Source organism: Balaenoptera acutorostrata, chromosome 10, assembly GCF_949987535.1.
Source record: "Balaenoptera acutorostrata chromosome 10, mBalAcu1.1, whole genome shotgun sequence".
Classification (NCBI taxonomy): domain Eukaryota; kingdom Metazoa; phylum Chordata; class Mammalia; order Artiodactyla; family Balaenopteridae; genus Balaenoptera; species Balaenoptera acutorostrata.
In genome coordinates, this window is record NC_080073.1 from 61,953,897 (window position 1) to 62,098,075 (window position 144,179).

Consider the following 144,179-nt stretch of genomic DNA (forward strand, 5'->3'; position numbering starts at 1 on the left):
TCTCCCATCGTTTATTTGCTATGTCATTGCTACCTGCATCTGGCCACGAGAACTGAAATACACAGCAGATTAGCACAATGAACAATACACATGCATTCGGTCTCATTTTTTTCCCCCACAAGAGAATCTGGCTCCACGTTCTCCGCAAGACTTTGTATCTTACCAGCCTTTGTGTTTGTACCGGTTTGTTTGTCTTTGTGAAGCAGAGAAATGCGGGCATCTCCGTAGATGAAAATAACTGTAAAAACCCTGATTCGAAAGGGTCTCTGGGCCTGCTGCCTGGCCAGTCCAGGCAGCGAAAGATTTGAATTTTATTGACTCACAATCCAGTGGGTCGGAGGCATGGCGGCGAGGGAGGGGGCTCCAGGCTGCCCCCGTCTCCAGGGCGATGGCACAGCGGCAACCTCAACTGGTCCCCAGGGAGACCCCACCCCTAGAGCCACCCCTCGCCCCCACCTCACGTGAAAATGCTTCCCCTCTTTAACATTTATTGAATTTTTTTCTGATAAATTTCCATCTTGGGCACAAAGTAATTACCTGTAGAATAGGCAGGAAGCTTCAGGGTGGAAAGTGGCATGTGACTTCAGCCAATGTTAACCACAGGCAAGTGTGTAGTGATTTGCCTTTTTCTGTGATGCTATCAATTGCATAAAAAGAAAAGAAACTTTCCCATAACAATATATATTTTTAAGGACATATTTGGATTTTGGAGGTAAGTTAAACTATTATGTGTATATAAAGCCAGCTTATGAAGTGTATTATTATAAAGCTTAGAGAACATCCAATTTACATCTCTGTCAAATGTTGAGAAAAGTGCTTTTTACTTTTTATAATTGATTCTTTCAAGATAAGTGGATGTAAATATATATGCATTTTGGATAATACAAATATTTTCCAATTAGCTGAGAGTTTGAAATGCAACAAAAAATTTACATGGTTTTCTTTTCAGATTTTCTTTTAATTTTAATTCATTAGGCAGAGTAGCAGGGTAGCAAATATTTAACTCACAAAATAAATTCAGATGTGCAGAGAAAATGTAATTTCTCTATTTGTCTATAATTAATCAGCTTTCCTCTCAAGCTGCTTAGCAAGAAAAAAATAACCTACATGTCCAATCTGTTGATTTGTGGTCTGATCCTATAGTTTAAATAGTACCTTTAAGTATTACTCAATTTCCCTTGGACAAAAGTGCTTCTCAGAGGCTTTCTCTCCTGCTTGCCTCTTTGAGTTTGCCTCTAAGTGTTTGGGGGTGAAGGGAAACTTGAGACCTCTTAGCTTTAGGGCTAGTTATGGTCCTTGGATCCACATGGAGTCTTTGCATCACATCTTACTGTGGTCCCTCTGGTGTCAAGGACCATATCCCTTGTCTGACTGGAGATGGTTGGCCCTTTTGTCATTGAAAGCTGACTCTATGGCAGATATAAGTTGTAGTTTATTTTCTCCAGGTCAGAGCCTAGTAGTGTTCCTGAGTCATTCAGCCTCACCTCAGTTGGCACTGGTTGGGGAGACTCCTTTGAGCTCTAAACTGGACTTCCCAGGCATTATGCTAAGAGAAATAAGCCAGTCACAGAAAGACAAATACTTCATGATTCCACTTATATGAGGTATCTAAAATAGTCAAACTCTGAGAAGCAGAGAATACCAGAGTGGTTGTCAGGGGTGGGGGAAAGGGGAGTTGTTATCCAATAGATATAATGTTTCAGTTCTGCAAGATGTGTAAATTCCAGAGATGGGCTGTACAACAGGGTGCCTATAATACACAGTACTGTATTGTGCACTTAGAATTTGTTAAGAGGGTAGATCTTGTGTAAAGTGTTCTTACCACAAAAAAAAAAAAAAAGAAAAGAAAAGAAAAAAAAAAAGAGACACATGGAAACTTTTGGAGGTGATGCTTATATTTGTTACCTTGATTGTGGTGATGGTGTATGCATATGTCCAAACCCATCAAATCGTATACATTAAATGCATACAGGTTTTGCATATCAATTATACCTCAATAGAGGTTTATTTTTTATTAAAATAAATAAATAACCTGGACCTCCCATTTGGCCTCAACGCAGCTGGTCCACTCTACAGCTCTCCTTGCCTAGGCACGTTTCTCAGCTAGACTGTCAGCTACTTCCAGCAGCAAATTGGGAAACTGAAACAAGAAACTGAAATCTCCAGAGTCCAGACAGAAAAACCCAGAGGGGTGAAATTGGGGCACATACCTGACCAACTCCTGTATTCCTCTTACTCTTCTCTTCCACAAATCCTCTTAAGTTTTTCTTTGAAAAAAGTTCCCCAAGCTTTACCCTCCTACAATCAAGTAACAAGACTTGTGTTTTTACTATGATTGATGAAAATGTTAAACTCTGACAGAATTCTATGCACAGGGAGCTTTCATATTTGGTTATTAGATATTTTTTTAATGTGATAAATGAATTTTTAAAAATAATTTCTCCCTGGATCTCAAGACTTACTTGACTCCTGTTTTGCATGTTAAAAGTTGACCATCACCTTATTCTTTCTCTCTGCATTCTCTCTGTAACAAATACTACACTTGCCATTTAAGCAACATGGCCTTGGGGGAAGGTCTAGTACTCAGAAAAGCAAAATAAAAAAGGATATTAATAAAATGTAAAACAAAATATCCAGTTAATGGCACAAGACAAACTTAGATTGCATTTGAAAATCATTGGGCTATACTCTATATATCTACTGTGTTATGTGATTATTATTAGCTTAATAAATTTAAAACACACTTATTACCAGCCACTTGGTGGAGAATGATGTGGCTAAAAGAAAGATTGAAAGAAAGGAATGTTCTTTTCAGAGAAATAAAATGTGCTCTTTGTCTTTTGGGACTTACCTATTATATGGAATGAAAATAATATAAACAGAGTAGCATTGACCTTTATACACTACCAAATGTAAAATAGATAGCTAGTGGGAAGCAGCTGCATAGTGCAGCAAGATCAGCTCGGTGCTTTGTGACCACCTAGTGGGGTGGGATAGGGAGGGTGGGAGGGAGACACAAGAGGGAGGGGATATGGGGATATGTGTATACATATAGTTGATTCACTTTGTTATGCACCAGAAACTAACACAACATTGTAAAGCAGTTATACTCCAATAAAAATGTTAAAAAGAAAAAAAGATGCAAACAATACAGATAAACAGTGGTCCTCCCTGAAAATACCCCTCCAAAGGTGACAATTATTATCAGTGTTATAGGAATAATTTAAATTATTTTCTTTGCATTTATATCATAATGTGCATATGGAAATTTGGGCTTTTTAAAAAGTATAAGTGATGTTTCGTGCTAATTGTTCTGAAATTTGCTTTAATTTTAAACTGTCAGTGTCAGAAAATTCTAAGCAGGTATATATGTATATACATAGATCTAACATATTCGTTTGACTGCTGCCATACTCAGGTGTTTCATTGTTCATTTAACCCCTTCCTAATAACATTTTGATTGTTTCCAATTTGTCACTCTACATACGATGCAATAATAAACAACCTTGCCCATCACGCAAAGGTATTTTCAAGTATACAAAGTAAAAAATTAGAATGGATATAGGTCATAAGAGATGTACTTAAAAATTTTTATGATCCTGTCATATTACTGTCCAAAAAGACTTTACCACTTTAAATCCATGTTCCAGCATCCATGCCAAAACTTGTTATTTTGAATCTTTTAAAGTATTGGAAACCAAGTGGGTGAAAACTGATATGAGTTTTCTTAGGAATGCAAGGAAAATCTAATATTAAAAAAATCTATTGATAAAATTACCTATAGTAACAGAAGAGAAAATCATACACTACAAGTGCATTTGATAAAAAAAAAAAAAAAACAGGGTTCTTCCAGTGTTATCCAAAAAGCCACAAGACAGAGGGATGCTGAGAACTAACTTCCTTCCATAGACCTCTGATATAGACTGAATGCTTGTGTCCCCCCCATCCATATGTTGAAATCCTAACCCCCAATATGATGGTATTAGGAAGTAATGCCTTTGGGACGTGATTAGGTCATGAGGGTGAAGCCCTCATGAATGAGATTAGTGCTCTTATTTCCTTTTTAATTGAAATATAGTTGATTTACAATATTATATTAATTTCAGGTGTGCAACATAGTGATTCAATATTTTTATAGATTATACTCCCTTTAAAGTTATTACAAAATAATGCTACATTTCCCTATGCTGTACAATATATCCTTATTGCTTATTTATTTTATACATAGAAGTTTGTATCTCTTAATCCCATACCCCTATCTCACCTCCCCGCTACCCTCTCCCCACTGGTAACCATTAGTTTGTTCTCTATATCTGTGGGTCTGTTTCTGTATTGTTATATACATTTGTTTGTTTATTTTTTAGATTCCACATATAAGTGATAATATACAGTATTTACCTTTCTCTGTCTGACTTATTTCACTAAGCATAATACTCTCTAGGTCCATCCACATTGTTGCAAATGGTAGAATTTCATTCTTTTTATGGCTAATACATATATATATACACATATATATACATATACATGTATATATATGTGTATATATATGGCTAATACATATAAACATATATATACATGGCTAATACATATATATATACATATATATGCCACATCTTCTTTATTCATCTGTTGATGGATACTTAGGTTGCTTCCATATCTTGGCAATTGTAAATAATGCTGCTGTGAACATGGGGGTGCATATATCTTTTTGAATTAGTGTTTTTTCTTTCGTTATATACCCAGGAGTGGAATTACTGGATCATATGGTAGCTCTATTTTTAATTTTTTTGACAAAACTCTATACTATCTTCCACAGTAGCTGCACCAATTTACATTCCCACCAACAGTGTACTAGGGTTCCCTTTTCTCCATGTTCTTGTCAACATTTGTTATTTGTAGACTTTTTGATGATAGCCATTTTGACAAGTGTGAGGTGACACCTCATTGTGATTTTGATTTTCATTTCTCTGGGTTGATTAGTAATGTTGAGCATATTTTCATGTGCTTGTTGGCCTTCTTTGGAAAAATGTCTACTCAGGTGTTCTGCCCATTTTTTATTTGGGTTGTTTGGGTTTTTTTGATATTGAGTTATATTAGCTGTTTATATATTTTGGGTACAGATAAACCCCTTATCAGTCATATAATTTGCAAATATTTTCTCCCATTCAGTAAGTTGTCTTTACACTTTGTCAGTGGTTTCCTTTGCTGTGCAAAAGCTTTTAAGTTTAATTATGTTCTATTTATTTATTTTATGCTTTTGTTTCTTTTGCCTTAGGAAACAGATCCAAAACATATTGCTACGATTTATGTCAAAGAATGTTCTGCCTATGTTCTCTTCTAAGACTTTTTGGTTTCTGGTCTTACATTTAGGTCTTTAATACATTTTTAGTTTATTTTTGTATAAGGTGTGAGAAAATGTTCTAATTTTATTATTTTACATGTAGCTGTCCAGTTTTCCCAGCATCTCTTGTTGAAAAGACTGTCTTTTCTCCATTGTATATTCTTGCCTCCTTTGTCATAGATTAGGGTTATAAGTATGTAGGTTTACTTCTGGGCTTTTTATTCTGTTCCAATGATCTATGTGTATGTTTTTGTGCCAATATCATGCTGTTTTGATTACTATAGCTTTGTAGTATAGTCTGAAATCAGGGTGCATGATTCTTCTTCCCAAGATTGCTTTGGCAATTTGGGGTCTTTTGTGGTTCCATATAAATTTTAAGATTATTTATTCTAGTTCTGTGAAAAATGTCATGGGTATTTTGATAGGGATTGCATTAAATCTGTAGATTGCTTTGGGTAGTATGGACATTTTAACAACACTGATTCTCCCAATCCATGAACATAGTATATCTTTCCATTTTTTTCTGTCTTCTTCAATTTCCTTCATCAGTGTTTTATAGTTTACAGAGTATAGGTCTTTCACCTTGTTGGTTAAGTTTATTCCTAGATATTTTGATCTTTTTGTTGAGATTTTAAATGGGGTTGTTTTCTTGCTTTATCTTTCTGATAGTTCATTATTAGTGTATAGAAAAGCAACAGACTTCTTTTCTTGTATATTAATCTTGTATCCTGCAATGTTACTGAATACATTTATTAGTCCTAATAGTTTTTTGGTGGAGACTTTAGGGTTTTCTATACATAGTATCATGTCATTTGCAAACAGTGACAGTTTTACTTCTTCCTTTCCAATTTGGATGGCTTTTGTTTCTTTTTCTTGACTGATTGCTCTAATAAAAGAGACTCTGGAGAGCTCACTCCCTACTTCTGCCCTATGATGACACAGTGAAAAGACAGTCATCTATGAACCAGGAAGTGGGGTCTCACCAGACACTAAATCTGCCAGTGTCTTAATCTTGCACTTCCCAGCCTCCAACACTGAAAAATAAATTTTTGTTGTTTATAAGCCAGCCATTCAATGGCACTGTGTTATAGCAGCTCCAAAGGACTAGGCAGCCTCCTCAGGTTGAGTCTCTGGTCAAAGCTGTGACTTTGGAAGCTCCTCTGCTCCACAGCCCAACCAGAGTGGATTGAGTCAGCACTCATCTGCATTCTTTCATTTACAGGCAACTTTCCTCCAATTCTGTGAAATATCAGGACCAAGATCATGAAAGCAATGAAATTCTCAATGTACATTGTAGAATAACTCTTTTCTGGAGCTTTGTCATTGTAGTGGTTTTTCAAACAATAACCACAGTAAAAAAGATATATAACTTTAAATAATCTAACATCCTAGCCAAAAAGTGAATCATTAGAAGCTTCTGGTTTGCCTGGAAGAATTAGCTCACATTAAGCTATTGAAGAGTGTAGCAGTGTAACCCTGGTGGTCCAGTGGTTAAGACTCCGCATTCCCAATGCAGGGGGCTCAGGTTCGATCCCTGGTCAGGGAACTAGATCTCGCATGCTACAACTAAAAAAGATCCTATGTGCCACAACTAAGACCTGGCACAGCCAAATAAATAAATAAATAAATATTAAAAAACAAAAAAAAGTAAGCAGATTGTGTCCAAAAAAAAAAAAAAAAAAGAGTGTAGCAGAGGCTGCTGGGCCCCATAATATCCTTTTCTCCTCTTCTGGGCACCCAGGTAAACTACATTTCAGTTCTCTTGCAGTTAGGCTAAGACAATGTGGCTCATTTCTGGCCAACAAAATGAGTGGGAGAAACATACTAATCCTATTCCTGAATCATAAATATATCCCTCAAGACCAGTCCAGCAGTTAGCAAACTACAACCTGGTGGCTAAACCCAGCCCATCATATGTTTTCATAAATAAACTTTTATTGAGACAAAGCTACAGTTAAAGCTGCTTTTCTGTTACAATGCCAGATTTGAGTAATTGCAGCAAAACCATATGGATCACAAAACCAAAAATATTAACTATGTAACCCTTTAGAAAAAGTTTGCCAACGCTGCTCTGGTCCCTCTCTCTTCCCATTATTCTATAACCTTAGAGGCTATATTTGTACATGTTGGCCCAAAACATGAAGGAAGTCTGATTTATTGTATTACAGCCCGTAACAAAGTTCTTTCTACCCCACTGGACTTCATGTGATTGAAAAATGAGTTTTAACTGTGCAATGTCACAGAGATTTTAGGATTGTCTGTTACAACAGCTAGCATGACAACAGCTAGTTGTCTGTTACAACTTTCCTCGGAAGACTCAACAGCCATCATGAAAAGACTCTGTGCTTTTGGTTAATCATTCTGACTCTTAATTGTTCTGCAAACTGGAAATATGTCACTTTATAACGGAATCACTCTGACAATATCTTCCTCATCAGTGCCCGTGATAGTATACAAAATCTCATAACCTTTAAACTGCACAGGATCCAAATTAGCAGGCGACTCTAGAAAAGATACAGTAATCTCTGTGTTCACTGTCCCTGCAAAAGTCAAAAATGCTGCTGGTTTAGAACAGGACAAAGAGGGCAGATGACTCTCAAACAAGAATGTGGACATGCACAGCTCCCAACAGGACCACTTTCCAGCACATTTACCAGAAGAGCTGTTGCCCTGGAAGGCCACGTGGGAAAGATGCTGATGGCTGCTACCTACCACCTTCCACACGAGACTCAGCTGTGAAAGATGAGAACAGGGCCTTTGCAGCTGTTGCATATGGAGTTTCCTCATCAGAACAACACCTGTTCTCCTCTAACAAGGCAGGAATTTCCAAGATTTTTAGTCGTATCATCTGATGTGCACTTTAAAACTGCAATTTGGATCCTAAGAGTAGAGGAGAGAACATCTTAATCAAGACCCAGAGATTTCTTGACTCAGAAAACATGGAAAAGTAACCATAAAATGACTCTAAGACCTTCATTGCCTCATTTCTGTGCAGCAGCTGTAGCCAGTAAAAGCACAAGATCACTTTCAGTGGAGCTAAGTGACTCTTCTGACAACAGGGAACCAATAAGAGGTTAGCCTTGAGAATGAGTTCTCAGTAAGACCAGTGTGTCTTGATGATGAGAATAAACTTCCTTCTATCATCTGGTGCCAGGGAAATCAGAAGAGGGAAACAAAGCATTCAGGAGGATAAGCACATTTCAGATTTTCAGTTTTCCATATTGGGTGGTTTTGGAGGAGAAAAAAACCCAGGAAAGATGGCAAAACAAATCTGAAATTGTGCGATCCTAAAAGAAGAAAGAGAGTCCAGATGCTCCAAAGCCTATACTAATGAAGATTATTAAGTTATTTACAAACTCTCTCAGGCCTGATTTTCCGTAAGCCTGGTATATGTTAGGTACACATCATTATCTTCAAATTGCACTATAAATGCTAATCTAAGCATAATGATTTTTAACCAGAATTGTACTTGTAAAAGGTCTTACGAATATTTATTCTGTGCACAAATACCCTTATAGGAAATCTCCTTAAAATGTATTTCTTTGTACAAAACATATATAGAAAAAAACAATATTTGACCCAGACAAGATTTTGTGGTGGTGATTATCAGAAGAAACCATTTATTATCTTTTAATCTTTTAAAAAATGTATTGAGGTATAATTGACATATAGCATTATATTAGTTTCAGATGTACAATATAACGATTCGATACCATACATATATAGTGAAATGATTACCACAATAAATCTAGCTAACCATTACCTTTTAATCTTACTAGGAGACTTGTCATAAAATTATGATAATGCAAAAAACAGACAAATAAACAAGCACTTTATATCAAAGTTTACTCCCATTGTCACCCTCACCCCTTGCAGACATTACCTCACCAGACATAGGTGGGTTTTCTGTAAGCCCTTCCTGTCCTGCCTGCTCCCCAGCCTCTGTCACCATCAGGGGCTGCCCCTGACACTTAGAGCAGCAGAGTGGACCTTCCTGATGTCCCCAGGCCCCTGAGGTTGAGGTTGTTCCCTTGTTATAACTCTGAGAGCTGATGCAAGTCACATGTCCCTTTACCCTCACTTCACTCTGAACAACTACCACACACAACTGTTCAGGAGTATTCGATTTTACTTAAGGGCTGGAGAAATTAAAGAGGATTATGCCTAGGAGAAAACCGAAACTGTCTAGTAAACATGGGTTTTCTGAGAATTCAAAGGAAAAACATCCAGAGAAATGAACCTTCCCAGGACTCCTTGCTCAGACACATCCCACTCATAACTGTTCCCTCCTGTCCTGAGGTCAGCACTTTCCTACCTCCTTCTTTCCCTGACACTCCCAACCCCGCACATGGCTGGGGACCCACCTCGAGGCAAAGTCCACTGTATGTCCACAGGCACTGTTTTCAAACCAGATTTACTTCTTTCTCCCAAGCAGTGCATTTCCCCAAATCAGGTTAGTTTGGCCTAGAATAAAGTCTTGGGAGCCTCAACCATGTAATCAGTGGCGGTATTTGGCATTCTGCCTCTGAAGAGCAGGCTTGAAGAATGAGTCATAACCCTGACACTCCAAAGTCCTCTAGGACAGAGAGGACACTTCAAGGCTGGTGCCCTTCAAAATTTCTCCACCAGATGACTTTCTTAACCATTGAAACTCTTGCTCTCCTACACACACAAATACATATACAATCACGAACATACAGAGACCTCTTCACAAGACAAGCATTAATTCTCTGAGAAAGTACATGCTAAACAACATTGAGCCATTTTTTTCTTTCTTTTGTAAAAATTTTTAATTGAAGTGTAGTTGATTTACAATGTGTTAGTTTCAGGTGCACAGCAAAGTGATTCAGATATATATATATATATATATATATATATATATATATATATATATATATATATATATATATAAATTCAGATTCTTTTCCCTTAGACGTTATTACAAAATATTGAGTATAGTTCCCTGTGCTATACAGTAGGTCCTTGTTGATTATTTTATATATAGTAGTGTATATATGTTAATCCCAAACTCCTAATTTATCCCTCCCCCCCTTCCCCTTTGGTAACCATAAGTTTGTTTTCTATGTCTGTGAGTCTATTTCTGTTTTGTAAATAAGTTCATTTGTATCACTTTTTTTAGATTCCACATATAAGCAATATCATATGATATTACTTTTTTTCCCCTGGATGTCAAATTGTATCTACTCAGACCTGCTGAGAATATGAAGTATTCGTGGCTCAGCTGTGCTTCATTTAACAGCTGCTCCTTCAATAGCACAATGACTGGTCCTGATTTAATTTCCAAGTTTGGAGGCAGCAAGCTAGCTGGGCCTCATTCACCTTCCAATTAAAAGACCCATGAAGATAGAAAAAGACTAAAATTTGTAACAGAATTTAAATAAATAATATCAAAGAATTTCCCAGTTTGGAAAACAATTTATCTCTAAATACAAAGCAAATGAACGGATTTAAGAAATGATTAGCACCTGGGTCATGTCTAAAGCACTTCCATTTGTAGAGATAAGAGATGATGAAAGGCTTCTAACCACCCCTGATTTAAACATTTGAAACTGCAATTATATCCCAGACAATTGAGAGTCACTCCCCACCACCCCCGTTCTACAGATAGGCTCTTTACACAAAGGAGTTTGCATATCAGTGTCTCTTTTTATCCGTTCAGGAGACCACAGCCCCCAGGTATATAATACAGGGCAGTGGTGCAGCACATCCTCAGCTGTGACACCAAGAGTACAGCTCCGGTGGTCATGAACCATGACTCGCTGCATTAGTTGACAATTGTAATGCAACCAGTACATTTTGGTGGTGAAGATTATAAACACTAGAGTCAGATAGATGTGAGTTCTAGTCCTGACCCTTCAACTTACTTGCTGCGTGACCTTGGGGAAATTATTTAAACTTCTTGAGTCTATCTTTTTTTATTTGCAAAATGAGAATAATACCTCATATGATTGTTCTGAAGATGAAGTAAGTTAATTTAAGAACTTATCACAGTGTCTGGCACATGGTAAACATTTAATAAATAGTATTCAAGAGCAGATGGAATAATGAAATAGTTTAGGACACAGGGCTGGGAGCCTGAGCTTCCGTTCCAGCAGGTGTGATTAGGTTCAGCTAGGTCTAAGTTCTGGCCAGTAGGACATAAGCAGAAATAATGTGAGCAGCATTTGATCATGTACTTAAGGGGAAGTCCTCCTCTTTCCCTTTTCCTTTCTGTTGGATGAGATATAGACATGGCAGTGAGCCATTTTGGGCCCTACAGATTAGGGCAACACACTAGAGATAGTGACCCAACAAGACCTTTATCCTCCTGCTCCAACTTCGATTGATTACCCCCTAAGCCTGACCCACAGTTGTCATGCTTATATCATACAAAACTCTGTAGAGGTTATATGTATTACTAACAGTAGACATCAAAAATGAAAAATAATGTGAAAAAGAAATTCATATTTATTTACAGGTGTAACAATTCATGCATTGATAACAAAGAAGTAGCAATATGATTGCTTTATGGACACCTAGTGTAATTGATATGATTGCTTCACAGCAGCCTAGCCTATACACTACTGAATGAATGGTTATAAAATTTTTATAGCATACAGTATTATAGTCATATTCATAATACAGTATTAGAAACCTTGTTACTTTTTTAAACCACTTACCTGTGATGATAGGCTGAAACGAAGCTTCTCCAATTCAAGAGAGAAAGAGGCATACGGTACTGTAATTCTTTGAAAGCAAAGTTATAAGAGTAAGAAAACTAACACATTATTAATTTTATATTACATATCATTCACCTTATGCCTATGTAATGATAGGCTATCCACTTCGTCTTGCACATGATGTTCTACACAATAAATACTTAGATGATGATAATGATGATGACACAAAAACATCTCATACAGTTTTTGCCATACAGTTATTAGATTTTCACACAAAGACACTCATACACTTAAATAACAGATAAGTTTATTAACTATGCTGCATGATGATTATTTACTGTAGTTAACTGGAATTAGGTCATCATAAAAGTCTTCATCCTCATTGTCTTAAAGTTGAGTAGGCTGAGGAGGAAGAGGAAGAGCAGGGGTTGGTCTTGCTGTCTTGGGATGGCAAAGATGGAAGAGGTGGAGGAGGCAGAAGGGGAAGCAGGAGAGGCAGGCACGCTTGGTGTAACTTTACAGAGATACATTGTAATGTCTGGTTTTTTCCCTTTTTCTTTTCTCTAAAAATGTTTCTATATAGTACCAATCCTTCCTCCACTGTTTGCTTTAGTCTCAGTGCCCATATCGTAGAAGGGTCCATGTCATAAAAGAAGTCAAAAGCAGTCTTGAATAATCAGAACCCTTCTGTCAGATTGTCTGGTGTAAATTTGTTTTCTGGCACTGCTTCTTCCACCTCTTCTTCCTCATCGTCTGGCACTGGTTTGGAAGCACTCAACTCCATCGCGTTGTCTTCTGTTAATTCCTCTGGTGTGGTGTCTATCAGCTCTTGAATTTCTCCAACTATCTTGACACCTTCTACCTTTTTTGCCGTATCTACAAGCTCTTTTATGATGTCCTTGATTGGCTCCGTTTGTAAATCCTGTGAAGTCATGCACAACCTTGTGGGCACAGTTTTCTCCAGCAGGAATTTATTGGGGCAGGGAAGTGGTGATGGCTTTCACAGCTTTTTATATAACAATGATGGCATTTTTTAATTTTATTTATTTATTTATTTATTTATTTATTTATTTATTTATTTATTTTTGGCTGCATTGTGTCTTCATTGCTGCGCAGGGGCTTCCTCTAGTTGCGGTGAGCAGGGGCGACTCTTCGTTGCAGTGTGCGGGCTTCTCATTGCGGTGGCTTCTCTTGTTGTGGAGCACGGGCTCTAGGCACGTGGGCTTCAGTAGTTGTGGCACGTGGGCTCAGTAGTTGTGGCTCGCAGGCTCTAGAGGTCAGGTTCAGTATTTGTGGTGCCTGGGCTTAGTTGCTCCACGGCACATGGGATCTTCCTGGACTAGGGCTAGAACCCGTATCCCCTGCATTGGCAGGCGGATTCTTAACCACTGCTCCACCAGGGAAGTCCCGAAGAGAGTAGATTCTAAGTGATCTCATCACAGGGAAAAAAATCATTTCTTTTGTATCTATATGAGATGTGGGTGTTAACTAAACTCATTGTGGTAATCATTCCATGATGTATGTAGGTCAAATCATTAAGCTGTATACCTTAAACTTATACAGTGCTGTATGTAAATTATATCTCAATAAAACTGGGGGCAGGGGAGACAACCAAATATGTCAATGAAGGAGAATAGAAACTCCAGAAATAGACCCACACATATATGGTCAATTGATTTTTGGAAAAGGTGCAAAGGCAATGCAGAATGGAGAGTCTTTTCAACAAATGATGTTGGAATAACTGGATATCCAAATGCCAAAAAGAAAAAAATAGAATAGGAATTGCTCCATGGGGGAGGAGATTTACTGGGAAGGGGCAGGAGGGGACGTTCTGGGGGTGATGTATATTTTGATAAGTGTATGGGCTACTTGAGTATATTCATCATTTATCAGGATGCTGTGAATTTTGATTTGTGAATTTTACTGTATGTGAATTTTTTCTTTTTTTTTGCAATTGACAAGGAAATTTAGTTATTTCTGAGATATACATTTTAAAGTAATAACTAGAATTATGACTTATAACATTATACCAGAACATATAAGATTTTTAGAAATCTCACGTAATGTCTGAAACATTTATATTAACATATTTCCATACAAATAACCCAATAAAAGTTTAGTATTAGTTGTTTTGTTTGTTTGTTTGTTTATACTGAAGGTTCTTATTAGTCATCAATTTTATACACATCAGTGTATACATGTCAATCCCAATCGCCCAATTCAGCACACCACCATCCCCACCCCACCGTGGTTTTCCCCCCTTGGTGTCCATACGTTTGTTCTCTACATCTGTGTCTCAACTTCTGCCGTGCAAACAAGTTCATCTGTACCATTTTTCTAGGTTCCACATACATGCGTTAATATACGATATTTGTTTTTCTCTTTCTGACATACTTCACTCTATATGACAGTCTCTAGATCCATCCACGTCTCAACAAATGACTCAATTTCGTTCCTTTTTATGGCTGAGTAATATTCCATTGTATATATGTACCACTTCTTCTTTATCCATTCGTCTGTCGATGGGCATTTAGGTTGCTTCCATGACCTGGCTATCATAAATAGTGCTGCAATGAACATTGGGGTGCATGTGTCTTTTTGAATTATGGTTTTCTCTGCGTATATGCCCAGTAGTGGGATTGCTGGATCATATGGTAATTCTATTTTTAGTTTTTTAAGGAACTTCCATGTTGTTCTCCATAGTGGCTGTATCAATTTACATTCCCACCAACAGTGCAAGAGGGTTCCCTTTTCTCCACACCCTCTCCCAGCATTTGTTGTTTGTAGATTTTCTGATGATGCCCATTCTAACTGGTGTGAGGTGATACCTCAGTGTAGTTTTCATTTGCATTTCTCTAATGATTAGTGATGTTGAGCATTTTTGCATGTTCTTGTTGGCCATCTGTATGTATTCTTTGGAGAAATGTCTATTTAGGTCTTCTGCCCATTTTTGGATTGGATTGTTTGTTTCTTTCATATTGAGCTGCATGAACTGATTATATATTTTGGAGATTAATCCTTTGTCCGTTGATTCATTTGCAAATATTTTCTCCCATTCTGAGGGTTGTCTTTTCATCTTGTTTATGGTTTCCTTTGCTGTGCCAAAGCGTTGAAGTTTCATTAGGTCCCATTTGTTTATTTTTGTTTTTATTTCCATTACTCTAGGAGGTGGATCAAAAAAGATCTTGCTGTGATTTATGTCAAAGAGTGTTCTTCCTATGTTTTCCTCTAAGAGTTTTATAGTGTCCGGTCTTACATTTAGGTCTCGAATCCATTTTGAGTTTATTTTTGTGTATGGTGTTAGCAATTATTCTAATTTCATTCTTTTACATGTAGCTGTCCAGTTTTCCCAGCACCACTTATTGAAGAGACTGTCTTTTCTCCATTGTATATCTTTGCCTCCTTTGTCATAGATTAGTTGACCACAGGTGCGTGGGTTTATCTCTGGGCTTTCTATCTTGTTCCATTGATCTCTGTTCCTATTTTTTGTGTCAGTACCATGGTGTCTTGATTACTGTAGCTTTGTACTATAGTCTGAAGTCAGGGAGTCTGATTCCTCCAGCTCCGTTTTTTTCCCTCAAGACTGCTTTGGCTATTCGGGGTCTTTTGTGTCTCCATACAGATTTTAAGATGATTTGTTCTAGTTCTGTAAAAAATACCATTGGTAATTTGATAGGGATAGCATTGAATCTGTAGATTGCTTTGGGTAGTATAGTCATTTTCACAATATTGATTCTTCCAATCCAAGAACATGGTATATCTCTCCATCTGTTTGTGTCATCTTTAATTTCTTTCATCAGTGTCTTATAGTTTTCTGCATACAGATCTTTTGTCTCTAGGTAGGTTTATTCCTAGGTATTTTATTCTTTTTGTTGCAATGGTAAATGGGAGTGTTTCCATAATTTCTCTTTCAGATTTTTCATCATTAGTGTATAGGAATGCAACAGATTTCTGTGCATTAATTTTGTATCCTGAAACTTTACCAAATTCATTTATTAGCTCTAGTAGTTTTCTGGTGGCATCTTTAGGATTCTCTATGTATAGTATCATGTCATCTGCAAACAGTGACAGTTCTACTTCTTCTTTTCCAATTTGTATTCCTTTTATTTCTTTTTCTTCTCTGATTGCCGTGGTTAGGACTTCCAAAACTACGTTGAATAATAGTGGTGAGTGGGGAAATCCTTGTCTCTTTCCTGATCTTAGAGGAAATACTTTCAGTTTTTCACTGTTGAGAATGATGTTTGCTGTGGGTTTGTCATATATGGCCTTTATTATGTTGAGGTAGGTTCCCTCTATGCCCACTTTCTGGAGTGTTTTTAACATAAATTGGTGTTGAATTTTGTCAAAAGCTTTTTCTGCATCTATTGAGATGATCATATGCTTTTTATTCCTTAATTTGTTAATGTGGTGTATCACATTGATTGATTTGCACATATTGAAGAATCCTTGCATCCCTGGGATAAATCCCATTTGATCATGGTATATGATCCTTTTAATGTGTTGTTGGATTCTGTTTCCTAGTATTTTGTTGAGGATTTTTGCATCTACCTCCATCAGTGATTTTGGTCTATAATTTTCTTTTTTTGTGACATCTATGTCTGGTTTTGTTATCAGGGTGATGGTGACTTCGTAGAATGAATTTGGTAGTGTTCTTCCCTCTGCAAATTTTGGAAGAGTTTGAGAAGGATGGGTGTTAGCTATTCTCTAATTGTTTGATAGAATTCTAGTGTGAAGCCATCTGGTCCTGGACTTTTGTTTGTTGGAAGAGTTTAAATTATGGTTTTAATTTCGTTACTTGTGATAGGTCTCTTTATATTTTCTAATTCTTCCTGGTTCTGTCTTGGAAAATTGTACCTTTCCAAGAATTTGTCCATTTCTTCATGGTTGTCCATTTTATTGGCATATAGTTGTTTGTAGTATTCTCTTATAATCCTTTGTATTTCTGCAGTGTCAGTTGTGATTTCTCCTTTTTCATTTCTAATTTTATTGATTTGTGTCCTCTCCCTTTTTTTCTTGATGATCTGGTTAAGGTTTATCAATTTTGTTTATCTTCTCAAAGAACCAGCTTTAGTTTTACTGATCTTTGCTATTGTTTTCTTCGTTTCTATTTCATTTATTTCTGCACTGATCTTTATGAATCTTTCCTTCTACTGACTTTGGGTTTTCTTTGTTCTTTTTTCTCTAGTTGTTTTAAGTGTAAGGTTAGATTGTTTATTTGACATTTTTCTTGTTTCTTGAGGTGAGATTGAATTGCTATAAACTTCCCTCTTAGAAGTGCTTTTGCTGCGTCCCATAGGTTTTGGGTCATTGTGTTTTTGTTGTCATGTGTTTCTAAGTATTTTTCTTTTTAACATCTTTATTGGAGTATAATTGCTTTACAATGGTGTGTTAGTTTCTGCTTTATAACAAAGTGAATCAGCTATACATATACATATATCCCCATATCTCCTCCCTTTTGTGTCTCCCTCCCACACTCCCTATCCCATCCCTCTAGTTGGACACAAAGCACCGAGCTGATCTCCCTGTGCTATGTGGCTGCTTCCCACTAGCTATCTATTTTACATTTGGTAGTGTATATATGTCCATGCCACTCTCTCACTTAGTCCCAGCTTACCCTTCTCCCTCACTGTGTCCTCAAGTCCATTCTCTACGTCTGTGCCTTTATTCCTGTCCTGCCCCTAGGTTCTTCAGAACCTTTTTTTTTTTTCTTTTAGATTCCATATATATGTGTTAGCATACAATATTTGTTTTTCTCTTTCTGACTTACTTCACTCTGTATGACAGACTCTAGGTCCATCCACCTCACTACAAATAACTCAATTTCATTTCTTTTTATGGCTGAGTAATATTCCATTGTATATATGTGCCACATCTTCTTTATCCATTGATCTGTTGATGGACACTTCGGTTGCTTCCATGTCCTGGCTATTATAAATAGAGCTGCAATGAACATTGTGGTACATGACTCTTTTTCAATTATTGTTTTCTCAGGGTATATGCCCAGTGGTGGGATTGCTGGGTCATATGGTAGTTCTATTTTTAGTTTTTAAAGGAACTTCCATATTGTTCTCCATAGTGGCTGTATCAATTTACATTCCCACCAACAGTGCAAGAGGGTTCCCTTTTCTCCACACCCTCTGCAGCATTTATTATTTGTAGAATTTTTGATGATGGCCCTCTGACTGGTGTGATTGATACCTAATTGTAGTTTTGATTTGCATTCCTCTAATGATTAGTGATGTTGAGCATCCTTTCATGTGTTTGTTAGCAATCTGTATATCTTCTTTGGGGAAATGTCTATTTAGGTCTTCTGCCTATTTTTGCATTGGGTTGTTTGTTTTTTTTGATATTGAGCTGCGTGAGCCACTTGTAAATTTCTTTTTATTTCTTCTTTGATTTCTTCAGTGATCTCTTGGTTATTTACTAGTGCACTGTTTAGCCTCCATGTGTTTGTGTTTTTTACGGTTTTTTTCCTGTAACTGATTTCCAATCTCATAGCGTTGTGGTCAGAAAATATGCTTGATTTCAATTTTCTTAAATTTTCCGAGGCTTGATTTGTAACCCAAGATATGATTTATCCCAGAAAATGTTCTGTGTGTACTTGAGAAGAAAGTTTATTTTGCCACTTTTGGGTGGAATGTTGTATAAATATCAATTAGATCTATCTGGACTATTGTGTCATTTAAAGCTTGTGTTTCCTTATTTATTTTCTGTTTGGATGATCTGTCTATTAGTGTAAGTGGGGTGTTAAACTTCCCTACTATTATTGTGTTACTTTCGATTTCTCCTTTCATGGTTGTTAGCGTTTGCCTCATGTATTGAGGTGCTCTTATGTTGGGTGCATAAACATTTGTAATTGTTATATCTTCTTCTTGGATTGATTCTTTGATCATTATGTAGTGTTCCTCCTTATCTCTTGTTACAGTCTTTATTTTAAAGTCTATTTTATCTAATATGAGTAGTGCTACTCCAGCTTTCTTTTAATTTCCATTTTCATGGAATATCTTTTTCCATCCCTTCACTTTCAGTCTGTGTGTGTTCCTAGGTCTGAAGTGGGTCTCTTATAGACAGGATATATATGGGTCTTGTTTTTGTATCTATTCAGCCAGTCTGTGTCTTTTGGTTGGGGCATTTAATCCATTTACATTCAAGGTTATTATTGAGATGTATGTTCCTATTACAATTTTCTTAATTGTTTTTGGTTTGTTTTTGTGGGTCTTTTTCTTCTCTTGTGTTTCCTGCTTAGTGAAGTTTCTTTAGCATTTGTTGTAAAGCTGGTTTGGTGGTGCTGAATTCTCTTAGCTTTTGCTTGTCTGAAAAGCTTTTGACTTCTCCATCAAATCTGAATGAGATCCTTACTGGGTAGAGTAATCTTGGTTGCAGGTTTTTGTCTTTCATCACTTTAAGTATATCCTGCCATTCCCTTCTGGCCGCAGAGTTTCTGCTGAAAAATCAGCTGATAACCTTATGGGGATTCCTTTGTATGTTATTTTTTGTTTCTCCCTTGCTGCTTTTTATATTTTTTCTTTGAATTAAATTTTTGTTAGTTTGATTAATATGTGTCTTGGTGTGTTTTTCCTAGGGTTTATCCTGTATGGGATTCTGCATGCTTCCTGGACTTGGGTGACTATTTCCTTTCCCATGTTAGGGAAGTTTTTGACTATAATCTCTTCAAATATTTTCTCAGACCCTTTCCTTTTCTCTTCTTCTTCTGGGAATCTTATAATTTGAATGTTGGTTCATTTAGTGTTTTCCCAGAGGTCTCTGAGATTGTCTTCAATTCTTTTCATTCTTTTTTCTTTATTCTGCTCCTCGGCAGTTATTTCCACCATTTTGTCTTCCAGCTCACTTATTCATTCCTCTGCCTCAATTATTCTGTTATTGATTCCTTCTAGTGTATTTTTCATTTCAGTTATTGTGTTGTTCATCTCTGTTTGTTTGTTCTTTAGTTCTTCTAGATCTTTGTTAAACATTTCTTGTATTTTCTCAGTCTGTGCCTCCATTCTATTTCCGAGATTCTGGATCATCTTTACTATCATTACTCTGAATTCTTTTTCAGGTAGATTGCCTATTTCCTCTTCATTTATTTGGTCTTGTAGGTTTTTACCTTGCTCCTTCATATGCAACATATTTTTTTGGTGTCTCATTTTTTCACTGTCTCATTTTTTCTTCCTTTTTTTTTTTCTTTAATGAGGGGGATGTGTTCCTGTCTTACTGGTTGTTTGCCCTGAGGCTTCCAAAACTGGGGTTTGTAGGCTATTCAGTAGAGTTGGGTCTTGGTGCTGAGATGAGGAACTCTGTGAAACCTCATTCTTATGAATATTCCCTGGGGTCTCAGGTTCTCTGTTAGTCCAGTGGTTCGGACTCGGAGCTTCCTCCACAGGAGCTTTGGCCTGACCTCGGGCTCATGAACCAAGATCCCACAAGCTGCCTGGGGAGGCAAAAAAACAAGAAACAAAAAACAAAAAACAATAACAAAGTAAAAAATAAAATTAGACTAGGAAACTAACAGATATTTTGGGAAGAATATAAAAATAAAAATATAGATGAATCAACAACTAGAAGCTACATCAGTACCACAATAGTAAAAAAGAGGAGGAGGGAAAAGAAAAAAAAGAGGGGGGGAAGGCCTTGGCTGTGGAGTGTGGGGCCTAAGCAAGGACAAGGTTTGGTGGGTGGGCGGGGCCAATGCTCAGGACCCACAGGGCTGGAAAAGGCTTTGAGGGCTGTGGGGGCTGGGGCTTAAGCTCAAGGAACAGAAGGGGCCCCGGTGTGCCCCCCACACCTGGTCTCAGAGGACAGGGGACCTCATCTGGGAGCCCAGCAGGCTTTTTGGGCTCTAGTGGGTGGGGCAAATGCCGTCTTCTCCTCTCCTGCTTCTCCGGTCTGTGAGGGCCCCTCCTGCCTGCCTCTCCTGATCTCCCCTGCCTCCCTCCTATGCCCCCATGACCCATGCAGCTTGGATGGGGCTTTGAAACGGGGGTACCGGCCTGGGAGCTCAGCAGTCTCCCCAGCCTGAGTGGGCCAGGCGATCACCCTCTGCTTCTCTCCCACTCTTCCTGAAGAGTCCCTCCAGTCGGCCTCTCTTGATCTCCCTGGCTTCAAAGGCACTGATCCTCTCTGGCCTCCAGTTCTCCTCCCCTCTCAGTCCCCCTATGTCCTACTGGTTCACTTTGGGGTTCCTCCTGTCTCCTTGTGCATCAGAGTCCCCCACCAGCAGCTGGCAGGCGCCCTAGTTTTGGGGAGACGCTAACTCCGTGTCTTCCCACACCACCATCTTGACTCCACTTCCTCCTAATGTGCTTTTTAAGATAAGGAAAGCACTGTCGATTAAACATTTCTTCACAGAAGTATCATAAATATATTAGGTGTCAGCAAGTGTGGTTCCCAAATTGGTCAAAGTGCATTATTCACAAAAACAAGGCAGATGTTAATATGGTGTATCACATTGATTGATTTGTGTATATTGAAGAATCCTTGCATTCCTGGGATAAATCCCACTTGATCATGGTGTATGATCCTTTCAATGTGTTGTTGGATTCTGTTTGTTAGTATTTTGTTGAGGATATTTGCATCTATATTCATCAGTGATATTGGTGTCTAATTTTCTTTTTTTGTAGTATCTTTGTCTGCTTTTGATATCAGGGTGATGGTGGCCTCATAGAATGAGTTTGGGAGTGTTCCTTCCTCTGCAATTTTTTTGGAAGAGTTTCAGAAGAGTGGTTGTTAGCTCTTCTCTAAATGTTTGATAGAATTCACCTGTGAAGCCATCTGGTCCTGGACTTTTGTTTGTTGGAAGATTTTTAATCACAGTTTCAATTTCATTACTTGTGATTGGTCTGTTCATATTTTCTGTTTCTTCCTGGTTCAGTCTTGGAAGGTTATACCTTTCTAAGAATTTGTCCATTTCTTCCAGGTTGCCAATTTTATTGGCATAGAGCTGCTTGTAGTAGTCTCTTAGGATGCTGTGTATTTCTGTGGTGTCTGTTGTAACTTCTCCTTTTTCATTTCTAATTTTATTGATTTGAGTCCTCTCCCTCTTTTTCTTGATGAGTCTGGATAATGGCTTATCAATTTTTTTTATCTTCTCAAAAAAACAGCTTTTAGTTTTATTGATCTTTTCTATTGTTTTCTTTGTTTCTATTTCATTTATTTCTGCTCTGATCTTTATGATTTCTTTCCTTCTGCTAACTTTGGGTTTTGTTTGTTCTTCTTTCTCTAGTTCCTTTAAGTGTAAGGTTAGATTGTTTATTTGAGATTTTTCTTGTTTCTTTAAGTAGGCTTGTATAGCTATAAACTTCCCTCTTAGAACTGCTTTTGCTGCATCCCATAGGTTTTGGATCGCAGTGTTTTCATTGTCATTTGTCTCTAGGTATTTTTTGATTTCCTCTTTGATTGCTTCAGTGATCTCTTGGTTATTTAGTAATGTATTGTTTAGCCTCCATGTGTTTGTCTTTTTTACGTTTTTTAACCTGCAATTCATTTCTAATCTCATAGTGTTGTGGTCAGAAAAGATTCTTGATATGATTTCAACTTTCTTAAATTTACTGAGGCTTGATTTGTGACCCAAGATGTGATCTATCCTGGAGAATGTTCCGTGCACACTTGAGAAGAAAGTGTAATCTGCTGTTTTTGAATGGAATGTCCTATAAATATCAATTAAATCTATCTGGTCTATTGTGTCATTTAAAGCTTCTGTTTCCTTATTTATTTTCATTTTGGATGATCTGTCCATTGGTGTGAGTGAGGTGTTAAAGTCCCCCACTATTATTGTGTTACTGTCGATTTCTTCTTTTATAGCTGTTAGCAGTTGCCTTATGTATTCAGGTGCTCCTATGTTGGGTGCATATATATTTATAATTGTTATATCTTCTTCTTGGATTGATCCCTTGATCATTATGTAATGTCCTTCCTTGTCTCTTGTAACATTCTTTATTTTAAAGTCTATTTTATCTGATATGAGTATTGCTACTCCAGCTTTCTTTTGATTTCCATTTGCATGGAATATCTTTTTCCATCCCCTCACTTTCAGTCTGTATGTGTCCCTAGGTCTGAAGTGGGTCTCTTGTAGACTGCATATATATGAGTCTTGTTTTTGTATCCATTCAGCAAACCTGTGTCTTTTGGTTGGAGCATTTAATCCATTCACGTTTAAGGTAATTATCAATATGTATATTCCTATGACCATTTTCTTAATTGTTTTGGTTTGTTTTTGTAGGTCCTTTTCTTCTCTTTTGTTTCCCACTTAGAGAAGTTCCTTTAGCATTTGTTGTAGAGCTGGTTTGGTGGTGCTGAATTCTCTTAGCTTTTGCTTGTCTGTAAAGCTTTTGATTTCTCCATCAAATCTAAATGAGATCCTTGTGGAATAGAGTAATCTTAGTTGTAGGTTCTTCCCTTTCATCACTTTAAATGTATCATGCCACTCCCTTCTGGCTTGTAGAGTTTCTGCTGAGAAATCAGCTGTTAACCTTATGGGAGTTCCCTTGTATGTTATTTGTCATTTTTCCCTTGCTGCTTTCAATAATTTTTCTTTGTCTTTAATTTTTGCCAATTTGATTACTATGTGTCTCAGCATGTTTCTCCTTCGGTTTATCCTGTATGGGACTCTCTGCACTTCCTGGACTTGGGTGGCTATTTCCTTTCCCATGTTAGGGAAGTTTTGGACTATAATCTCTTGAAATATTTTCTCTGGTCCTTTCTCTCTCTCTTCTCCTTCTGCGACCCCTATAATGTGAATGTTGTTGCATTTAATGTTGTCCCAGAGGTCTCTTAGGCTGTCTTCATTTCTTTTCATTCTTTTTTCTTTAGTCTGTTCTGCAGCAGTGAATTCCACCATTCTGTCTTCCAGGTCACTTATCCGTTCTTCTGCCTCAGTTATTCTGCTATTGATTCCTTCTAGTGTAGTTTTCATTTCAGTTATTGTTTTGTTCATCTCTGTTTGTTTGTTCTTTAATTCTTCTAGGTCTTTGTTAAACATTTCTTGCATCTTCTCGATCTTTGCCTCCATTCTTATTCAGAGGTCCTGGATCATCTTCACTATCACTATTCTGAATTCTTTTTCTGGAAGGTTGCCTATATCCACTTCATTTAGTTGTTTTCCTGGGGTTTTATCTTGTTCCTTCGTCTGGTAGATAGCCCTCTGCCTTTTCATCTTGGCTATCTTTCTGTGAATGTGGTTTTTGTTCCACAGGCTGCAGGATTGTAGATTTTCTTGCTTCTGTGTCTGCCCTCTGGTGTTTGAGGCTATCTAAGAGGCTCAATGGGAGGCTCTGTTGATTGGTAGAGCTGACTGTTGCTGTGGTGGTCAGAGGTCAGTAAAACTTTAATCCACTTGACTGTTGATGGGTGGGGCTGGGTTGCCTCCCTGTTGATTGTTTTGCCTGAGGCAACCCAACACTGGAGCCTACCTGGGCTCTTTGGTGGGGCTAATGACAGACTCTGGGAGGGCTCATACCAAGGAGTACTTCCCAGAACTTCTGCTGCTAGTGTCCTTGTCCCCACGGTGAAACAGAGCCATCCCCTGCCTCTGCAGTTGAATTTCCAACACTAGCAGGTAGGTCTGGCTCAGTCTCCCCCGTGGTCACTGCTCCTTCCCCTGGGTCCCGATGCACACACTATTTTGTGTGCGCCCTCCAAGAGTGGGGTCTCTGTTTCCCCCAGTCCTGTTGAAGTCCTGCAATCAATTCCCACTAGGCTTCAAAGTCTGATTCTCTATGAATTCCTCCTCCCGTTGCCGGACCCCCAGTTTGGGAAACCTGACATGGGGCTCAGAACCTTCACTCCAGTGGGTAGATTTCTGTGGTATAAGTGTTCGCCAGTCTGTGAGTCACCCCACATCACACGCATTTTAAGTGGATGATTGTGACGAGCTCAGTGCCCTAGCAACAGGGGTGGCTAGAAAGTTACTATAGTAGGATAGTGTGTGCTACATGAATTTATCCAGGTGTGATTTAATATCGCATCTTTACATGTGTTTACATTTCTCTCAACTGCAAATGGTGTCTTGTACATTCTGTGTTTTGTGTGTGTAAGTTTTGATAAATTTTAACTTTCCAATGGATTTGTGTATATTTATGGTAGATAAAATACACTATAATCTACATATATTTTATGCATTCACAATGTACCTAACTTTTTCTTAATTTTTTCAATATTTCTATGCTACATTGCTCATCTGTGAATTTTTTCAAATTACGCAGATCTCATAAAAAAATTCCAGTATATTTATTGAAAAGAATTCCTGTATAAGTGGACCTGTGCAGTTCAAACCCATGTTGTTCAATATAAATGAACAACATTTATATTGTTGTAATGTAAATGAACTGTTTTCTTACTTTTAGTAGGAATTGCTCTTAAATTCTTCTGGGCCAGGTAATTTTTATATGGATAAATTCCTAACTTCCTTATCAATATCTCTATCAAGAACTATTTCTAATAAGAATTATCAGCTCTTCTTCAGTTGGTTAGCATATTTTCTTAGAAAATATTCCATTTCATATAGATTTTCATATTCCTTGGCAAAGCATTGTACATAATGGTGTTTGACTATCTCCAAGAAAAAATCAGCATTTTGTCTATTTAATATGATTGAATATTTATCAGTTTAACTAACCATAAAATAGTCTCTTGGTGTTGTGGTCACCAAAAACAGAACAATTAGCATTTTGATCACATCATGTTACTATACTAAAATTACTATAACCAGTCTACAATAAATATATTGAGAGTAGGAATTTAATAATTGAAAATAAACAAAAGTAATATATTTAAAATAATACTTTTTCAGAATTACTTTTTTAATAATACAAACAAGAATATCTTTAAATATTTTGAAGAAGGATAAGCACACTGGTTTGTATTTTTAAATGAAAGGTATATATTTTCCAACCAGTATTTTCATATTTAAACACAAGTAATACAAGTTCCACATTGTATTACATTCTACATGTCTCTATGTAGCATCTTTTTTTTTGAGGTCATGCTTTGTAAACTATAAGCATTTTTCTGTCAAGAAATATGTCTTAATGCCTAGAAAGGTGTCTAGAGCATAAGCACACAGGATCAGAGTTAAATGAATGATTCAAAAAATGGAGATCACAGGGGCAAGTAGCATTCATTCATTATTTCACTGTGCCTTACTACATGCAAAAATCTTTGATTAAATAATCCCTTCTGTCAAGTATTTTAAGAGATTAAATTTAAGTCTCTAAATTTCTAGCATTATTTCCAATACAAAAATATACGTTCAAAGAAAACTTTTAACTTAAATAAATTTTGCAATTTTGAAATTTATTTATAATTGTGAGAATTAATTGTCTTTATGTGAGAAGTACTAAGCAAAGAATGTGATTTTTGCCAATTTAAATGAGGCACAATTTCACATATTCTTATATCCAATATCTTTTTTTGCAATTGCATATAATAACTATTTTAGTGTTAAAAATTAATGTACTTCACATAACTACAAAGAAATCACAAGTATGAATAAACTGCATATACATGTATGTCAGTGCATTTTCCTTGAACTCCTCAAAAACAAAAATCATCCTTTACTCATCATTTTTACTCCCAGCTCTAGTAGCCTGCCTGGCAAAATGAAAAAGAGATTAGAAGAGAGGAAGATGCAGGAAGAGGATGCTATTAGCAGAAGAGCAGGGAGATAACACCGAGCACTGTCTTGGTCCATAGTAAATGCTCCACAAATGAATGAAACAGGAAAAAATGGTGCCTGGGTGAGAATTTTATTAACGAATAAAATGCATGACTTTTTATAATATTGCCAGAAAAATGCTAAACTATTTTGTCTTTCATGCTTTGCTTTTACACAGCCCTATGAGAGAAAACACTTGGCAAGGAATTAAATGCTATTCTAGAAGGGAGTCTGAGCCTTAAAATGCTAGCAAAATAAAACTTTATGTGGTTTTAATTAAGACTGAGGGGGAAAATGTCATAAAGCTTTTACTTTTGTGTCTCAAAGAGAATCTGCAGGCTCAGAAATTCATGAAAACCTCAGAAACTCATGAGTAATGGGTTCTCAGAATTAAAAGAAAGATGTTTTGTTTCATTTTGTTTTGTTTGTTTTGTTTTAATTGGAACTTGGAAAGCATGTTCATTCCCAAGATTCCTTGGGAAGTATTTCTTTCTTTTAAAAATGTGAAGGTCGAATTACAATTGTGATAGGAAAGAAATGGAGAGGGAACTCTCTAAAGTATGGTCTTTGTTTACTACTTATTGAAAGGATACCTTTGGTTAATTCAAAGTATATTTAAATGAGCAATTCCATTAAAAAGCCAAGGTTAAATGAGATTTAACTTTGGAATTCACTTGCTTCATGAGTTTCAGTATGACACCAGTTACTCCACCATATAGTTCTTGGAGGTAGGGTAAACTGACTAAAAATATTTAGATATAGAAGGAAATTAGGCATCCGTCTCCACCAATGCACTAAGAACTTAGCATTTACATGATATAAATCTAAGTGTTTTCACTCATATCAGAGTCTGTTCTCACCATACCCCACTGAAGACATGGATTTCCTAATTTTTTTTAACCAGTTCCAAAATCACCAGTTCTACAATTTTACAGGTAGGCAAGCTCAACCAACTGTCCTTCCTTTTCAGATCCACCAAGCCCTGTCAATCCTCTCTGGCTCCTTCTTTCATTCCCATTGCCTTAATCGTGGCATCCCCCTCTCTCCAAACATTACCGCAGGCTCCAGTCTGATCTCCATAAGCCCTGTCACTCCACCAAACTCTCATAATACTTTCCTGCTTAAAACTCTTGGTGGTTCCCCTTTGGCAAGATTGGGGTAGGAGAACCCCATAGCCCTGTCTTACAAGGCCTTTTTCGATCTAGATACAACCCAACTTTCCAAGGTCATCTCCTGCTCCCTCCTGCCATAAATCCACTTAGCTGACCTTGTAGCCAGATTCTCAGCTGTCTGAATACTGCAAGTCTCTTCACACCTACCTGCCTTGGAAGGCTCTTATTACCCAATCCCATTTGTCAGATTTTTATCATTCAAGCTCCAAGTTTAACTCTTACTTTTTCTGTGAAACCCTATTCAATCCACCCTCTGACCCTGCCTGAATGAAGCTCTCCTTCCACAACTGGAAAACATAACGCATTATTATTATTGTTTCTTTACTTATTGCCTTACTTCACCCGCTCCCCTCTATTACACTGAAATGGAAGCATTTCAAGTTCAGAGACCAGGTCTTACTTGTCTTTGTACTTGGAGACCGAACACAATGCCTAATATGTGGAGGTGATTCAATAAACATCTGCTGTTGAATACTGTTAACTCGTCTTTATGTGTAACAGGGGTGGGGAAAAGAGAAATAACTCAAAGTTACCACTAAAACAAAACAGCCGTCTCCTCTGAAATATCTGGAGGTAGAGTACCTCTGGTTTCATTAGGTACTCTCTTCCCCAGTGGGGCTCAACATTGAAACAATGGCTCACAAGGAGGCAGAGGGGAAGCATGAGTCTTGGAACCAGGCAAACCCAGAGGATCTGGAGACAAGTCATGCCTGGGGGGCACCTGGGTCCCCCACACTCAGCAACGTCAGCTCCTGGGACCAATTTACTCTTCTCCTCCCAACTCCCACCCTCTCCAACAGTAATCAGCTGCTGTCTAATTTCTGAACTTCCCAGGGGAGGTAAAACTTTCCTTCATTCCTACTGAACTTGACTTCAGTTAATCCAAAACTTTGTCAGAGTTGCCCATATGTGAAAATGGTGAGTTGTTCTCCATCTTCTGAACCCCCACTGTTTTGAAAACAAAAATTAAAAGCCAGTCGCAATAACAAGAAGGCAATCCAAGATAAGATAAATAATAGGCACTGATGAAGGGGAGAGCAGAATTCACAATTCACAAATCCTTTGCGAGTTGTAACTTATCCTGTGGTGGGAGATCAAGGTAGGTCCACCTCAACCTGCAACGAGCTGTGACCTGAGAGGGATTGCAACTGTCTTAACGTAAAAACTACTACACTTGGGTCGCCCCTCGCCATGCCAAACTGAGACACACACACACACACACACACACACACAACACACACACACGTTCTCTCATAGCCTCTCTCTTCGGGCTGACATACAAAATGCCATAGCCTGGGTGGCTTAAACAACAGAAATTTATTTCTGACAGTTCTGGAGACTGGAAGTCCAAGATTAGGGTGTTGGCAGGGTAGGTGTCATCCTGAGGCCTCTTTGAAGTTAGCTCATAAGTGGCTGCCATCTCACTATGTGCTCACATGACTTCTTTGTGTGCTGGGGGGAGGGGGAGGGAGAGAGAGAGTGAGCTCTGGTGTCTCCTGTTACCAGGGCACCAATACCACCATGAAGGCTCCATCCTATTGACATCTTCTAACCCCCTTAATTACTTCCCAAAGGCACCCTCTCCAACTACCATCACACTGAGGGCCAGGGCTTTCACATATGAATTTTGAACATGAACATTCAGCCCATCACAGCCCCAGACCCACAAGATAAATAGCATCCAATGCCTTGCATGACTTGAGCTCTGTGAATCATGTCTTCGCTGGAAAGTACTGCCACTAGTGGGATTACATCCTCAGTTTGTGGTTATATAATAAAAGATGACACATTATCCGTAGTTCTTTTTATACCACATATTGTCTCCCTTCCATTTACTACTGCTTGTTAGACTTGTCACACTGACACACACAGATGTTTCCTTCAAATCAAACAATACCACTTCTGGTGTCTAGTCACCATGCTGTCCATTTATTGCCATTGTTCACAATTACCAGTGCATTGGTTCCAATGATGCCTCAGTGGCCATTTCCACCCTGAAAAAGAGAAACCAAATATTTGTAAAAACTCTTCATGTAGATGTAAAGAAAGCTCACCTGAGGTAGGATGCATCCTCTTCCTGGGTATGATACAAATGCACAGTAGTCTAAGCCGATAAAACACAAGATGTCAAAACATTTTTACATGAAACAAAATTTATTGTTACAGAAATTCTAAAGGGAACATATTTTTATGGAAGTTTTAAATTCCCTGAAGCAGATAGGTAATTTCTTTTTGGTTTATTTTCAGAAAGGGAGAAAAAAAATTCTTAACTCCTGTAACCAGCTTAGAAGAGACAAGATGGAAGGAAAATTGGTGAAAACAGGGATGAACAGAAGTGCAGCCCTTTGAACTAGGCAGAGAAACAAATCCTATAATACTGTGACATGAAAAGAAAAATCCATCATTGACAAAAGAGACTGTCTGAGGACACTGGTCTCCTTTGAAAGTCTGCAGAAGCAGCTCAGAATAACAATGATGACCATTGCGACAACTACAATTTGTGCATTATAAATGGTATGTTTTTAGTAAGTTCTTACACTGATATATCTCTTTGTTAGAAAGAGCCTGTTTCTCCCCAGGTCATTTTTCATGTTCTTCTCCCTGAATAGAGCCTCCTTTTTCTAACAAAACAGCAATGTCCATATTAATGGTATAAAATGGATCCAAATAAAAAACAAATTGTATAATGTAGCTGTAATAGCTCTGTCCCTGTCAACTGAACTGCTCTTGACCTTGGAGGGAAGGTTAGGTGTTACATTCCTGAGGACACTCATTTGAGCTGATAAAAGCTGACTGTGGAAGTGACAACACACAGAGGGAGACAGAAAGAATGACAGCTGTTTGTGTCACCAGCCCAGATGCTGGGTAATTCAGGTTCAGACAGTACTGCCTGCCTCCCAAGACGGTCATGAGCCATGGAACGGCTTCCCTTTGACAGCAAACCATTCCTACAGGGCAAGGAAAGTAACAACCTTTATTTCCAGAAGCTTTGTAACTTGAAGTCACTGTGGCTGGCTCTTTAACTAATCTGTGATGGGTACATCCAAATGTGGGTCATCTTTCAGGGGATCCCACTAGGGGCTTTACACGTTTGATCTGTTAGAGACATTATTCAAACCACTGTAGGGTAAAACGGGGCAAGTCATTCCAAGCGCAGGGGAGAGCAAGTGGGACACGTGTCTGAATACCAAGGCCAATGTGGGCAGTGAGGCAGGGACAGGGCAGGAGAGGCAGGCAGTGGGGGTGGCAGCAGGATGTGCTATGGGGCCTGATAGACATGAAGTAGAGTTTGGAACTTATTTTCAGTTTGATGGAAAGACATTAAAATTTTTTAACCAGGGAAGTGATGGATTTGTGATCTGTCTGTGGCTGGGAAGAGAAGGAGCAGTAAGTAGATATGAAAAAAGCAAAGTGTGTAAAACAGTATATGAGATTAGGAGACTCTGACTCCTGCATTTCTCCACAAATAATTGCCTCTACTTAAAGAAATATTAAGAAAAATTTAAATGAAGAAATACAGTGCTGATTTAAGTTTAAAGTTAGTATCCTCTAGCTCCAGTTCTTCTGAAATTCAGAGTATCCATTTGTTCATTTATTCCACAATTATTTACTGATATGTACTGCATGTATAGTGCCAGGCTAAGTAACAGAAACTCAAAGATGGATAAGTAACAGTACAGTTCAGCAGTGTCAAAACACAAAATTGTTATCCAGGTCACAAGTATAAATACCACCTCACAGAGGTATCTACAACCTCCAAATACCCCAAACATGTATTTTTTCCATGTAATATGTCCATGGACATTGTAGTAGGGTAACAATCATGCAAACTATTGGTTTAAGTTCAGTCTCATAGTTGTATGAAAAAAAGGACAATTAGGGGACTTGGGGTACAATCCAATTTCAAAAAAACAAAATATTTTAATAGACAATTCACCCAAGAAGATGTATGGATTGCAAATAAGTACATGCAAAGATGCTCCATGCCATTAGTCATAGGGAAATGCAAATTAAAACTGCAATTGGATGGCACCACCCACCTATTAGAACATCTAAAATTAAAGACTGACCATAACAAGTGTTGGCATGTGGAGGAGCTGGAACTCACTATTACCACACTACTAGGGGTAACGTACAATGGGACAGCCACTTGAGAAAGAGTTTGGCACTTTATTAGAAAGTTAAATATACACACATCATAGAGCTCAGCCATTTTACTCCCAGCTATTTCCCCAAGAGAAAAGAAAGCATATGTGCACACAAAGACTTGTACACAAATGTTCATAACAGCTTTATTTGTAATTGCCAAAAACTGGAAACAACCCAAATTTTCATCAACAGGTGAATGGGTAAACAAACTACAGTACATCCATGCTATGGAACACTACTCAGCAATAAAAAAGAAATGAAACGTTCATAAATGCAATGACATGGATAATTTCCAAAATAATTGTTCTGAGTGAAAAAAGACAAAAAGATCCCATACTATGTAATTTCACTTATATAAACTTTAGAAAATGCCAACTTATCTCTATAGTGACAGAAAGAATGGTGGCTGTCTGGGGACTGGTACTGGGTGGGAGGGGAGGGGGGATTTCCAGGGGAGTAAGGAGACCTTTGTGGGTCATAGATATGCTCACTATGCAGATTGTGTTGATGCTTCCACTGGTGCAAAAGTTATGCTAAGACGTACCAAAATATATACTACAAATACATGCTGTTTATCATATGTCCATCATACCTCCAAAAAGCTGTTAATTTTTAAATATAAAAACAAAAATAAATAAAAGAAAATGAGGTTTTAAAAATAGATTGCTTTTTTAGAGCAGTTCTAGGGTCACAGCAATATTGAGCAGAGGTGCATGTACCCCCTGCCCCACGCATGCACAGCCTCCCTCATTACCTTCATCCCCCACCAGATGGTACATTTGTTACAATCAATGAACCCTCATTGACACGTCATAATCAACCAGACTCCAGAGTTGACATTACAGTTCACTCTTGGTGGTGTACATTCTATGGATTTGGACAAATGTGTAATGACAGGTATCCATCATTATAGTATCAAACAGAATAATTTTGCTACCCTAAAAATCTTCTGTTCTCCATCTAGAAAATGAATATTTTATTTAACTTCTTTTAATTCTTTAATTTTATGTGTATCTTATGTGGTAATGATTGTAAAATAATATTTTTATATTTTTGGCTAACTGCCTTTTTAGAAAATGAGTTAATGGTCAAAGAATATATATCTTGGTATGCTTGTAAAAGTCATCTTTAAGTGATATATGTTTGAGTACATTATATGTAAAAGTTTATACACAAGAGTTCAGGAGTTCATGTTTCTTTTAAGAATCTTGTCGTTGCTTGCTCAACCTCCTGTATGCTTTAGGCTTTTTGACTCAGTGTTGAAATGATTCTTGATGTGAAAAGATTTCATATTGAGACTCCCTGGTGAACACAATAATGATGGTTGTCTAGTTGATATGTTTGGTTTTTCTCAAGCTTTACCAGCACACTGACCCCCAAGTATTAAATCTCAGCATGAAGATGTTTCTAAGTTACATTTATATACTGTAGTTACCCATAACATTTCAGGGATGTTATCTTGTAGTGCCAAGGTTATCGTCTCGTAGCCACTGGAGATTTTCAAAATCATCAGGCCCTAAAATTATGGCTGCTTCTTGTAAGGACAGTGTTTTTAAAGATTTTACTTATCAAGGTTATGTCCCACACGAATATTAGTACAAAATTTTCCTGTGCCATTATAGCATAAAAATCCTTCATCACCTTATTTTTTCCTGACTATTTGGTTGTATACACATGACGTGTTTTATAGTTCATTGAATTCTTCAAATAGAGCATTTACTGATTTGAGAATTTCAGAAAAAAATTTAGAAAAAATGTTCCTCTGATTTTTCTATTGTATTTCAATCAGTATATAACCAAACTGTTTTAAATATTTGCTTTTATCATGCCTTTGATAGGTGTTAAACAATGATTCCTCATAACCCACCACCCAAAGAAAAAGAAAGGAATGAGGGGCTTATCTAACAAATATCATACAACAAATTTATAAGAACAAACCACATTAATATTCAGACAATCCTAGGCTAACACTCAAAAACAGAAAAATCACATTTATAAGGTATTTGATTTCTTGTTAGAAACAAGACAACACAAATTTTCAGGAGACCTAAAAATTATTTTTATGTCTTTGTCTCAGTGTTCTTGGAATGGCACAATTTTTCAACGTTTTGGTATAGGTCACAACAGGTAAATAATCCATGCCTTTTATTATTTTTTAGGGAAGTTGGGGGAGGTTGGTGGGGTGGGAGGGAGAGGCTATACAAATGTTGGTTTAGAGTTATAGTAGCAAGAGGATCCAAGGTTGAAGATCGTCTTAGTGACATTATTTTATTTTTGCTATGAGGATCCTATAATTTATACACTGAGATTTCATCTAATAAGCCAAAGAATGAGTTTCAACAGGAAACTCCTATTTCACCCTCCAGTAAAATCATGATGGTCCAAATACATGGGTCAAGCATATGTAAACACTTTTAAAGGGAAAGTTTAAAGAATTCCTGGGCTACGATTAACTAAGAAACAGCACAATGGAATGATACCACTCTTTTATTCAAGCCCAATTGTACATCAAATTCTTGGTATTCTCAACTGTTATGGCAAAATGTCTTTCCTGACATTGGTATTCCTGGTGGTATAAACGGAGGCCACAAATATGGCCTGAAAGTAGGAGAACATTAAATGGCACAAGGTCAAAGGGAAATTAGATACATTTTACTGCATAAGAAATCTAGAAGTCAAAAGTAACTACCAAAATTTACTTATGAACGTGGTTATTAGGCTGGTGTGTGGGCCGCTTTGTAGGACAAGGATACTCAGGATGGTCAGGAGACAATAGCCTTTCTCTGGACGCTGGAAACTTCTCTGCTCCCTAGCAGTTAAAGGCTGGAGCAGGAAACATTTGGGAAATGGACATCTTCATGAGAAGAAGAAAACTTGGGAACTGCAATTAAGGAAGTAAATTTAATCTCTGATCTTATCAACCAGTGTTCAATACACATAAGTTATGGATTTCAGAATGAGTGAGTGAAGACAAAACCGAGGCAGCCAGGAACCACCACATACCCCTAGAGTCCAGGAGGCAGATAACAAGCAATGTCTGGTCTGAGAGCATGAGTGTCCGGAAGACCTTTGGGTCTTCAAGATAGCGCAGGTGAAATCACTTCATACGTGTTCAGTCATCATAACAGTTAAAGACTTTGGGCAGCATTACTCATCATAAACACAAATTATAACTAAAATGAGATACTATAGGTTATATCAACTTGTAAACAAATTTTTTCCCACTGGTGAAAGCAAAATAAAATTTATTTTATTTTGTTATTGAAGTATAGTTGATTTACAATGTTGTGTTCATTTCTGCTGTACAGCAAAGTGATTCAGTTATCCATATATATATATATATATATATATATATATATATATATATACATTCTTTTCTTAACATTCTTTTCCATTATGGTTTATCATAGGATATTGAATATAGTTCCCTGTGTTATACAGTAGGACCTTGTTGTTTATCCATTCTATATATAATAGTTTGCATCTACTAACCCCAAGCTCCCAGTCCATCCCTCCCCCAACCCACTCCCCCTTGGCAACCACCAGTCTGTTCTCTATGTCCATGAGTCTGTTTCATAGATAGGTTCATTTGTGTCATACTTTAGATTCCACGTATAAGTGATCTCATATGGTATTTGTCTTTCTCTTTCTGGCTTACTTTACTCAGTACGATAATCTCGGAAAAAAAGTTTTTAAGTTTGCTGTTGTTAGAACATTGCTGATGGAAGGATACATTTCTACAATTTCTAAGGGAAAGCAAGTTTGCAAAATCACCAGTGCCCACACCCTTTAACACAGCAATTCCACTTCCAGTAATTTTTCCTACAAAAGTACTCACACATGTGAAAAATTACCTATTCATTTCATAAGTATACTTAGTGAGCACCAACTGCATACCAGCTACCATTCTAGGCACTGAGGAAGGAACAGCAAACAGTGGAGTCTCATGAGGCTTATATTGGTTGGGAGATAGACCGTCAATAAATCAATGCATAATGTCAAGTGGTGGCATGAAGAAAATTCAAGTAGGGTAAGAGGGGTAGGAAGTAATGAGGGAAGAAGGCTGTCTCCAGAAGGCAGGTAAGAAGGCGACATTTAAACAGAGCTCTGAGTGAGATGAGGAAGGAGCCATGCAGGTACCTACAGGAAGTGTGTTCTAAATACACATCCTCACAGCGTTGTCCATAAAAAATTAAAAGCAACCTAGATATCATCAATAGGGGCCTGATTAAATAAATTATAGATATGTAGATGGATAGACAGCTAGCTATAGTATATAATATAATGTGTGTATGATTCAATATGTGTAAAAACACAAAGAAGAAAATGATGGGGTGGCTTTGGGGGAATACTGGGCGGCTGGGGGTACTGACTTATTTTTCCCTGACTCTCTCTTTGTACTTTTCAGGTTTTGTACCACATGCATGCACTCTCATATACAAAACACCATAGGACATGGTTTATGTTAAATAAATGTCTCCATTTGACCATAAAAATGTCTATCCTGCTTAAAATATTTCTGGGAGCTCTCAAAATCCCAAATGATAATAGTCTGCAACCTAAAATACCTGGAGAAATTTACATACAAATACATATCATGTGTGTTACACTAAGAATGTTTCTGGACTTTCTGATAAAGACAGGCCCACAGCAAGAAAAAAAATGAACTTTTGGAAACAGCAATTCACACAACACATCATTATCTATGTCACTAAACGGGATGGAATCTCACAGATCCAGTCTCTTGTCAAGTTTTTAAGAAATCATATTATGACTCTCTCACATGAAAAAAAAATGTCATATTTTCCACTTCCATGTTTTAATGAAAAATGGTCGTAAAGCCAAGGCCTATACCTGAAAACAAATTCCACCCAAAAAACTAGCACAACAAATCAGAAGAAACACACAAACACTGAACTCAGGGCCCTCCTGAAAACCAACATTGAATAAACTCAATATATTCGATTTCCTTGTCTTTTTCTTGATTTCTTGGAGCAATACGAATGTGTGGAGGAGTCATAGATTTGCTGCAGACAGATAAGTCACAGGACAGAAGGCAGCTCTAGTTATAGGACAAGTTTCCACTATGTAACTGGTGAAGCTGGCCCGTGCTGACTCACCCATTGACGCGGCCCGCACATCCCCAGAGCAGAATTTTGTCCCCCTCTGGTACCATCAGCGCTCAGGAGAGGGAGCGACACACCCCCAGCACCCCCACTGCCAATAGCTCCACCTTAAAAAGACTTCACTGAACAGTCACGGTAAACAGAATTCCTGGGATTCTATTCATTTTTACTGACTTATTTTCAAGTCTGGGTAAAAAAAAATTGTAACTTGTACAGACAAGGTTGTGGTGGTAGGGGGCAGATCGGATCCCTTCCCCAAAGTGCATCACCGCAGTTGGGATAACACCATTCCCTGAGCAGTTCCTTGGTTGTGCTCAAGGGTACTTTTAAGTTTGGACTCGGGAAGCAAGTGTTTGCAGGCAAACTCAGAATTTTCCTACTCTACTTTTATGTTCTTGTTATGTGTATGTTCATCTTTCCTGGTGTTTCAGAAACAAAGCATCCCCACTGCATCATCAAATAAAGACAGTGAGACCTACACCACAGCCCCTCCCACGTGGCAATTCCTGCTCATCTTCTTAGAACATTCTCGCCTTCTTCCAGTTACCTCCAGCCCCACCAAGATCAGTCTGAGATGTGTTAAAGTAGCATCCTTTCCATCCATTTTTCAGAGCTCAAAGTATAGTTACATGATGCTATTTTCCATGGCCTGATACCATAGAGCAGGGCCACGAGAGTGGTGTGTTCACAGATTTAATCCCAAATCCTTTCAGAGGCCAGAGAAATCAATGAATCCTGAATGGCATGTCTGGCTCTCAGCCAGGACCTATGATAAACATTAATTCTTAATAGCTTTAGGTGAATGTGCTGTAATGGTTTTATTTGATTATATTTCTATGTAAATATATAGCAATACAGAATTTCTATGTGAAGAGAGGAGAGGGAAGGAAACAGAAAATTGACAGTAACAAGGGAGGAGGTTGCCTAGAAGCAAACAGCTAAAGATTAAATAGGCTCTTCTAAAAACATTCCTCTGCGATTCTGTTTCAATGATGAAATCAACATCCTATTGAACATTTTCACCCTCACGTTCTCTCCCTGGGCTATACTGCACAGCCAGCCGCTCTGAACACCAGGGACCAAAGACGGGAGACCCAGGTCTTGCACATCCCTCCCGGAAACAACAGCATGAAGAAGAGGTCTAGTTGGATCGCAAAAGCAGCACTGCTTCCAAGGACTCCCACAAACAGTTCCAGGATTTGGAAGTTGGGCTGTACCTGGACTTTTAGTTTCCTGCACGGATGTAGGTACACGTGGTGAATCACAATAATCCCCAAGCTGTAAAACTGAAGTTGTAGCTTTTTTGAGACTGCACTCTGCACAAATTTGTTTCCAAGGCAATTGGAATTGTATACCTTATTTAAAAAAAAAAAAAAAAAAGGAACATTGTAGTAGAATCTTATTGATGGAGATTTCATCTTGGGTACAAACTTTGAGATCCTCAAAAGTGATGTGGGATACTTACCAATAAGAGATCAGAATAAGCCTGTTGGATAAAATTAGAATATCATTGTAAGATCTGAGTATGCTCTCTGTCTATATCAAAGAATATATAGTGGCAATAAAGCAAAGGATGAGAGAAAAAGATGTGAGACTCTTAATGACAAAGAACTGTGGCTACTGGTGAGATAGTTGGCCGGGTTACAGAAGGCTCTGCCATGAAGTGGCTTCTGTGAATTAAAAACAGACACAGTTGCTTTCACCAACACTTAAGTGTTTGCAAAGAATGCAATGAAAACTAATTGTGCCGGGTCCAAACATAGCCCCATAAATTCTGACCATGTACCCAACGGCCTGAATTCAGCAAGCAAAGATAACATAAGACCATGCACAGAGAATACAGGGCCCATGTCAGAACCCAGCTGCACAAGCCCATCATCAATTCAAAATCAACTTGTTTTTCTGTGATTAAAAATTCTTCAGAAATCTTCAACACTCTGGATTTAACTTAAACCGTGGTCTCTGGGGGATGCAGGTTAATAAAACTGGGTTTTCTTACCTTATAAGTATATCATTATAGGAAATGTGGCATCTGCTTTTCTGGGTTATGAAACCCGGTTTGTGCCAGATTTGACACCAAAATATTCTAAGAGTAATCAAAACAGTAAATGTCAATTACTTTACCTTTCACCTTTCCAAAGGACGAGTTTGACTTTCCAAATGAGATTTACCTGCTCTTACTATTTCACAAAAGGCCATTTCCATTCAGAGATTTTTCTGAACAGAGGAGCAAAAGAGAAGCATCTGTAGAGCAAGATGAGCCTTACTGTCCCCCAAACACACTCACCAGGCTTCTCACTTTCCAATCCCTGAGAAATTTTCATTGATCTGTCATTGAGTGCTCCCTGTGGTCCCATGAAAGCACAGAAAATGTGACCATGCGTTCCAGCCATGCCCTTGGTCAGGGAGCTGTTGACACTTTCACTGTCCAGCCCTCAAGATTCTTTAGTACATTTTATGTCTTAGAGACATAAGTTATTTTAGAGTGATTGACTGAAGCGGGGCTTCTGGAATTAGAACAGGTGTGATTTGCCTACACATCTGTCTGGTCATAAAATATTGGCAAGTAAGTGGGATCTCCAGGTTCACAGCTGCTTTCCTAAAGCTCCACGCAGCAGTTAATCCCCTTCTAAGACAACAAGAGTGGGGAATGAAATATTCTCTCATCGGAGACAACAAAAATTAAATTATCCATGTTGTGCTTCCCATTTATCCTATATTTCTGACTTTTTAATAAAATTAAGTCATCTAAATTCATTGATTCGGAGTTATTCCTTTCTTTTAAAAGGCCCATTTTGTTTTCTTATGGAACCATAGGCAGAGATGCAAATATCTAACAAAATAATTTCAACCACACATAACTATTCCCGTTTGCTTTCATCATGCCCTTAGAATAAACCTCTGAGGAATAAGTACAATATTTCTTCCTAAGAGGAAAGAGTACCCCAAGAGAACACACATGCACACACTTGCACCAGTTAGGCCACTCCATGGATATTTGTTTCTCTTCTTCTTTTATAAAGATATATTAATAAGTATTGACCGATTTTGAGATGAAGGTTTTTAGGACTACTTTACTAATGTTTTCAGACAGCCAGGCCTTTGCATTTTCGTAACATTATATTAACACATGTTCAGAGAAAATAAATTTTAGCTTCTGTAATTCCCCTTATACACAAATATTTTCTCAGGTCAGGAAACAAACTACCAGAGGAAAAATCATCCTGATTTTCACAACATGATATGAGTTCTCCTTAGTTTCTCTCTCCACAAGGCCGGTATTTCCATTGAGATAGGTTGCTTATGGCAAGACTTCATATTCATTAGAAAATTGTGTCTTGGAGGTTATTTTCATCTGTTTGGCACCTGCAAGGGAACCCGATACAAAAGCCACTGGATTTTAAGTAGCTTAAGGCCAAGAGAAATACGTAGCCATCACCAGATTCATCAGGTTATTCTTTCCCTAGACCCGCTGTAAATGTGCATTCCCCAACTGTCAGCCAACTCCCTAGTGGCCATCAAGACCCTAATTGGAATTACCAGATGTTTCACATAGTAATTCCCTCACAGTTTTGAAAAGTATATAAAGTACTGAGCACAATGCCACATGTAAGGGAAGCCTAGCAGATGGTGTGGGCCAACACCCGGGCAGAATTTGTGGAAGAAAGGCCCTCCCAGGCCTCTCCCAAGAGCAGCCTGACTCTGCTGCCCAAGAGAAGCAGAGGAGGCCACCAAAGGTTCGCAGGTAAGAAGGCACAAATATGAAAGCTGGTAGAAGCTGATCTGCTCAAATGCCCAGCTCTGGCCTCAGAGAGTATAAGAACCAAGAACCAGATCAGTTATTAAGAATCTCTCCTTGAGCAATTCCCAGATGTCCTATCAGAATTCTGCCAGAACTGCATTAAATTCACTGTCTGTGCTGTCACAATCCCTGCCCATCTTTTAATAAACAACTCATTCATCATAGGAATAGGAGTCTTTCTGCCTATTCCTGGCTTTGTTAACCTTCGCTTACCTACACCACTCATTTTAGCCATTTATACATTATTGTCCATTCTAAGATACATGCTTAAGTGTATGAGTTCTATTTCTAATTATATTGGCTCTTTCTAGACAACAGGGCCTCCTCTTTACATTTTCCCCTGAGCACCAAGCAAAGCAGGTACGTGACAAATACTTACAGAAGGATGAACAAACACACCAATGTGCAGTGTGATTTTACAAGGAGTAAAGGGCTGGGAAGTGGTCAGGACAGGAGCCCAAGCTGAGCAGGTCCATGTGCTTCCTGTTGAATCTAGGGTTCCTGTTGAACCCTAGATTGCTAAATGCTTGTGTGAACTCCAAATTCTTAAATACATTATAAAAGCCAGTCAAATGTAAAATTACTTCTCAGAAAAAAAAAATGTGAGGATAAAAGTGTCATTGAGGCACCAGTTTCAATGTAACATGTTTGGAAAAAACTAACTTTGGCTTATTAATATATATGGGTGATACTTCCTGATATTATATATAGGAGGGAAATATATATTAAAATTGCATGTGACCAAAATAAAAATCCTGGAAGGACAGCAGATACAGAGATCTTTTTGTTAAATTCCTTTTCATGTCAAAAATTGTCTAGTGTTTATGGGCAACAATTTCTAGTCAAGTCATCATGATATGCAAATATGAAAATAGAAAATCCAATGATATCTGTAAAATATAAACTATTTTAAACTCTGCAGTCATTTGAGAATTATCTAGTTGACAAGCTAGAGCTTAATAAAAAATAACTATATGTTTACTATGTACAAGGCCCTGTGCCATGAGCATTCTCATTTAGTCTTCTCAATAAATCTGTGAATTAGATACCATTATTATTCCCATGTTACACCTGAGGAAACTGAAGCCAGAGGCTAAGAAACTTGCTCACAGTCGCCCAGCCAGTAGGGGGCAGAGCACGATCCGGACCTAGCAGCACAGCACACTTCAGGAACAAGCCCTGTGTCAATTTCCTTGTCCAGGCAGGTGGGACTAATAATGACCCATGATGGTCCAGGGTTGGAAGATGAATCCTGGCTTAACTCAAAGGAACAGAAAAGATTCTGTACATTTCAAAATATTAAATCTTGGCTAGAATCCGTTTTAACACTCTTGCTTTATTGTTAATTTCAACATCATTATCACCTTATTCAATAGATCTAATGGACTTCCAACCACCTCACCAGTTTATGAAGAATTGGTTTAAGAAGTAGAAAGCATCCCTACTGATATTTTCATTCCTGCTGAAATGTGAGAGGAAAATAGCAGATATAAAAAGAAGAAAAAGAAAATCCTTGAAAGCTCTGTTCTCTCTGATAAAGGGTAATACAATGAGCTTCCTCAAACCAACAGCCTGGAAAGAAAATTTCAAGGATTCAAAGGACCATATTTGATTTTCAGTTGCCGTATAAAGTTCACAGAAGTGGAATCTTATACACATTAGTGTGTGACCTTAGGGGAGTTAATTTATTTGTGGATCTATGTCTTCATCTGTCAAGTAAAGAGACAGATATTTTCTACTAATGTCATTTATTCCTTAATGTACTTAGATACTTATTCCTTACATTTGCCTTAATTTATAAAGATTTGAAATAATTGCATGATCTATAAATATTCCTGTATATCTAAATGATGATTTAATGGCCTAATGGGGAACTTTTGTTGTATTTTATTCCTCTACTTTTTATTTTGAAAAATTGCAAAGCTATGAGAAACTGAAAGAATAGCTCAGTGAACACCATATATCCTCCGTCTAGACCCACCAGTTGTTACCACCTTCCCATGTGTGCTCTATCCAGCTGCCTCCTCATCTCTCTCACACTCTTATAGACACCTCACATCTCATGACAGCTCACCACTAATTATGTTCCAAACATCTCTCCAGAACCAGAACATTCTCTTACATAAACACACCATTATCATACCCTAGACATTTAACATTGGTACAGTATTGTTTAATATATAGTTCATATTCAAATTTCTCTGATTGTCTATAAAGATGCCCTTTCTAGCTGTGTTTTTTTAAATCCAAGACCCAATCAAGGATTATACATTTCATTTAGCAGTCATGTCTCTTTAGTCCCCTTTAACTTAGACACTGTCCTGCTTTTTCGTTTGTTTTTCATGACTGAAAATTTTTGAAAAGTCCACGTCAATATTAAAACCGAGCAGGACCCTGAGGGACCTCCCCTGGGACAGACCACCTCGCCTCTTTTTTGTTAAAAAAAAAAGCTTTAGCCCCCTAGGCCTTCCCTGAGTTCCAAAGAACAGATTTAATCAGAGAAGTGAAAAAAGGCAGAAACAAAGAAAAACAGTCAAACAGGACAAAATAATAACAGTTTAGCCATAAAACAAAGTCAAGGAACTTTAGTTCCTCCTCAAGGACTATAGATAATATTGTAAGCCATATCCTTGAGTTGTTTTACAGATATTAAAACCCCCACTGGGTTGAGGAAGTTAACTGCTGACCACAAGCATGTAGACCACAGACTGGTTGGAACCAGAAGGTTGATGATTGAGACTCCTGAAACATCACCTGTTACCTCACTATCAACCAATCAGAGAATAGGGTTTTGTTTGTTTGTTTTCTTTTAATTTTATTGAAGTATAGTTGATTTATAAGACTGTATTAGTTTCAGGTGTATAGCACAGTGATTCAATGATACATATATATAAATATATATATATTCTTTTTTTAATTCACTTCCATTATGGGTTATTACAAAATATTGACTATAGTTCCCTGTGCTATACAGTAGGTCTTTGTTGTTTATCTGTTTTATAGGTAGTAGTGTATACATGTTAATCTCCACCTACTAATTTATCCCTCCCCTGTCTTTCCCCCTTGGCAGCCACAAGTCTGTTCTCTATGTCCGTGATTCTGTTTCTGTTTCATAGATAGGTTCATTTGTGTCATATTTTAGATTCCACATATAAGTGATATAATATGGTATTTTTCTTCCTCTTTCTGACTTACTTCACTTAGTATGGTAATCTCCAGGTCCATCTATTATGCCGCAAATGTCATTATTTCATTGTTTTATGGCTGAGTAATATTCCATTGTATAAATATACCACATCTTCTTTATCTACTCATCTGTCGATGGACATTTAGGTTGCTTCCCTGTCTTGGCTATTGTAAGTAGTGCTGCTATGAACACTGGGGTTTTTGAATTATAGTTTTCTCTAGATATATGCCCAGGAGTGGAATTGCAGAGAATTATACATGAGCTGATCACACTCTATGACCCTTTCATTCACACTGTCTTTAAAAACCCTTCCCTGAAAGCCATCAGAGAATGTGGGATTTTGGGGCATAAGCTGCCCATTCCCCTTACTTGGTCCTGCAATGAATGCCACACTTTTCTTCACCACAACCCTGTTTCTACAGGTTGAATTTATTGTGCGTGGGGGAAGCGGGCCCAAGTCTGGGTCAGTGACAATAGTCTTAGGAAATGTCCCCGGAAGCTGAATTTGTCTGATTGTTTCCCTGACTTTATTTTTTGATATTCAATATGATATAATCTATTACTATCCCTTTTTTTGTTTTTCAATGTTTGTATTATCTCAAATTCAGCCCGTTAAACAGTTGTTCTGTGTTCTTCTGACATGTCCCCATCACTCTTTCAGTTCTTCCTTGCTTTCTGGCACAAGATGTTCCAGACGTATCTCATGCTGTCTCAGTGCAAATCTGGAATCACCCAGTACTCCAAAGAGACCTGGTTCTGTTTAGTGGGAGTGATACTGAGAAACTAACCTCTCAGTGCCTTCCACTTGCCACTGCATCTTGACCCTTTCTTAGAGCTAGGAAAGAGGACCTATTAAAATCATAAGTTCACTAAAACAGATGACACATTTGGAGTTTATTATCAAGCATGGTTTGAATATGGACTCTATGTTCTCCTTTTCAAAGATTATGCAATCGTTCTGACACCATTTATTTAAAAGTCAATCTTTTCCACAATAATTTAATATGCTTTATTATATACCTACTTTCTACGGTTACTTGCGTCCAATTTCTGTACGTACTTGGGTCTGTTTCCGAACTTTCTATTATTTTCCAATGGTCTAGCTATTCATGTGGCAGTATAATATTCTTTCTTAAAATGTTATTTTATCATGATAAAAACACTTAACATGAGATCTACCCTCTTAACAATTTTTTAAGTGTACAGTACAGTATTGTTGACTATAGGTACAATGTTGTCAAGCAGATCTCCAGGATTTATCTTGCTTAACTAGAACTTTATGCCTGTTGATTAGTAACTCCAGTTTGCCCTCCCCCAGCCCCTGGGAACCACCATGCCACTCTTTGATTCTATGAATTTGCCTATTTTGGATACCTCATATATGTAGAATCATGCAGTATTTGTCCTTCTGTGACTGCTTATTTCACTTAGCATAATGGCCTCAAGGTTCATCCATATTGTTGCATCCTGCAAAATTTCCTTCTTTTTTAAGGCTGAATAGTATTCCATTTTATGTATATACTACATTTTCTTTATCCATTCATCTATCTAGGACATGTAGTATGTTTACACATCTCAGATATTATGAATAGTGCTACAATGAATATGAGTACAATACCTTTTCAAGAACTTGATTTCAATTCTTTTAGATAAACACCCAAAAGTAGAATTGCTGGATCATATGATAGTACTATTTTTAATTTTTTGAGGAACCTCCATACTGTTTTCCATACTGGCTGCATAATTTTGTATTCCCACCAACAATATGCAAGAGTTCCAATTTCCCCACATCCTTGCCAACACTTGTTGTCTTTTGGTTTTTTAATAATAACCATCTGTGGATATTTCTTACCTTCTTGCAAGTTAAACAATGCCTTCAAAAGGATGTTTGTCATATTTTACCCTGCAAATGGTTTTTCATGATATATATTTTCATTTTGCTGGATGTTCAAACCCTGCCTTGTATACATTACCCCATACTGTGAATGTACCATAATATGGTTAACCATTTCCCTGCTGAAGCACATTTAGATTGTTTTAAATGTTTCAGTATTAACAGAAAAGTCTCAGTGAACATTCCTGTGAACGTATTATTGTGCCTACATGAAAATATTTCTATTGCATAAATTTCTAGAAGTACACTTGCCATTTCCAAGGGCATGTGATTTTTAGTTTGCTCACCAAAAAAATTGCATAAACTTACATTTCCACAAACATTAAGTGGCAGTAACCAGATTTCCATAGCCTTAACAATACTAAATCTTATCAGTCTTTGTCAGGCATTTATATTTCTTCTTTCTCTTCTGAATTGGCTATTGCCTGCTTTTCTATTGCATTATATGTGTTTTGTTTTCTTATTACTTTGAAAAGATGGTTTTATCGTCCAGATATTAATTCTTTTCTATATGATTCCAATATTTTTTCCAGGCTATTTGTCCTTCAACTGTATTCATATAAACACTTTTCTCAAATAGAAGTTTTAAATTTATGTCAATTCAAATGTGACATTTTTTCCTTTATTTCTTCTTATTCCTCACAATTATAGAAACATCACACTGTATCACACATATTAAAAGAAATTTCAATGGTTTTAGAAACCCATCCAGGAATTATTCTTGTGTGATAAGAAGCAAATATTGGGACTTCCCTGGTGGTCCAGTAGTTAAGACTCCACAATTCCATTGCAGGGGGCACAGGTTCAATCCCTGGTCAGGGGATTAAGATCCCACCTGCTGTGCAGCACAGCCAAAGAAATAAAAATAAAAATAGAAGTAAATATTAAAGTTTTTTAAAATCAATGTTAATTTCTCCAACATTATTAATTGTTCATGCTTCCATCATTGACTTGAAATCATATATATATATATAACATATGAGTGTGAGTGTCTGTGTGTGATATAAAATTTTTTACTCTATTCCTCTAACCTATTTGCCTTTTCTTAAGCCAATACCATGCTGTTTTGATTAGCATGACTTTATAATATGTTTTGATATCTGGTGGGGTAAAACAACAATCAAAAGAGGAGCCTCCTTTCAAAACTCTCTGGCTATTATTGTACACATCCAGATGAATTTTGAATTCATTATTTTGTCAAGGTGCTCCCAAAAGGGATTTTATTTTCTTATTTTCCAAACACACAAACACTTTCCTTAACCAAATTGGGTGCTTAAAGGATCCTTTATGATTCAATTAGAAGTCCTGAAAATTGAGTTCTAGGGAAGAAATAAAACGTAATAACAATAAAACACCTATCACAATCACTTTTCTTTCAAATGCTTAATAAACATGATCTCATTTCTTCCTTTTAACAACCCTGCTAGGGATGTTTTGTTAAACTCATTTTAACAGTGAAGAAACTGAAGTTTAAGAAGCTTCATCAGCCGAGAGTCTACCTAGCTGGAAAGGAGGTAAAGCAGGGATTATAACTGACTCTCACACTAGATCACTTAACCCCTTTAGTTTTGCTTATTTCTAGAGCAATGCTTCCCAAGGTTCTGGACCAGCAGCAACAGGATCACCTGGAAATGTATTGGAAATGCAAATTCCCTGGCCCCACCCCAGGTCACCAAATTGGAAACTTTGGGGATGGAAGTCCAGCAATCTGAGTTATTAAAGCCATCCAGGTGTTCTGATGCAGGTAAAGTTTGAGAACCACTGGTCTGGAATCTAAAGTCTGAGGAGTCATCAAGAGGGTACAAGAAATATTTTGTGGGAGGGAGAAAACAGAAAGAACAGCGTTCATGGAAATGATCAGGAATACTACAGACATTCCAGTTACTTATTCAATAACTATTGTGTTGGTGACAACAATCACTACATGGCTCAGAGTATAAAAAGTTTAAAAAAGTGCTTAGTAAAGGGGTCCCTTATGCTTTTCAGGTCAGCAAAACTGAGAAACCATTGAACTGGAGCATATAAACATCTAAGACACATCATCCCAGTTCTCTGAGATCCATAATCAAGAAGTGCATTAGTCTCCCTTGGCTGAGACACAAATGCCTGTCCATGTGAATTTTATCCCCTCCAGAAACCAGATCATAAACAGGTGTGAAACCTGAATGAGGAAGGAGTTTGGGAGAACATGGAGAGATAACAGAAAATAAGGGGAGTCTGTCGAGAAAGGCCAGCGTAAGGCAGCGGGTAAGGCAGCGGTGCAGCCAGAAGGCCAGGAGGATTTGGGGGTCGGGGGTAGGGTGAAGGCCGCCCAGATGCACAAGGGGAGGACCAGCCGCAGCACCATCTGGGTGGCGAGCGGAGCCATATGTCCTGCGCATTCGGGGCCTTCTGTAGCCGCCTCTGTGATTTAAAAGGAAACAACAAATAACTTTTTAATTATTATTTTTGCATTGGATCCATTTGCTATTATTTGCAACAATATAGTTTGGCCAAAGTCTCATTTAGTGAAATGAGCGTATGGAACCAGCTAGATTTGCCCACGCAAAGAGGACTCGGTGGGTTCAGGTGTTCAGCCTCTCTGTAAGAATTACCTATTAATTAATTAAGTGAGTAAAGATAATCAGCCTTTCGGTTGGGTATCCTGACAGGATGAGGGATCAGTTCTTGGGGACGACTGACTGTAAAAGGCACACCCTTGGATCGAATACGTTTGAAATATTCCCCAGGTCTTTTATTCAGTCGTGAGGTGCCTGCTTGGCTTAGAAAAATTCAGCACACAAGATTTTCAAAATTACCCTGCGAACCAGAAGACTGTCACTGTAGCATATCTTCACCACCCTCCTGGAATTTAAAGCAGCATTTTCAAGGTTTATTATTTGTATTGGTTTTAATAGGATTCTTTTATGAACCAGTTTAATGAGGAGTATTCAATTATTGCTTCCTGAAGCCACTGCTGTAATATCAGACTCCATGCTGTGCGGCCTCTTTCAGTAAAAGTGTGCATGATCTGAATGGAAAATAAAAGAACTATTAAATAGCCATTCCTTTACTGTATCAAACTTTCTGCCTGCCAATTTCAGTGAATGGTGGATATCTGCAAACATTCCATGCTTCTAGCTTGGTAAAGCTGATGTGTTTAAAAAGAAAATGTATTTAAATCTTAAAACCTGTATGATGTGACACATCAGATAAGGATTTTTTCAGACTGAGACCTTCTCTATTTCCTTTGACAAATCAAAAAGGACTGGGTGGAAGATTTCTAAACCCATGGGATGATTAATTAGAGAAGATGCCCCAGGCAAACCTCAAGAATCCAAAACCAAACATGCACACTTAATATATAAACTTCAATCTGGAGTTTTAAATTGGACCTAGCACCTTGGAGCATGTGCCCCAAGGCAAGGCTCAGAGACCACTAAAGAAATGTGACTGATACCCCAAAAGGAAGAAATCCAAATTGTTAATCCACTTTTAATCACCGATCAAAAGAACCTTTGCAAATGCTTGATAAAACAAACCAGCACGCGGCTTGAGCTGAAAGTGTTACTTGCCTTTTATGTATATTTAATTACAGCTATGAAAGCTCTCAAGAGCTCATGTACACAGTAGATAATATTTCATTTTTGGGAATGATGACTGGGAATGTTCAAGACCAGTTTAGGAGGCTCTAGAATCAGTCCGTCACTGACATAATGGTTATAATGACCAGGGCAGGGAGAACACATTTATCCTCCCTGATTACCAACGTGTAATACTCAAACTTTGAGCGTGTGTGTAGATGAAGGAGTATTAACCCTTTGTCACTCAAACATTTGATACTTGATACTAGACAACATCATGTATGATGTGAAGGGCACCTCACAAGAGAGCTTTATTAACTGCCATGGAGACCTGCCTTTAGCATCTCGGTCTCACACAGATTAGCATCATCCTGTGAGACAATGATGTGGAACAGAAGTTATAGGAACAATAACACTTCCTTTTGACGAAGACTGCACAGGAATCATGTCTGCACTAGATGTACTTATGTGAATAAATTATTTTGAGTTCTGAAAAGGTAAAGCAGTATGTATCTGCCAGCATCAAGAAGTAGCTTGTCTCAGGGAACTGTATTCAATACCCTGAGATAAACCATAATGGAAAAGAATATTTTTTAAAATGTATATATATGTATTACTGAATCACTTTGCTGTACAGCAGAAATTAACACAACATCGTAAATCAACTATACTTCAATCAAAAAAAGAAGCAGCTTGTGGTGAGTGAAGAGAGGGAGTGAGGCAACTTGACACCCCCCCCTCCCCCTTCAGGATCCCCCCCCCCACATGCCCCACCCATTCTGTGATTTTAACAGCTGCTGTTTTCCCAACCTTAGACAAAGCCCTTTGCAGATGTAACCTCAAGACAAGTCTCCCAGCTTCCTCACCTCCTTCCAACTAGACCACCACCCTCCTCGTACAAAGAACTTCTGGCTCTGGTATCATATAAATGGTAAATACTATTGGGGTTTTTGCTATTATTATTGTCATTATGATCATTATTGTAATTGTTCCCAGGTGAGTTGAGGAATCTCAGAACTTCCTGTGGCAATTTTCTCCCTCCTACTGAGCTGGAGATTATGCCATGTTTTTATTCATCACCAAAGGGATACACTGGTGTGAGGATATTTTATTAAAATATTTTTCATAACAGCCTGACGATTTGGTTAATATGATTATTCTACTTAATTGAAGTGGGGGGAAAACAGAGGTAAAATATGCAATGTACGTCCCTAAAGTTAACATCGTTAGAATTTACATGCACTGACTTTCTCACTAGTAGTCAAGACAGTTATAAACTAAAAAACACTGCCATCCAAGGAAGTGTTTGTCCTGGGGTAAGGCAAATTAATATAGATAAATTTACCTTATTAGTTCACAGAACACTGCACCTTAGCACTCATTCATCAACTGTTAGACTGTCCTATTGCTGCTGAAAATCAAAACAGGAAGAGAAGTGTCCCATCATCAAGAATGTGGACCAATTTACCCAGTCTTTATTGAGTACATACCAGTAAAAAGGTACCATGCCCAGAGCCTTACAAGATTTTCAGAGGTAAACAAATCTTGTCCCTAACCTTAAAGACCCTGCTAATTGCTCACAGAACCTGTTGACACCTGGTACAAACACCACTTCCGGTACCAGGTTATGGGATCATTATAATCCACTCCTCAGCCTCCGGGACACTGATCTTTGTCAAATTTTAATCCTTGAGCTCAGCTTTTTCTTTCCTCACTTTGTCCAGCAACAACAGGAGCACCCAGCCAATCTCACTCTACTCATTAGTTTGCCAAAAACTTTGAAAAGTGTCATATACACAGTTACCTAGAGCCTTGCTTCTTAGAAGCAGTTGTTGGTTAGGAGGATCTAATGATGATAGTTTTCATATCTCTACTGCTAGATCAAGGCACGGATCATCAGTGATCTCTTTACTACCAGAAAGGCATTAGCGTCTTTAAAACTAATCAGAGCAGAGAGCCAATTTTCAGAACCAATTCAGAAAATTCATCCTTAAAATCCTGTTTCTCTAGAAGCACTCTGAGTACCAAAATTTGTATTAGTCAAGATTCTCCAGAGAAACAGAAACAATAGGAGATAATACATGGTTGGATGGATAGATAGATAGATAGATAGATAGATAGATAGATAGACAGACACAGATATATAGATAGGCAGATAGATAATAAGGAATTGGATCATGTGATTATGGAAACTGACAAGTCCCAAGAACTGCAGTCAGGGAGCTGGAGCCCTGGGAGAGACAATGGTTTAATTCCAGTCCAAGTCCAAAGCCCTCAGATCCAGGGAACACAATGGTTCCAGTCCAAGTCTGAGTCTGAAGGCAGGAGAGGACCAGTGTCTCAGCTCCAAGACAGTCAGCCATGGTGAACAAATTCTCTCTTACTCCACCTTTGTTCTATTTAGGCCTTCAAGGGGTTGGATGAGGCTCACCCACATTGGGGAAAGTCATCTATTACATTACTAAGTCTACCAACACAAATGTTAATCTTATCCAGAAACACTCTTACAAACACACTCAAGATAATGTTTAACCAGGTATCTGGGTACCGGGCCTTGTTGACACATAAAATTAACTATCACAAAACTTTTAGATTAATCCAAGTTAGCTTAGAGTTTACCAATTCTGTCATCTCTGTGTTTTATTCTCTGAAGATGAGCATAGCAGAAAGTCCCTAAATGTTAATATTACAAAAAAAAGTTTTAGGTTGAATTAAAATCAGGTCAAGCAATAATTCTAAATGCCAAATATGCAATATGCAGTGTCAGAAGCCAACACTGCCTCTGGGCTGATAAAATTATATAACAGTAATAAATACAGTGGCATTTTCCCTTTAACCTGAAGTTTTATACCATCTCTGTTCAACTAAATATCTAGTCAAATAACACTCTGAAGTAGCATCAGGATGCGCCTCTCCCAGGGAGATTGTGCCGTCCAGTTTTACTGCAAACAGGTCTTTTCTTTACTTTGCCTTCTCTGGCAGCTGATTCTCTTCTTCACCGTTCTAGAGGCTCCTTGAATACCTTACTCAATTTTAATCACCTTTAAATTTCCAGTATCCTAAACAGAGATTGGCATACACTAAATGGAAAATTAAATAGTTTCACAACTCTTATGTATATAAAGTATGTATGTGTATAAATATACACACATATATACATATATATAATTAAAATAGTTTTTACCTGTGACATGTAACATTTGTCTTAGGCTTTACAAACATGCCTTATATGTAGTTTTAGATTATACACTGCCTTGTAATTGACTTCCCAATCATTTTTAAGGATTTTGTGTCTCTCGCACAAGTTAGTAAGTTCTTCAAATGTCAAGGATCTTCTCTTCTTTTGAATCATGTTTATGAGATAAAACTGTAACTGCTCAAGAAAAGCTGATGAGTCATACACCTTTGTATTCTTGCTTGAATAAATGAAAGAAAAAATGACTGCCAAGCCCTCTGACGTACCTATTGCACCTGGTCTTCTAAAAGGAAGTGGGGAGGGCATCTCATGACTAGCAATAAAGAAGTTGCTCCACATTAAAAAGCTGAAAAATTCATCTGTTCTTTTCCTAATTTTATATTTTAGAACAATGTAAATAAGTGTTCTTGGAAATGGTATTCTTAAAAATACTGCATCACTCAAATCAACTCTCAGTTATTCAGAAACTCATTAGTCAAGGGTTTTAACCCAAGAATTCAATGTTTATCCAAGTGGTCTTTCACTGAAGGTGATCAAATACAAGGTCCCCAGGAAGATGCCACCCTTCTATCCTTCTTGAAAAAAATTATTTGAAGACAAACAGAGAGAAGAAGTATAATTAACAGCTCAAGAAGAGGAAAGCCAGCATAAAAGAATAGGCAGTGAACATGGAGACTAATTAAAATATGGTATCTAAATAATTGTAGATCTCGTTATAAAACTAGAGGCAAATGTCAAAACGAGAAGGTTTCTTAGTGAAAGAAGTCTTAATAATAATATAGACCTAAACTCCAATATTTTATTAACAAAAGCTGAGAGGTAATGAGGGAAAAATGGAAATCCTCTTAAAAGTTTTTACCATTAACTCATTTTGACAATTATAGAACATGTTATGATACTTTAGAAAAAACTTAAAATAATCACATATAAGATGAAAAGCAAGATATATAACTTCCAAAACATTGAAAAAGATTAAAGTAAAGAAATAGTTTATTTATTCACTTATCAGATATCTTTTGAGCATCCACTCTTTGCTGGCACTGCTCTGGTTTGTGGGTTTACAGTAGGACTTTGCAATCAAGAGAACAAGGAGTAGGTAATGTCTCTCAAATTGGGTCTAAAAATGATTTAGAAAAAATATGCTATTTTTAAGAAGTAGTCATAAAACAAAAGACTTAAAAAGCTACAGGTTAAAAAGTTAATGAAAAGACCTACCAGATCCTGAGGGAGGAAGCTTCAGCCCTTCATCCCACTGGGTGGTGGGCTCCCTGGACACCCCAGACCTGGCATCTCCCTGGGCATCTCCCTCAGTCACAATGATCTACTCAGCACCTCTCAGGGGTGGGGCACCTTCCCTTGGAAGTGGACCTTTGTTTGTCACAGTGATGGGGGGCTACCCTTGACATCCGGTGAGTGGAGCTAACACAGTAAACAAACTTCCTGCATTCCACACGACTTTAGAATATTCCACCAGGCATCATGTAAGTAAATCCATCTTTTTCAAATTTATTATTATCCAAGCCTAATTATATTTTATCTACGAAAACAAATTATTTTTGAAGGATTTTCATATAAACAACCTCTGTCAATCGAAGGAAGTCGTATTTTGTTTTGTTCAGAATTTTACCAAAAGTTGTTTACCGTGTGGGAGTATCATGCTGTCAGTGGCAGCTCAGCTACCAGAATGTGAGTTACCATCCAACACTCCTGAATCAGTCTGCATGTGTAACTGGCACATTCATGGAGGTTGGATGTTTGGGTACAAACATCTGACCACTTTATTTTACCTTCTAGGATACTTATAAGTTCACACCTTAAAATTCTTATTAACTTACAATATATATGTATTTCCTTTTGTTTCTCTTTTGTATCCCAGTTAGAAACATTATATTTTTTTATTATATACATAAGTAAATTATATACATATAAGTAATGTGGTTATTAGAAGGAATGTTGGGAAAAGTGGTCTTCAGCTGGCTGACCTTGGTGGGGAGGCTGCACAGTGATGCCCCAGCGGCAGGCTCGGCCTCAACTTACAAACCAGGTAACATGATGCCAGATAACCCATGATGCTTTTGCTGTGATTAGGGATTTTCTTTTCAAATTTGGTTAATCTAGAATTGATGTTAATATCTCCTTCCCATTTTGCATATACAGGAATTGACTCTTAGAAATATTAAGTAAATTACCACTCAGCACACAGCCAGTAAGTAGGAACATTTGAATTTTCATCTTCCCGACCCCTGTGGAGATGATGGGAGAAGACGTGGCAGAGGAGCCCTGGTACCCTGCCAGGCATCAACAGTGACTGATGGTGTAGTCTTGAGAAGGTCAGTTCTCCTACAATTATAATAAGTGAATGTTCTCTACAAGGGTTTCAAGACAAAGTTACAGACAACAATGGAAATTTGGAGAGTGTAAGTAGCATGTCCTTTGAGATTATCAAGTTGGCCACAGAAGCAAATTTCTAAGTGATGGGCCGCTGGCAATGGAAGCCAAAGAATTTGTTGAACCACCGAAATTTTTTTTGTAATTGGATGAATATCTCAGTAAATTTTATTTTTTGGTTGCCAATAATAGAAACCCACTTAATCCAGTGAACAAAAAGGGCAAAGTGTTATGAGGACCTTGAGGAGTGTCATGGATCAAAGGTCTGCTGTTGGCCTCACAAAGGACTGAGACCAGGAGGAGGAAACCATCAGAGACCAAGACAAGTGCTCTCCTGGCCTCACTTTCACACTCCCCATCCGTGTGGTCTCAGCTCTTTACCTCTCAGCTTGTTGGCTTAACTTTTCTCTTTCTCTGAAAATCAGTATGACTCAGAATGGCCACCTCACAATGGAAGCTTCTGTTAAGGAATCCGTGTCACCTCAAGCAAGACAATTGAAGAATTGTCTTCAATTTTGGAGCCTCATTTCTGGAACCTGATTCCAAATTCCCAAAGAAAGACAAAACTGACCCGGCTCAGTTGGAGGTTTACCCCTAGTCCAGTCTGCTGTGGCCAAAGGGGAAGAGTTGTGTGCAAACACTGTAGGGGGGCGGCCACAGTGAAGCTCTCGGGGGAGAAGGCAGTGAACTGGGCAGATGCCCTAAAATGCCTCTCTGAGGGTGGAGTTTGTATTTAAAGACTATAAGGTCAGAGAATAAGTCAAGCTTATGTTCATTTTAATGAAGAAATTAATGAAACAGAATTTTTTTCAAAACTCAGGAATTATAACTTGCCCTCAGTTCCCTTTTCTTTAAAAAAAAAAAGGCCACATTACGCAGTGGTTAAGAATCTGCCTACCAGTGCAGGGGACACAAGTTCGAGCCCTGGTGCAGGAAGATCCCACATGCTGCAGAGCAACTAAGCCCGTGCACCACAACTACTGAGCCTGCGCTCTAGAGCCCGCGAGCCACAACTGCTGAAGCCCACGTGCCTAGAGCCCGTGCTCCATAACAAAGAGAAGGCACTGTAATGAGAAGCCCGTGCACAACAACGAAGGGTAGCCCCCGCTCGTCGCAACTAGAGAAAGCCTGCGCCCAGCAATGAAGGCCCATCGCAGTCATAAATAAATAAATAAATAAATAAATAAATACACTTATTAAAAAAAAAAAAAAGCCACATTATAATCTGCAACCCCAGAGCTAAGAAGGCTATAGAGGAAAGTGTGGGGTCCATATTGATTTTTTTTTCCACAAGTGAAAAAAATCTTATTTATTTATTTATTTAAAATTTTTTAAAGTGTAGGGTCCATATTGATTTTTAACATCCGCACAATTTCTCCTTCATTTAAGGAAAGCTGGCATGTAATTAAAGGAAAATCCCCAAGACCATTTCCAGAAAGCTCAGGATAAATCAAAAAAGGAAAAATAATTCTGCATCTCTTTTTCTACTCTTTGACTTCTTTTTTTAACTAGTAATCAGCTGAGTTCAGCTAACAAATATTTTGCAGTATTGTGTCTAGAAATAACAATAGAGAGGAGCTTTCCAAAACAAGAGATGTCTCAGGCTCTGAAAGGTATTTCCTACAGAATTTATCAGTGTCTGATTAGTATGTTAGACTGTTACCTTGACACTGACTCTGGGATGTTGTGCCAAATGGGAAGACCATCGGGTCCCCTGTCCACAGGTGTTAGCTGAGGATAATCAGATGATGGCTGGGAATTGAAATGTGGTCCATAGCATGGGGGAAGACTCCGCCCTCAGTATCCACAGGTGATTTCACTCCCTCAAAGGGTCGGTAGGGTTTCTGAAATGAGATACAACTACCAACTTTTGCCTACATTTGTGAAAGCTGGGGAAACACTTTAGTAGCTAAACCGATATGTCCTCTGTGGAGGTGGGACCAGAAAATTGTGTGGAATAACATGGCACTTTACGTTAGCCTCAGTCCTCTGCACAATCGTTGTATTAAACAAGTAAGATGCCTCAGGTGCAACAGAAAGCAACTTTATTCTTTTCCCCCACTGCCATTTAAGCCTGCTCTCAGGGGCTGATTATTTTCTTTTCCTGCCCCTATAAGCACATAAACACTTGAGAAATTCCAAGGACTTTTCTCTTTACTAGTTTATAAATTCATATATATGAATAATATAATATAATGTGATAGAATATAATACAGTATAATATAATATGTATGTATATACCCTAATAAGAATAAACTTACAACTTCATTTAGAGTTAAAGTTTTTCTCCTCCTCTGCCTCCGACGCTTGTTGGCAGTTTGTCCTGCTTCGGGCTGGCAGCTGTGGTGGGAAGTTGTGTCACCATCTTCTCTTGCTCCACCTGTCACTTCTCCTCCCAGCCACCCCCTCCACCTCCTCCAGTTCGTGGTACTGTAAGTTTGGTGCTGTCTGGGCTGGGCATATGTTGAGGGCCGGGCTTTTCTCTCATAGCACACTTTGTAGATTCTCTGAAGCCCTTTGCACCCCACCATCCCTGGAGCTCTCTCTTGAAATTCCCTCGGCACAGTTGAAGCTGACCACTCCTCACTTTCCCCTCAGCCTCTATGTAACCAAGGGGACACTTCAGCGTTCTGCACTCGTGACTATCTTGGGTAATATCCAAGACACCCCTCTTACGTCTCCTCCATGCTGACTGCATCCAGCCCACAGGAATCACTCCTGCATCCTTAGCCAGATGGACTCTGGAAGAGCGAGTGCAGTGGGCTGGTCAGTTACACTCCCAATTTCTGAGAAGTGTCCTGCCACTTCATTCCCCCTCTCCTCTCCACAGTCACAGCCAGATGGCCCAGAAGACACTTGTCAGGACCAAGCAGACATCAGCTGTAAGGGAAGCATGCCCAGCCCTCCTCGGGTCCCACTGAACAGAGATCATCCTCGATGACTGCCTCCTGTCCCACTTCGCCAGGGAAAGGGAGACCGAACACACGAGAGTCCTCCCCAAAAAATCATCCTCAAGACTCCAGCTCAACCTTTCCACACCCTGGGTGAGGGAGAGGAGCCAACAGCTGCCTGACGGGATTTTGAAGACCTCCTCAGAAGTCTGTCACAGTGGTTGAATATCTCACTCTCAGAAGGGGGAATGCTTGAGGCTGCAGCTGAAAGTGAAATTGAGATGATTTCATTTCAAACTGTATTGCCTGCAGGAACACAGACAACATGTATCATCTCTCTTCCATGGGAAATGGGCCTTTGAAAGGACCCTCAAGGCTCTTTTGAGTTTTCAGGTACTTTGCATCCCTTATGATATTTTAAATTCCTCTAGGAAGGATGGGTACTAGTTGAGGCTCCCAAAGAAGTAACTTGTTCAAAGTTCTAGAAAGTTCTTCTGACACAAATCCAGCGCCCAACCATCAGCTGAGAAAATTCTGAAGCAGAATTGCCTGGTCAAATGGAATTCAAAGCCCAGTTATTGAAGAAGACACTGCCACCCTACCTACCAAACTATGGAGGGTTGCTGAGAAAACAACCACCTCCCTGATCTACTGAGTCCTATTGGGATATTTAGGTATGTGTATTTTGGAAAAAGCTTTCCGGGTGATACTGTTTCTGATGTATACCCCTTCTCCTACTTCCCTCTAACTTCTATTCTCTCTTCCTTCCCTTCCCCACAGCCTTCCCAAGAAACACCACCCTAGTAAGTCTGAGAAAAATGGTGCCAGTGAATTAAGACAGTTAACAAAACACTCGTTGAGATAAAACAGTGTTTGCAACTCAGAAACAACTACTTCTTTGGACACAGCCCACAGTCACCTGCTAATCTCTCAGCCTTGCCCATTGATTAGGGTGGAAGATGTCTAGAGAATGGAGAACAAAAAAAAAGGTCAGAGTCCATGCTATGGCTATTTATCACGATATACTTAACTACTAAGCATTTTTTTGAACCTTTTTTTTTTTTAATAAATTTATTTATTTTTGGCTGCATTGGTTCTTTTTTTTCTTTTTTTTTTTTTATTTATTTATTTTTGTCTGCGTTGGGTCTTCGCTTCCGTGCGAGGGCTCTCTCCAGTCGCGGCGAGCTGGGACCACTCTTCATCGCGGTGCGCGGGCCTCTCACTACCGCAGCCTCTCTTGCTGCGGAGCACAGGCTCCAGACGCGCAGGCTCAGTAACTGCGGCTCACGGGCCCAGCCGCTCCGCGGCATGTGGGATCCTCCCAGACCAGGGCTCGAACCCGTGTCCCCCGCATTAGCAGGCAGACTCTCAACCACTGCGCCACCAGGGAAGCCCACTGCATTGGTTCTTCGTTGCTGCGCCTGTGCTTTCTATAGTTGCAGCGAGCAGGGGCTACTCTTCATTGTGGTGTGTGGGCTTCTCACTGCGGTGGCTTCTCTTGTTGCGGAGCACGGGCTCTAGGCAAGCAGGCTTCAGTAGTTGTGGCACACGGGCTCCATAGCTGTGGCTCATGGGCTCTAGAGTGCAGGTTCAGTAGTTGTGGCACATGGGCTTAGTTAGTCCACAACATGTGGGATCTTCCCAGACCAGGGCTTGAACCCATGTCACCTGCATTGGCAGGAGGATTCTTAACCACTGCGCCACCAGGGAAGTCCCTGAACTTTCTTATTGAAATATAGTTGATTTACAATGCTATATTAGTTTCAAGTGTACAACATAATGATTCAATATTTTTATAGATTATACTCCATTCAAAGTTATTACAAAATGTTGGCTATATTCCTTGTGCTCTACATTACAGTCTTCCGTCATATTTATTTTATACTTAGTAGCTTGTACCTCTTAATCCCCTGTCCCTATCCTGCACCTCCACCCATCCCTCTCCCCAGTGGTACCACTAGTTTCTTCTCTGTATCTGTGAATCTGTTTCTATTGTCTTATATTCATTCATTTGTTGTATTTTGTAGATATTATATACAAGTGAAAACATACAGTATCAGTATTTGTCTTTCTCTGTCTGACTCATTTCACTAAGCATGATATTCTTCACGTCCATACATGATTTTGCAAATGGCAAAATTTCATTTTGGGGGGGCTAATCTTCTATATATATATACATATATATATATATATATATATATATATATATATATATATATATATCTTCTTTATCCATTTATCTGTTGATAGACACTTAGGTTGCTTCCATATCTTGGCTACTGTGAATAACGCTGCAATGAACACTGAGGTACACATATTTTTTGGAATCAGTGTTTTCATTTTCTTTGGATAGATACCCAGGAGTAGTATTGCTGGATCATATAGTAGTCCTATTTTTCACTTTTTTTGGAAACCTCCATGCTGTTTTCCATAGTAGCTGAGCCAGTTTACATTCCCATCAACAGTGTAGGAAGGTTCGATTTTCTCCACATCCTCCCAATATTTGGATTTGCATTTCCCTGATGATTAGTGATGTTGAGCATCTTTTCATGTGTCTGTTGTTCATTTGTATGTCTCATTTAGAAAAATGTCTATTCAGGTCTTCTGCCCATTTTTTAATTGGGTTGTTTCATTTTTTTGATATAGAGTTGTATGAGTTGTTATACGTTTTAGATATTAACCCCTTATCACACGTATCATTTGCAAATATTTTTCTCCCATTCATTAGGTTGTGTTTTTGTTTTGTTTTGTTTTGTCGATGGTTTCCTTCACTGTGCAAAAGCTTTTAAGTTTAATTAGGTCCTATTTGTTTATTGTTGCTTTTATTTCTCTTGCTTGAGGAGACAGATCCAAAAAATATTGCTAAGACTTATGTCAAAGAGTGTACTGCTTATGTTTTTTTCTAGGAGTTTTATGGTTTCCAGTCTTTAGTCCATTTTTAGTTTATTTTTGTATATGATATGAGAAAATGTTCTAATTTCATTCTTTTACATGCAGCTGTCCAGTTTTCCCAGCACCACTTATTGAAGAGACTATTTTTCCCCCACTGTATATTCCTTTGTCATAGATTAATTGACCATATGTGCATGGGTTTATTTCTGCACTCTCTACCCTGTTATAAAGAGGTAGCCACCTGTGACCTTTCTCATCTTTATATTTAATTTCCTTTTTTTTTTTCTTTCAATTTTTCCTGTCAAGTTGCAGCATTAAAAAAGATTGAAGAAAGCAATTCTAGGAAATAATTTCAGTGTAAACAATTTTATTTGACTTAAGAATTATTTAACATAAATCTTAACTCAGTCAGAATATTCAGAAAATGTGGTCATTTAAAGCAGAAGACCCAGAGAAAGAATAAGAAAGGGTAATTTTTAAATTTTGTGTTTGTGCAGGAGAGAGTATATCAAGTTGTGGAAGGAGAAAGGTAAAAAGGAATCATGTCTGTGATTATGCATTAAATATAGAAGATATGTGAGAATTTAGTACCTGGAAATGGGATGCTGCCCTAACAAAAATGTAAAATATATGCATTAGCTTTGGGACTGGACAACAGGCAGAAGCTCAAAGGGCCTGGGGAGACACTTGGTGGGGATTTGAAGGAGGTGAGGAAGGTACTATTATGTAGTGGTGGAAAGTCTGGCAAGGCTGACCCCTGTGGTTATATGGAAAATAGAAAGGACACCTAAAGAAATCAGAGATCTGCTGGGAAGATTGCTAGGCAGAATGTGGAAGCTGCCAACTTGCTTCCAGATTCCTTTGTCAACATACTAGAGAAGATAGATGAACTTTTAAAAGAATTATTAAGTTTTCAAGCAAAATTTAGAGAAAATATGAGGAATCCAGGACTTGCTTGGTTTGAAAATAAAAATTGTTTCATATCCACAGTCTCTCCCAGCAAAATATTCTCAAGAAAATAGATTCAAGGCAAAGATCAAACCCAGGGTGTCATCAGTAAAGCATGACTTCAGGGTAAAGATTTCAAGGTATGGCTGCGTGACCTCTTGTTAAGACCTCATATATATTTAAGAGTGTACCTAGGAGAACTTCTAAGAATCTTAAGGGTTTGCTACATAGACCTTCTCAGTCTAAAAAGCAACAAGGCTTTTTAGAATCTTATGGGCCTATCCCCTAGTGGCCTCACAGGAAGCCAGAGATAGAGAAGGGCCCAAGAAAGGAAATATTGGTGTGACTTCTGTCTAAAGAAGTTTATTATAAATTGATACCTAAGAAAACCAAAAACTTTATAAAAGAATTTTACCAGCTTGGACTAAAAAGGACAGAGACAGTTCAAAATGAAAAGATATCTTACGATCCCAACCTACTATGGACAAGAAGTAGTTTGAGAAAACCACTCAGCTTCCAACATGGGTTATATAGAAAAGGAAGGATAATGTTGGCAGAACCAAAAGCCCAGAGAGTAAAGCCAAGAGCCATGGAAAAGACTTCCCAGGGAGCAGGCCTGTGCCGTAATCAAACTGGCAACATGTGGTTGCCCAATTTTAGAATTGCAATGGACTAATGACAGCTACGTGCCTCCTGTTCCTTTTTGAATGGGAGTGTCTATTGAGGTGACCCTGGCTCTGAGCCACCATTGTGTACTGGGTATTCACGGGTCTTCAGATAGAAAATAACTACACTTAAGGAGCCTCCTCTGTACCTGCTCTGATTTAGAAGATGAGCTCTTAGATTTTGAGCTGATAGCACCGGTTGGCCAGATGGTCAATATTCCAGGCTTGCAGGCCTTGAGGGCTCAGTCACAACTGCTCATCTCTACTGTGGTAGCCTGAAAGCTGCCATAGACCAGACAATATACAAATTAACAGACATAGCTATGTTCCAATAAAACCTTATTTATGAAAATAGCAGAGAGCCAAAATTTGCCAACCTCTGATGTCATGGGATGAGACTTTGTGATCTTAGACGGGAGTATTTTGCATATGAGAGGATCATAAATAATTTGTGACCCAAGGGTGGGCTAGAGCAAATTAAAGATAGCCACAAGTTCTTTGCCACGCCCCCCTGAGAATCTGGGCAGACTCTGCTTTAACAGCAGAAGTGACATTGTGCATTTCCTCACCCCCTACACTGGCAGTTTCCACTCATGCCTCCGGGAATTTCCTCTTGGAGCCCTGAGCCACCATGTAAGGATGGCATACACATACACATACACACACACACCAGTATTAGAAACAGTTTAGGGATTATGGGACATTTAAGTTTGTAGTTTGCTCTTGTTTTATGTTTCATGATTTATTACATTTTTAAAGTTTTTAAAAATATGCCTGTAGTTTTTTTCCTTGACAGAAAGAAAAAAGCAATTGAGAGGCAAATCTGGATTCAAATAAAGAGGAATGACATGGTCAAAATGACCCTTAGGAGAGAACAGCTATTTCTGCTGCTCCAAGAGAAAGGACGTGTAGGAAAGCTGACCAGGAGCTCTCTCAGGGCCCAGAGGGAAAGTGAGTAGGATCCGGTTGTGAAAATGGAGGGAAAGAGGCAGGTATTTTTTAATGTTACCTAAGAATAGAAGCTTGCTCTTCTCACCTTCTGCATTTACATTCATAGAGATGGGAAAAGGTCACAAGAATTGTACCCAACAGCAGCAAGACTGTGTCTCCATTTTTCTGCTTCTATTCTCAGTTTAAGGAAAGGGATCAGTGAATATAAGAACAGGAACATTTCTGCACTCCATCAGACTCATGGGGACAATATTTGTGTTTTGGGTTTTTTCCGACTGGGTTCCTTTAACTGTCTTTAAACGCTGGAGTGCCCGAAAAGGTAGGCGCTCTTGATTCACTACAGCCCCCACGGCCACCCCCACTTAGCCTTTGCTTTCAAACACAGATGCCAAACTGGAATGTTTTTTACAGACATTAATTAATTCTGCCACATATCAAAGGTCACAGGTTGCCTTGTAATAGACCTTTTAGGGACATATTAATTGCCTCCAAGGTGATTTATTTTGGCAAGGGAGGCAAACCATTTTCTTTAGCAAAATGTCCGGGCAATCTGTACTATATTCTAATAAGCCATCTAGGACACTTGTCAAATAAGCCATTTACATTCTGAGACATAACTTTTAAAGGCAAATATTTGACCTAATTTACAGCACCCCAATTTCTAAAATATTGTATCTCTTTTTCTTTCCCAATTTGCCCTCACACCCAATAAATGAATAATCTTACAACAGGTGGCTTATTGATGTGCCCCAGAAGTCTAAATTCCTGCTTTGATTCTCCAGAAAGAGAGAGATGAGCTAGCTTAATGAAAGGCAATGGAACATATAAGAGAAACTAATGAGAAGAACACAATGATGCCCCCAAGGTGCCTAATACATTGTGAATTCCATTATAAATAAAATCTAATTATTTTTAGTTTCTTCTCAGATGCATCTTCTAAGCTTGTCTTTCATTCTTGCTGCAGGAAATTCTTTACTGACACTGAATTGGAGAAATGATGATTTTCCCCAAATGATGGCTTTGTGTTTCTGGAAAGATGACTTTCAACATGCAAATTGGATGCATCAGAAATCATTCTGATGCAAGACCAGAGCTTCACTACTCTTTACTGTTTCAAAATGAGTCTGCTGCCCAAAGGAAAACATAAAACTCAACAAAGCTGGAGAAAGAGAGTAACCTCTCTAAACAGCTTAGAAATTCCTCTCTGCCTGATGAATTGCTTTTATTAAAGATGGGTTTTTTTTTCCAGTTTTGAATAGATGTTTCAGAAAACAGATGAAAGGTGAGCAGGCAAAAGGAAAGAAGTCGATCAACTTGTAACCACAGTGGTATCCAGACTCAAACAACAAAGTGGAAACAATAAACCAGGAAAGATGCTATTGACATAATAATGGTAGCAAGTAATTACATAGTGCTTACTGGTACCAGGAACTACTGTAAACCCTTTATGTATAGCAACTCATTTAATTTTCACAAGAGTAATTCTAATTTCCATCTTATTGATGAAGAAATTGAGCCACAAAAAGGTTAAGTAAGCTGTCTGAGTGGGAGTGAAACAGAAAGGAAGGGGGCAGGGCACAACCTTTAAAAGAATGGCATAGCTATAGGACAGGACAAAAACTGGTAGAACCAACTAGGTACAAGATGGCAGAAGATTTGAATTCCGGTGGACCTTGAGCCTCCTTATGTGCTCATTGTAATATATTAGCATCTAAGTGACACACCCATCACTGCCAGGACAGTTCTGAGGCCAACCATAAAAAGTCAAAAAGTGGGCAGGGACTTCCCTGGTGGTGCAGTGGTTAAGAATCCGCCTGCCAATGCAGGGGACATGGGTTCGATCTCTGGTCCAGGAAGATCCCTCATGCTGTGGAGCAACTAAGCCCCTGAACCACAGCTACTGAGCCTGCACTCTAGAGCCTGTGAGCCACACCTACTGAGCCTGTGTGCCACAACTACTGAAGCCCACACACCTAGAGCCCATGCTCTGCAACAAGAGAAGCCACTGCAATGAGAAGCATGTGCACCGCAATGAAGAGTAGCCCCTGTTGGCCGCAACTACAGAAAAGCTGCATGCAGCAACAAAGATGAAACACAGCCAAAAATTAAATAAATAAAATAAATTTATTTTAAAAAGTGGGTGGTAGCCCAATTCCTGGAAATCTCTGCCCCTTCCCCAAAATAGTTGGAATAATCCTCCCACTTATTGCCTATGAAATTACCCAGCCTATAAAAACTAACAACCCCATATTTTGGGGCCTCTCGCCTTCTGAGATGGCCTGAACTCTGTCTATGGAGTGTGTTTCTCTCTAAGTAAATGCACTTCTTACCTTTCAATTTGTCTCTCACTGAATTGTTTTTGTGATGAGACATAAAGAACCTGAGCTTCATTAAGTCCGGAGAACAGGTGTGTGATTGCAATTAAAAGTCAGTGTGTTTCTTCTATATACTAACAATGAAAGATCAGAAAGAGAAATTAAGGAAACAATCCCATTCACCATTGCAACAAAAAGAATAAAATACCTAGGAATAAACCTACCTAAGGAGGTAAAAGACGTGTACTCAGAAAACTGTGACACTGATGAAAGAAGTCAAAGATGACACAAACAGATGGAGAGATATACCATGTTCTTGGATTGGAAGAATCAATATTGTGAAAATGACTATACTACTCAAAGCAATCTACAGATTCAATGCAATCCCTATCAAATTACCAATGGCATTTTTTACAGAACTGGGACAAAAAATCTTAAAATTTGTATGGAGACGCAAAAGACCCCGAATAGCCAAAGCAGTCTTGAGGGAAAAAACGGAGCTGGAGGAATCAGACGCACTGACTTCAGACTATAATACAAAGCTACAGTCATCAAGACAATATGGTACTGGCACAAAAACAGAAATATAGATCAATGGAACAGGATAGAAAGCCCAGAGATAAACCCACGCACCTATAGTCAACTAATCTATGACAAAGGAGGCAAGGAAATACAATGGAGAAAAGACCATCTCTTCAATAAGTGGTGTTGGGGAAACTGGACAGCCACAAGTAAAAGAATGAAATTAGAACACTCCCTAACACCATACACAAAAATAAACTCAAAATGGATTAAAGACCTAAATGTAAGACCAGACAATATAAAACTCTTAGAGGAAAACACAGGAAGAACACTCTTTGACATAAATCACAGCAAGATCTTTTTTGACCCACCTTCTAGAGTAATGGAATAAAAACAAAAATAAACAAATGGGACCTAATGAAACTTCAAAGCTTTTGCACAGCAAAGGAAACCATAAACAAGATGAAAAGACAACCCTCAGAATGGGAGAAAATATTTGCAAACGAATCAACAAAGGATTAACCTGCAAAATACACAAACAGCTCATACAGCTCAATATCAAAAAAACAAACAACCCAATCAAAAAATGGACAGAAGACCTAAATAGACATTTCTCCAAAGAAGACATACAGATGGCCAAGAAGCACATGAAAAGATGCTCAACATCACTAGTTATTAGAGAAATGCAAATAAAAACTACAATGAAGTATAACCTCACACCAGTCAGAATGCTCATCATCAAAAGATCTACAAACAATAAATGCTGGAGAGGGTGTGGAGAAAAGGGAACCCTTTTGCACTGTTGGTGGGAACGTAGACTGATACAGCCACTATGGAGAACAGTATGGAGGTTCCTTAAAAAACTAAAATTAGAATTACCATATGACTCAGCAATCCCACTACTGGGCATATACCCAGAGAAAACCATAACTCAAAAAGACACATGCACGCCAGTGTTCATTGCAACACTATTTACAGTAGCCAGGTCATGGAAGCAACCTAAATGCCCATCGACAGATGAATGGATAAAGAAGTTGTGGTACATATATACAATGGAATATTACTCAGCCATAGAAAGGAACAAAATGGGGTCATTTATAGAGACATGGCTGGACCTAGAGACTGTCATACAGAGTGAAGTAAGGCAGAAAGAGGAAAATAAATATCATATATTAACGCACATATGTGGAATCTAGAAAAATGGTACAGATGAACCTATTTGCAAGGCAGAAATAGAGACACAGATGTAGAGAACATATGGACACCAAGGGGGAAAAGGAGGGGTGGGATGAATTGGAAGATTAGGATTGATGTATATACACTAATATGTGTAAAATAGATAACTAATGAGAACCTGCTGTATAGCACAGGGAACTCCACATCACTGTACAGTAGAAACTAACACAACATTGTAAAACAACTATACCCCAATTTTAAAAAAATAGGACAGTGCGTTTAGGCTGGATTCGAGTCCCAGCCCATGGGTTCAAGTCCCAATATGGGTTTAGACTGTGCTCGAGTCCCATGTGAGCTGCACTGTTTCAGCAGAGTCAGGATTTAAATACAGACCCCTCTGATTCCAGGTCCAGTTTTAGACAACTGGAGAAGTCCTATGGGTCTAAAAGAAATTGCTGAACTGTTTTCTCTAGACAGCAAGGCTAGAGGGAGAGACAGTAGAGACTGCATCCTTCCTCATCTCTTCAAAACTCTTCATGGTTTCTTATAGGAGTGAAAAAAATGTTTCCCAGCATAAACTGGTGCCAGGAATGATAAAAACAGTGACACTGACTAAAGCTCCATAAATCATCCTCCAGGAATTCCATAAGAAAGCACGACAATGGTCTGGTTTCAACCATCCCTTCTACCACTTTAATAGATGCTTCAGTGGGTATATTCAAGTTTTTACTGCAAAATTAGGTTTACAGACAATTTGGGAGTGGGGGGGGGGAACCAACAAAGAATATTCCTGTGTTTCAGTGGTAAATATGTTTTTGGTTGATGCAGAAATTTTCATTGTTGAAAGTCAATGGGGAACCCATGATAGTTATTCAATATCCAACAGGTCTGCTGTGTTATCATATAAAAGCTGTAGGTCATCAGACAAACTAAATGTACCAAGTTGCATAGTATAACTGGAGGATTTGTCAACATCATGAATTTAGAAAGATGTTTGCCAGAATAGATTTTTTTTTCATGGCTAAATAGAAATCACAACTGACTTCGAGAGGAATCTTTTCACATGGCAAATAGGATTTCATTTGTTTCAAATTACTATTTTCTGGGAAGGAGGGCTATGAAATCTGATGATGTATTGTTGGAAATAATGTTTAATTCATTTTATTTTTAAAAATTCAACCACTTATTTCTCTGCCTTAAGCCAACTTTATTATAGAATTTTAGAACTTCTTGGAGTGAATAGGGATTATTCATTCACCCAAGGCATTTTCATTGAACCTCTACTATGGTTCAGGCATAGTTCTAGGGGCTGGAGTCCCATCTCCATTTTAGAGATGAGGAAAAGACAGCCAGAGAAAGGAAGTGCCAGCTCAAGGTGGCAAGGCCAGGACTGACATAGAGATCTCATTTCTCCTGTCCCGACTCTTCCTCACAAGGGTGACGCTGCTAGTACTGTGTGAGACCCGGAGCCTTCGATAAGACCCTTTCCTCCAAAAATTGTTTAATGTAATTGCAGAGACAAAGGCACATTAAAAGTAAAGCAATAAGGGCTTCTCTCCCATAGAGCTGTGGGAGGTCCCTTTTCTCCTCAGCCAGGACTAGAGGCCAAGATCACCCCTTGAGGATCGTTGTCAGGGTTGCCACGAGCTGGGCAGCCTTGTTTTCCTACCTCAGACATTTGTATTTGCTGGGAGCCCCAACTTGGTCTGTACCAAGCGTACTGACCCCACAGCCAGACTAGGGCCTTAAGTGGCAGCAGTGGGCACAGGGCCTCTGGCTTTCCTTGGATAGGCTCTTGTGAGCCGATCCTGGCCTGGGTCGCCCCAAAAGTAGCTTGGCCCCTGCTTGCCCCACAGATGTCACCAGGAAGGGGGTGTCCAGAATGGGGACTTCTGTTGTGGAAGGGGCATCTGAGGCCACCTGACTCGGGGGAAGCTCACCACTTTTCCCTGCCCAGATTAACCTGGGTGCCAGCCAGGCCACTCGGTCCACCTGCTCACAGCTGTGTCGCCTGCACAGGGTCCCATACAGGATGGCGAGGCGGGGGTGGTGAGGAAGAGCCGAGAGTCGGTGCTGGAGAAGAAGGAGCGCTGCTGGCGGCAGGGCAAGGAGGTCCAACCTGACACTCAGTACACCGGCCGCAAGTGCAAGCCCCACTTCTGAGCAGGCAGCCGCATCCAGTAAGACAGCTCGGGGACCACACAGTTGTGAGCTGTGCCATCCAGCCCAGGCACTTGCTTCTGGAGAGTTTTCTATATTGAAGTGCCTACTTTATCAGCTGATAAAAATAGTGTTTTAGAAAAGGTCTAAACAGCTTTGAAGTTCTAAACGTATTTTCTTCACTAAAAAAATTCTGAGAGCATCTTATTTTGTTCTAAAAGCAATAAACCACTTTCTGTGGGGGAAAAAAAAGTAAAGCAATAGTACCAGAGTTAAGCACCAGGCAAGGTAATAATATTGAGATGAATGATTGTCTCATCAGAAGTTGACATCACTTATTCTACCCAGCCCTGCTGAAGCCTCCTCCCTCAACAGGGAGGAGAACTCAGGTCCATTGAGCACCTACTCTGGGCCTGGCACCATGCCAGACACATCACTTATATGGTAGTTTTGTTCTCACAAGGATATTACTCTCAGCTTGCATTTAGAAAAGAGACTACAAGAAATCATCTTTTCCACAATCATCGTGGTGGTAAGTACCAAACTGAGGTTCAGACTGTGGCTCTCTGATATCCTGGCCCAAACCCTTCCACCACAGGACGCTGCCTCCCTTTACACTGCACAGGACCCAGCTCGCTGTTCCCTTCCCCAGTCAGAGCAGACAGGTGAGACAGAGGCTACACAGAGGCTGGGAAGTGGCAGCTGCTCTGTGTTGCATCATTGGCTTCCCCAGGAACCCAGGCCGTGTGGGGAGCAATGTCAGGTCTGGGTGTTCCTAGGGCAGCACTGTCCATCTCCAGGCCATTTATGCCCAAGGCAAAAGTGAGATTTTGTATTTGCCGTAATTTGGACTATTGTTCAGAAATATTTAGTCTCTTCCCCTACTTCCAGGGAGGTGTAGGGGGATGTCCAGTTTAATTAATGTTCAGCTTGGCCATGTGACTCACCTTGGTCAATTTTCATTGTTAGCAGAGTTGATGTTAGCACATTTAACACAATTAGAGATCTCAAGGGTGCTCACCTGTTTGGGCTTGCTCTTTCTGGCTTCCATCATCACCCTGAAAAGAATATAGTGCAGTTAGGAGATGAGAGACACATGGACCTCCTAATGTGTAGCCAAGATCAAGATTAAACCATGTTATTTTGAGCTACTGAGATCTGGGGTAGTTATTATGCAGCCAAAGCTGAATTGACTCACTATTCTAGGCCAAAAATCTCACTGAGATTTACCCCAGAAAACTTCCCTTTAATTCCAAGCCATTTTGTGAAACGAGATTTTCCACTGTAGGTTGATAGTCTAAGGCTCTGGGCCACTATTCTCAGATACTAACCTTGCCACAGAGGTTATTTAAAATAAACATTAGATAGATAGATAGATAGATGATAGATAGATAGATAGATAGATAGATAGATAGACAGACACAATAATAAAGTTAGAGGTGAAGTGGTAGTGGATTTTGTGTATATGTATGTGTGTGTAATTTTAACAAAAACTACAGCATCTATACAAATAACATCTGCCTTGTTTTTGTGAATAATGCACTTTGACCAATTTGGGAACCACACTTGCTGACACCTAATATATTTATGATACTTCTGTGAAGAAATGTTTAATCGACAGTGCTTTCCTTATCTTAAAAAGCACATTAGGAGGAAGTGGAGTCAAGATGGTGGTGTGGGAAGACACGGAGTTAGCGTCTCCCCAAAACTAGGGCGCCTGCCAGCTGCTGGTGGGGGACTCTGATGCACAAGGAGACAGGAGGAACCCCAAAGTGAACCAGTAGGACATAGGGGGACTGAGAGGGGAGGAGAACTGGAGGCCAGAGAGGATCAGTGCCTTTGAAGCCAGGGAGATCAAGAGAGGCAGACTGGAGGGACTCTTCAGGAAGAGTGGGAGAGAAGCAGAGGGTGATCGCCTGGCCCACTCAGGCTGGGGAGACTGCTGAGCCCCCAGGCCGGTACCCCCGTTTCAAAGCCCCATCCAAGCTGCATGGGTCATGGGGGCATAGGAGGGAGGCAGGGGAGATCAGGAGAGGCAGGCAGGAGGGGCCCTCACAGACCGGAGAAGCAGGAGAGGAGAAGACGGCATTTGCCCCACCCACTAGAGCCCAAAAAGCCTGCTGGGCTCCCAGATGAGGTCCCCTGTCCTCTGAGACCAGGTGTGGGGGGCACACCGGGGCCCCTTCTGTTCCTTGAGCTTAAGCCCCAGCCCCCACAGCCCTCAAAGCCTTTTCCAGCCCTGTGGGTCCTGAGCATTGGCCCCGCCCACCCCCCAAACCTTGTCCTTGCTTAGGCCCCACACTCCACAGCCAAGGCCTTCCCCCCCCTCTTTTTTTTCTTTTCCCTCCTCCTCTTTTTTACTATTGTGGTACTGATGTAGCTTCTAGTTGTTGATTCATCTATATTTTTATTTTTATATTCTTCCCAAAATATCTGTTAGTTTCCTAGTCTAATTTTATTTTTTACTTTGTTATTGTTTTTTGTTTTTTGTTTCTTGTTTTTTTGCCTCCCCAGGCAGCTTGTGGGATCTTGGTTCATGAGCCCGAGGTCAGGCCAAAGCTCCTGTGGAGGAAGCTCCGAGTCTGAACCACTGGACTAACAGAGAACCTGAGACCCCAGGGAATATTCATAAGAGTGAGGTTTCACAGAGTTCCTCATCTCAGCACCAAGACCCAACTCTACTGAATAGCCTACAAACCCCAGTTTTGGAAGCCTCAGGGCAAACAACCAGTAAGACAGGAACACATCCCCCTCATTAAAGAAAAAAAAAAAGGAAGAAAAAATGAGACAGTGAAAAAATGAGACACCAAAAAAATATGTTGCATATGAAGGAGCAAGGTAAAAACCTACAAGACCAAATAAATGAAGAGGAAATAGGCAATCTACCTGAAAAAGAATTCAGAGTAATGATAGTAAAGATGATCCAGAATCTCGGAAATAGAATGGAGGCACAGACTGAGAAAATACAAGAAATGTTTAACAAAGATCTAGAAGAACTAAAGAACAAACAAACAGAGATGAACAACACAATAACTGAAATGAAAAATACACTAGAAGGAATCAATAACAGAATAATTGAGGCAGAGGAATGAATAAGTGAGCTGGAAGACAAAATGGTGGAAATAACTGCCGAGGAGCAGAATAAAGAAAAAAGAATGAAAAGAATTGAAGACAATCTCAGAGACCTCTGGGAAAACACTAAATGAACCAACATTCAAATTATAAGGTTCCCAGAAGAAGAAGAGAAAAGGAAAGGGTCTGAGAAAATATTTGAAGAGATTATAGTCAAAAACTTCCCTAACATGGGAAAGGAAATAGTCACCCAAGTCCAGGAAGCATGCAGAATCCCATACAGGATAAACCCTAGGAAAAACACACCAAGACACATATTAATCAAACTAACAAAAATTGAATTCAAAGAAAAAATATAAAAAGCAGCAAGGGAGAAACAAAAAATAACATACAAAGGAATCCCCATAAGGTTATCAGCTGATTTTTCAGCAGAAACTCTGCGGCCAGAAGGGAATGGCAGGATATACTTAAAGTGATGAAAGACAAAAACCTGCAACCAAGATTACTCTACCCAGTAAGGATCTCATTCAGATTTGATGGAGAAGTCAAAAGCTTTTCAGACAAGCAAAAGCTAAGAGAATTCAGCACCACCAAACCAGCTTTACAACAAATGCTAAAGAAACTTCACTAAGCAGGAAACACAAGAGAAGAAAAAGACCCACAAAAACAAACCAAAAACAATTAAGAAAATTGTAATAGGAACATACATCTCAATAATAACCTTGAATGTAAATGGATTAAATGCCCCAACCAAAAGACACAGACTGGCTGAATAGATACAAAAACAAGACCCATATATATCCTGTCTATAAGAGACCCACTTCAGACCTAGGAACACATACAGACTGAAAGTGAAGGGATGGAAAAAGATATTCCATGAAAATGGAAATTAAAAGAAAGCTGGAGTAGCACTACTCATATTAGATAAAATAGACTTTAAAATAAAGACTGTAACAAGAGATAAGGAGGAACACTACATAATGATCAAAGAATCAATCCAAGAAGAAGATATAACAATTACAAATGTTTATGCACCCAACATAAGAGCACCTCAATACATGAGGCAAACGCTAACAACCATGAAAGGAGAAATCGAAAGTAACACAATAATAGTAGGGGAGTTTAACACCCCACTTACACTAATAGACAGATCATCCAAACAGAAAATAAATAAGGAAACACAAGCTTTAAATGACACAATAGTCCAGATAGATCTAATTGATATTTATACAACATTCCACCCAAAAGTGGCAAAATAAACTTTCTTCTCAAGTACACACAGAACATTTTCTGGGATAAATCATATCTTGGGTTACAAATCAAGCCTCGGAAAATTTAAGAAAATTGAAATCAAGCATATTTTCTGACCACAACGCTATGAGATTGGAAATCAGTTACAGGAAAAAAACCGTAAAAAACACAAACACATGGAGGCTAAACAGTGCACTAGTAAATAACCAAGAGATCACTGAAGAAATCAAAGAAGAAATAAAAAGAAATTTACAAGTGGCTCACGCAGCTCAATATCAAAAAAAACAAACAACCCAATGCAAAAATAGGCAGAAGACCTAAATAGACATTTCCCCAAAGAAGATATACAGATTGCTAACAAACACATGAAAGGATGCTCAACATCACTAATCATTAGAGGAATGCAAATCAAAACTACAATTAGGTATCAATCACACCAGTCAGAGGGCCATCATCAAAAATTCTACAAATAATAAATGCTGCAGAGGGTGTGGAGAAAAGGGAACCCTCTTGCACTGTTGGTGGGAATGTAAATTGATACAGCCACTATGGAGAACAATATGGAAGTTCCTTTAAAAACTAAAAATAGAACTACCATATGACCCAGCAATCCCACCACTGGGCATATACCCTGAGAAAACAATAATTGAAAAAGAGTCATGTACCACAATGTTCATTGCAGCTCTATTTATAATAGCCAGGACATGGAAGCAACCGAAGTGTCCATCAACAGATCAATGGATAAAGAAGATGTGGCACATATATACAATGGAATATTACTCAGCCATAAAAAGAAATGAAATTGAGTTATTTGTAGTGAGGTGGATGGACCTAGAGTCTGTCATACAGAGTGAAGTAAGTCAGAAAGAGAAAAACAAATATTGTATGCTAACACATATATATGGAATCTAAAAGAAAAAAAAAAAAAAGGTTCTGAAGAACCTAGGGGCAGGACAGGAATAAAGGCACAGACGTAGAGAATGGACTTGAGGACACAGTGAGGGAGAAGGGTAAGCTGGGACTAAGTGAGAGAGTGGCATGGACATATATACACTACCAAATGTAAAATAGATAGCTAGTGGGAAGCAGCCACATAGCACAGGGAGATCAGCTCGGTGCTTTGTGTCCAACTAGAGGGATGGGATAGGGAGTGTGGGAGGGAGACACAAAAGGGAGGAGATATGGGGATATATGTATATGTATAGCTGATTCACTTTGTTATAAAGCAGAAACTAACACACCATTGTAAAGCAATTATACTCCAATAAAGATGTTAAAAAGAAAAATACTTAGAAACACATGACAACAAAAACACAATGACCCAAAACCTATGGGACGCAGCAAAAGCACTTCTAAGAGGGAAGTTTATAGCAATTCAATCTCACCTCAAGAAACAAGAAAAATGTCAAATAAACAATCTAACCTTACACTTAAAACAACTAGAGAAAAAAGAACAAAGAAAATCCAAAGTCAGTAGAAGGAAAGATTCATAAAGATCAGTGCAGAAATAAATGAAATAGAAACGAAGAAAACAATAGCAAAGATCAGTAAAACTAAAGCTGGTTCTTTGAGAAGATAAACAAAATTGATAAACCTTAACCAGATCATCAAGAAAAAAAGGGAGAGGACACAAATCAATAAAATTAGAAATGAAAAAGGAGAAATCACAACTGACACTGCAGAAATACAAAGGATTATAAGAGAATACTACAAACAACTATATGCCAATAAAATGGACAACCATGAAGAAATGGACAAATTCTTGGAAAGGTACAATTTTCCAAGACAGAACCAGGAAGAATTAGAAAATATAAAGAGACCTATCACAAGTAACGAAATTAAAACCATAATTTAAACTCTTCCAACAAACAAAAGTCCAGGACCAGATGGCTTCACACTAGAATTCTATCAAACAATTAGAGAATAGCTAACACCCATCCTTCTCAAACTCTTCCAAAATTTGCAGAGGGAAGAACACTACCAAATTCATTCTACGAAGTCACCATCACCCTGATAACAAAACTAGACATAGATGTCACAAAAAAAGAAAATTATAGACCAAAATCACTGATGGAGGTAGATGCAAAAATCCTCAACAAAATACTAGGAAACAGAATCCAACAACACATTAAAAGGATCATATACCATGATCAAATGGGATTTATCCCAGGGATGCAAGGATTCTTCAATATGTGCAAATCAATCAATGTGATACACCACATTAACAAATTAAGGAATAAAAAGCATATGATCATCTCAATAGATGCAGAAAAAGCTTTTGACAAAATTCAACACCAATTTATGTTAAAAACACTCCAGAAAGTGGGCATAGAGGGAACCTACCTCAACATAATAAAGGCCATATATGACAAACCCACAGCAAGCATCATACTCAATGGTGAAAAACTGAAAGCATTTCCACTAAGCTCAGGAACAAGACAAGGATGTCCATTCTCACCACTCTTATTCAACATAGTTCTGGAAGTCCTAGCCATGGCAATCAGAGAAGAAAAAGAAATAAAAGGAATACAAATTGGAAAAGAAGAAGTAAAACTGTCACTGTTTGCAGATGACATGATACTATACATAGAAAATCCTAAAGATGCCAGCAGAAAACTACTAGAACTAATTAATTAATTTGGTAAGGTTGCAGGATACAATATTAATGCACAGAAATCTCTGGCATTCCTATACACCAACAATGAAAAATCAGAAAAAGAAATTAAGGAAACACTCCCATTTACCACTGCAACAAAAAGAATAAAATACCTAGGAAGGTGAAAGACTTGTACTCAAAACTATAAAACACTGATGAAAGAAATCAAAGATGACATAAACAGATGGAGAAATATACCATGTTCTTGGATTGGAAGAATCAATATTGTGAAAATGACTATACTACCCAAAGCAATCTATAGATTCAATGCAATCCCTATCAAACTACCAATGGCATTCTTCACAGAATTAGAACAAATAATTTTACAGTTTGTATGGAAACACAAAAGACCCCAAATAGCCAAAGTAATCTTGAGAAAGAAAAAAGGAGTTGGAGGAATCAGGCTCCCTGACTTCAAACTATACCACAAAGCTACAGTAATCAAGAGAGTGTGGTACTGGCACAAAAATAGAAATATAGATCAAAGGAACAGGATAGAAATCCCAGAGATAAACCCACACACATACGGGCACCTAATTTATGACAAAGGAGGCAAAGGCATACAATGGAGAAAAGACAGCCTCTTCAATAAGTGGTGCTGGGAAAACTGAACAGGTACACGTAAAAGAATGAAATTAGAACACTACCTAACACCACACACAAAAATAAACTCCAAATGGATTAAAGATTTAAATGTAAGACCAGACACTATAAAACTCTTAGAGGAAAACATAGGAAAAACACTCTTTGACATAAACCACAGCAAGATCTTTTTTGACCCACCTCCTGGAGTAGCAGAAATAAAAACAAAAATAAACAAACGGGACTTAATTAAACTTAAAAGCCTTTGCACAGCAAAGGAAACCATAAACAAGACAAAAAGACAACCCTCAGAATGGGAGAAAATATTTGCAAATTACACAACAGACAGAGGATTAATCTCCAAAATATACAAACAGTTCATAGAGTTCAATATCAAAAAAACAAACAATCCAGTTAGAAAATGGGCGGAAAGCCTAAATAGACATTTCACCAAGGAAGACATACACATGGCCTAGAGGCACATGAAAAGATGCTCAACATCACTAATTATTAGAGAAATGCAAATCAAAACTACAATGAGTTATCACCTCAAGCCAGTCAGAATGGCCATTATCAAAAAATCTAGAAACAATAAATGTTGGAAAGGATGTGGTGAAAAGGGAACCCTCCTGCACTGTTGGTGGGAATGTAAATTGATACAACCACTATGGAAAACAGTAAGGAGGTTCCTTAAAAAACTAAAAATAGAACTACCATATGACCCAGCAATCCCACTACTGGGCATATACCCTGAGAAAACCATAATTCAAAAACAGACATGTATCACAATGTTCATTGCAGCACTATTTACAATAGCCAGAACATGGAACCAACTTAAATGTCCCTCGACTGATGAATGGATAAAGAAGATGTGGCACATTTATACAATGGAATATTACATAGCCATAAAAAGAAACAAAATTGAGTTATTTGTAGTGAGGTGGATGGACCTAGAGTCTGTCATACAGAATGAAGTCAGTCAGAAAGAAAAAATCAAATACCGTATGCTAATGCATATGTATGGAATCTAAAAAAAATTAAAATGGTACTGATGAACCTAGTTTCAGAGCAGTAATAAAGAGATAGACATAGAAAATGGACTTGAGGACATGGGGTGAGAGGGCAAAGCTGGGGTGAAGTGAGAGTAGCATCGACATATATACACTACCGAATGTAAAATAGCTGGCTGGTGGGAAACAGCAGCATAGCACAGGGAGATCGGCTTGGTGCTTTGTGATGACCTAGAGAGGTGGGATAGGGAGGATGGGAGGGAGGCTCAAGAGGGAGGGGATATGGGGACGTGTATGCATATGGCTGATTCTCTTTGTTGTGCAACAGAAACTAACACAGTATTGTGAAGCGATTATACTCCAATAAAGATCTATTTTAAAAAAACTTTTTTAAAGCACATTAAAAATTATGGTATTGTACCTAATGAAAGTTTATTTGTTGCATTTATAGAACCCCTTCTGATCAGAGAGCGTGGATGGTATTTTAGTTCCCTCTTCATCCTTTAGATGGATTTTAACATAGAAAGTCACTTACCAGTCAATGCATGATGTAGGGATATCCAGGGAAAATGTGGGACAATTTTTTCCTGTTTTGCCTCGTTTTATTGTTCTTTGCCAGTCTGATGTTATTTCTTCAAAAGAGCCCGAGAAAATTCCACTTCCCTCACATACTGGTAAACAGGCTGAACCTCACAGTGTGTTTATTTTTACTTTTACTGCAATTCCACTAGATTTCTCTACACCTTCAATCCATATTACAAATTTTTAAATCCACGAATAAAGACTGTCATTACTTCATTCCCCGTCCCCTCTGTCTTTTGGATGGAGGACTTACTAAGGTGTAATCCACAGGAAATTTTCATGGTTAGAGCACGTTCTTGTGACTAGGAAGAATTTAGGAATAACCTATTTCAATTATGGCTGTGTTTGTTCTCAGATATGCAAATATTTCAAGGCAGTGGGAGAACAGGTTAAACAAAGGAAACAAAAACTTGACTATGATAATGATGACCTGACCCTCTTCTCAGCCAGGCTGCCAACAGCGGCCCATCTCCTGTCAGCTATTTCTTGCCGTCCATCCTTCTGTAATTGCCAATATTTCACTCCAGGCTTTCAGCCTGGCCACACAACATTTGTCAGTGTTTTAATGCTTCCATTGTACATGGGCAAATCAAAAAACCAACATTAGTCTGACTTTTACAGAGATAACGCCATAGCAGTTACACAGATAACTGCATGGCATTTATGCTATAGCAAATTTATATTTTCTTAAAACTATGGGTTTAAACTATAAGGTAAAGAAACTCTCAAAACAATCCCTCCTTAATCTTTATTTTGACCTCACACAGAGCAATATTTATGCTATCTAAAGTACAATGACCACTTCATCATTAAAGCATTTTCGAAAGACTTTTTAAAAAGATTTTTGAAAGTTTCTTTAAAGAGTCTTTAAAATATTTTTTTGAACTGACATTCTTTCTAAGAAGGCAATTTGTCACTAGGATGAAATGTAAAGAATACTTGCTTAGATGTCAAAAGACTGGCTGCTATCCTTGGTCGGCTCAAGGTTTTGATTTTGGGTAAGGCACTACCTTTTCTAAACGTCAGTTTTCTCATTTATAATATAAAGATAGTACTGTTATGTCAACAAAATAAAATTGTAGGGAGTATGAAATGATAGAATGCCAGGATTAATATAATTTATGTTTAAATGGTAACAGAAGTTTTTTTAAAAACTCAGTTTAAAAATAAAGATTAAAAAAGAATGAGAAAGAATAATGATAAACTTAAATTTAGCAGTTCTCAATGCTGAGATATACCATTATTTTGGCTATTTAATACCTATTTTGAGGATGCTTTAATAAGTGTACTGAGTCTTGTCATAGAATCTTAGAATTCATAGTTTGAGAAATCCTTATAAGGGCTGTGATAAGCTGAGAAATGACCTCCCCCCACCAAAACAAAAAGATATCCATGTTCTAATCTTTGCAACCTGTGAATGTTACCTTATAGGGCCCCAAACTGCAGATCTGATTAAGCTAAAGATCTTAGGATGGGGAGATTATCCTGGATTGTCTGTGTGGGCACTGAATGCAATCACGAGCATCCTTATTAGAGGGAGTTACACACAGAAGAGAAGGCAGTGGGACCAGGGGCAGCTGAAACTGATGCAGCTCCAAGCCAAGGAGTGCTGGCAGCCACCAGGAGCTGGGAGAGGCAAGAAAGGAATAAGTCCTCCATCAGAACTCCCAGAAAGGGTGCAGCTCTGCTCATATCTTGATTTTGGCCAGGAAAACTGATTCCAGATGGATGAGAGAATAAATTTCTGTTGTCTTAAGCCACTACATTTGTGGTGATTTGTTACAGCGGGCTTCAGAAACTAATGCAGGTGTTTTAGTCCTACAGTTATTACTGCTCCTGTATAGGAGGCAGGACTGACCTGCCTTATATGAAACTTTGCCTCATAATAAGCAAGTTATGTAAAGCAACAGGCCGAGAGCAGGTGCTTGTTAAGTTTAATTCTTTGTTCTTAAATTCTGTGGAAAAGTGTAAGAACAAGGTTCTGTCAAATGGCTACCTTTTACTGAGAATTTAACAAATTCCAACTACTGTTTTAGATGTTTAATGTGCATTCACTTTATTTCACCCTCACAATAACACTCTAGTCCTATTTTTCCGATGAGAACGTCAAGACACTGAGAGGTTATGTAACTTGCCCAGGTCACACAGTGATTGGCAGATCTGGAACTCTAATCCAGGCAGTCAGGTCAGAGTCTATTTTTTATCCCTTATACAACACTGTCTCGATGTAACAGAGCAAGACACAAATGTGATTCTCAAGGGAGTTATAGTCAAGATGCATCAGGATAGAAACAATGTAGATATTTTATGAATTTATGTATTATGTAATACACTCAGTTTTCTGCCAAAAAAGAAAAATCACATGTAGTCACGTTCCTTTTAGGAACCCATACAGTACAGAGCTACGTGGGTAATGGTGCAGCTGCCACCCCACCCCCGCTCCTGAGGAGACAAGATGCAGAGACACTGGATCTGTCCAGAGCTCTACATGGCATATTTCACAGCCCTAACTAAAGTGGCATCAAGCCAGTCCCTTTTCAGAGTGGTCAACAGTGTCTCAGTCATCCAATCAACAGATGGTTATTGAGCGCCAACCACATGAAGAACGCGGTCCTGGAGCTTCTGCAGGTGATGCAAAGGCGAACAACACACACCTCCTGCCCTGGAGGAATTGACAATGTGGCAAGAGATGTGACTGCCATTTTGTGTTTCCAAAGAACCTAATGACCATATGTGTATCCACTTGGTTCTCACTGCTTACCAGAGACCATGGTGAGATCAATTTTATTTGGTGCCATTTGAGTTACTCCTATTTGTAAGCCTTGCTGGAGGTCTTATTTCCATCACAAACAGAGTTTTTCCTTGGAACATTTAGAATGATATTTTAAGGACAGCTGTTCTAGGGTATCCTGGTCCTATTTTATATTCTGCCTATAGGTGCTGAGCTATGAAAGTGACCCTGTGAAATCGAGAATGCATGTCACCCTGTTCACAAACAGTTCAGCTTCCGTGTTTCTCCCGAAAGAGCTGGGACATAGAAGCATCTAAAGCAGACTTCTCTCCCGCACTGTCTGTAAGTCTTCAGATCTTGAAATAATAAACAGAAACTTCCTGTATTTTTCCCATGTAGAAGAGAGAAGACTGATATCTCCGTTTTTTTCAAGACAGTCTGATTCCTCTTTCTCAGAGCAATGTCAGAAAACCTTGACCTGTTTTTTTGAAACCTACTGCATCAGTCATATCTTGTTTTACTTAAAATGTGGAAACAGCCCATCCTGAGTCTGGAGAGAAGAAAAATACATTGGACCTCTATAGGTTATCTTTTATCCAACTTTAGAAATATTACCAAAAAGTTCCAAAATATTCTTAAGAGACATTAGGGAAATTATTGCATGCAATTTTTGTGAAATTTTTTTTTTAATTTTTGAATTTTATTTTATTTATTTTTTTATACAACAGGTTCTTATTAGTCATCAATTTTATACACATCAGTGTATACATGTCAATCCCAGTAGCCCAATTAATCACACCACCACCACCACCCCCGTGGCTTCCCCCATTGCTGTCCATACGTTTGTTCTCTATATCTGTGTCTCAATTTCTGCCCTGCAAACTGGTTCATTTGTACCATTTTTCTAGGTTCCACATATATGCGTTAATATACGATATTTGTTTTTCTCTTTCTGACTTATTTCACTCTGTATGACAGTCTCTAGATCCATCCACGTCTCAACAAATGACCCAATTTCATTCCTTTTTATGGCTGAGTAATATTCCATTGTATATATGTACCACATCTTCTTTATCCATTCATCTGTCGATGGGCGTTTAGGTTGCTTCCATGACCTGGCTATTGTAAATAGTGCTGCAATGAACATTCGGGTGCATGTGTCTTTTTGAATTATGGTTTTCTCTGGGTATATGCCCAGTAGTGGGATTGCTGGATCATATGAGAATTCTATTTTCAGATTTTTAAGGAACCTCCATACTGTTCTCCATAGTGGCTGTATCAATTTACATTCCCACCAATAGTGCAAGAGGGTTCCCTTTTCTCCACACCCTCTCCAGCATTTGTTGTTTGTAGATTTTCTGATGATGCCCAATCTAACTGGTGTGAGGTGATACTTCACTGTAGTTTTGACTTGTATTTCTCTAATAATTAGTGATGTTGAGCAGTTTTTCATGTGCTTCTTGGCCATCTGTATGTCTTCTTTGGAGAAATGTGTATTTAGGTCTAATGCCGATTTTTGGATTGGGTTGTTTGTTTTTTTAATAGTGAGCTGCATGAGCTGTTTATATATTTTGGAGATTAATCCTTTGTCCACTGATTCATTTGCAAATATTTTCTCCCATTCTAAGGGTTGTCTTTTCATCTTGTTTATGGTTTCCTTTGCTGTGCCAAAGCTTTGAAGTTTCATTAGGTCCCATTTGTTTATTTTTGTTTTTATTTCCATTACTCTAGAAAGTGGATCAAAAAAGATCTTGCTGTGATTTATGTCAAAAAGTGCTCTTCCTATGTTTTCCTCTAAGAGTTTTATAGTGTCCAGTCATACATTTAGGTCTTGAATCCATTTTGAGTTTATTTTTGTGTATGGTGTTAGGGAGTGTTCTAATTTCATTCTTTTACATGTAGCTGGCAAGTTTTCCCAGCACTACTTATTGAAGAGACTGTCTTTTCTCTATTGTATATCCTTGCATCCTTTGTCATAGCTTAGTTGACCATAGTTCTGTGGGTTTAACTCTGGGTTTTCTATCTTGTTCTATTGATCTATGTTTCTGTTTTAGTGCCAGTACCATATTGTCTTGATGACTGTAGCTTTGTAGTATAGTCTGAAATCAGGGAGTCTGATTCCTCCAGCTCCGTTTTTTCCCTCAAGACTGCTTTGGCTATTCAGGGTCTTTTGCATCTCCATACAAATTTTAGGAGTTTTTGTTCTAATTCTGTAAAAAAATGCCATTGGTAATTTGATAGGGATTGCACTGAATCTGTAGATTGCTTTGAGTAGTATAGTCATTTTCACAATATTGATTCTTCCAATCCAAGAACATGGTATATCTCTCCATCTGTTGGTATCATCTTTCATTTCTTTCATCAGTGTCGTATAGTTTTCTGCATACAGGTCTTTTGTCTCCCTAGGTAGGTTTATTCCTGGGTATTTTATTCCTTTTGTTGCAGTGGGAAGTGGGAGTGTTTCCTTAATTTCTGTTTCAGATTTTCATCATTAGTGTGTAGGAATGCAAGAGATTTCTGTGCATTAATTTTGTATCCTGCAACTTTACCAAATTCATTGATCAGCTCTAGTAGTTTTCTGGTGGCATCTTTAGGATTCTCTATGTATAGTATCATGTCATCTGCAAACACTGACAGTTTTACTTCTTCTTTTCCAATTTGTATTCCTTTTATTTCTTTTTCTTCTCTGATTGCCTTGGCTAGGATTTCCAAAACTATGGTGAATAATAGTGGTGAGAGTGGACATCCTTGTCTTGTTCCTGATCTTAGAGGAAAAGCTTTCAGTTTTTCACCATTCAGAATGATGTTTGCTGTGGGTTTGTCGTATATGGCCTTTATTATGTTGAGGTAGGTTCCCTCTAGGCACACTTTCTGGAGAGTTTTTATCATAAATGGGTGTTGAATTTTGTCAAACGCTTTTTCTGCCTCTATTGAGACAATCATATGGTTTTTATTCTTCAATTTGTTAATATGGTGTATCATATTGATTGATTTGCATATATCGAAGAATCCTTGCATCCCTGGGATAAAACCCACTTGATCATGGTGTATGATACTTTTAATGTGTTGTTGGATTTTGTTTGCTAGTATTTTGTTGAGGATTTTTGCATCTATATTCATCAGTGATATTGGTCTGTAATTTTCTTTTTTTGTAGTATCTTTGTCTGGTTTTGGTATCGGGGTGATGGTGGCCTCATAGAATGAGTATGGCAGTGTTCCTTCCTCTGCAATTTTTTGGAAGAGTTTGAGAAGGATGGGTGTTAGCGCGTCTCTAAATGTTTGATAGAATTCACCTGTGAAGCCATCTGGTCCTGGACTTTTGTTTATTGGAAGATTTTTAATCACAGTTTCAATTTAATTTCTTGTGATTGGTCTGCTCATATTTTCTGTTTCTTCCTGGTTCAGTCTTGGAAGGTTATACCTTTCTAAGAATTTGTCCATTTCTTCCAGGTCGTCCATTTTACTGGCATAGAGTTGCTTGTAGTAGTCTCTTAGGATGCTTTGTATTTCTGAGGTGTCTGTTGCAACTTCTCTCTTTTCGTTTCTAATTTTATTGGTTTGAGTCCTCTCCCTCTTTTTCTTGATGAGTCTGGTTAATGCTTTATCAATTTTGTTTATCTTCTCAAAGAACCAGCTTTTAGTTTTATTGATCTTTGCTATTGTTTTCTTTGTTTCTATTTCATTTATTTCTGCTCTGATCTTTATGATTTATTTCCTTCTGCTAACTTTGGGTTTTGTTTATTCTTCTTTCTCTAGTTCCCTTAGGTGGAAGGTTAGATTTTTTATTTGAGATTTTTCTTGTTTCTTGAGGTAAGCTTGTATAGCTATGAACTTCCCTCTTAGACTGCTTTTGCTGCATCCCATAGGTTTTGGATTGTCGTGTTTTCATTGTCATTTGCCTCTAGGTATTTTTTGATTTCCTCTTTGATTTCTTCAGTGATCTCTTGGTTATTTAGTAACATATTGTGTATCCTCCATGTGTTTGTGTCTTTTACATTTTTTCCCTGTAATTCATTTCTAATCTCATAGCATTGTTGTCAGAAAAGATGCTTGATATGATTTCAATTTTCTTAAATTTACTGAGGCTTGATTTGTGACCCAAGATGTGATCTATCTTGGAGAATGTTCTGTGCGCACTTGAGAAGAAAGTGTAGTCTGCTGTTTTTGGATGAAATGTCCTATAAATATCAATAAAATCTATCTGGTCTATTGTGTCAGTTAAAGCTTCTGTTTCCTTATTTATTTTCATTTTTGATGATCTGTCCATTGGTGTAACTGAGATGTTAAAAGTCCCCCACTATTATTGTGTTACTGTCGATTTTCTCTTTTATAGCTGTTAGCAGTTGCCTTATGTATTGAGGTGCTCCTATGTTGGGTGAATATATATTTATAATTGTAATATCTTCTTCTTGGATTGATCCCTTCATCATTATGTAGTGTCCTTCCTTGTCTCTGGTAACATTGTCTATTTTAAAGTCTATTTTATCTGATAGGAGTATAGCTACTCCAGCTTTCTTTTGATTTCCATTTGCATGGAATATCTTTTTCCATCCCCTCACTTTCAGTCTGTATGTGTCCCTAGGTCTGAAGTGGGTCTCTTGTAGACAGCATATATATGGGTCTTGTTTTTGTATCCATTCGCGAGTCTGTGTCTTTTGGTTGGAGCATTTAATCCATTCACATTTAAGGTAACTATCAATAGGTATGTTCCTATGACCATTTTCTCAATTGTTTTGGGTTTGTTTTTGTAGGTCCTTTTCTTCTCTTGTGTTTCCCACTTAGAGAAGGTCCTTTAACATTTGTTGTAGAGCTGGTTTGGTGGTGCTGAATTCTCTTAGCTTTTGCTTGTCTGTAAAGCTTCTGATTCCTCCATCGAATCTGAATGAGATCCTTGCCGGGTAGAGTAATCTTGGTTGTAGTTTCTTCCCTTTCATCACTTTAAGTATATCATGCCACTCCCTTCTGGCTTGTAGAGTTTCTGCTGAGAAATCAGCTGTTAACCTTATGGGAGTTCCCTTGTATGTTATTTGTCATTTTTCCCTTGCTGCTTTCAATAATTTTTCTTTGTCTTTAATTTTTGCCACTTTGATTACTGTGTGTCTCGGTGTCTTCCTCCTTGGGTTTATCCTGTATGGGACTCTCTGCACTTCCTGGACTTGAGTGGTAATTTCCTTTCCCATGTTAAAGGAGTTTTCAACTATACTCTCTTCAAATATTTTCTCTGGTCTTTTCTCTCTCTCTTCTCCTTCTGGGACCCCTATAATGTGAATGTTGTTGTGTTTAATGTTGTCCCAGAGGTCTCTTAGGCTCTCTTCATTTCTTTTCATTCTTTTTTCCTTATTCTGTTCCTCAGCAGTGAATTCCACCATTCTGTCTTCCAGGTCACTTATCCGTTCTTCTGCCTCAGTTATTCTGCTATTGATTCCTTCTGGGGTATTTTTCATTTCAGTTATTGTATTATTCATCTCTGTTTGTTTGTTCTTTAATTCTTCTAGGTCTTTGTTAAACATTTCTTGCATCTTCTTGATCTTTGCCTCCATTCTTTTTCCGAGGTCCTGGATCATCTTCACTATCATTATTCTGAATTCTTTTTCTGGAAGGTTGCCTATTTCCACTTCATTTAGTTGTTTTTCTGGGCTTTTATCTTGTTCCTTCATCTGGTACATAACCCTCTGCCTTTTTATCTTGTCTGTCTTTCTGTGAATGTGGTGTTTGTTCCACAGGCTGCAGGATTGTAGTTCTTCTTACTTCTGCTGTCTGCCCTCTGGTGGATGAGGCTATCTAAGAGGCTTGTGCCAATATTTGTGAAATTTGAGAATCTCTTCTCTAAAGTCTGATTCCAATTTTCAAGATATGAAAGCATATCAATTTGTGAACACCAAGACAAACATTTTCTTCTCACTAATACTACACACACAGAAAGGAACTTTTAATTGAGAAACTTTTTGTGACCTTGCTTCATGAACAAGTTCTAGAAGCAGCAACCTTTCTTGATGGACCCTTGTGAACTTCTCTTCTTTAAGGCCAACTATCCACAGCTCTCTGTCATATGCCATGAAAGAATGTATGCCATACGCAGAAAATGACTAACATACAATATTCATGCCTGTCCACAAAAATAATTTTGGAGCACTATATGCAAGACAGTATGCTCCATGCTTTCAACATGTAGTAGTTTATTCTTAAGATCAATACACAAACAAATATAAGCCTTTTTCCAAGCTCTTACTATGTGCCAGGTACTGTGTTATGTGCTTTAACCATATGATTTCCAATTCCCCAGCATTACTGAGAGGTAGATATTATGCTTCCCGTTTTACAGATGGGAATCTGAAAGGTCCCATGGTCAGTATGTTGCAATGTTAAACTCTATGCTATGACCCAAAGCTCTTGCTGTTTCTCCATATATAAGTAGAATGAGGCAGGGTGTGGCCAGCAGAAATGGGTGCCCAGGTACCCATCTAGAAGTCTCTTCCAAGTCCGTCAGAGGAGGCCCTGCAAACCTAACAAAATTTACCAAGTGTGCAGGGGAGAAAAAGTTCTCTTTGACTCTCTTAGGGCCACTGATTCTGAAAATTAAACTAGCAAAGACAGATTCACAGGAGAAAAACATATAGATTTATGCAATATAAGTTTTACATGATACAAGAGGTTTCCTAAGGAAATGAAGACCTGGAGAAACAGTTAGACCTGATAATTTTATGTGGGGTTTGATGAAGAGGAGGCAGTCTTGGAAGAATGAAGCAGGTTAAGGAGTGTGAGGTAAGTGCAATACACAGGGGAAACTTAGCAAGGCCTTGTTGTTGAGACTCTTCTGATATAAGGATGCTCCTTTCCTCCAGCTGTAGGGACAGCACCTCTCACATGAGGGCTTATGACCTGTTTCAGGAGAGAAGGGCAGAGTAACCTTCCTGCATCTGCTATTTTCTCAAACTCCTGTAGCTTTAAATATTCAATATGACAAGGTGCCATATTTGGGGGTAGAATGTCCTGAACCTCACCAAGTGGAAGGGAAAGCAGTGGAAGAACACCAACTGCAGAGTTACAGTTGATTTTTAAAAATGGACCAAATGCTTTGTACACTTAGGCAATACCAACCATTTCTAAAACAACTTGGGACATTGTGAAACTCAATATGGTCAATTGGCAGGATGCTCCAAAACCCAATTCAAAAATTTGTATATCTATCCACACATGGCCATACACACATCCACCTGTGCATGTGCCTACACACATACTTGTATTTACAACCCATCCTTTTCAGAACTAGACTAGCCACAGCCAACAATAGAGATGAAAGGAAATATATGAAATGATCCACCATGACTACTCCCCCACCATCAGGCTGTTTATCTTGGCAGAATCCCTTGGTACAGAAGTCCTAAATTCCTAGTTCATCACAAAAATCTATCCCAGAAATGACATTGGCATTTTTCAGGACCAGTAGGGAACCCCTGGTGACTCTTCTCCTATGAATTATACAAAAATGTGTTCCTTCACAACTCCTGTGATGTATTCATTCAACCTCCTCCACCTCATCTCTAAGTGAGATTATTTATGTCAGAGAATGAATACGAGCCTTCGCTGAGGTGCTAATGTATGCAAAAGTGACAGTATCTCAGACAGGAGGGATGCTCAATAAATTAAAATAAAGATACAGTACCTGCAAGTACACTACATTCCTTCCAAGTGATCGTCAGAATCTCTGCATATACCTCAAAAGCCTAAACAGCCTTATGAGAAAGCAGCAGTTTAGTTAAATATGATTTTGGAGGTGTTGGAAAGGTTCCCCACCTCTTACTATTTCCCCCATTACCTTTAATTCCCCCTAAAGACCCATTCCTTTGAGTTCTAAAGCCTTTTTCGTCTGTAGAAGGCTCCTATTAAAATGCACATACCACTGGGGCCTCTATTGGCTGATGGGTAGAGAGAATGCGTGTCAGCATTTCTGCTGTGACAGCTGGCAAAGAATAACACTCTCCAGGAGCAAGTGCAGGACTTCTGCCCTGGGGTGACCGTAAAGCCTGGTGCTGAGTGGTGTGGAGAGAGAAATAAAGACCAACTTTGCCTATTTCACAATATTGCCCAAGGCCAGCTCTGTTAAGTGATCTTATCATAAAGATATCTTGCCTGACAATGTCAAATCCTATGACCCGAGGCTCTGTAATACTCACTCGTACTGCTTTCAGGCTGCTAGTCAATTACTGCTTCAGTGCCCTGAATGGTGTCCCAGTTGACTGAAGGAGGGACCATAATTCCCTCTACTGACTATGTGAAGAGCATGGCTCACTCCAAAGGAATTGTTTTACACCCGCGTAGAGTCTGACTCTGTAATGTCTGACTTTTACCGGTACACTGGAAGCTCAATCTTAGTCTAGATGTTTCTCATATGGGTCCCAAAAAAGACACATGTTCTATCACTTTTATAACAACTGTTAATTTCCTACTATAACAGGCATTTTACCCACATGCTGTCAAATTCTAACAAAAACGTGCAAGCTAAGTATTATTATACCCAGTTTGCAATTGAAATCAAAGGTAGAAAAGTGTAAGTCCAGATCGCAAAATTGTTAAGAAACAGAGCTTGAATTTGATGACAGGTCCAAGCATGTTCCCACACACTACTTTGCTGATCTACAAAGGGGGTCTTGCATTCTAATTATTTATACTGCTAATCATCTTCACCATTATTGTCAGACAAGAATTGCGGGCCTATTTGTCATAAACAAACACAGCACAAGGAAGTAGCTCCTTAGAGAGAACACAGACTAGTTAGGTATCATAAAGAGATGATTGATAGTTCAAGACAACATATATTACTGCTTATGTAACAAGATGAACAATAAGGGCTCCAAAAGTTTTTGATCAATAAGAACTCTGAAGATCAGAATAAAAGAAATTAAAAAGACAATCTTTTCCTACTGTATAGCACAGGGAACTATATTCAATATCTCGTAATAATCTATAATGGGAAGGAATCTGAAAAAGAATATATATATTTACATATAACAATCACTTTGCAGTACATGAGAAACTAACAACATTGTAAATCAACTATACTTCAATTTAAAAGTTAAATTTAAAAAAGGACAATGTTATCAGCACCCATTAAAACGATGTTGTAGAAGTTTCTTTAACCTCAACACCACTGACATTTTGGGTCGCATAATTCTTTAGTGGGGGTTGGGGATTGTCTGTCCTGCACATTGTAAAATGTTTAGCAGCATCCCTGGACTCTATCCATTCGATGCCAGCAGGACTCCCCGTTCATGACAATCGAAACTGTCCCCAGACATTGTCAAATGTCCCCTAGCAGAGCAAAATCACTCTAGTTGAAAACCTGCTGTAGAAAAATACTTAGAGACAAGAAGAAGTATTATAGCATATTATTTTTAAGTGAAAATGTTTATAAAATAAAGTGCAATATATGATCTAGTTTTATTTTTTGAAAAAATATATAGATGTATGCAAAAAATAGAACTTTAAGAACATGAAAATGTTAAAGTGGTCAGCTGGTGGTAAGGTAACAGATAATTCTTGTTTCCTTCTTTGTGTATTTTCTAGATTTTCCACATTCACTCCAATAAACATAAATTTCTTCTGTAGAATGTTTGACAGCCTAGGAATTCTAGGCATTCATTTATTTTAAATCTACATTGTAAGACAACAGGGAAACTTGTCTAACTCTGAATTCAAGATAAGAAAAAAGGAAACAAAAGTATCCCCTGAGAAATGTAAACTCCAGATTTGTAAATCACACAGGTTTGTAAACTTTTTTTTTTAATTAATTAATTTATTTATTTTTGGCTGTGTTGGGTCTTCGTTTCTGTGCAAGGGCTTTCTCTAGTCGTGGCAAGCAGGGGCCACTCTTCATCGTGGTGCACGGGCCTCTCACTATCACAGCCTCTCTTGTTGGGAGCACAGGCTCCAGATGCACAGGCTCAGTAGTTGTGGCTCACGGGCCTAGTTACTCCGTGACATGTGGGATCTTCCCAGACCAGGGCTCGAACCCATGTCCCCTGCATTGGCAGGCAGATTCTCTACCACTGCACCACCAGGGAAGCCAACACAGGTTTGTAAACTTAATTGCTTCTACTTTTGTGGTCTGGGACCTCTAAACTGAGAAATTACCACAAAAGTCAGTCTTGGATCAGTGCTGCCCCCAGATCACATAATAAATGGAAATGCAAGACTGCTCTGGAGGAATTCTCCCACATCCCAGGCTTCCAGGGGAGAGTTCCACCACAAAACAAAAGCAACAAACAAATATCCCCTAAACTGAGTCACAATCACTTGGGGACAAACCCACCGTGGGAGTCAAAAAACAAAAACAAGAGGTTACAGCTGGAAGACCATGCAGTCACTAAAAGACAACCTGACAGAGAATGTGAAAACAGCACGATGAAGATGATGATAAGACAAGAAATTAACTGCCCTGCCACAGAGGGTAAAACTGTGAAAATAAATAGGTAATAAGTAACGTTCTGGTAAAAATCAAATGGCGCTTCAGGAAATAAAGTCTATAGTTGAAAAGAAAATTAGAGACCTGGAAGATAGATCTGAAAAAAATTACTGCAGTCCAGAGATGGAAATCATAAAAGACAAGTTAAAAATCATGAAAAACCAACTAAGAAAGTTCAATATTTTTTAAACAGGAGCTTCCAAAAAAGAGGATTGAAAGAATGGGAGAGAGGCAATATTTAAAGAGGTAAGAGCTAAGAATTTTTCCAAATTGATTGCATCTATGAATTCTCAGATTTAAGAAGCTCAAGATAAACCAGCTAAAAATCCACAGCCATACACATCGCAGGGAATTGACAGAATATGAAAGATACAACAGCAACTAGATTGATAGCTTATTTCACAAAAGCAACCATAGAATTTGGAAGGCAATGGGGAAATAACTTTAAAATGTTATGAAAAATAACTGTCAGCCAAGTATTTTATTTTCAGATAAATATTGTTCAACAGGGAGCACACACACAAAATTGAGATGAAGACTCAGAGAATTCACAGAGTCACAACCGCTCACTTTCGCTGAAAGAACTACTAAAAAATGTAGTTTAGGAAGAAGGGAATGAAAGCCAAAATGAATGAACAGGGTGCAAAATGCAGAGAAGAGTAATAAAACTGGTTGATGTATTTCTGTGCAAACAATAACAATAACTAACATGAGGGAATGCAAATAAGATGGAACTAAAATAGTGGACAATTTCTTTTTAAGAGAACATACACAATTATTGACCCCTAAAATGCTTTAAAATGTCCAATGACAAGTGGGAAGGATGGAGAAATGAAGAGATAGAGATAAAACAGAATGGGAATAATTCAATAATTATTGAAGCTGAGTGAAAAGCACATGGAATATGTTATACTTTTCTCTATGCTTTTGAGACTATGTGGAAATCCCATTATGAAAATAATTATGAAATTGAAATATGAGAATAAAGGAAAACTCCACTATTTGTCTAATTAGGTAATAAAAGGTCTAAATTCCAAACAAGAGAGTTTGGATTAGGAAAACACTAAATAGTAGTCCAAATTTGATCAACAATAAGTGACTTACTCAAGAGAAGCAAATATGTAAAGTTTCATCATCATTTTATAGATAACAGAAAAGTCAGCTTAGCAGTTAACACAGTCAGTGGGAGATGTGTGGGTAAAGAAAAAATAGAGAACTGGCATATTTAACCTAGTTTTCTCATTATAGAAACTTGAAGACTTTATTTCAATTCTGTCAACATATTGCAACCAAGTTGATTATTTTAATTGGACAGCTTATTTTAAAAAGTTGGTCAAAGACTTGGATTAACTTATTGTTTGCATTGAACTCCTTAGGTTTTCTTTTTCTTGCTTCTTTTAAATTCTAAACACTGAATAGACCAAATTGACAGCATTGTAGATGGACAAAACATTAATCTTTCTTTATATTAAACTGATACAGAATGCATGACTTATGTTTGCTTACGTTCTCCACTGACTTCCTAAATCAGTTCTGCATGTGCATTTTTGGGTTAGTATCTCATATCACGATCTCTCTTTTTGTACCACATAACTCCCCAAAAGCTTGCATGTTCCATCAAATAAAAACATCCTTCATAAAAACTCAATTTCATAGAAAAACAATACAAAGCCTTCAGCGATCATCTCTTAGACTTTTGTTGGAATAAAAACTTGGCCCTGAAAGCTGGTTGTACATATTTCTGCCTAAACCTGACTAATGCACAAATCATATATTTTTCAGTTTTATAAAAGCAATAATCCATCTAGAACATTGGGAAAAAGCAAGAGTTACTATAGCAAGGCCAACAGCTGCTTTAAAACAAATCTTTCCAGGCTAAGTGAAATATTGTTTGTTTGTTGTTTAATATGTGTGAAAAAATTGTCAGGGAATAATCATATTTTATAATAGTTTTGATTTGTGTTTGCATTTTGCAATCAATAACAGCTACTGGATATGCTTCAACATTGTGCTGGTATGATTCTTTTAATCCCTTCAAAATTACAGGAGAAATTTGAACTTGTCATTCTACCTCATTTTTCTTGTATCATTAAGCAAAAATCAATAGGCTTTCCCTCAAAGTTTTTTCTTTACCCTTAAATTCTCCAGTGACTACAAACATGCTTTTTACTGGATAAAGGAGATGTTAATGAATTTTTTCCAGCTTTGCAATCCATTGAAATCCCTGCAATTCATTTTATTGTCTAAAACTGTACTGCTGTGATTTCTGTAAACGGGGAGAAGAGGACATATTTTTTAAATGTAATAGCACTTTAACCTTGAATGAAATACTTAAAGCACATCCCTTATTTTTGGTATTAAGAGAAACTGGGAAGGGGGAGGAGAAGGAAAGGAATTGTTTGCACAGTTACTCGAATACCTGTGTTTTTAAAGAATAAAATAAGGCACTTAACTGAGACTCATTTATAGAAGCTAAATATACTTTCCACCTCTGTTCCTTCATCTCTCTCTTATTTCCTCTGATTTAGAATCAGGTTAAGTTATAAGAAGAACAGCAAACATTTGGCCAGAAAATTAGGCTCCAGGTGAGGAAAATTTCCTCAGAGCTCTAAAAGATTTTCTATACTTGTTGGACAGATACACACAATTAAACAGCTAGAAAAAGTAGGTAGTTTATGATGGGAGTAAAATGAGATACATATTGTATAATTAGGATTAAGCAAAATTTTACATGTAAAACACAGCTTTTGGTATATAATAAGTGCTCAATAAATCTTTTTAAAATGGAGCTCAAATCAGAGATCAGGTCTAGAAAACCAATTTAGGACTTAAATTTAAAAACTTGAAAATCTCCTAACTGCTCAACAGAAGGCTATGAAGATTGACATCACAGGGCCAGGAGCCAACCCAGTTGAGACCACATCAAAGAAGAAAAGCAGGAAGTTGAACCACTTCTGTCTCATTTATGCCCCCTTTCCCACCAAGGAGCCCCAGTTGTGTTTTTTCTAATAATAATAGATACCATCCTCCTTGCTGGAAACTGCGTTGGTCTTTTACGCACGTTGTCCCGTGATTTCCTACATCTAGGAATGTAGTGGTGATTGCCGTTCTCAATATGAAGAAACAGCTTCAGGGGGGCTCAGTAACTTGCCCAAGGCCACACAGCTAATTGTTAACAAGAAAAGGCTCTGATCCAGCTCTGTTGACTTTCTGGTCATACTACGCGGACGCGTTTTCATCTCCTGACACCTCCTCTCCACGCTCACAGCCTTGGTTCAGGATTTCATCCTTTCTTGCCCACGCAGTATCCACAGCATTTTCACCCAGCCCCCTCTTTCTAGCCACAAAACTACGCAGCAATCCTTCTAACTTGCAAATGGGATCGTGTCATTCCTCTGCTTAAAGATTTCAGTAACTCCACATCACCCAGGAGGAAGTCCGAGCCTCTGACCTCGCACCTTCCCCTCACCGCAGACATTTCAGTCTGTTCTTACTTTCCCACCAAGCTGGGCTTCTCTCGTCTCCCTGCCTCACCCAGGCTGACCCCTAAACAGTCCGTCTCACCTCGTCTCCTCACTTCATGCGGATAATCCCTACAGTCCCGTCGGTCCAAGCTCGGGTGCCTCCATCCCTGACTCCCGGCCCCTCCTCACACTCACCGCGTGTCTCTCCGAAGCCCCCATCCCCACCCCACCCCATCTCTCCTCTGGAACCTCAACCACCACGTGAATGAGCACCCAAGCGCTTACTGTATTGGGGTTCACAGTCTGGTGGCATCAGAATCTCACCTGGAGGGCTAGCCAAGACGGCAAACTGGTGAAGGGCAGTAGGGCCTGTATTTGTATTTCTACCACATTCCGCGGTGGATTATGACACTGACCAACGTCTGAGAGCCACTGTACTGTAGTATCTTGAACTGTTCACTGGAGGTTCCATACGGGTGCGTGTTCTCTCCAACATGATTTTAAAGTCCTAAGGAGGAAGAAGAACTTATTCTTATCCCACCACACCCCTCCATCCTCAGTATCACCCATGAATTATGAAAACTGGAATTCTCTTGTATCAGCTCTTTGCAATTCCATGATTCTTGATAATTTAGGGTAGGGGAGGACAAATGTACCTAATTTAGGGTGCCAAGAGAAGTAGCTTGTGGTGAGTGCTATATACTCCCCAATTATTAATTCTATAGTATACTTGTATACATTTATGCTATTTTCCATTTGATACTTTCAGAAGTCTCCTCTTTGGATATTTTGCTTCTCTGTCAATTCCAATGCTAACAAACAGGTATGCATCAATATTCTTACATGTCATGCATACTTTATACCTAAAAATATATTTTACTCAATACTATAGAATAATGTCAAATAAAATGAAAAAGAAACAGATGACAGTACTTTTACCTTGCACTCAATCAGTTAATATTATAAGTGAACTCATAGCAAAATAAAAAATGTTAGAATATTGGAAATCTATTGATTTGAAATTTATTTACCTGGTAGGATGCTGGGTAACAGGTGGGCACATGAATGTTTATGGAACTGAATATTACACAACAGGACTCTATAATCTAATCATAAAGCTGCAGAGAGGGTAGTTACTGTCAGAGTGCAGCCTCCAGAGAAATTCCCATCACACTGTTACATATTCAATGCTAAGTTCTCCAGGAAGAGAGAAGCAATAAGTTCCCTTGGTAACAGGTCCCATCTCTCACAACACACTGCTGGTGTATTTCTCCGGTCAGAACCTAGGTCCTGGTTATTCAAAGTGTGGTTCTTGACCATGAGAATCACCTGGGGGCTTGTCTAAAATGCAGAATCTTGGCCACCCAGTCGAACTGCATCAGAACCTGCATTTTAACAAGGCCCCAGGTGGTTCAAGTGCACATTACAGTTTGAGACGCTCTGCCCTAGTGCATCGGGCTAAGGATCTAAATAGGACACAAGGGTTTACAAGTCATGAACTAGACTTTGTAAGCACCGGACCAAAATTCAGAACATAACTGAAGTTTTCTCCTGACTCCATTAGAGATTTTAGGAATAATCCGTCAAGCCACAAAGATTCATTGGTGTTTATTCTGTGCTACTCAAGCATAGACACCGGGTTCTGACTAAAAGTCCCCAAGGCCAGAGGGCAGGGGTGCCCACAGAAGATGGGTCATGAGGGCGTCTTTCCTGAATTGTTTTGCAAGGGGAGGAAGGAGCAGCTTCTACAATATTTGGCCATAGATTAAAGTAGATGTTACAACACAGAGAATTCTTTACTACAGGTACTTCTTACTATTCCAAATAAAGTGTTTCTCAGAAAATGTCAAATTTCTGTGAACTCAATACCATTTCTTAAGGTTTTTTAAAATCACTTTAAAAACTATTACTTCCAGTTCTTACTGCTTTTCAGTGATCAATGTTTTCCTTATACTGTAGCTTTACATTTCTTTTCCAAAGTATCTTCCTCTGAGAGTTATTGAAGAATCTATAAAAAGAATATAACTAATAGACAAAAGCATATTCTCCATAAACAGGTGATCATAACAACTACTAACACATAGAATGCTTACTATGTGCCAAGAACTATATAGATTAATTAATCTGATTCTTACAACAAAGGTCTGAAGTAAATGCCATGACTGCCCATTGTCCAGATGAGATCACTGTGGCCCATTTAGCATTATTAACTAATTTGTAACAAGTCACAGAGCCTGTGAGCAGCAGAGCCAGTTCTGAGCCCAGCTCTTCTCCACTCCCCTCTACTCTGGGGCACAAACAGGCATGCAGTAAATAACATATGCTTTGATTTTCTATAGTCCGCCTTCATTTCAATGGCAAGCTTCCATCCTGACAGGCTCTTTCTTGGGGCTTTCCCTGTGCACATGCTCTAACACCATGAATCCTACGATCACAACGGCGCCCAGCACTGGGGATGCCTCCTGTCACTGGACATCCCTCCACAGGGGTCACTTCTAAATTACCCTGAACCTACCTGTGTGGTCCTATCAGGTTCCCTGGTCTGCTGCTTTCGGGCCACTTGAGGAAAGGGAGGGCTTGGACACAGCCTTCGGGTTGCTCCACGAGGCAGTCTCCCTGAGTCTTGCCAAATCTTGAGTATGATCAAAGCAGAGGGTATTCTTACAACATTTCTTCCTCTGGCAATCCTGTCCCATGCAATAGTTTATGCTTTTGAAAAACAGAACAGGAGTCCTCTGAAACTAACTTTTCCGAGGCAAGGAAAAACAATGTGTACTATCTGCTTGAATTAGAAAACATAAAGAAATATTTGAGACTCTTGTGCAGCCCCACTTGAATCTGAGTCACTAGATAAACAACAATTCAGGGCATTAAAAAGGGAGAAAATTTGTCTCCATTAAAATGAAAAGGAACACCAGGTTACCTAGACTGACCCTAGGTACCAAGATGTTGTGATAAGCATGGCCTCTTTCGTGCCGGTGTGGAGTGGCCAGGGCTAAGCCAGAGGAAGTGAGGTCCTCTTCTGTGGACATTCTGCGCAAGGTCATCAGGAGCAGACCACGACTTAAACAAGAGAAATCAATTCAAATACAGCCCAGTTCAGCTGCTTAACCTACTGATGAACCCCAAGTACCTAGGACAGTGCCTGCTCCATGGTGCATAATGGAAAAATATTTGAGGTCTGAACGAATGAGTGAACAAGTCAGATGATGTACTGGGACTCTGACGTGAGCCTGGTGTGGAAAGGCATAGAAAGACTTATGGCCTCTACAAAGCCAAAGCCTGGTCATTGCATTGTGCTCAGGAGTCTCAGAGGAAAACAGAAGTCAGAATCAGTACTTTACAGGGCTGAGAAGGAGGCAAGGACACTCTTGTTCCTTCCATGTACAGAACTGTGTTGACTAAGATTCAGTTTGGGCTGTGGATAAAACTTTCTATGACAGTGAATTGAGCAAAACAGAAGTTTGTTTCTCTCTGATTTAAAACTTGGGAGGGAGAGAATCCAGAGTTGTGTGGTGGATCTGCTCCACAGAACAAATCTTTAACCTCAAAGGCCCTGGGAATCCAGGCTCTGCCCTGCAGCCCTGCTTTGCATGGTCTCCATGCCCAGAGGCACATTATAGTCACAGATGGCAGCTCTTGGTCCAGCCATCATCCCAGCATTCCAACCAGAAAGTGAGAATAATAAGAAGGATAGGGGTATACACCAGCTGTCTCTTGGGGAACGTTCCTAGAACTGTCACAATCATTATCCCATTGGCCAGAACTTTGTCAAATGGACACACCCAGGTGCAAGGAAGACTAGTAAATGTGGACTTTCTTCTGGGCAGTGTGGGTCCTTAAAAGTTCTTTTATTACAACAGAAGGAAGAAATGGACATTGGGGGATAACAGTAGTTAGGGTTAGGGTTAGGGTTAGGGCTAAGGAGCAAATCCTCCTGCATGGAAGTGGAGTCCAAAATACTAAGAAGGATGACACGAGATTTCTGAAGGCTTTCTCCCCCAAGAGATGCTTCGTTCACATATAACTCACTGACAACAGTAAAGGCCATGGCTGCTACTTAATCATGTAGACAGAAGCCATGTTAAGTGATAATGATTTATTGTTATCATTTTGACTATCACTTATTGACTGCTTACCACATTCCAGTCACTATGCTGAGTGGTTTTTGTCATTGTTCCATTTAATCCTTATAACAACCCTATGATATTGGTGCCAAAACTGAGTCCCCCAGAGGGTGAATAACTTGCTAATAATTAGAGAAAATGGATTGGCTTCTTAGGTATATGCATTGCAAGAGCCTCTGCTCTCACACACTATCAGTATATGTGGCCAACACAAGACTGGTTTAGCAGGTGGAGACCCACTCTATAAGATGCAGTCTGTCAATTTGTTCAAATGATGATTTATTTTTTAAAATATCATTTTGAGCACTTATTACCCATGATGTATACTGACCTCTGGGGCTAAAATAGGTGGGCCAAAAACTTATGTACAAAACAGAAACCAACTCACAGATGTAGAAAACAAACTTGTTGTTACCAAAGGGGAAAGGGGGGGAGGAATAAATTAGGAGTTTGGGATTAACATATACACACTACTGTATATAAAATAGATAACCAGTTAGGACCTACTATTTAGCACAAGGAACTATACTCAATATTTTTTAATAACCTATATGGGAAAAGAATCTGAAAAAGAATATATATATATATATATAAACTGAATCACTTTGCTGTACACCGAAAGCTAACACAACATTGTAAATCAACAATACTTCAATTTAAAAAAATTTCATGAAGCTTAAAGACTTGTGGGGGTCAAGTACAAATCAACTAATCCCAAGAATAACTGTGATAACTGCCACAAAATAGGTTTTTATGTTACCATGAAAGCATAGTATTCAAGGATGTGGTCTAGCCTGGTGGATCTGGGAAGACTTCCCTTTGGAAGAGACATTTGAACTAAGACCTAAGGGCTGATGATGAGTAGCAGAGGCTGAAAGTATTCTGGGCAAGAAGCACAGCACGTGCAAAGGCCCAGAAGTGGCAGGCGGGTGGCATAATTAAGGAACAGAGACAAAGCTGTGTGGTTAGAGCAAAGTGGATGTTGACAAAAGGTGAGGCCAGAGGAATGGGGACCTGGTTATGAAATCCATTGGAAAGACATTGGGTTTTCACCTAAGAACAACTAGAAATCTGTGGAAGTGTTTTAATATGAGGTGGTGGGGAGTGGAGGAGGAGGGGCTGGGAGCCCGACACAATTCGTTGTGCACTTTCATGAGGGAAGAGCTTTATCTTACTACCCACTGTATTCCTTACACACAGTAGGCACTAAAAACATATTTATGAGATGAACCAATACATTCATAGATAACTTTTGAGAATATCACTCTGGCTACAGTGTGGAAAATGCTGATGGGAGTGGGGACCAAGAGGGTGCCAGGGAGGCCATGGAAGGGGCTATTTCAGAACTAAAGAGAAGGACATGGTGATGGATTGAATACAGCCAAGGGGAGCAGAAGGTACCAGGATAGCTCCTAGGTTTCTGGCATGAGCCACTGGGCAGATGACAGCCCCATTCATTGAGACTGGGAAAGAAGGGCCAGGTGTGAGGAGGAAGGTCACATCATGTCACCAGACGTAGTTTCCATTTATATAACGACAGGCTGTGAATTCTGTCTACAGAAGTAGCAGGAAATAATGAAAATACATCCAAATGAGCCCAAACTGCAAATCTGGAACAAGAAGTAGCCCTAGGTCTCCTGACCTTGTCGAGTTCCCTCAGCTATGAGAGTCATCACTAGATGTTAAAATAAAACCTCGCAAAATGTTAAAAAATAAAAAAATAAAAAATAAAACCTCACTATGGACACTGTCCCTCAACATTTGTGATGTAGGACACAAATAAATCTGAAAAGTCAGTCTGTGTTTGTTGGACTTATATGGGAGATAAAGTTGTTGGAAGCGAATTGGTTTGGTCATAGGTGAGGCCATGGGGGAGTGGTACATGTACAAGTTTCAGGTCTTGATAATACAGTCTGTCCTATGAAGGAGAACATACAAACCAGCGAGCCAGTAGGCATGAAATAAACTGCTTTCAGAGGCTGGGAGATTATTCGTGTACTTTAAAATTCTAAGTTTACAATCCATATACACAGGAATTCATCTAAAGTAAGACGTGTTGTTAAAATATCTTTACCACTGGCATCCTGCTTTATCCTTCTGCAGGACCATAATTTTCCAAAACTAAAATCACATGCTGTCCCTGAGGTAAGAATGATTGACATCTTACACTACAGATGGCTGAGCAGATGTGCACCCAGGTATGAGACCTCACTGCAAACTGGCTGGTCAATCAGAGAGGAGCTGAACAATGCATTCTGAAGCAAAGACGAGTTCTCCCCAGGGAGATCAGAGATCCAACTTGCACAGAATGGTCCCACTGTCAACCATGTTGGAATGCAGAATTAGGCTCTCTTTGAGCTAATAAAGTATTGTCCATATCTGCAACTAATATTCCCACCCCTAAGCATCATACAGGGAGCTCCAGTTCAAGAAGTCCTTTGGTTAAACAATTTTAGGGGTTAAGAGCACAGTCCTTGGAGACAGACCTGATGTTGAATCCCTGCTCTCTCTGTGAAAATGTAGGCAAATTGTTTAGCCTAAGACTCAGGTGCGTCACCTAAAATAGGATGTAATATTGCCTACTTTTCAGGAATGCAGTAAGTACAAATGAGGAAAAATGATAAGCACAGTGTTTGGCATGTACTGACAAGCAAAAGAGTGTCAGTAATTTTTAGAATTGTGTAATCAGTTCCCTGCAAATCATGGCACAAAACACTTCATTGTTTCCCTGGATCAGAAGTATCTTAAAAATTCCTTCCAAAAGAGAAGAGGTAACTTGATGATTTTGGAGTTATAGTCCAAAATAAGCTGCTGCAAGAATGATTTTTCTTTGAATTCTCCTGTTTTATCTTTTTAAAAGATGGCAAGTTATCTGTTATACTCCACAATATATCATGTATATTTTAATATTTAAAATACTTTTAAATAAAGAGTCCTCCAGGAAGATATGACATATTAATCCTATACTCCTTGGTGAGGCATAGTGAGGAAGGACCAAGAACACTGGCCATACCCAGGGATGGCCTGGGGGCTTCACTTTTCGGACTACCTTTACATGGGCAAGTAACTTAACCTCTCTAGGTCTTAGTTTTCCCATGTGTAGAATTATAATAAAAATATTTCCTTCACGAGGTTTGCTTCCACTTCCTCTTTCCCACCTACTCCCATCCCCATCCCACCACTTGCAGCTTTGTCAAGTCCCTAGAGGTAGAACAAGTCACCATTTTTAAAATTATTTTATGTATATTTATAGAGTCTAGTGCCAGGCACCACGGTAAAGGCTGAATCACTAAAGATAATATAATGTCAAAATTTAAGAGAATGTCCATGATGAGATCTGGCTTTATCTGACCTAGCCTGAAAAGCCACACAGCATCAGTACTGCTGCATTCCATTGTTACAACCAAGTCACTAAGACCAGCCCAGATTCAAGAGAAGGGGGCTTGAAACTACCTTTGATGGAAGGAGTGTCAAAAACATGTGGACATATTTTAAAACAAGTATGTAGATGATCTACTCTTAAAGAGTTCCAAAGAAAAAAGAAAGAGAGAGAGAGAGAAGAGGGAGGGAGGGAGGGAGAGGATGAAAGATGTGTCAGACCTCTACACAGAAAACTACAAAACATTATCAAGATTTATAAATTGGAGAAATCTTTATTGGAAAGATATTAACCCTTCTTTTTTCAATATTTAATAAAATACCAATCAAAATCACAGCAAGCAAAAATCAATGTAACTGACCACATAACACACTAAAAAAGAAAAACCATATGATTATCTCAGTAGACACAGTAAAAACATTTGATAAAATCCAACATCTATTCCTGATTTTTTTTAAAACTCTCAGAAAATTAGGAAGAGAAGAGAATCTCCTCACCCCAATAAAAGGCATCTATAAATACCTACCACTAACATCATACTTAATGGTGAAAGACTAAATACTTTTGTTCTAACACCATGAACAAGAAGGGATGTTTATTCTCACCACTTCTATTCAAAGCTGTAGTGGAGAATCCAGCCAGTGTGATGAGGCAAGAAAAAGGCATCTAGATTGTAAAAGAAGTAAAATTCTTTGTATTTGCAGACTACCTGATTGTCTATGTAGGAAGTCCCAAGGAATCTACAGAAAAGGAATCAAAACTAATAAATGTTTAGCATTGTTACAGGAAAAAAAGAGCAAATACAAAAAATCAATTATATTTCTACTATAATAACAATGAACAAATTGAAATTGTAATTAACAAAAAATACCGACTCAAGAGAAGATGGTGGAAGAGTAAGACACGGAGATCACCTTCCTCCCCACAGATACATCAGAAATACATCTACACGTGGAACTGCTCCTATAGAACACCCACTGAATGCTGGCAGAAGACGTCAGACCTCCCAAAAGGCAAGAAACTCCCCACGTACCTGGGTAGGGCAAAAGAAAAAAGAAACAACAGAGACAAAAGAATAGGGAGAGGACCTGCACCAGTGGGACGGAGCTGTGAAGGAGGAAAGGTTTCCACACACTAGGAAGCCCCTTCGCGGGCGGAGACTGCGAGTGGCAGAGGGGGGGAGCTTCGGAGCCACGAAGGAGAGCTCAGCAACAGGGGTGCGGAGGGCAAAGCAGAGAGATTCCCGCACAGAGGAGGGGTGCCGACCAGCACTCACCAGCCCGAGAGGCTTGTCAGCTCACCCGCCGGGGCAGACGGGGGCTGAGAGCTGAGGAAGGGGCTTTGGTCGGATCGCAGGGAGAGGACTGGGGTTGGCGGCGTGAACACAGCCTGAAGGGGCTAGTGCACCATGGTTAGCCAGGAGAGAGTCCGGGAAAAGGTCTGGAGCTGCCAAACAGGAAAGAGACTTTTTCTTGCCTCTTTGTTTCCTGGTGCGCGAGGAGAGGGGATTCAGAGTGCCACCTAAACGAACTCCAGAGACGGGCGCAAGCCGCGGCTGTCAAAGCGGACCCCAGAGTCGGGCACGAAATGCTAAGGCTGCTGCGGCCGCCACCAAGAAGCCTGTGTGCGAGCACAGGTCGCTATCCACACCACCCCTCCCAGGAGCCTGTGCAGCCCACCACTGCCAGGGTCCCGTGATCCAGGGACAACTTCCCTGGGAGAAAGCACAGCGTGCCTCAGGCTGCTGCAATGTTACGCAGGCCTCTGTGCCACAGGCTCGCCCCGCATCCGTACCCTTCCCTCCCCCCGGCCTGAGTGAGTCAGAGCCCCCGAAGCAGCTGCTCCTTTAACCCCGTCCTGTCTGAGCAAAGAACAGAGGCCATCAGGCGACCTACATGCAGAGGCAGGTCCCAATCCAAAGCTGAAACCCCAGAGCTGTGAGAACAATGAAGAGAAAGGGAAATTTCTCCCAGCAGCCTCAGAAGCAGCAGATTAAAGCTCCACAAACAACTTGATGTACCTGCATCTGTGGAATACCTGAATAGACAATGAATCATCCCAGATTGAGGAGGTGGACTTTGGGAGCAAAGTTATATATTTCTTTTTCCCTTTTTCCTTTTGTGTGAGTATGTATGTGTATGCTTCTTTCTGTGTGAGATTTTGTCTGCATAGCTTTGCTTTCACCGTTTGTCCTAGGGTTCTGTCCATCCGTTTTTTTTGTTTTGTTTTGTTTTGTTTTGTTTTACTTTAAAAATTTTTTTTCTTTTTTTCTTAATAATTATTTTTTAATTTTTATTTTAATTATTTTATTTTATTTTATCTTACTTTATTTTATTTTCTCCTCTTTCTTTTTTTTTTCTTTCTATTTTTTCTCCCTTTTATTCTGAGCCGTGTGGATGAAAGGCTCTTGGTGCTCCAGTGAGGCATCAGGGCTGTGCCTCTGAAGTGGGAAACCCAACGTCAGGACACTGGTCCACAAGAGACCTCCCAGCTCCACGTAATACCAAACAATGAAAATCTCCCAGAGATCTCCATCTCAACACCAACACCCAGCTTCATTCAATGACAAGCAAGCTATAGTGTTGGACACCCTATGCCAAACAACTAGCAACACAGGAACACAGCCCCATCCATTAGCAGAGAGGCTGCCTGAAATCATAGTAAGGCCACACACACCCCAAAACACACCACCAGATGTGGACCTGCCCACCAGAAAGACAAGATCCAGCCTCATCCAGCAGAACACAGGCACTAGTCCCCTCCACCAGGAAGCCTACACAACCCACTGAACCAACCTTAGCCACTCAGGACAGATACCCAAAACAACAGGAACTACGAACCTGCAGCCTGCAAAAATGAGACCCCAAACACAGTAAGATAAGCAAAATGAGAAGACAGAAAAACACACAGCACATGAAGGAGCAAGGTAAAAACACACCAGACCTAACAAATGAAGAGGAAATAAGCAGTCTACCTGAAAAAGAATTCAGAATAATGATAGTAAAGATGATCCAAAATCTTGGAAATAGAATAGACAAAATGCAAGAAACATTTAACAAGGACCTAGAAGAACTAAAGAGGAACCAAGCACCAATGAAAAACACAATAAATGAAATTAAAAATACTCTAGACCGGATCAATAGCAGAATAACTGAGGCAGAGAACGGATAAGTGACCTGGAAGACAAAATAGTGGAAATAACTACTGCAGAGCAGAATAAAGAAAAAAGAATGGAAACAACTGAGGACAGTCTCAGAGACTTCTGGAACAACTTTAAACACACCAACATTCGAATTATAGGGAGTCCCAGAAGAAAAGGAGCAAAAGAAAGAGACTGAGAAAATATTTGAAGAGATTATAGTTGAAAACTTCCCTAATAAGGAAAAGGAAATAGTTAATCAAGTCTTGGAAGCACAGAGAGTCCCATACAGGATAAATCCAAGGAGAAACACGCCAAGACACATATTAATCAAACTATCAAAAATTAAATATAAAGAAAACATATTAAAAGCAGCAAGGGAAAAACAACAAATAACACACAAGGGAATCCCCATAAGGTTAACATCTGATCTTTCAGCAGAAACTCTGCAAGCCAGAAGGGAGTGGCAGAACATATTTAAAGTGATGAAGGAGAAAAACCTACAAACAAGATTACTCTACGCAGCAAGGACCTCATTCAGATGTGATGGAGAAATTAAAACCTTTACAGACAAGCAAAAGCTGAGAGAGTTCAGCACCACCAAACCAGCTTTACAACAAATACGAAAGGAAATTCTCTAGGCAAGAAACACAAGAGAAGGAAAAGACCTACAATAACAAACCCAAAACATTTAAGAAAATGGGAATAGGAACATGCATATTGATAATTACCTTAAATGTAAATGGATTAAATGCTCCCACCAAAAGACACAGACTGGCTGAATGGATACAAAAACAAGACCCATATATATGCTGTCTACAAGAGACCCACTTCAGACCTAGGGACACATACAGACTGAAAGTGAGGGGATGGAAAAAGATATTCCATGCAAATGGATATCAAAAGAAAGTTGAAGTAGCAATTCTCATATCAGACAAAATAGACTTTAAAATAAAAACTATTACAAGAGACAAAGAAGGACACTATATAATGATCAAGGGATTGATTCAAGAAGAAGATATAACAATTGTAAATATTTGTGCACCCAACATAGGAGCACCTCAATACATAAGGCAAATACTAACAGCCATAAAAGGGGAAATCAACAGTAACACAACCATAGTAGGGGACTTTAACATCCCACTTTCACCAATGGACAGATCATCCAAAATGAAAATAAATAAGGAAACACAAGCCTTAAATGATACATTAAACAAGATGGACTTAATGGATATTTATAGGACATTCCACCCAAAAACAACAGAATACACATTTTTCTCAAGTGCTCATGGAACATTCTCCAGGATAGATCATATCTTGGGTCACAAATCAAGCCTTGGTAATTTTAAGAAAATTGAAATCGTATCAAGTATCTTTTCCGACCACAACGCTAGGAGACTAGATATCAATTACAGGAAAAGATCTGTAAAAAATACAAACACATGGAGGCTACACAATACACTACTTAATAACGAAGTGATCACTGAAGAAATCAAAGGGGAAATCAAAAAATACCTAGAAACACATGACAATAGAGACACGATGACCCAAAACCTATGGGATGCAGGAAAAGCAGTTCTAAGAGGGAAGTTTATAGCAATACAAGCCTACCTTAAGAAACAGGAAACATCTCGAATAAACAACCTAACCTTGCACCTAAAGCAATTAGAGAAAGAAGAACAAAAAAACCCCAAAGTTAGCAGAAGGAAAGAAATCATAAAGATCAGATCAGAAATAAATGAAAAAGAAATGAAGGAAACAATAGCAAAGATCAAAAAAACTAAAAGCTGGTTCTTTGAGAAGATAAACAAATTTGATAAACCATTAGCCAGACTCATCAAGAAAAAAAGGGAGAAGACTCAAATCAATAGAATTAGAAATGAAAAAGGAGAAGTAACCACTGACACTGCAGAAATACAAACGATCATGAGATTACTACAAGCAACTCTATGCCAATAAAATGGACAACTTGGAAGAAATGGACAAATTCGTAGAAATGCACAACCTGCCAAGACTGAACCAGGAAGAAATAGAAAATATGAACAGACCAATCACAAGCACTGAAATTGAAACTGTGATTAAAAATCTTCCAACAAGCAAAAGCCCAGGACCAGATGGCTTCACAGGAGAATTCTATCAAACATTTAGAGAAGAGCTAACACCTATCCTTCTCAAACTCTTCCAAAATATTGCAGAGGGAGGAACACTCCCCAACTCATTCTACAAGGCCACCAACACCCTGATACCAAAACCAGACAAAGAAGTCACAAAGAAAGAAAACTACAGGCCAATATCAATGATGAACATAGATGCAAAAATCCTCAACAAAATACTAGCAAACAGAATCCAACAACACATTAAAAGGATCATACACCATGATCAAGTGGGGTTTATCCCAGGAATGCAAGGATTCTTCAATATACGCAAATCAATCAATGTGATACACCATATTAACAAATTGAAGGAGAAAAACCATATGATCATCTCAATAGATGCAGAGAAAGCTTTCGACAAAATTCAACACCCATTTATGATAAAAGCCCTGCAGAAAGTAGGCATAGAGGGAACTTTCCTCAACATAATAAAGGCCATATATGACAAACCCACAGCCAACATTGTCCTCAATGGTGAAAAACTGAAACCATTTCCACTAAGATCAGGAACAAGACAAGGTTGCCCACTCTCACCACTATTATTCAACATAGTTTTGGAAGTGTTAGCCACAGCAATCAGAGAAGAAAAAGAAATAAAAGGAATCCAAATTGGAAAAGAAGAAGTAAAGCTGTCACTGTTTGCAGATGACATGATACTATACATAGAGAATCCTAAAGATGCTACCAGAAAACTACTAGACCTAATCAATGAATTTGGTAAAGTAGCAGGATACAAAATTAATGCACAGAAATCTCTTGCATTCCTGTACACTAATGATGAAAAATCTGAAAGTGAAATGAAGAAAACACTCCCAGTTACCATTGCAACAAAAAGAAAAAAATATCTAGGAATAAACTTACCTAAGGAGACCAAAGACCTGTATGCAGAAAATTATAAGACACTGATGAAAGAAATTAAAGATGATACAAATAGATGGAGAGATACACCATATTCTTGGATTGGAAGAATCAACATTGTGAAAATGACTCTACTACCCAAAGCAATCTACAGATTCAATGCAATCCCTATCAAACTACCACTGGCATTTTTCACAGAACTAAAACAAAAAATTTCACAATTTGTATGGAAACACAAAAGACCCCGAATAGCCAAAGCAATCTTGAGAACGAAAAATGGAGCTGGAGAAATCAGGCTCCCTGACTTCAGACTATACTACAAACCTACAGTAATCAAGACACTATGCTACTGGCACAAAAACAGAAATATAGATCAATGGAACAGGATAGAAAGCCCAGAGATAAACCCACACACATATGGTCATCTTATCTTTGATAAAGGAGGCAAGCATATACAGTGGAGAAAATACAGCCTCTTCAATAAGTGGTGTTGGGAAAACTGGACAGGTACATGTAAAAGTATGAAATTAGAACACTCCCTAACACCATACACAAAAATAAACTCAAAATGGATTAAAGACCAAATGTAAGGTCAGACACTGTCGAACTCTTAGAGGAAAACATAGGCAGAACACTGTATGACATAAATCACAGCAAGATCCTTTTTGACCCACCTAGAGAAATGGAAATAAAAACAAAAATAAACAAATGGGACCTAATGAAACTTAAAAGCTTTTACACAGCAAAGGAAACCATAAACAAGACCAAAAGACAGACCTCAGAATGGGAGAAAATATTTGCAAATGAAGCAACTGACAAAGGATTAATCTCCAAGATTTACAAGCAGCTCATGCAGCTCAATATCAAAAAAAAAAAAAAAAAAACAACCCAATCCAAAAATGGGCAGAAGACCTAAATAGACATTTCTCCAAAAAAGATATACAGATTGCTAACAAACACATGAAAGGATGCTCAACATCATTAATCATTAGAGAAATGCAAATCAAAACTACAATGAGATATCATCTCACACCTGTCAGAATGGCCATATCAAAAAATCTAGAAACAATAAATGCTGGAGAGGATGTGGAGAAAAGGGAACACTCTGGCACTGTTGGTGAGAATGTATATTGATACAGCCACTATGGAGAACAGTATGGAGGTTCCTTAAAAAACTAAAAATAGAACTACCATACAACCCAGCAATCCCACTACTGGGCATATACCCTGAGAAAACCATAATTCAAAAAGAGTCATGTACCAAAATATTCATTGCAGCTCTATTTACAATAGCCAGGACATGGAAGCAACCTAAATGTCCATCATTGGATGAATGGATAAAGAAGATACGGCACATATATACAATGGAATATTACTCAGACATAAAAAGAAACAAAATGGAGTTATTTGTAGTGAGGTGGATGGAGTTCGAGTCTGTCATACAGAGAGAAGTAAGTCAGAAAGAGAAAAACAAATACAGTATGCTAACACATATATATGGAATCTAAGGGGGAAAAAAAAGAAAAAGGTCATGAAGAACCTAGTGGCAAGACAGGAATAAAGACACACACCTACTAGAGAATGGACTTGTGGATATGGGGAGGGGGAAGGGTAAGATGTGACAAAGTGAGAGAGTGGCATGGACATATATACACTACCAAACATAAAATAGATAGCTAGTGGGAAGCAACCACATAGCACAGGGCGATCAGCTCTGTGCTTTGTGACCACCTAGAGGGGTGGGATAGGGAGGGTGGGAGGGAGGGAGGGAGATGCAAGAGGGAAGAGATATGGGAACATATGTATATGTATAACTGATTCACTTTGTTATAAAGCAGAAACTAACACACAACTGTAAAGCAATTATACTCCAATAAAGATGTTAAAAAAAATGTTTTAAGTATTCATGTATGCAAATGCAGAGAAAGATCTGGAAAGATGGACACAAATGGTGAACAATGTCTCCCTTTGGAGAATAGAATAGGATGAGAGGGAGACCTGTCAGGCTCATTACTACATAATTTAAACAACAAAAATATTTTCAAGAATTGCTTGCACATGTTTTGTAAAGACTAGTTTTGTCCTCACAGGGAAAGTCACAGAGGAAGGAACAGTGAAGGGGAAAGCCGCTGGCTGCAGGAGGAGGGGGACCAACAGTGACAAGAGCTCCAAGCTCACCCCAGAGGAAACACAGTAAGAATGGCCCCACCTCCCACCAAGGGGAAAAAAGCCCTTCTAAGGAACCAGGAACAGCTCCAGCTTTTGTGGAGTCTGAACTGAAGTAATTGTTTTTTTAAAAAAATAATACAAATTACAATAACAAAATTAGGAACAAGATTTTAAAAGAGCCAGTGCAGGTGGGGGCCCTAGAGCTTAAATTTTATTAGCTTCATGGTAAACTTACCTGTATGTGGAATGTAATTAACTATCACAGAGATTGTGGATGCAATAATGTAAGAATGCCCAAATGGAGAAGACAGAGTAATATAACCAATAAATAGTCAAGTGTCATCTGTTAGAGGACTCTGTGTGCCAGTGATTATATTTTAACTTAGAGCCTAAAAACTGTGTATATATTCAAGCCATAAACTATTTAAAGTTCACATCCATGTCTTATTGTTAACTTCAGGAGCAACAAAAAGAACACAGCAAATATTTTTGTCAACTAATTTTTTTCAATTGAAATTTTCCTCCTGTTTTAATAAACTTCCTTATGGTAGACTCATTTTTATTTAAGCCTTTAAAAATTACTTGTCATTCTTGGGAGACTCTATTGTAGGAGTATAAGAACATGCTCACTCAGAAATGAGTGGATGAGAGCCCAGCTGGCAGGCACATGGGACCAGGGAGTTGGAGCCGAGCTGGAAGAAAAGGGCATTGTGAGATCAGGACCCCTGACTTGTTCACCACTAAATCCCAGTGTTAGGAACACAATAAACTACATTGAGGACCATCGTGCACTGAGAAGAGTCTGTGATAACTGCTTCACAGATAGCGTTCCTCTCAACAGTCCTCTTGGGAAACTGCTATTATTCCCTTTTTTAATAACGAAAGTGAGGCTTAGCTTGATTGGGTGACTTACCCAAAGTCACAAGATTGTTGAGTGGTAGAGTCTGATTCTCCTCTTTCCCAGGCAGACCTCAATACATACGTGTTCTGGGCCTACTTCATTAAAGGAGAAGGAAGAAAGGCTAGGAAAGAAAGGCAAGGAGATGGAACAGGAGCAGATGAGGCCCCCATGCATTCACCCTCAGGAAGAGGACCATTTCCCTGAGGGGTGGTGGAGGAGACCGACCTAGCATTCTTGTTTCAAGAAACCTGCGTGCTGAGCAGATCATCAGGGCAGGCCTGGGTACCAAGAGTTTCCCTCTCCATGTACTTTGCCTCACCCTCCACCATCTCTCCTCTCTCGGCCACAGGGGCTCTTCTCCAAGGCTGTGCCAGCAATCCTCCCTGGTTCCGTGGTGGTCCATCCACATGGTTACCATGGCGCTGTCCATGGTCCTGTTCCCCTTCATCCTTTTGGCTCCTACAGTGTTACTACTTCCATCTCAAAGGCATCTCTGATGGGGTTAAATCCAACCTCCCTAGGGACACGAAGTCTTTCCCCTGAGGGACATCACCGCCTAGGGACGCAGCCTGGAAGTGCCACCCAGGTCTCCTGCAGAGATCCTCACAGGTTTCTCGCCTCCCTTCCTCTCTCCTGGTCCTCAAAACCTTTCCCCTCCTCAGCTCCTCCCTCTGCAACTGGCTGAAGCTATTTCCAAAGACCAGCCTTAGACCCCAGCCACTCTGCTTCAGGCCCAGCCAGGATCCCTGAGGCTTGGAGTCATACTGAGACTCTCACTGTGTGACAAGTCACACCTTTTTTAAATGATAGGAAAGGAAAAGCATGAGGAGAAAAGACACTGGTCTTACCACTCACTGGGGTAAAGAATATAAAAAGATGACTCAGTTTGAGACAGGAGACCCCAAGTCTGGTTTCTGGCTGCCTTTGAGATATCCAGCAGGAGACACACAAAAAGGCAATTAGAAGTCCGGAGCTCTCTGGCTAACTTTCTGTAGACCCCAGTGTGGAAGTGCATTATTTTCCCTCCTAGCCATTTCCATATGGACAAATAGCTTACAGGACCAAGCCTGTTTATTTCTAGAACTCTATTTGGTCCTCTAGTTTCACCCCTATTCTGAAATACACTTACAATTTGAAGAAGAAAAGGACAAGAAGAGAAATTCAACAAAATATTTTTCCCTAGGAGTAGTTAAGGCCCATGAGCTGATTTAAAAGCTCTCTGACTTTAAAACAAGTTATTACAGGTGAAGAAAATTATGTCCTTGGAGATCAATGTCTCATTTTCTACTGACCACAATCTCCTTTCTGTTTCACCTGATTCCTACCAAAACATTGGCTTATAAAATATTTAAGAAATTCTAAGAAACTTTCACTTGAAAAACTGCTGAGTTAATTCCTAGATATTGCCAGCTGGTTAACCTAGTCCCCAGATTCCATGACTAATACCTACTGCTGAAGGGACAATGTTCCAAAGTGGGTGGGGGAGAACCCAAAATATGATTTATTGTGTAAAATGTTTAAGTTCTAAACATTTGTGATATTACAGAACCATGCCATGGATATTCTGTACATACATTTTTTTCTGTGATGTTGATGGATTTTCATCCATATCATTTATATCACAGTGGGATAAGGTGTAAAACCAGGTCACAGCTCTAGCAAAAGGAAATATAAGCTGATAAATAACACATAAGCAAGGTACACCGAAAGTGAGTCACCTAGAAATGCCACAGCAATCCCACGGCTGCCAGCTGTGGAGCTGGACTTGAAACCTGCAGCTCAGGTCCAGGATTTTTCTCATCATCTCGTCGGGGAAAGCAAGCCCACCCTGGTAAGCCCATCTGCTCTCCTCATTACTGACACAGGGAGAAATGCCACCATGAAAAGCCTATGTCATCTGGATCTCCTTCCACTTCACAAATCTCCAAATCTTGCCCAAACCTGCCATGAGGGTCTAGAGCCTGCAAACAGTACTTCCTACCATCCATATTATGAAATTGAGTGATTTTTCATGATGTTCTAAAATCCAAATTAAACAGAAAACACAGCTACCTGTATAATAAACAGGATGAGGTCAACTTCCTTTTGTAGCTATCCTCTGTGATGTTTAAGTTAGAGGTGAGATTTTGGCAAAATTCTGATGGCATCATTGACAGAGACCCAGAAATAACCAGTTCCTGCCTTGTTCACCCAGCCTCCCTGAGAAAATCTGGACTAAGTGAGTTATGTGCAAAACAGACGACAGGGAATAAAAGTAAAACCTAAATAATAGCTGGAAAGACATCCAATAGCCCCAGTGCAATGACTTTTTGGTAAAAGTTAGATGGGAAAACACAGTTTAGGCTCAAAGACCCAATAGAGCTCCTAGTTTCCCCCACCACCACCCCTCACACGTCCCCACCATGGTCTAGGATGGTTGGAGTCCCCAGAGCAGGGATGGATGACAGCCTTACCTGCACACAGAGAGAAGGTGCCTTCCATCCTAACATGTAGCCCAACAAATGGCTTGACCAATTTGATTAACAAAAAACTCTCCTTTGGTTGTATAAAGTCAGGAGAGGTCTAGGCTGAGGCCAGTTTGATGCAGAAAGATGGGTAGAAATCTCCCTCCCAATAGATAGCTCTTATTACAGTGAAGAGAGACTTTTTTCAAGAAAAATGTATATTAATTCAACCAAAGTGTTATCAATCATCATTTACAGTCAAAATGTTGCCACAAGTGTTTTTCTTAAGTGCTTACCATGTGGCATATTAAGTAATTAACTAATGAGAATATGATAAAATAGGATATACATGCAAGATACTGGGCTGAGTTCTGGGGAGAATACGTCAATAAGTAGACACGTAAGCACTCTCTTCAAAGGACTTACGATCTGGAAGAAGAGACAAGAGAAGCCATCTATTCAACATGGAATGTGATGAGCACAGTGGAGGCCTGAGAACCCAGGTCAGGAGTCCTCTGGGGCTGAAAAATATCAGAGGAGGTGTCAAGGAGGTAGCTGGATTTGAATGGGGCCTGAAAAGATTGGTAAATAGTCTAAAATAAATATTACATATTTTCCCATAGGATTAGTGTACACTCACAACATAAACGGTAGCCATTCTAGGGGGGATATTTTAATCAAGTGAAAGAATAAAGCAAATCACCCACAGTCCCACCAGATGCCAGCTCCTCTGACAGAGCATGATGGGAGGGAGGTCCCTTTGGGAGGAGGGACACATACACAACAAGGCACAGAAGTGGGAAGGCACAAGGAGACATGAGAAAACAACAATAGACCCAGATTTGCTGGTATGCAGGGGTTGCAAAAGGGAGCTGGAACGGTCTCTGTCCACCCTACAGACCTGAGATACCCACCAGGAGGCCTGAAATCCTCCCAGGGGCCACAGCTGGGTTAAGATGCTGCCAGAGAGAGAAGAGTTGGACAGCCCTGCTCCCAACTTGCTCTAGGCCCATCTGTCCTTGAGGTCTGGGTTCTCCTCAGCTAGGTAGCCAAGCAGCACCCCTTTCTAGGTATCAATTAGTATCTTTTAATTTCCTAAAAATTCTGCTTGAACCAGGGAGCCAGAAACTCTGATTCCCTGCAAGGGCCAAAGATACCACAGCATGTTAAATGGACTGCAGTGACCTTGACCAAGACCAAACCACAGAAAGAGCCTGGGGAACCCTGCCCAGAGCTCACACATTAACCAGGGATCTATAAACCCCAAGCCTGTGAACTTGAATAGAAAAAAAATACATCTTTATTTTCATTAATCTTTAACTGCAACACAGCATTTCCTTCTATTACAAACCAGAGCAGTGTTAACAGTACCCATGACTTTGTTACCAACAGAAAACACAGATATTTTCATATCACATTACAGTTATTACTGTGAATTCAAAATATTTTATTGTCATTTCAAAATTGGTTATTAGACTCATCACTGGATCTTGTTATTAAATGTGTGAAAAAAAGAAGCAGGAAATTTAAAAAAATATTTGGTTAACTGCATTTCATTACAATTAGGCTCTTTATAATGCTATGTATTTAATGTTATGCATTTAAATACATTACCCTAAGAAAAGTCCACAGGCTTCCGACTGCCAAAGAGGTCCATGGCACTAAAAATTCAGAACCGCTGGTCATAAAGGAATAAGGAATTGGTCTAAAAGTCAGACTCAGCATCAAATCTGATGAATAGAGGGGACATTGTTCTGAATACAGTGAAGTAGTTAAGAAGGTAACTGGTGAGAAAGGGCAACAGTTGTCCTCTAGGCACATTCTCTAAAAGCGACACTATTTTTTAAGGTAACATATGATGTACTCCTTTCTAAGACTGTGATGAAGGAATCAATAGAAATACAGGATCATAAGATACGAAGAGAAGGCAATCAAAGGTAGCGTCTTAAACTCCCATTACTTCCCTCTCTTATCCCCCCACCCCCTTGGCCATATTAAGTCTGTTTTCTATATCTGTGAGTCTTTTTGTTTCATAGATATATTGATTTGTATGATATTTTAGATTCCACATATAAGTGATATGTTATGATATTTGTCTTTCTCTTTCTGACTTAGTATGATAATCTCTAGGTCCATCCATGTTGCTGCAAATAGCATTATTTCATTCTTTTTGATGACTGAATGATATTCCATTGTATATATATACACCACATCTTCTTTATCCATTCATCTGCCGAGTTTGGGATTAACAGAGACAAACTATTATATATAGGATGGATAAACAACAAGTTCCTAATGTATAACACAGGGAACTATATTCAGTATCCTGTGACAAACTGTAATGGAAAAGAATATTAAAAAGATTATATATATATAACTGAGTCACTTTGCTGTATAGAAGAAATTAACACAACATTGCAAATCAACTATACTTCAATAAAATTAAAAGAAACAAACAAACAAAGGTAGCATCTTTTAAAGTATTTGCTTCCCTCTGAGTCAGAGGTCCTAGCCCTGCCTCCTGGCTGAGCCCATGCCCAGGCTTCACCTGGGTACATGTCTGACATAACTAATTTTTGTACTTGCTTCTGTCCAACATCTCTGGACACATGTGAACCCCCTAGATTGGGAGGGGCACTGAGAATGGCAGGGTGGAAGGGTGGCAGCTTATGAATGGAAAGAGCTATACCATTGAGAACTCTGACACTTATAGGCTGTGACCAAACATCATTCAGAGAGAAGGAATGTTCTCTCAACTCATAATATCATGATCTTGTAGACAAATTGGCTGAAATCTTCCATAAAGGCAGCAAGATCTTAATTAGAGCTGCTCGCCTCAAATCGAATTGCTGGATCAAGCAGGTTGGGAGAACTGTAATACTGGGGGTGGAGGGGTGGGGGCCACTGGTGTGGGTGCACAGCATAAAAGGAACCTGTCCTTTTCCCTTCACATGGTCCACTTTGATCACTGCAGGTACCCCAGTCCTGCGGCAGAGTGGCAAATGGCATTGGGTTCTTTGAAGCTGGCTTCACCAGTGATTAACTGACCAGTAGAACCTGTGCTGGGAAGAAAGGGAACCTCTGAGTGAGGCAGGGCTATAGGGCTAAGGGTACCTGTGAGTTCTGCAGAGGTGATGCTGTGACACCCTTCCTCTGCCGACACAACTGTGGGAGACAGCCAGAACTAAGACATACAAGCCACTGAGGATTCTCAGAAACTGACAAGGAGGAGCTATGGGGGGAAAAACCAACTAAATTGTCTTTGGTCAAGGAGTGGGAACCTTAAGAGATAGAAATTTAGGTATTACTGTAAATGGTCTCATTTTAGTAATAGGTGGGCAAAACCTATGACTTTTCCATTACACAGTCAACAGGGAATCAAATGTTCAGGTTGTTGGCTCTTGGAACCCATGTCAAAGAGGGAAAAGAGGATGCTAGATTTCATGCTCAGCTTAATATTACCTGTTCCCCCATCTCCACTTTTGAGGCAAAGCATCCAGCCTTTTTGGAACCGTGGTGTCATGAAAAATCATACACAAAGAACCTAGGGGCAGGACAGGAATAAAGACGAAGATGTAGAGAATGGACTTGAGGACAAGGGGAGGGGGAAGGGTAAGCTGGGACGAAGTGAGAGAGTGGCATGGACATATATACACTACCAAATGTAAAATAGATAGCTAGTGGGAAACAGCCGCATAGCACAGGGAGATCAGCTTGGTGCTTTGTGACCACCTAGAGGGGTGAGATAGGGAGGGTGGGAGGGAGACTCAAGAGGGAGGAGATATGGGGATATAGGTTTATGTATAGCTGATTCACTTTGTTATACAGCAGAAACTAACACACCATTGTAAAGCAATCATACTCCAATAAAGATGTTAAAAAATAATAATAATAAAAGAAAAAAGTATCAATAGAACTGCTCACTTCGGAGCTTAGAAAACCATAACATGGCAAATCTTCCTCAAGAGATATAACTGAGGAAAATGGTTCAGAGGACGATGAAGCCAGGTGACTGGAGTCCTGTGAAATGATGCAGTGTCAGTCCATACCTGCCTCCATGTTACTGAGACACCTCCTCATGGTTTGTCCAGGGGAAAAGGATACGAGATCAAAGCTGAAAGAAAGTGCTCCTGTATAGTAAGAAAACAACCATTCCCTTAACTCTATAAATAATTTTTTTAATTAAATCCAAAATTTGGGTTCTGAAATTTTCCAGCTAAAGTCATAGCTTTGCAAAATATCAAAGTAGGAAGGACTTGAAGTGAACTTTAACAAAGAGAATTCTCCTACAGAGAGTAAAAAAAGAATAAGTTTAGGTTAATAGAAACCAAATTAAGTTCTTTATCGCTCTTATGGTAAGGTCCTCTCTCTGGGATATCTAGTTAAGTAAATACTCTTTTTTGATAATTGGTATTTAAACCCCAAACAATGCAGTGGTAAACAACAGAGGACAAGGACAAACTTGAAGCCCAGAATCAGTCTTTCCATCTGAAATCTCCTGTGTTTTATTAGAAACAGTGAGGATGTGAGAGATTAAGGACATGAGAAAGAAAGAAATGTAAAATAATTTAACAAGTTCTTTAATAATTATGCCTTTTCAAATAGAAGAAAGCTGAGGCCTCGATATTGAGAAAAGTAAATGTGAGGGCATTCCTTTTCCAACATAAATTCTCCCTGTATCCATCACCGAACAGCACTGCTTGAAAATTTAATTGAATGTTTTCTATGTCTAGGGAGCTGTGAATAATGGCAACAAGGAGAGTAAATAACAATTCAAGGTCCTTTGCAAATCTTAACTTTCAAGCAAACAGTAACATTCACAATACTTCCAAGTTGAAATTAACAAATTTAAATTGTCTAGGACTTTCAGTAAGCGTACTGAAATCATCGTGGTACTGCATGTGGGGGAGAGGGTTTTGGACAAGAGGGGAAGAGGCACATTCTTTACATTTTTCCCTGTTTTTATTGCTCAAGGGCAAAAGACAGCTGTTATTACCAGGGTCTTATCCATGAGAGAGAGAGAAGCAGACAGATGGGAGGGTCACACCCACTGAGTCTGTGCTGGCCTCTCATCTGACTGGCCAGGCCACGGGCCATCACCATGTTAGAACCTCCATCCTGCCCCATCTTAAAACACAGACTTTCATGTTGGATCCAGAGAAGCTTTTAATTATATGGTGCAGCAAAAACAACACTAGTCTAAGAGTCTGGAGGTCTGTGATCTAATCCATACCCCCCTACTAACAGCTGCGTGGCCATGGGTGGTAACCAATTTCCTCATCTCTCAAATGAAGAGGATGGACTAGATCAGGAGTCTACAGACTTATTCTGTAAAGAGTCAAAATAATAAATATTTGGGACTTTGAGGGCCACATGGTCTTTGTCCAACTACCCAACTGTGCCATTGTAGCACAAAAGCAACCACAGATATACATAATCAAAGTGTGGCTATGTTCCAATAAAACTTTATTTACAAAACAAGTAGCAGGCCAAATTTGGCCCAAGGGCTGTAGGGCTGTAGTTTGCCAATACCTGGACAAGATGACTTCTTATATCCTTTCCAGCTTTGAAATCCCATGAACCTTTGATTCTAAAATTGAGGTAGGCAGTTAGTCCTAGCAGATGGGCTTGCCATGCCCAGGAAGAAACTGCAGATAGACCCAGAAAATGAGGACAACTTGATGGTCTCTGAGCCTAAAAATCCACCCACATCTGGCAGTGCAATAAGGCAAGAAAAATAAATAGACATTCTAAGGATTGAAAAGGAGGTAATACAACTGTCTCATTTGTGGAAGATATGATTGTGTGTATTCAAGGAGAGAGAGAGAGAGAAATTATCAGAATAAGTAACACATAAGCTGGTCAGTTATCTATTCATCTCCCATCTATTCCATTTCTCCCTTGTCCTGTACTGTATTGAAGGGAACAACTTTTTGCAATCACTTTTTCCCCCTGGCTTCTATCTACCCTCATTCAGCCAATGGAAGGGCCTGGCTGAATTGTAGTGGGGGTAGGAGTGGATCCAGGGTGTTTTTCTCTCTGCTTCCTGTGGCATTTCAGGGAACTACTGATTCTTTCTAGCTCCTACAGCATGGCTGTCTCTGGTTCCACTTTTGCTGAGTGATGCTGGTCTCTGGGCTTCAGTAATGCTACCTTCTTTTTTTATTACTCCAGTTTAGAAATGGAAGCAACTTACCTTTTTTTTTTTAATGATTTGGGTGCCCCATTACCTCTCCTCTTTCAATTTTCAATTCCTCTTTCACCTGTTAAAAATCTCTTATATTAAGTTCTCTCCATATAAAATACTTAGAATAGTTTCTGTTTTTGTGGTTGGAAAGCAAGTTGCTATGTAATACAAAATCAATATACAAAAATTAATTTTGCCTCTCTGTAACAAAACAATTAGAAAATGAAGTTTTAAAAAGATACTATTTGCAATAGTGTCAAAAATATAAAATACCTAGGAATAAAGCTAATGAAAGTTATGCAAGTCTTCTACACAGAAAACTATAAAACACTATTAAGAGACATTGGAAAAATATCTAAATAAAGAGGGAATTATTTTTATATAGAACATATAGGCACTAACTACAAAAGAAAATATTGATAAATTAGACTGTAGTAAATTTTAAAGCTTCTAGCCATAAAAATACATGATTAAGAAAGGGAAAAAAACAAACCATAAAGTAGGAAGACATTTTATAGATAGATAGATAGATATGTATATATGATTGTAATAAGGAATATTATATAAAAATAAGGAAAAGACAGACAATACGTAATGCAGTAGAAAAAAGGACAATATCCAAACTTCAAGAAGTAAAAGGGGAAAGTCATAAAATATTTTAGAAGCAAACAGACTGCTAAAGCTTAAAGGAAACATACTGCAATATTTCTAAGAGGAAAATGAATATCTGAACAAAATTTTTAACACATATATAGAAATTATGCTGAGTGGAGTTCCATATTAGTAGGTAAAAATATGCATATTAGAAAACTTTCAGGCAGAAATGTCTTTGTATTAATCATCAAAGAGAAAGAGAATTACAGAAGTATTGTTTTTTTAAAAAAGAAAAAAAAAGAACAAAAGAAAGAAAAGAAAAATGAACAAGAAACTAGAACATAAAGCTACCCAAAGAGTCAATGAATATGTACAGTGGGTGGCCTCATTACTGATGAAAGAAATCCAAATTGAATAACACTACACCACACACAGTATGGCTAAAATTTTAAAGATTGACAATACCTAAGATTTGCAACTCTATCTCATGAACTGCTGGTGGGAGTATAAATCAGTGCAACAACTCTAGAAAACCTTTCATCATTATTTCCTGAAGCTGAATATATCCATGCCACATTTCCCAGCAATTCTGCTTCTGGATATATTCTATGATTTCTAACAATAGAAAACATACATGTGTGCCTCAGTAGACAGACATCAGTTATCATGGCCAAAGACATGGTCCAGCCTAAATGTCCAACAGTAAAAGGATAAATAACGATAAACTTACACAATAGAGCAGTACACAGCAGTGAAAAATAAACAAAACACAGCTACATAACACAATGTGAATAAATCTCTCAAAATAATGTCAAGCAAAAGAAGACTGTTCTGGACATGCTTCACTTGCCCCAAAGATCCAATCTCCACCCCTCTCTGCTCATCTCTGTGCTGGGAGCCTGACCAGCACAGATTTCTCCAAAAGGATCTCTTGTTCTCTGGCTTCCGGTCGTATCCCACCTATAAGAAGCAGGAGAGAGGGCAGGAGGACAGAGGAGAGGATGTCCATTCCTTTGTCTCCCTATGCCCGGGCGTGGAAGGCGTGGGTGGCCGGTACCATGTTTGCTGCAGAGCAGCTCAACACAGCAACAGGGCTCAGGGTCCCTGTGACTGCTGGCCCCTCAGACCAGTGGGTCGGGAAGTCTCCCCACTCCCCCATTGTTGGTATCGATGCTGCAACCCCCACCTTGCTGATTTCCTTTAATCATGCACAAACCTTGTATATAGTCTCTTTATCAAACTCTTCTAAATCCTCCTTTTGGATATGTTGTTTCCTGCCAGGAATCTGACCCATGCAAAGCCAGACCCAAATGCTTACAAACTACACTGATATAAAAAGAGACAAAACTAAACTACAGTTTGAGGGAATGCATACATAGGTGGTGAAATTATAGAGAAAAGGAAGGAAGAGGGCTTCCCTGGTGGCGCAGTGGTTGAGAATCTGCCTGCCAATGCAGGGGACACGGGTTTGAGCCCTGGTCTGGGAAGATCCCACATGCCGGGGAGCAACTGGGCCCGTGAGCCACAACTACTGAGCCTGCGCGTCTGGAGCCCGTGCTCCGCAACAGGAGAGGCCGCGATAGTGAGAGGCCCGCGCACCGCAATGAAGAGTGACCCCCGCTTGCCGCAACTAGAGAAAGCCCTCGCACAGAAATGAAGACCCAACACAGCTAAAATAAATAAATAAATAAATTTATTTAAAAAAAAAAAAAAAAGAAGGAAGAAATTGGCATGAAAGTCAGGAGAGTGGTTAATTTGTGGGAAGGGAGGGCATTCTTGGGTACTGGCAATGTCCTGTCTATCTGGGTGATGGTTCAGTATTCTTTGCCTTATAATAATTTATTAAGCTGTACATTTATGCTTCATGTATTTTTACAGTGTGCTTGCCATTGTTCATGATAAAAACAGATCAGAGAAAAATAAAGTAAGGGGAAATTTTACTTGATTGCCACATTCCATTAGATGAGCTTCTGTTTTAAGAACATAGATGTCAAGTGTATAATTTAATCAACCTCATACAGTTTGGAGAGAAAAGCAGAAATCCAGACTGTTGAAAACTGTTTCCTCTAATTATAGTGAGATTGAACCAGGAATATCAGTTTACAAGCCTGCAGGTGATCTTGTTGGCCCAGAGAATAGAAGGAAATGCAAGAACACAGAGAAAGAGATGGAGTGTTTGAGCAAGAGGGCATAGTGACCATGAAAAGGGAAGCTAAAAAAAGATTTCAGAAATACAAAAAACCAAGTTTAGTATTGCAAAGGCATGTGGATGCAAAAGGATACACAACAAATGTATGCTTACATCTGGCCTTGTGTTATTAACATGGAAACAATTTCACTTGGTATTTCCTTTCAGTTATTAACTTCTGGATAATCCTCAGGATATTGCAATAATCGATAGGTAGGTAGAAAATTCAAAACATTTACTTGCCCAGAACCATAAAAGAAATTTCTAAACAAAGAAAAGTTATCAGAATACAGTCTATGTTAAGTGTGTTTTCTACAGGCAAGCTCATTCCTTGCCCAAATTAAACGTAAAATGCAAGATATTGGGAAAATAAATATAGGTCATGGGGTGAACATGGACTATTTCAGTGCAGTCACATTAATGCCTTGTTAAGTCATGGTGTAATCTACTGTGGAGAAGAATTACAGGCTCTAATCTAGTACCACTAGCTACATGTATTCAAATCATATGGACAGATTACATAAATAACCTACTAGTGTAGTAAGTGACGTTCCAAATACTATTGTGCATAGCCTAATGAACCAAGAGACAAACACCGTCTCTCGGAGAGTCTCAAAAATTGTCTATTGGCCTAAAAACTCATTATAAAGTTTAAAAATAACAAAACATGTTCAACATTATTAAAGCTTCTCTGTTGTGGAGAAGATAACATGGAACACATTTCACTCAGTGGAGTAAGGCTTAGTTCATAGCTGAGTTGGGGACTATCCTTCTGTATTCCTTGGTGGGCTTAGGGTGGTTTGAGTCCTGTGGCCATAGCACCAAACTGGAACACAGTCTGCTCTAAAAGCAACATCTCTACATTTGTTTCATTAATCCAAGATATCGTAGGAAGTAGAATTTTTCACAAGTGAATATTTTGTCATATTCCTTTGATCCTTCCAAGAGAACTAAATTGCATTCAGGATTTTAAAATGTTGTATAGCAATTTAACTGCCACCTGAAATGCCAGATTTTATTTTACTGTCATCTGTCTTTTTAAATTTTTTTAAATGTTAAATTTCATTTGATTTTAGAATAGATAATATTTGTACATTGTATAAAACTCAAATGCACAAGGTGTTCTGTGTAAAATTTCCCTCCCAGGCCTCTTCCTCGGCAAATGGTTCCCAATCCATGAGCCATCCATGTAACTGAGAGGCCATCTCAGAAATCCAGACCTCAGTCTCCCCCTCTGCACTCTGAGATAATAATATTGGAGGACCCCACTTGCTTCTCCATAAAGACTCTTACAAACAACAAACTCAGAGAGGCCCTCAACGTCCCTGGGCATGTTGGGAGATGCACCATTTCATGAGAGCAACAAAGGCTTAAATGAACTGACCAGCCCAGTGTGGTCACTGGGTCAGTGTGGTCATCACGGGCTGGATTATGCAACATCACACAGGGGTCAGGGTCTTTCTGAATCCTTGAACCCACCTTAGGAGGGTTTTTGCATCAGCAAAGGACTTTGCTGTATTCATCACTGTGTTGTCCCATTAAGAAGCATTACTCTCCCCCCGACTGTTGACTGAGAACCAATTGTATAGAGTCCACAAGGTTCCACGAGATCAGTGTTTGCCAATATGGTTGCCCTGGGCATATGTATCCACGTTTGAAATTTTACCTACTTCTTGTGGTACAAATTCACAATTTTGTGATGTAACATGAAGACTATTTCTTACACCAATTTTATTGATCGTTTGGTATTATTGACCTTACCTTACTTCAACAAGAAAGAGAAGGGTGACAGATTTAAATGAGGTGAAATTTGATTGAATTTTCAATGCTCATCAGTCATTGATAAAGAATGGCTCCCAAAACTTAGGATGCAAAGAAGATAACCTGGAGATTACAAAGGATATGAAAGAGAAGTAATGATTTCCTCTGGGCTGATAAAGGAGGCTTGAGGATGTATTTTGCATTCTTCTTGCCCATCTGCATTTTTCCCTGAATAAACGTATAATGCTTCTGTAATATGAAGAAATAATCAGCTCTTAAACTATATAAGAACTATTGTTCCCATTTACAGGTAGCAAAACTGAAGCAGTGATGGCCTGAGTGACTTGCCCATTGTACCTCAGAGATTCAGTAGGAAAATGGAATTTCAGATGGGGTCCTCCAGGTCTGAGTCTATTTTTTAGCCCACTGACTTTGCTGTCTTTTATAAGAGCGCTGTATCTTGAAAGCATCTCTCGAAGACACCTCTGAGGTTAATGCCTTAGAAAAACCAATCAAACATAATGACTTTGATAGAGACCATTTCACATTACTTTTACCAATCTATTTTTCTTGGTTCATGCTCTCAAAAATGTCTAACTTTCCCCAATGACACTGTTCACACTGATTCTAGTTTTTAACAACATAGGCAAATATTTAAGCTGATCGTCTATGAGGTGAAAAGAAAATGACAGTAGAATTCAATTCTCCAGGATAGACAGAGAATATGCAATACATGTCCATATTAGGAACCATCAGGACTGCATTACCCAGCAACCACTATGGTAGCTAAAGGGGACAATGCTGGCAGCCTCATGAGATCCTTGGAGTAACCTCTCTCCTCCTCCACCCCAACTCATCCCCGGACCATTTTTTGTAGCTCTTAAGGTTGTCAATATAAGTGGTTCCAAAGCCCTGAAATGTGAATTTTGTGGTGAAGAGAAATAGGAAATATGGAATTTCTAGAGGATAGAGGATTCTGGTGACATATATTTAGTCTAATCTCCTCACAGATAGGACATTTAGAAAGACAAAACTTTGAACTCATTAACAGGTGGTGGGCTGTGCTTCTTAAGGATTTGTATCTCCATGGAAAAGTAAAACCATTTGTCTAGTTTACATAATAATTTTTCCAGGGGAGAGGAGTTGGAGTAGAATTGGAGTCCCCCTCAAGGAGAATGTAAGAAAGGGATCTGTAAGTGATTTACAGCTGCTCTGTCATCCCCTCCCATTAGAGTTGCCATCACTCCCCAAACATGGGTGTCCCCCTCCTCCAGGTCATGGTTCCCATGAGATAGAATTTGTCTCTACTTCATGTGGCAACTGGCCTGCTCCGAATCCAGAGAACTAGAGTAAGATATATTGAGCTAGTGCGACCTTTCACCTCAGGCTACCTGGAGCCAGGGATTAGGTCCTAAGGAGCAAATCAACAAGCTAATTCAGATGTGATAAGTCAGAGATGTTCAGCACATCCCATTCCTCAAGGATGAGATGCAAGACCAACATGCAAATAGGTCCAAGAACATCCTGCAGGCCTGACTATGGGATGGAGCTAAGAATCAGGGGCAGGAGAAGAATGGAGAAGAGCTGGTCAGAGATGAGCATATAAAGTGTCTGTGCAACTTTGGATCGGGGAGTCCACTGCTTGTCTTTACCTTAGCAGTGGACAGAATACCCAGACTTGCACCTGACAGGCTTAAAACAGATTCTACTGTTTGTAAGAATGTCCTCTACAGCTTCATCTCAAAAGCCAGTAGGAATTGTCAGATCCATGTCCTATGCAAAATTAAAGTGCAGTTATTTCGCCGGAACTCTACTTTATCTCTCCTTACCATGTGTATCAGTCAGACTCTTGGTTGTAAGCAACAGAAGTCGACATTGGCTGCTAAAGCAAAAACGTTGTGATAATCCACAGAAGTATTGGTTGGGAGGCCTTGAAACCAAGGCCCAAGGAGGAGCTTGGGCACAATGTCAAAAACCATGGTACAGATGGCCTACTACTATGGTCCTACCAAAGACTAGAGGAACCTGCTGTGGCCACTGCCACCTCTGTAACAGCCAGCGAGAAGCTGCACCTGGGCCTGTGTGTTCACACTGCTCCCTCTGGATCAGCTTCTCTCATAGATGTTTCTGATGGCTGAATCCTAGGACACATGCTACACTTTACCTGCAAAAGAGGCTGTAAACTTGAAGTTTGACTCTACACTATGGAAGTGGGACTCAAAAATAGAAACTTCTCCAAATACAGAAAAAAAAAATTCAGAAGGTAATGGGCAATTTTGACAGGGGTACCAAGATAATTCAATCGGGAAAAATACTCTTTTCAGCAAATGGTGCTGAACAACTGGACATCCACGTGCAAAAGAATGAAGCTGGAATCGTTCCTTACTCCACAGGCAAACCTTTACTCCAAGTGGAGCATAAGTCTAAATGTAAGAGCTGTTCATTGCAGCTCTATTTACCATAGCCAGGACATGGAAGCAACCTAAATGTCCATCGACAGATGAATGGATAAAGAAGATGTGGCACATATATACAATGGAATATTACTCAGCCATAAAAAGAAATGAAATGGAGGTATTTGTAATGAGGTGGATGGAGTTCGAGTCTGTCATACAGAGTGAAGTAAGTCAGAAAGAGAAAAACAAATACAGTATGCTAACACATATATACGGAATCTAAGGGAAAAAAAAAAAAAAAAAAAAGGCCATGAAGAACCTAGTGGCAAGACAGGAATAAAGACACAGACCTACCAGAGAATGGACTTGAGGATATGGGGAGGGGGTGGGGTGAGATGTGACAGGGTAAGAGAGTGTCATGGACATATATACGCTACCAAATGTAAAATAGATAACTAGTGGGAAGCAGCTGCATAGCACAGGGAGATCAGCTCGGTGCTTTGTGACCACCTAGAGGGGTGGGATGGGGAAGGTGGGAGGGAGGGAGATGCAAGAGGGAAGAGAAATGGGAACATATTGTATATGTATAACTGATTCACTTTGTTATAAAGCAGAAGCTAACACACTATTGTAAGGCAATTATACTTCAATAAAGATGTTTTAAAAATAAATAAATAAATAAATAAATAAATAAATAAATAAATAAATGTAAGAGCTAAAACCATAAAACTCTTGAAGAAAACAAAGGAGCAAATCTTTGTGACCTTGGGTTAAGCAAAGCCTTCTTGGATATAGCACCAAAAGCATAAGTACCAAAAAAACCCACAAAACAATAAATAGGATTTCATCAAATTAAAAACTTTTGTCCTTCAAATCATACCATAAAGAAAGTGAAAATTAAAAGATGCTCAGCGTTGCTAATTATTAGAGAAATGCAAATCAAAACTGCAATGAAGTATCGTCTCACACCCATCAGAATGACCATCATTAAAAAGTCTACAAATAACAAATACTGTAAAGGGTGTGGAGAAAAGGGAACCCTCTTACACTGCTGGTGGGAATGTGAATTGGTGCAGCCACTATGGAAAACAGTGTGGAGGTTCCTTAAAAAACTAAAAATAGAACTACCATATGATCCAGCAATCTCACTCCTGGGCATATATTCAGACAAAACTAATTCAAAAAGATACGTGCACCCCAATATTCATTGTAGCACTATTCACAATAACCAGGACATGGAAGCAACCTAAAAGTCCATCAACAGATGAATGGATAAAGAAGATGTGGTATGTATATATATATATATATATATATACATACCATGGAATACTACTCAACCATAAGAAAGAATGAAAAATAATGCCACTGAAGCAACATGGATGCACCTAGAGATTATCATAGTGAGTGAAGTAAGTCAGACATAGACAAATATCATATGATATCACTTATACATGGAATGTAAAATATGACACAAATGAACTTATCTATGAAAGAGAAACAGACTCACAGTCATAGAGAACAGACTAGTGGTTGCCAAAGGGGAGGGGGGTGGGGGAAGGAAGGACTGGGAGTTTGGGATGAGCAGATGTAAACTATTATATATAGGATGGATAAACAACAAGGTCTTACTGTATAGCACAGGGAACTATATTCAATATCCTGAGGTAAACCATAATGGAAAAGAATATGAAAAAGAATGTATACATTGCATAACTGAATCACTTTGCTGTACAGCAAAAATGAACACAAAATTGTAAATCAACTATACTTGGATAAAATAAATTTTAAAAAAAGAAAATGAAAGATGACACACAGAAGAAGAAAAAAAAATTACAAGTCATATATATATCTTGATTGCTTCCTCTTTGCCTGGTTGGTAAGGGAAGGATTCCCACCCTAGAGTTACGAGGATGGCAGAACATGCAACACCTGACACAGAACAGATGAGATCAACAGCAGCTGATGAGCCACATACACTCACAGCCCAGGGAGGAGGACACCTGCCCTGTAGGCCCACACAGCGTTGCACAGAGGAGCAGAGGGAACCATCAGGAGCTCTGGAGCTTAACTTTGTGCCATCAAGAGGGTGGATGTTTTCTGGTTTCGAAGAAAGGATGTGATTGGTTTTTTTGAATAATTCCATGGGTTGGCAGGAAATTGAAACCTGCTACTCAAGAATAAGCAGGCACCACATTTGGTCCATTTGACAACAAGGGTTATTTGGCTATGGGATCTTACACATGGAGCAGAGTTAGGGCATTCAAGGCCCTTTTAATTTTTCCAGGGTTTGAGACAGCACATGATATTGAACCTTAACTTCACGTTTTACACCACCAGAAGGCACCAAGTCTTACAAGGGACTTGTATCCAGGATATATAAAGAACTCTTACACCTTAACAATAAAAATACAAATAACTCAGTTTAAAAATGGGTACAGGATTTCAATAAACATTTCTCCAAAGAAGATATACAAGTGGCTGACAAGCATGTGAAAAGATGCTCAACATTATTAGCCATTAGGAAAATGCAATGAGATACCACTTCACGCCTACTAGGTTGACTATAATAAAACACACACACACACACACACACACACACACACACACACGCACCCAAACATTTGGCAAGGAAGTAGAGTAATTGGAGCCCTCATACATTGCTGAGAGGAATGCAAAATGATGCAGCTGCTTTGGAAAATAGTTTGGCAGTTCCTCAAAATATTAAACATAGAGTTACCTATGAAACAGCAATTTCACTCTTAAGTATATACCCAGCAGAAATGAAAACATATGATGTCCACTCAAAAATTTGTACGTGAACGTTCATAGCAGCATTATTTGTAACAGCCAAAAAGTAGAAGCAACCCACATGTCCATCAACTGTTTAATGGGTAAATAAAATGTGGTTTTTTCATGCAATGGAATATTATTAGGCAATAAAAAGAATAAATTATCGATACTCCAACATGGATGAACTTTGAAAACATGCTAACTGAAAGAAGCTAGTCACAGAGCACCTACTGTATAATTCAATTTATAAGAAATATCTAGAACAGGCAAATCTGTACAGACAGAAAATAGATTATTGGCTGCCTATGGCAGGGGGTGGGGGAGTGTGAGGAAGGACTGCTAATGGTCATGAAGTTTCTATTTGGAGGATGGAAATGCTTTAAACTCGATTGTGAGGATGATTGCACAACTCTGTGAATGTATTAAAAACCATTAAGTTGTACACTTTAAATGGGTGAATTATATGGTATGTGATTTATTGAGATACAAAGTTCTTATTTTTTAAAAAAAAAGGTAATGAGTAGCCTGACTATGAATGATGCAAGTGGTTTAACCATTCTCAAATATCTATTTGAATCTTTTACTTTAAAATATCTTAACAAAATTTGGAAAGCCCTCTCTATGGCTGATTGATTAGTATATATGCCCTTATAAATCTTCTATAATCTTGTCAAAGTTGTTACTGATGGCAACAGTGAAAAACGCAGCAGTTAAGAAGGTTAAGTGAGAACTGCAATTTCACTTTTTAACCATCTGGGTAAACAAGATTTGGGGAATAGACTGAAGATTTCTTTTAGAGAAAGAAGGTTAATAGAGACCATCTAAATGAGGAAATTGCACCTCAAAAATGTTAACTAGATTTTCCAAGGTCACACAGCCAAATGATGAAGGAGTTGTGTATTGTGGAGGTATAACATAGCATCTGTTGTAGCCAGCTTCCATGGTGGCTCCCAATAATCCTCGCCTCCTGGTACTTACAACTTGTGTAGCCCCTCCTCTCTTTCTCATCACTCATTCCGGGGGAAGCTCACTGGATGTCGTGATTGCACTCAAGCTACCTATGGGGAGGTCCACGTGTCATGGAACTGAACCTTGCTGATGACCACATGAGTGGGGCTTGGATGCATACCCTCTCCCAGTTGAGTTTTCAGATGAGACTACAGCCCCAGCTGAAAGGTTGATTGCAGCCTCATGAGGCCATGAGCCAGAACCATCCAGCAAAGCACTCTGAACTCCTGGCCCACAGAAATAGTGAAATAATAAATGGGTGTAAGATATCAGGTTCGGGGGAATTTTATTACACAGTGATAACTATGTACCATTTATGCTCTTTCCACCCTGAAAGCTACTTCTTATCTGGGAACTGTTAAATATTTACAATGATTTTTCAGGCTGCATGGGTTAAAATCCAAACCCTAGTCACTCTGTTTGGGTAGGACTTTGATTTACATTTCTCCATTTAAGGAGAGGAAAATTAAATATCACAATATTTGAGCAATTTTTTTCAATCTGTCTAGGAGATTTTTGCTATTCAATGAGAGCAAGGCACAGGATTTTAAAGCAGGACAACTTCTCAGGTAAATTGTTTCTGCTTTTGTTGCCAAGGTAATTAAATCAAATCATATATGTCCCTTCTGGTGGAGCCTCCAAATCTTCATTGAAACAGCCTGGTGCTGTGTACACTGCCTCCTGCTCTGTGCCGTCTGTTAGCAATTCCACCCATGTTTCTAAATCCACTCTGATGGAATTTCCCAAGAGCCACCCAATATTACTAACAAACCAAGAGCCAGACAGAAGGAAAAATATGGAAAAGAAGTCAGTATATTTTATCCTCCACATTGTGGAAGCAAAACCTACAAGAGGAGAAATGTGTTCCCGGTAAAGTTCACTACTACTTACATCACTGCCCTCTTGGCCTCTCCCCTCACTTACTGGAGACTCCAGCACTACCTTGGTCTCCTTCTTCCCTCTGTCCATATCATCCTTCTCAGTGACTTCACTAAAAACATAGACGTTACCAGGCAAGGATTTCCTGTCTCTCCTTCCACCAAACCTCCAACCCACCAGCTTCTGTATCCACAAGGGGACTCCCACCCATGCTCCCATCTATGGTCAAGATCTCCACGTGTGCTTCACACTTCATCTCCTCTTAAATACTAAAGGATTTTACTGGGTCTTCAATTTCTCCCTCTCTTTATATTAAACCCAGAAGTATATCAATATGCCTTTATACCACGTCTCTGAAAATACTCTCTCTTAACCCCATATCAACCTCTGGCTGCTAGCGCATGCCTATGATTTCCTTCGTGGCCAAAAGCCCTCAAAGCAGATGTTGATTCTTGGTGTCCCTGTTTTGCCATGTTTCATTTTTGCCTTAACCCATCTACACTCGGTCCCTAACTTACAATGGTTCAACTTATCATTTTTCAACTTTACAATGGTGTGAAAGTGATATGCATTCAGTAGAAACTGTACTTTGAATTTTGAATTTTGATCTTTCCCAAGGCTAGTGATATGCAGTACAATGCAGCAGCTTCCTGTCAGCTGCAGCACTATAAGGGTGAACAACTGGTACACTTACAACCATGCTGCACCCTCACAAACATTCTGTTTTTCACCTTCAGTACATTATTCAATAAATTACATGAGCGTTTCAACACTCCATTATAAAATAAGCTTTGTGTTAGGTGATTTTGCCCAACTGCAGGCTAATGTCAGTGTGCTGTGTACATTCTAGGTGGGCTGGGCTAAGCTGTGACGTTCAGTAGGTAGATTAGATGCATTTTTGATTTACAGTATTTTCAACTTATGATGGGTTTATTGGGGTGTAAATAAACCCGTCTTCTTGAGGAAGCTCTGTAGTTAAGTTTTGACTCTATTATTCCATTGATATTACTTTTAGCAATTAATACTAAATACCACATTTTGCCATTTCTACTGGACATTTTCCTATCCTCATCTTACTCCATCTCATATTCAATCTGGTAATCACTCTCTCCTTATCAAAATCCTCTCCTCCCTTGCTTCCTAGGACACCACACCATCACACTCTTCCTCCTACCATTCAGGCCACTTCCCCTCATTCTCCTTTCCTGACTCCTTGTCTTCTACCTGCTTTCTAAATATTGTCATTTCTCAGGGCCCAAGGACATCTCTTCTCTCTCCTGAAAATCAGTCATCTACTCCCAACATATGAAAATACATATAAATGCCAAGGAATCTCATATTTATGCCTCCAGATTCAAATATCCAACTGTTAACTTGAGAGCTCTACTTGCCATACATACATATTAAACTTCACATGTCTAAGGAAGAACTCTTAATTTTCAAACAAATTACTCTCTCAGGCAATCCCATCTACCTAGATACTCAAGCCTGAAACTAACTGGGATGTTCTCTGTAATTTCTCCCTCTCCCTGAACCTCCATTCACATGCAATTCAGCAGCAAGTCCTCTAGAGCCTACCTCCAAAATGTGTCTTGAATCCATGCACTTTGTGTCAAATTCCACCCACCTGTAATACTGCAACAGGTCCCTTTTTCAGATTTTTTCCCTCCAATCCATTCCCCATACAGTTGCCAGAAAAATCATCCAGGAACATGACACTTAACAATCTCAATAACAAACTCATTACTCTCTACCTATGCCTCCAACCTCACCTATGCCACTCTCCTCACTTGTGAACTACGATCACATGAACTTTTATTTCCTGGAGTAAATCATGGTCTCTCCAGTCTGGGAGCTCCACAATTACCATTATAAATCATAAATCATTGAACAATCCCAGAAAGGAGGCCACTTGTTGAGTGGGAAGAGCATAATGGTGTATTAGTTATCTACTGCTATGTAACCAATGTCCCCAATGTCATTCTCTCTAAAGTGAGCCCTCAGCCCTGTCCCATCCACCAGGCTCTTTACCTGATTAGTTTCTTATTATCTTATATATTTTAGATTAAATATCTCTAATTTTCTGACCACATCTCAGGTCTCTTATTCTTTCTTTTTATAAGTTCTTTATAGTTTATTTACTTGTCTATTGCACCTCTGCCCCTACTAGACTGTAAACCCCATAGCAAATCATCATGTCACCTTTATTCATTCTAAACCAAGTGTCTAGAACAGTGCTCTGAATATATTAAACCCTTATTAATATTTGTTGAATTAACAATAATTATAAGGCAATATGAGATTCATAGAATCAAAAATATTCAGTTTAAAAACTGTAAAATCAAAAGACCTTTATAAGCAAACTGGTCATTCTTTTGCAAAAGATACATATGTTATCAGTATGCCTTGCACTTAAGAAGTTTATGAAACACAATAATGCAAAATTACTACATTCCCATTGCCACCAGACACATATTTGTGAATATGTGGGTACAAGATTATGTTTATTTCTTAAAAGTCCTTTTCTACAATTCGAATTCCTGTTTCCAGCACCTTCTAATTTAGATTAAATGGGATCTGTCCCTTCAAACACTTTTGATTCATCTTAGAGTATTTGACCTTAAAAGGCCACCTATCAGAAGCCTAAAAATGTCAGCCCCAGATACAGAGGCTTGCTTGTCTCATTTCTTTAACCACTAAACTAAATGATAAATGAAATCTACTCTAAGGTTGGGGGGAGGACTATCAGAAGTTTTACTTGTAAAGCAGAATTGAAGTTGAAAAAAGAGGCGGAATGAGACACATTATACGGGCATCAGCAGCCACAGGGGAATCCTGCCAAAAAGTTGAAAATAGATTCTCGAGGGTGACCATTTTTAATCTATTTTATTTCTTTTTATTACTCTTCCCAGGTAATAAACAACTTCAACTGATATGAACCCTTTTCACAAATGCAGCTTGTAATACGGTCTATTTATAGTATTATTTTATTTGATTTAATTATTCTCCTATAATTCTCCTGGTATTAAAAGTCCTTTTGATGGTTGTTCTGTTTTCCATTCCAAAGTCATTAATCTCTGTTTCCTACCTGACGTGAGGGATGCCCTGTGAGTGACAGCCTTGTTTATAGAGAGCAGAGAAGGACTTGGCAGCCGTTCCAAAGTGTCAAACGAGATGGCCTGAAGAATGGGGCAGAAAAGTGTCACCAAATGGGGAAGTGATGTCACACTAACGAGACTGCCTCCTTGTCGTCCACTAATAAAATTCTCTGATGTGTACCTCTTGAGAGAAAGATTTGCTAGGAGGGAGTTGTGCTGGGTAATTTCTTCTGTACATTTTATATGACTTTCACAGTCTTCAAACTCTCAAAGGCATAGAGATTGCCTTAAAAATGCAAATAATGAGAAGAGATGTTTTTAAAAGACTGTATTGTTTTGAATTAAAACACAGTGCCCTTTTGAGAATGATATTATTTTCTAACATCTTGGAGTACCTTCTATACACCAAACTTTTAGCACAAAATTGATGCTTTTTATTCATTTCAAAGGTATATCTGAGAGTATGCCAAAATATTAATTTGAACTATGTCATTACCTTAAAACATATGATTAGGTATTCAATTCTCTATTCTCTTGTTTCATTAGTCTCTTGTTGAGTTCAATTTGTTCAATTCAATAGACATTTCTTAAATGCCTACTATGTGCAGGCACAATTTCCAGTACTTAAAACTAAATTAAAAAATTCAGTTTCTCAATTGCATCTAAGAGACATGAAATAGTTCAGTCTTCTAGGAAAGAGAGAAAAGTGGGTGATAGTGCAATAGTGATCATGAGAGTGTCCACAAGCCTTCATTCCCGTGACTTCTCTGGGCCCAAGTCTTTCACCTGAATCCTAATCTGTTTCTTCTAACCCATAAGATCTCCCATCTTCACTTCAAAGTCAGGGTGTTCAGAACACATTTTGCCATTCTTCCCAACCCCAGTCTAGTTCCCATTCCTAGATTCCTAAATATCAATAATAACCATCAATGAGCACATATATGTGGGAGGCACTGCATTAAGTGTGTTACACAGATTATCTGATTTAATGTTCAAAATATTCCTATAAACTAGGTTATATTATTAACGTATTTTACAAATAAGGAAACCAAGACTTAGACAAGTTAAGTAACAAGCCCAAATAACTAGCAAGTGGTAGATGTAGGCAGGTGATGAAAATCAGACTCTAGGGTTACACTGTCCAGCAGCATGTGTGACCACTGGGCATTTGGAATTTGACTAATGCAACTAAAAAACTAAATCTATAATTTAATTTAATTTAATTTTAAAGACCAATACTTAATTTAGTTATTTTTCAACTATAAATTTTATGAAATCTAAATACAGATCAAGTATTTCTGATGAAAATTAGCTTCCAAGTTGATATGTGCTGTAAGTGTAAAATATATACCAGATTTTGAAGTCCTAGTATGAAAAGAAGAATGTAAAATATTGATAATTTTTTATATTGGCTACATGTTGTAATGACATTTTGGATATATTATGTTCAATAAAAATATATTATTACAATTAGTTTTACCTATTTATTTTTACTTTTTTAATGTGTCTATGAGAAAAGTTTAAATTACAGATACGACTCACAGTGAGCTGGAAGACAGAGTAGTGGAAATCTTGAAGCTGAACAGAAAGAAGGAATAAAGAATAAAAATAAAGGAAGACAATTTAAGAGACCTCTGGGACAACATCAAGTGTACTAACATTCGCATTATAGGGGTCCTAGAAGGAGAAGATAAAGAGAAGGGGGCAGAGAATATAACTGAAGCCATAATAGCTGAAAACTCCTCTAATCTGGAAAAGGAAACAGACATCCAGGTCCAGGAAACACAGAGAATCCCCTAATAGCCCAGACATGGAATCAACCTAAATGTCCACCAACAGATGAATGGACAAAGAAAATGTGGTATACATATAATGGAATCTTATTCAGTTTTTTTTAAAATAAATTCTGTCATTTACAACATGGATAAACCTGGAAGACATTATGCTAAGTGAAACAAGTCAGACAGAGAAAGACAAATACTGTATGACCTCTTATACGTGGAATCTAAAAAAGTCTCACTCATAGAAGCAGAGAGCAGCACAGTGGTTGCCAGGGGCTGGCAGGAGAGGGGAATGGAGAGATGTTGGTCAGAGGGTAAAAAGTTTCAGTTATGCAGGGTGAATAAGTGTTGGAGTTTTAATCCACAGCATGGTGACTCTAGTTAGTAATACTGTATTATAATCTTAAAATTTGTTAAGAGAGTGGATCTGAAATGTCCTCACTACAAATATATATATATATATATATGTTCATATATATGTATCTGAGGTGATGGATATTTTAATTAGCTTGTTACATCATTTTAGAATAATTACATTGTGATTGTATTTGATACATATATCAAAACATCATGTTGTACACTGTAAAAATACACAATTTTTATTTATCAATTATATTTAATAAATGAAAAAATAAATAAATAATTAAAATTTTAACTGCAATAAATTCAGAAGACAGAAAATTAGAGTGGAAGGAAAAGGGGACATAAAAAAAAGCAGTGCCCAGTGAAAGTACTCAATAAGGTCATAGAAATAAATCCAAAATATTAGGAATGACAGTAAAAGTAAAGACAAAACCTGCCAGTGAAAAGATAGACAATTTAAAGTTGGTAATTAAAAAAAAAAAAAATCCAGCTTTATGCAGTTTAAGAAAGACAAATGTTAAAATGCCAAGGACAGAGAAAGTTAAAGTTAAAGCATAGAGAAACTATCTGGGTAAAAATTAACCAAACTAAAACCAGTGTAACTCTCTATTAATAAAAAAAAAAAAAAAAAGACTAGTAGCTCTGAAACCTAGTTGCACATTGGAATAATTTGGAAAACTTTTTAAAATTACCAATCTCTCACACCAATTAACTCAGAATTTCTAGAGTTTGGAACTGAGCATGGATGTTTTTATAAGTTCCCTAGGTGATTATTATGTCAGATAAGGATCATAAACTTCTACTTTAAGACAAAAAACACTTTTAGGGATGAAGAGATTCACAATATATTAATAAATATATGTTAATACAAATCTTTAACCAGGAAGAAATTAAAATCCTAAGTCAGTATGTAAATAATGATACAACTTCAATATATGGGTAAAGAAATAATTGGCAGATTTGGAAGAATATTCATACTATGAGATTTTAAACACTATTCTTAATAAAAGAGAGCTCAAGTAGAGAAAAATAGAGGCATAAGTAACATACTTAACAAATTTGAACTACTGATATACCTAGAATCCAACACTCAGTAATTAGCAACTACATAAAGAAAGCACATGGAATATTTACAATATTTATTATCTTGACTTTAAACCAAGTATCAGCAAAACACAAACAAAACTGTGTTACCATGTAGATGATATCCTCTTATCAAAATAAAATTAAGTTGGAAATAAAAAACAAAAATATATTTTTAAAATGATGTATTTGGTCATTTTAAAACTTTATATAATTTTTATAAATTTTATATAATTTATTAATCAAATAAGATATAATAATGGTAGTTAGTTAGAAAATAGAACTAAGTAATAAGGAAAATACTACACATCCAAACTTGGAAAATGTTGTTCAAATAGTTCTTAGAGAAAAATTTCTAAACTTAAATACTTATATTTTTTAAAGAAAGTTTAAAACACACTGAAATAAGAATTTATCCTAACTAGTTTTTTAAAAATAAAATAATAAATCTTACTTAATGTTGTTTTGAAGGGATGGTATAAGATAATACTAATATCTAATTTGTGGAGATTAAAAATAAGATAGACCTAAAATATTTGACAGTAATTAGATACAGGATACAATAGGCAAAAGGAAGGAAGTAAAGGCAGAAAACTTTCAAAGACAGAAATAAAACTATTTCTACTTGCAGATGACAGACATATCTAGAAAAACCAAGAGAACCAATGGAAAAGCAATACAAACAATAACGGAATTTAGCAATGAAACCCTAATTTTAATATACAGAAACGAATAGCTCTCTAATGTACAAACAATAGCTAGTTAGCATATATAATGAAAGAAAAGGCAATTTACAGAAATAGCAAAGAAAAATACTTTGTTATAAGATAACAAGAGATATGCACACTTATATGAGGAAAATTTTATATTATTTCTGAAATATAAAACAGTAGACTTGAACAAATGAAAAATCAAACAATGTTTTTGAATACGAAGACTAAACATAAAGATATCAATTCTCCCTAAGTTAATCTGTAAATTTACTCAATCGCAAAATAATGCCAGTAAGTTTTTACCCAGATACAGATAAGTTGATTTTAAAGTTAATATTTAGGAGAGACCTTCAAGGTAGCAGAGGAGTGAGATGTGGAGATCGCCTTCATCCCCACAAATACATCAGAAATATATCTACATGTGAAAAACTCCTACAGAACACCTACTGAACGCTGGCAGAACACCTCAGACTTCCCAAAAAGCAAGAAACTCCCCCTTTACCTGGGTAGGGCAAAAGAAAAAAGAAAAAACAGAGACAAAAGAATAGGGATGGGAGCTGCACCACTGGGAGGGAGCTGTGAAGGAGGAAAAGTTTCCACACACTAGAAAGCACCTTTACTGGCAGAGAGGGGGTTGGCGGGGGGTGGGGGGGAAGCTTCAGAGCAACGGAGGAGAGCGCAGCAACATGGGTGCAGAGGGCAAAGCGAAGAGATTCCCACACAGAGAATCCATGCCGACCAGCCCTCACCAGCCTGAGAGGCTTGTCTGCTCACCCATCAGGGCGGGTGGGGGCTGGGAGCTGAGGCTCCAGCTTCAGAGTTCGGATCCCAGGGAGAGGACTGGGGTTGGCTGCATGAACACAGCCTAAAGGGGACTAGTGCGCCACAGCTAGCCAGGAGGGTGTCCGGGAAAAAGTCTGGACCTGCCTAAGAGGCAAGAGACCATTGTTTCAGGGTGCACGAAAAGAGGGGATTCAGAGTACCGCCTAAACAAGCTCCAGGGATGGGCATGAGCCATGGCTATCAGCACGGACACCAGAGAGGGTCATGAAATGCTAAGGCTGCTGTTGCAGCCACCAAGAAGCCTGTGTGCAAGCACAAGTCACTATCCACACCTCCCCTCCCAGGAGCCTGTGCAGCCCGCCACTGCCAGGGTCCCGTGATCCAGGGACAACTTCCTGGGGAGAACACACGGCATGCCTCAAGCTGTTGCAACATCACGCTGGCCTCTGCTGCCACAGGCTCACCTCCCCCTGCATTCCATACCCCTCCCTCCCTGCGGCCTGACTGAGGCAGAGCCCCCTAATCAGCTGTTACTTTAACCCCATCCTGTCTGAGAGAAGAACAGACGCCCTCAGGAGACCTACATGCAGAGGCAGGGCCTAATCCAAACCTGAACCCCAGGAGCTGTGTGAACAAAGAAGAGAAAGGGAAATCTTTCCCAGCAGCCACAGGAGCAGCCGATTAAATCTCCATGATCAACTTGATGTACCCTGCATCTGTGAAATACCTGATTAGACAACGAATCATCCCAAAATTGAGGCGGTGGACTTTAGAAACAATGATATATATATGTTTCTCCTTTTTCTCTTTATGTATATGCTTCTTTGTGTGATTTTATCTGTATACCTTTGCTTTTACCATTTGTCCTAGGGTTCTGTCTGTCCGGTTTTTTTTCTTCTTCTTTCTTTTTTTTATTACTTTTTAATTTTTTTATTCTTAATAATTTTTATTTTAATAACTTTATTTTATTATTTTTTCTTTCTTTCTTTTTTTCTTCTGAGCCGTGTGGCTGACAGGGTCATGGTGATCTGGGCGGGTGTCAGGTCTGTGCCTCTGAGGTGGGAGAGCCGAATTCAGGACATTGGTCCACAGGAGGCCTCCCAGCTCCATGTAATATCAAATGGTAAAAGCTCTCCCAGAGATCTCCATCTCAGTGCTAAGACCCAGCTCGACTCAACGACCAGCAAGCTACAGTGCTGGACACCCTATGTCAAACAACTAGCAAGACAGGAACACAACCCCACCCATTAGCAGAGAGGCTGCCTAAAATCATAATAAGGTCACAGACACCCCAAAACACACCACTGGACGTGGTCCTGCCCACCAGATAGACAAGATCCAACCTCCTCCATCAGAACACAGCACCAGACCCCTGCACCAGGAAGCCTACACAACCCACTGAACCAACCTTAGCCCCTGGGGGCAGACATCAAAAACAACGGGAACTAAGAACCCATAGCCTGAGAAGAGGAGACCCCAAACACAGTAACTTAAGCAAATGAGAAGACAGAGAAACAGCAGATGAAGGAGCAAGATAAAAACCCACCAGACCAAACAAATGAAGAGGAAATAGGCAGTCTACCTGAAAAGGAATTCAGAGTAATGATAGTAAAGATGATCCAAAATCTAGGAAATAGAATGGAGAAAATACAAGAAACATTTAACAAGGACCTAGAAGAACTAAAGAGGAAACAAACGATAATGAACAGCACAATAAATTAAATTTAAAATTCTCTAGAAGGAATCAATAGCAGAATAATTGAGGCAGAAGAATGAATAAGTGACCTGGAAGATAAAATAGTGGAAATAACTACTGCAGAGCAGAATAAAGAAAAAACAATGAAAAGAATTGAGGACAGTCTCAGAGACCTCTGGGACAACATTAAACGGACCAACATTTGAATTATAGGGGTCCCAGGAGAAAAACAGAAAAAGAAAGAGAATGAGAAGATATTTGAAGAGATTACAGATGAAAACTTCCCTAATATGGGAAAGGAAAGAGTTAATCAACTTCAGGAAGTGCAGAGAGTCCCATACAGGATAAACCCAAAGAGAAACTCACCAACACACATATTAATCAACTATCAAAAATTAAATACAAAAAAAAAATCAAAAGCAGCAAGGGAAAAACACACATAAAAATACAAGGGAATCCCCATAAGGTTAACAGCTAATCTTTCAGCAGAAACTCTGCAAGCCTGAAGGGAGTGAAAGGACATATTTAAACTGATGAAAGGGGAAAACCTAAAACAAAGATTACTCTACCCAGCAAGGATCTCATTCAGATTTCATGGGGAAATTAAAACCTTTACAGACAAGAAAAAGCTAAGAGAATACAGCACCACCAAACCAGCTTTACAACAAATGCTAAAGGAACTTCTCTAGGCAGGAAACACAAGAGAAGGAAAAGACCTACAATAACAAACCCAAATCAATTAAGAAAATGGTAATAGGAACATACATATGGATAATTACCTGAAATGTAAATGGATTAAATGCTCCAACCAAAAGACATCGACTGGCTGAATGGATACAAAAACAAGACCCATATATATGTTCTCTATTAGAGACCCACTTCAGACCTGGAGACACATACAGACTGGAAGTGAGGGGATGGAAAAAAATATTCCATGCAAATGGAAATCAAAAGAAAGCTGGAGTAGCAATTCTCATATCAGACAAAATAGACTTTAACATAAAAGCTATTGCAAGAGACAAAGAAGGACACTACATAATGATGAAGGGATCAATCCAAGAGGAAGATAAAAAAATTTTAATTATTTATGCACCCAACGTAGGAGCACCCCAATACATAAGGCAAATGTTAACAACCATAAAAGGGGAAATTGACAGTAACACAATCATAGTAGAGGACTTTAACATCCCACATTCACCAATGGACAGATCATCCACAATGAAAATAAATAAGGAAACACAAGCTTTAAATGATATATTAAACAAGATGGACTTAATTGATATTTACAGGACATTCCATCCAAAAACAACAGAATACACTTTCTTCTCAAATGCTCATGGAACATTCTCCAGGATAGATCATACTTCAGTCACAAATCAAGCCTTGGTAAATTGAAGAAAATTGAAATCGTATCAAGTATCTTTCCTGCTCACAATGCTATGAGACTAGATATCAATTACAGGAAAAAATCTGTAAAATATACAAACACATAGAGGTTAAACAATACACTACTTAATAACCAAGAGATCACTGAAGAAATCAAAGAGGAAATCAAAAAATACTTAGAAACAAATGACAATGAAAACATGACGACCCAAAACCTAGGGGATGCAGCAAAAGCAGTTCTAAGAGGGAATTTTAGAGCAATACAATCCTACCTCAAGAAACAGGAAACATCTCAAATAAACAACCTAACCTTACACCTAAAGCAATTAGAGAAAGAAGAATAAAAAACACCAAAGTTAGCAGAAGGAAAGATATCATAAATTTCAGATCAGAAATAAATGAAAAAGAAATGAAGAGAACAATAGCAAAGATCTATAAAGCTAACAGTTGCTTCTTTGAGAAGATAAACAAAATTGGTAAACCATTAGCCAGACTCATCAAGAAAAAAAGGGAGAAGACTCAAATCAATACAATTAGAAATGAAAAAGGAGAAGTAACAACTGACACTGCAGAAATACAAAGGATCATGAGAGATTACTACAAGCAACTATATGACAATAAAATGGACATCCTAGAAGAAACGGACACATTCTTAGAAAAACACAACCTTCCAAGACTGAACCAGGAAGAAATAGAAAATATAAACAGACCATCACAAGCACTGAAATTGAGACTGTGATTAAAAATCTTCCAACAAACAAAAGCCCAGGACCAGATGGCTTCACAGGAGAATTCTATCAAACATTTAGAGAAGAGCTACCACCT

General features: G+C 38.7%; 1 long non-coding RNA gene and 1 other non-coding gene across 3 annotated transcripts; one reads left to right on the top strand and one right to left on the bottom strand.

Moving 5' to 3' along the window:
- Nucleotides 1-29,206: 29,206 nt before the first annotated feature.
- Nucleotides 29,207-115,750, bottom strand: LOC102998281 (uncharacterized). Of its 2 annotated transcripts, XR_009009406.1 has the most exons (5): nucleotides 115,563-115,750; nucleotides 115,075-115,169; nucleotides 70,690-70,726; nucleotides 29,796-29,837; nucleotides 29,207-29,295 (listed from the first exon to the last, which is right to left on the bottom strand). It is a non-coding gene; the product is annotated as an uncharacterized LOC102998281 (long non-coding RNA). The 2 variants fall into 2 exon arrangements; XR_451415.2 differs by lacking the exon at nucleotides 29,207-29,295 and having other exon boundaries at nucleotides 29,760-29,837.
- Nucleotides 69,057-69,188, top strand: LOC114238494 (small Cajal body-specific RNA 20). Its single transcript, XR_003623841.1, has one exon. It is a non-coding gene; the product is annotated as a small Cajal body-specific RNA 20 (non-coding RNA).
- Nucleotides 115,751-144,179: the final 28,429 nt, after the last annotated feature.